The sequence below is a fragment of the Vigna unguiculata genome, chromosome 3 (assembly GCF_004118075.2).
Source record: "Vigna unguiculata cultivar IT97K-499-35 chromosome 3, ASM411807v1, whole genome shotgun sequence".
Lineage (NCBI taxonomy): Eukaryota > Viridiplantae > Streptophyta > Magnoliopsida > Fabales > Fabaceae > Vigna > Vigna unguiculata.
In genome coordinates this window covers 42,615,381-42,737,276 of record NC_040281.1, presented here as the reverse complement: position 1 = coordinate 42,737,276, position 121,896 = coordinate 42,615,381, and the positions used below count along the sequence as shown (strand labels likewise).

The 121,896-nt window shown below is 30.8% G+C and overlaps 7 protein-coding genes across 11 annotated transcripts in view; 3 read left to right on the top strand and 4 right to left on the bottom strand.

Annotated features, from left to right (window-relative positions):
- The first annotated feature begins 4,737 nt into the window (after positions 1–4,737).
- LOC114175753 (probable LRR receptor-like serine/threonine-protein kinase At4g36180) lies at positions 4,738–8,582 on the top strand. The gene has a single exon (XM_028060544.1). The coding sequence runs from the start codon at positions 4,776–4,778 to the stop codon at positions 8,253–8,255; it is 3,480 nt and encodes a 1,159-aa protein (XP_027916345.1). The 5' UTR covers positions 4,738–4,775; the 3' UTR covers positions 8,256–8,582.
- Positions 8,583–17,841: 9,259 nt separating this feature from the next.
- On the bottom strand, positions 17,842–19,907 carry LOC114176083 (V-type proton ATPase 16 kDa proteolipid subunit-like). Its single transcript, XM_028060995.1, has 3 exons — positions 19,738–19,907; positions 19,365–19,650; positions 17,842–18,262 (listed from the first exon to the last, which is right to left on the bottom strand). The coding sequence occupies exons 1-3, from the start codon at positions 19,811–19,813 to the stop codon at positions 18,130–18,132; spliced, it is 495 nt and encodes a 164-aa protein (XP_027916796.1). The 5' UTR covers positions 19,814–19,907; the 3' UTR covers positions 17,842–18,129.
- Positions 19,908–35,823: 15,916 nt separating this feature from the next.
- Positions 35,824–39,964, top strand: LOC114176769 (NAC domain-containing protein 37). Of its 3 annotated transcripts, none has more exons than XM_028061922.1 (4): positions 35,824–36,150; positions 37,061–37,243; positions 37,494–37,765; positions 39,300–39,964. In XM_028061922.1, the coding sequence occupies exons 2-4, from the start codon at positions 37,087–37,089 to the stop codon at positions 39,876–39,878; spliced, it is 1,008 nt and encodes a 335-aa protein (XP_027917723.1). In that variant the 5' UTR covers positions 35,824–36,150; positions 37,061–37,086; the 3' UTR covers positions 39,879–39,964. The 3 variants fall into 3 exon arrangements, with proteins under 3 accessions (XP_027917723.1, XP_027917724.1, XP_027917722.1); XM_028061923.1 differs by lacking the exon at positions 35,824–36,150 and adding an exon at positions 36,455–36,627; XM_028061921.1 differs by lacking the exon at positions 35,824–36,150 and adding an exon at positions 36,456–36,599.
- Positions 39,965–47,187: 7,223 nt separating this feature from the next.
- LOC114178649 (nucleolin-like) lies at positions 47,188–59,917 on the bottom strand. 2 transcript variants are annotated; one of them, XM_028064668.1, is made up of 11 exons: positions 59,636–59,916; positions 58,062–59,374; positions 57,882–57,971; positions 57,337–57,801; positions 49,987–50,101; positions 49,728–49,907; positions 49,383–49,624; positions 49,171–49,261; positions 49,022–49,074; positions 48,852–48,936; positions 47,188–48,765 (listed from the first exon to the last, which is right to left on the bottom strand). In XM_028064668.1, the coding sequence occupies exons 1-10, from the start codon at positions 59,799–59,801 to the stop codon at positions 48,868–48,870; spliced, it is 2,784 nt and encodes a 927-aa protein (XP_027920469.1). In that variant the 5' UTR covers positions 59,802–59,916; the 3' UTR covers positions 47,188–48,765; positions 48,852–48,867. The 2 variants fall into 2 exon arrangements, with proteins under 2 accessions (XP_027920469.1, XP_027920470.1); XM_028064669.1 differs by lacking the exon at positions 49,728–49,907 and having other exon boundaries at positions 48,429–48,765; positions 59,636–59,917.
- A 7,029-nt stretch (positions 59,918–66,946) lies between these two features.
- LOC114178780 (zinc finger CCCH domain-containing protein 6-like) lies at positions 66,947–74,309 on the top strand. 2 transcript variants are annotated; one of them, XM_028064871.1, is made up of 5 exons: positions 66,947–67,392; positions 70,907–71,060; positions 72,005–72,214; positions 72,360–72,484; positions 72,571–74,309. In XM_028064871.1, the coding sequence occupies exons 3-5, from the start codon at positions 72,083–72,085 to the stop codon at positions 73,871–73,873; spliced, it is 1,560 nt and encodes a 519-aa protein (XP_027920672.1). In that variant the 5' UTR covers positions 66,947–67,392; positions 70,907–71,060; positions 72,005–72,082; the 3' UTR covers positions 73,874–74,309. The 2 variants fall into 2 exon arrangements, with proteins under 2 accessions (XP_027920672.1, XP_027920670.1); XM_028064869.1 differs by lacking the exon at positions 70,907–71,060 and having other exon boundaries at positions 66,948–67,392.
- A 20,177-nt stretch (positions 74,310–94,486) lies between these two features.
- On the bottom strand, positions 94,487–98,381 carry LOC114178374 (peptidyl-prolyl cis-trans isomerase Pin1). Its single transcript, XM_028064234.1, has 2 exons — positions 97,995–98,381; positions 94,487–94,908 (listed from the first exon to the last, which is right to left on the bottom strand). Exons 1-2 carry the CDS (start codon positions 98,236–98,238, stop codon positions 94,784–94,786), a joined length of 369 nt encoding a protein of 122 aa, XP_027920035.1. The 5' UTR covers positions 98,239–98,381; the 3' UTR covers positions 94,487–94,783.
- Positions 98,382–118,911: 20,530 nt separating this feature from the next.
- LOC114179424 (peptide methionine sulfoxide reductase A5) overlaps positions 118,912–121,896 on the bottom strand; it is a 4,325-nt gene continuing 1,340 nt past the window's right edge. Inside the window, exons 2-4 of the mRNA XM_028065764.1 lie at positions 121,206–121,318; positions 120,987–121,131; positions 118,912–119,465 (exon numbers count right to left, since the gene is read on the bottom strand). Of these exons, the coding sequence (XP_027921565.1) occupies positions 119,268–119,465; positions 120,987–121,131; positions 121,206–121,318 (456 nt within the window). The 3' untranslated portion in view covers positions 118,912–119,267. The remainder of the gene's footprint in view (positions 119,466–120,986; positions 121,132–121,205; positions 121,319–121,896) is intronic.

Sequence of the window (121,896 nt, the reverse complement as noted above, 5' to 3'; positions counted from 1 at the left end):
TGAAATGATGAAGCAGAGTGGCTAGACCGCATTCCATTTCTCAACCACTGCACCAAACCAGACAGTCCTGTTAACACAACAGGGTCGTGATTAATTTCTTGCATTGCCAGGGCACTAATTGCTGGCAGGATCACGTTATGCAATGAAACCCTTTTTTTGGTTGGCCTAGGTTAATGCAGCATACCACAACACTCACCCTTTTCCCTTTGTTCTATCCTTTTTGTTTTTTTTTTCCCAGAACTACCTCCAAAAACATTGCACTGATTAGAACTTTTGTCGAATACCTTGTCTTCAATTGTCAAAATTTTCAACTATCCACATGTGGTCCTTCAAATCCCATGACGTCAATCTAAGTTGATCCTGCCACAACTTTATGCCCAAAAATCCATTGGAAACCCTAAAAACAGTGCAAACTTGGCTCTTTCTGCTTTCAACTTCGGCTAATGTGTTGACCACTCCCAGATATTGCCCCCACACCTATTATTACAACTATTTCATTTTTAGTTAGCAGAGTTTTTTTAAAAATCAATGTAAAATGTTGTTAGAGATAAGAAAAAAGTTAAATTCCCCAGTGATATTGACCTTTGAAGCCCAAAGGAATGAACCAAAAGGGAACACTGAACGTCAAGCCAAAATCTAGGGATGAAAGTGTGAAGTACCAAACAAGTAAAACATGTCTTATCCATCACAACATCAAGAAACCTTAGCTTCGTAAAACTCAATTATCGTCCCCTTGTTCTTTATTTTGGCGCAAGCAATTGTCACCATGTTATTCCATTTCAAGACCAGAAGTGGATCAGATCCAAACCTCAATTCCAACATTAAATTATAGAAACTGAAGTGAAACATCTGGGACAGATTGCTTGTTTCCATATACGACCAAGAGAATTTTCTTAGGAAGCATCAAACATTATTAAAATTGACATGAAAGAATATTTATAGATTCATTATGAGTAATCTATGGATATTAACATAAAAATGAGTTCTCTTTACCATCGTGAGAAATTACTAAAATGGAATAATTTTTTAACCTATATTAAATAATTTATTAATGTCTATTTCTACCTTCAAGATGTGTCTATCTTGATCAGAAAATGTATTATTGACTAGAGATAAAATAATTTATAGTACATAAGATACAAACCTCGTCTTATAAGTCAATTTTGTATAATTGAGTTAGATTAAAATTTTATTTTTTAACACAGGTCAAGATGATTTTCATGAAAAAATTGAAGTCAACACAGTTTTAGATTATTTCTATATTTTACAAAATGTATTGAAATTGTATAATATTATATATATATATATATATATATATATATATTCTAAAAAAGTTATCTAAAGTTGTAACAACTAGAACTTTTTCATCAAAGTCGTTTTCACTTGAAACAAATTTATTTCAATTAAAGTAAAATTATCTTAATATAAAGAAGTCATGTTAACTTGTAACAACTAATCCAAGTATGATTTTTTTTTTTTAAATGGTAATTTCAAAGTGAATCCAATTGCACCGAAATAGTAAAATAACGAAGAAAAATGTTTGAAAAATTTTGCATGAAAGACTTGAGAAAGTTAAAGTAGAAGGAAAGATGGAGACCAGAGGCAATGCATGGTTTAGGAAGGAAGGAAGGAAGGTGATGTGAAAGAATAGGAAGTAAGTAGATGCACTGATTAAAAGCCTCGACAACAAAACAGAAGGGAAAGTTAAACATGCAAAGATAAGATAGACGACACACACATACCTCAATCATTCTGCTATCACATCCTTCACTAACATTTAACTACGCCAATTCATTTAACATATCTCTTAAATTAAATACAATCACACAACCTTCTCAATTATTTCTTCATTACACTACTCTTTGCACCTCTCATTCATTTCATATTGTATTCGATTATCATAGTTATTTAAAAACATAACAATCACTAATTCTAAATTTTAAAACGATAATTGATATAGAAATTAACTGAGATTATAATATATTAGTAAATTAAATATTATAAAAAGGGCTTATAATAATTTTTGGTCCATATCCGGTGGGTGGCGCTGTTTCTTATGTTTGCTGTAGATATTTAAAAACATAAAAGCAGAATGAAGAGAGTAAAATGAAGAATACAATAATTTACGTATAAATAAGTAGATACGAACAAAATTAGTAAGACAAACAGAAATAATGTAGATAAATAAAATAATAAATATAAATATAAATTGAACACATAAAAAAAAAAAAAAAACAGAGTAATCGAAACTTAAGCTGATCATGGGGGCACAATAAGTTTGGCCCAAATAACACTACACATGTCTCTTCCCTTCTCCTGCCGGTGTAGTTGATGTCCTACCGAAGGACGTTACTTCCTTTTGTTGCTTTATTTCTGTACTGCATCCACAAAACAACACCTACCATGTACAATACACCAATTCACTTTTTCAGAATCTCTCTTCCATCAGACAATTCAGTTAGAAAGCCATAAAGCTGTTCAAATTATAACAGCTAAAATCAATGTTTCTCTATTTTTTCAATAATTTATAAAGAAAGTTTTCCCACGACTAAACCAGCTCGTCAGTCAAATAGGAAGGAGAAGATAAATTATGACTTTCGTAATTAAGTCGGACATTAATCTAGAAAAAGTTTGTGCTTCCCTTTGGAATAGACATTTGTATTTATAGGTACGAAAAAGACCGTTTATATTTCAAATTTCCACCTCTCCTTAAAATTCAGGATGGATGGATTCTTGTAGTAACTGAGAGTATGATTAATTAGTACCTCTAGAACAAATCATTGAAATTGGAATGATGTCGCTCCATATCCTTTTTCAAGAACAGTCCAAAATTAGATCGTATTTTTCCTCAAATAATGACGGATCTTCAACCAATAGTTTGAGGGTGTCAAAATTTTGATTGAATTACTCTTTTGGTCTATTTTTTCGTAAAAAAGATATTAAGTTGATCCTCTAGTTTTTCTTTTTACTCTCAATTTGGTTCCAATTTTTTAAAAATTGATACAACTTGATCATTCTCGTTAAATTTTTTCATCAAAATTGACACTGGAATTATGTCAATTATACCAACAAAGAAAACAATCTTATTAACAACTTCAATTTCGATGAAAAAATATTGATCCGATTCAAGAGATTTAACAAAAAAATAATCAAATTGCATCATTTTTTTTAAAATCAGGATCGAATTGAGACTTAAAAAAATTGAGGACCAATTTGATATTTTTTAACAAAAATAAGAGCTAAAAACATAATTCTAAAATTTATATAAATTAGTACAAATATTGAATTTACTTTTTTTACGATAATAAAAAATAATAATAATTATAATAATAATTATTATAATTATAAAATTAAATATAAATAATTTTAATAATTTTAAAATAATTAATTTTCATTTATAATAATATTTAAATAAAAAATATTAAATTAAATAAATGATCAATTAAAAAATAATATTAATAAAATAATTATTTTTATTTAAAAATTATTTCAAAGATAAAATTAAAAAATAGATGTGGATAGAAAAAACTTTTTTTATATATAAATATAAATATATAAAAAAATTGAAATATCAAATACATGAAATATATTAAAAATATTAAATTTTTAAAAAATATATTTAAAATTATATATTAAATTATATAAATATAAAAAAATTGGGGTGGACTATAATCCCTTTGGTCACAACAAAGATTTGTCACTCTCCTCAAAGTCTGTCTATATTTTTTCAAAGTCAGGTCATATCCTAAATCGATTCAAAATTTATTCATATCGACTTTCTATTTATCTCAGCTTGAGCCAAATTCTAAAAAATCATCTCAACTCAATAACAAATCTTTATCTAATCAAGATCAAAATATTCATATTTACCTCGGTCATTCCCTAAATTGTACATAAATATATATTATTTTATTTATGATAAGATAAATTATAAAAGGTTGAGAAGTGCATTAAATACGTGTGTACAAAGGCACATTAAAGACAGAGACTGATAAGAGAGAGAATCTCTATGGTCCATCTCTGTTCCGCTACCCACCCATCAAACTAATGCAGAATAACAGGATCAATATGTGAAATGAAAAGCAGATAGATATGAATATTTTTGAGTTCTAATTATAAAGTAGCCTTAACAATTATTTTGGTTTAATTTGTTTAATTTCATTTTTTTTTCTGTTCAATTATGTTTTTTATTTAAACTGTGTTAAATTTAATCTTTTTTACTACGTCGTATAAATTGATAACAATAAATACAGAATGACATTATTTCCATAGTTATTTTAATTTTGATGATTTGTGTTTTTTTCAAATAAATTTATGTTTTAGTTAAATTTTATCATTATAATCTCAGTCTCAAGTTCATTGATCTTACCGTCCACTTCTTCACCAATCTCACACTTCATTTCATCACCCAAAAACTCTAAAATAGTATTATGAAAAGGCTTTCCCAAATATAATACAACTGCTAAATTAGTGTTTAGTGAAGAAGACCGACAACAGCTGGATTGCATTGTTGTTTTAACTATAAAACATAGCACTTTAAATATAAAACAACTCTATTTTTGTTTTCTCCATGCACTTGGGCAAATGGCAATTCTAGGTTGCTTCAATTTGTTTATACTTGAAAACTAAAATCATATTAAACTTATAGCAAACAGGTATATTTTTACTATATAAATAAAATATATTTTGAAAATGATATATATAAATACACAAAGTGAAACATAAACCTGTGGAGTGTTATTGTTGAAGAGGTTAAATGAGGTTTTGGTGTAGCAATGGCGAGGGAAGATGGGGGAGCTAAGGATGTTGGCATAACTAACCCAACTAACAAAACACTCACACCTTACTCTCTTCTTCCCTTCACTACCATGACTAAATTTCTCATCCTACTGTTATTGTGCGCACGCTTCTTATCATGCGCCCACTGCGCCTCCGTCACCGAGATCCAAGCCTTAACGTCGTTCAAGCTCAACCTTCACGACCCTCTCGGCGCGCTTAACGGCTGGGACCCATCTACGCCGTTAGCTCCATGCGACTGGCGCGGGGTTTCTTGCAAGAACGACCGAGTCACCGAGTTACGCCTGCCTCGCCTTCAACTCAGTGGCCAACTTGGTGACCGCATTTCAGACCTACGCATGCTTCGAAGGCTAAGCCTTCGCTCCAACTCCTTCAACGGCACAATTCCCCAATCCCTCTCCAAATGCACGCTCCTACGCGCCTTGTTCCTACAGTATAACGACCTCTCCGGCCAACTCCCGCCGGAGATCGGTAACCTCGCCGCTCTCCAGATTCTCAACGTCGCCGGCAACAACCTCTCTGGGGAAATCCCCGCAGAACTTCCCCTCCATCTCAAGTACGTTGACCTCTCCGCCAACGCCTTCTCCGGCGAGATTCCGACCACCATCGCCGTTCTTTCCGAGCTTCAGCTTATCAACCTCTCCTACAACAAGTTCTCGGGCCAGATTCCGGCGCGCATTGGAGAGCTTCAGAATCTGCAATACCTTTGGCTCGATCACAATGTTCTCGGCGGAACCTTACCTTCGTCTCTCGCGAATTGTTCCTCGCTCGTGCATTTGAGCGTCGAAGGGAACGCGCTCGCCGGCGTGTTACCGGCTGCGATTGCGGCTCTCCCGAACCTCCAGGTGTTGGCGCTCGCGCAGAACAACTTCACCGGCGCCGTTCCGGCTTCTGTTTTCTGCAACGTGTCGCTGAAAGCGCCGTCACTGCGCATCGTCCAGTTAGGGTTTAACCGTTTCACGGATTTCGCGTGGCCTCAAGCCGCCACGTGTTTCAGTGTTCTTGAGGTTTTGGATATACAGCAAAATGGCGTGCGCGGCATGTTTCCATTGTGGCTAACCAACGTGACCACGTTGTCGGTTCTCGATATTTCCGGTAACGCACTTTCCGGCGAGGTTCCGCCGGAAGTTGGAAATCTCTGGAAATTGGTAGAGCTGAAGATAGCCAATAATTCATTCTCAGGCGAGATTCCGCCGGAATTAGTAAAATGTAGGTCCCTGCGTTTTGTTGATTTTGAAGGAAACCGGTTTTCCGGTGAGGTTCCTTCGTTTATAGGAAATCTGACGGCGCTGAAGGTTCTGTCTCTTGGTGTGAACCATTTCTCTGGTTCTGTTCCGGTGAGTTTTGGTGGGCTTGTTTCTCTTGAAACTTTGAGTTTAAGAGGTAATAGATTGAATGGTTCAATGCCAGAGGAAGTGATGGGGTTGAAGAATTTGACAGTGTTGGACCTCAGTGGAAACCAGTTTTCGGGTCATGTTTCTGGGGAAATTGGGAATCTGAGTAAGTTAATGGTTCTGAATCTGAGTGGTAATGGCTTCTATGGAGAAATTCCTTCCACATTGGGGAATCTTTTCAGGCTCACAACACTTGATTTGAGCAAACAAAATCTCTCCGGTAAATTGCCATATGAAATTTCGGGGCTTCCCAGTTTGCAGATCATTGCTCTTCAAGAGAACAAGTTGTCTGGGGTGATCCCTGAAGGGTTTAGCAGCTTGACCAGTTTGAAATACGTGAACCTAAGCTCTAACGAGTTTTCTGGGCATGTTCCCAAGAGCTATGGCTTTCTCCGATCTTTGGCTGTTCTTTCATTGTTGAATAACCGAATCACGGGAATGATTCCCCCGGAAATTGGAAACTGCCCTGACATTGAAATTCTCGAGCTTAGATCAAATTACTTCAGGGGTCCCATTCCCGCGGATCTCTCTGGCCTAGTCCATTTGAAAGTCCTTGATTTAGGTAAGAACAACTTAACTGGGGCTTTGCCTGAGGATATCTCCAAATGCTCAGAGTTAACCGTTGTCTTAGCAGATCACAACCAACTTTCGGGTGCTATACCAGGGTCATTGGCCAAGTTATCACACCTAACTGTGCTGGATCTTTCTGCCAATAAATTGAGTGGCGAAATCCCCAGTAATCTAAACACCATCCCCGGTTTGGTGTTCTTCAATGTCTCAGGCAACAACTTAGAAGGTGAGATTCCAGCTATGCTGGGTTCTAAATTCAACGACTCCTCTGTATTTGCAAGTAACCAGAACTTGTGCGGGAAACCATTGGATAGAAAGTGCGAAGCGACGGACAATAGTGAGAGAAATAGGTCGATAGTGTTAATCATTATCATCGCGGTTGGAGCTTGCTTATTGGCATTGTGTTGCTGCTTCTACATCTCCAGCCTTCTGAGATGGCGCAGAAGGATTAAAGCAGCAGTGTCGGGAGAGAAGAAAAAGAGTCCAAGAACAAGTTCAGGAACAAGTCAAGGTCGAAGCAGCACTGACACCAACGGACCAAGACTCGTCATGTTCAACGCCAAAATCACACTCGCCGAAACAGTCGAAGCAACAAGGCAATTCGATGAAGAAAACGTGCTAAGCAGAACAAGACACGGTTTAGTATTCAAGGCCTGTTACAACGACGGAATGGTCCTTTCCATTCGCAAGCTCCCAGACGGGTTACTACTAGACGAAAACATGTTCAGAAAAGAAGCCGAGTCGTTAGGAAAAATTAGGCACCGGAACCTAACAGTTCTCAGAGGCTACTATGCAGGCCCATCGGATGTTAGACTCTTGGTGTACGATTACATGCCAAATGGGAACCTCGCAACATTGCTCCAAGAAGCATCACACCTAGATGGTCACGTTCTGAATTGGCCAATGCGACACCTCATTGCATTAGGAATAGCCCGTGGCATAGCGTTTCTACACCAATCCTCACTTATCCACGGTGACATCAAACCCCAAAGCGTGCTCTTTGATGCAGACTTCGAAGCCCATTTATCAGATTTCGGGTTGGACAAGTTAACAGTTACCAACCCAGTTGAAGCCTCCACTTCAAGCACTGCTTCAGTTGGGACGTTGGGTTACGTGTCCCCTGAGGCTGTGCTAACAGGGGAACCCACGAAAGAGTGTGACGTGTACAGCTTCGGCATCGTTTTGCTGGAACTTCTCACTGGGAAGAGACCAGTGATGTTCACGCAGGATGAGGATATAGTGAAGTGGGTGAAGAAACAGTTACAGAACGGTCAAATTACAGAGCTACTAGAGCCTGGTTTGTTTGAACTTGACCCAGAGTCTTCCGAATGGGAAGAGTTCTTACTGGGTGTGAAAGTTGGCCTGCTTTGCACAGCCCCAGACCCTCTTGATCGACCAACCATGGCTGACATCGTCTTCATGCTCGAAGGTTGTCGTGTTGGACCCGATATTGCATCCTCCGCTGAACCCACCACACAACCTTCTCCCGTGTAACATAAACAACAGACACGTGTCTGTTGTTGTTTGACATATTTTTCCTTATTATGGAACTTGGTGATGTCAGACGTTGATTCTGTTACACGTGGCTCTCACTCTGGTTCTAGTTGTAGTTAAAAAAAATTGAAAATTTGAAATTGGAATTCGGAGACTCGATTACAGGATGTGGTAGAAGGTCTCAATTATTAGGCATTGTGCAGGGTGGGTCCTGATTTATTTGATTTGGATTATTGCATATATTATCTGTCATTTTGACCATTTTTTTAGCTTTTGGGCGTGTATCAGCAACAGGGATTTAGAGAAGGAAAAAGTAATCATTTGTCACTCACTTTTCATCTCATCTTCCAAATTTGTTTAACTTAATCATTCAGTATCCAGTACCTTTGTTTTTATGCTCATTTCAATTTTTCTTATCATTTACTTATATTTTCTATGTTTATACAACTGTTCATTAACGATTAACTGTTCTAATATTCGATTCATAATATGGTGAAGTATTATGTGATTGCGTCCATCACTTTCGATCTTGTCTTTTGTTTTGGATGCTGCATTGTAGAAGATTAAATTAAGTGTTGTTTGAGGTTTTTGTAGTGTGAAAGAAGAAAATTTAGAAGTAAGTGACGCGGCGGAGAAAATACAGAAATGAAAAAGGAAGAATTGATGCGACAAGAAGCATCACAAGTCTAAGTTGATGATAACAATCCTCAAAATTTTCACTTTTTTCAACTGTGAAATTTGAAGTACCTGCATGTGTCTTGACTTTAGAGAGCAAATCTCGCCAAATCTTTTCGTCTATTTCCGCTAAAAAAAATTAAAGCTGATACATATAAGCATTAACTAGTGAATAGCCAATTAACAAATAGTGTTAAATTTCTTAGCTTTTAAAAGTTTGAAGAGAAAATTTGCACAGTTAGAAAAAGGTAAAAAAACTATCAAATTAAAAATTAGAAACAGAAACTAAAGTACTCTTAAGATCGATAATATGTTTATATAAAATTTGAAATTCAAAATTAGAAACAGAAACTATAGTGCTGTGTAAAAGTATGGTAACAAAGAATTTGAAATTCAAAATCTAAAGAAAATTGTAAAAAATTACAGCTTTTTGTTGAACCCTTTTAATGCCCTTAAATAATATTTACATATTTCCAACCTGTATGAATAATTCGTATTTAAGTATTTAAGATAAGAACCAAATTTGGAACATGAAGAATTCAACAAATTTAATGGTTCTTAAAAATTAATAATTTATTATAACACATAATAATATAACAATAATACAATGACATAATGATACTAATACAATAATATAAAAATTAAATAATGATATAAAAATAATTAAATAATGATATTATTAATAAACTAAATAATAAATATTATAAATAATACTTCATTTCATTTAAAATTATAATGCAATTATGTTAAATTTAAATAATAATGTAAAAATAATTTCAGTAACATAGACAAGTATTGTTAAAATGTGAAAATTATAAATTGTTTAAACCTTTGAAGATAAAAAATATATGGCAACCAAACTTGAATTTCAATTAAAAAATATGGTAAAAATGTGATAACAAAATTTTCATTTGAAATTCAAAACAAAATTTTTAAAATGAAGTCTTTCTGATTTACTCTTTTAAAACCTCTCAAGAACTTTTACATATTTTCCATCTTTAGAAGAGTTGAGATCAGACTAGATTCTTGTAAGGAAAGAGTTTAGAAGATTTTTCATTCTTAACAATATAATAATCTTTAATAATAATACACTAACATAGTATTACTAATATAATAATGATAAAATTTAAAATATTATATAAAAAAATATTTACACCATTAATAAATTAAAAATAAAATAAATAATGAAATACTTAAAATAATACTTCATTTAAAATTACAATACAATTATATCAAAATTAATGTCTCTTAACATGAATATTAAGTTAACATCTTTTATTTTGAATTATATTTATCATTATTTAAAATATAATATCTATTTTTAACTTATTAATTTACTCCTGATTGTTATAGAAAAGAAAGTGTAAAAGTTGTTAAGATATGTCAAATATTGTATTAGCTATAATTTAGGTATTATTACCTCTGTGAGCAAATCTATGCACTCATTCCTTTAATAGATGAGGAATTATAGCACTCTTATATATATATATATATATATATATATATATATATATATATATATATATATATATATATATATATATATATATGGTACCTACCTATTCTTTGAAATAATATATCAGAATTATTCTTTAAATCTTTTTTATATGGTATTAGAGTCAAACACAAACATCCTCTACAATATAGGAAGTGATGCTTCTTTATTTGAATATTTCTAATGGCTCCTTCTGATAAAAACTAATAGGAGAAACTTGATTTTGGGACTTCCGTTGCACCCATATGCAAGAAGTTATTCCCAAGAGTCATAGTTCTACTGTTGCCGGATTTGTGATCAAGTCAGGTATATCTAAATCTGCTTTTTGTTGTTACTAAGGGTGGTGATTGGATAATTGATTCAGATGCTACTGATCCACATAAATTTATTAATTTTTCCCCTAATAGTTCTAAAACTGTTATTATTAATGCCAATGACATCTGATCTCCTATTGAAGGTGTAGGTACTATATCCCTCTCTCCCTCCTTATCAATCTCTGATGTTTTATTTGTTTCTACATTCAACAAGTTAACCGAATCACATTCTTGTGTTACCTTAATTTATCCAACCCATTATTTTGTCTAGAACATCCATTCCAAGGAGAAGATTGGCAGTGATAGAGAGAAAAAGATTGTATTATCTTGAAAATGTCTCACAATAAACCCATAAAGGAACTTTGGCTTGTCCTACGAATGAACACATACACGATAAAAACAAAAAGGAAATTTGGTTATGGCATAGAAGATTGGGACATCCCTCTTTTGGTTATCTAAAAAAATTATTTCCATCACTATTTCATAAATGCAATATTTTTTATTTTATTTCTGAAACTTGTGTAATGGCAAAAAGTCATTGTGTCGTGTTTCCTTTAAGCAATAAAAAAACAGATTTTCCTCTTTCATTAAGCCACACAGATGTTTGGGGTCCTGCCCCACAATCTACACATAATGGAAAAAAATGGTTTATCAGTTTTGTTGATGATTGTATTCGGATAACTTGGGTGTATTTGCTTAAACATAAAAGTGATGTGTAATGTGTTTGTTCCTTTCATCATATGATAGTTACTCAATTTAATACACACATTAAGGTCATTCGATCAAACTATAGAGGGGAATATTTTAAGACTGAGTTAATTGAATTCATGAACTCCAAAGACATCTTACATCAAACTACAAACTACATCTCCTTATTCACCACAACAAAATGGGGTGGCTGAGAGAAAAAATAGACATATATTAGAGGTGACAAGATCACTTTTGATAGATGGTAATGTCCTATCTCATTTATGGGGTGAGGCTGTGAGATCTGCAGTTTATTTGATTAATCGAACACCTTCTAGTGTGCTTAACTTTAGAAGGCCTTTAGATGTGTTGTCTGATCATTGTATCCTTCCTTCCATAGTCTCTTTACCGCCTCATATTTTTGGATGTGTTATATATTTACTTACACCCACCATCAACGTACAACACTTGAAGAACGAGCTTTAAAATGTGTTTTTGTTGGGTATAGATCAACTCAAAAAGGCTATTGTGCTTACCATCCACCATCAAAGAAATTTTATATCTCTATGGATGTGACATTTAATGAGCATAGCTTATTTTATGTTGATTCTACACTTCAGGGCGGCAATGAAAGTGAATTGCATAATCATGATGTTAGTATGTTTGATATTCTGGATATAAAATTATACTGTAAAGAATCGTGTGAGAATCATTCTGCAGGAAGTGAGCCAATCCTAAATATGAAAACTTCTCCTTTAGATAATACAGTGTCTTCTGATCCTAACCAATTGGCTCAATCTTCTCCACAGATTCAGTTTGACTCTTCAGAGGTACCTTCTGATCCTATCTCTGATAATACTAATGTAATTGAAATTAATCATGAAATTGTTTCTCTTGATCATACCTTTGATAATACTAATTTAGACGAAACCAATCATGAAATTGATCCTTGTCTGCATGAGACCACCAATAGATCAAACATTGAGTCTACTACTCTCCAGTATAATCTTCCACCTCGTTCTAACTGTGGTCAACCTCCAGCTAAATATGAACCAAACCTCCAAGCCAAAGTTAAATATATCATTAGTAAATATGTGTCATCTCATAGGTTATCCCAGTCATATGCATCATTTGTATCTCAATTATCTTCAATTTCTATTCCTAGTAATATACAGGAAGTTTTGGCAGATCCTAGATGGACCAAAGCAATGGTTGATGAGATGAAATAACACTTGGGATCTTGTGTCCTTACCAAGAGGGAAGAAGACTGTGGACTGCAAATGTGTATTTACAATTAAGCATAAAGCTGATGGAACTATTGAGAGGTATAAAGCACAACTTGTGGCTAAAGGTTACACTCAATCTTATGGTGTAGATTATCAACAAACGTTCGCACTAGTAGTCAAACTCAATATTGTGAGAATACTTCTGTCACTAACAGCAAACCAAGATTGGTCTCTTCTACAATTTGATGTGCAAAATGTTTTACTAAATGGAGAAATTTCAGAAGAAAATTATATGGATTCTCCACCAAGTATGACAGATTCAATTGGAATGAAGGTTTGAAAATTAAAGAAGATTTTATATGGATTAAAATAATCCCCAAGAGCATGGTTTGGAAGGTTTACCAAGTCTATGAAGGCTTTTGGCTATAGAGCTAGTAACTCTGATCACACCTTATTCTTGAAGAGAGGAAAAGGAAAAATTACAGCTTTGATTATATATGTAGATGACATTATTGTTATAGGAAATGACCTAATTTCCAGTTTACAACAATACCTTCCATCTGAATTTGAGATGAAACAACTTGGAAACCTCAAATATTTTTTGGGTATTGAAGTAGCTAGATCAAAACATGATATTTTTCTATGTCAAAGAAAATATACTATTGATTTACTATCAAAAACTGGACTGCTTGAGAGTAAACCAGTTGATACACCAATGGAACATAATCATAAACTCTTTCAATGCTCAAATTCAACAAACATAGACAAAGGGAGATACCAAAGGTTGGTTGGAAAATTAATTTATTTGTCTCATACACGTCCAGATATTACCTATGCAGTGAATGTTGTTAGCCAATTTATGCATGACCCACGAAAGCTTCATATGGATGTTGTTGAGAGGATTTTGAGATATTTAAAGTCCACTCTTGGAAAAGGAATTTTGTTCTCAAATCATGGAAACTTAAAAGTAGAAGGGTGCACTGATGCAGATTGGGCAGGTTCAAAAGATGATAGAAGATCTACCTTTGGATACTTTACTTTTGTAGGAGGGAATCTTGTAACTTGGCTTGGAGGAGTAAAAAGCAGTCTATAGTAGCAAGATCTAGTGCTGAAGCAGAATTCAGAGGCATGGCACTAGGTGTATGTGAACTTTTGTGGATTATAATGTGCTATTAGATTTGGGCTTTAAACAAAATGAAACTATGAGTTTGTACTGTGATAATACGTCGACTATAGCAATTACTCACAATCTGATGCAACATGATAGAACAAAGCATGTGGAGATTGATAGACATTTCATCAAAGAAAAACTTGAAGCTGGAATAATTTCCTTTCCTTCTGTAAGATCAGAATTGCAGTTGGTTGATGTTCTCACTAAAGGAATGTCAAACAGAGTGTTTAATGAGTCTCTATTCAAGTTCGGAACATGTGATATTCATGCACCAACTTGAGTGGGGGTGTTAAGATATGCCAACTATTGTATTAGCTATAATTTAGACATTATTATCTCTCTGAGCAAATATGTGCACTCATTCCTTTAATAGATGAGAAATTATAGCGCTCTTGTATGTATACATATGATACCCTATTCTTTGAAATAATACATCAGAATTATTCTTTAAATCTTTTCTATAGAAGTATGGTAACAAAGAATTTGAAATTAAAACAAATATATATATATATATATATATATATATATATATATATATTTACTGGAAGTCGGTACACATACAATTTTTTTTTCGCTTTTACTTTTTTTAAAATAAAATGTTTTAAATAATACTTACTTTAACCAATCATTAATAAAATATTTTATATATATATTAATTATTTTTTTTTGTAAAATATAGGAAAAATATGTTTTTTGTTCCTAAAGTTTGATTCAAATTTGGAAATGATTCCTAGTCGAAACTTGATCACTGTTTGGTCTCTGTACTTTCAAAATCATTATTTTTAGTCCCTATTTTTGGACGGAGTTAAATATAACAAACGGTGTGCCATGTGTTATTTAATTTTTTTTTATAAAAAAAACTAGCGTCGGCCTAACCGACGCTTTTCACAAAAACTGGAAAAAAATATATTTTTGGTCCCTGAAGTTTGAACTTAATTTGAAAATGGTCCTTCGTTGAAACTTGATCACTATTTAGTCCCTGCTCATTGAATAATAATAATTCTATACTAATAATAATAATAATAATAATATTATTATTATTATATAATAAGAATATATAATTATTAATAGTATTGTTATTTTATAATAATAACAACATAAATTATTATTATATATAATTATTAATAATATTAAAATAAATAATAATATTATAACTATTACTAATATTAATATTAATAAAAACTATATGATAATTATAATAATATATCAGTAATAATATAAATAATAATTATTAATATTATTAAAAATATAATTATGGTACTGATATGTAATAATTAATAGGATTATTAATATTATTATTGATATATTAATATTATTAATTATTATTAATATATGATAATTAAAATTTTAAAGAAATTAAACATTAAATAAAATTAAGTAAAAACAGAATAATTTTTTCATTTTTTATTTATAGTTTAATAATATTTTAGATTTATTTATTTCTATATTTATATTTATTTTTCAGTACATTAAATAAAAATAAAATTATTTATATAGATATTAATATTTTATTTTATTTTTCAAATATATATTAAGAAATATGAAAACATAAGAAATAAATAAACTAAAAAGTAATAAACTAAAAAAACATTTAAAATTTAGAAAACATAAAATTTAAATAAAATTAAAAATAGTTAAAACAGAATTAATATTTTTTTAATATAAATAATTTATTTCTTGCGTATTTTTAATATATATTTAAAAAATAAAATTATATATATATATATATATATAGTTTTTTTATATAATGTATTAAAATAATATTTTTGAGTTCCGGAAAGTCAATTTCTAGTAATATATTTTGACTTTCAGAAGTTGATTTCCGCTAATATATTTTGAGTTCCGAAAGTCAATTTTTGGTAATATATTTTAATTATCGAAAGTCGACTTTTGATAATATATTTTGACTTTCGGAAGTTAATTTCTGATAATATATTTTCACTCTCGAAAGTTGACTTCCGATTATATATTTTAACTTTCGAAAATTGACTTCCGAAAATAATTTTGAGGGTGTAACGTTCGTGACTTTACTTAAATGGTGAAAGAGTATTTTTGAGATTTAAAATGATTTTGGAGGTGCAGTAAGAAAGACGAGACCCAAAATCCAACATCTCATGTAAAATTGTTTCACGCCCATACGTTGATTAACAAAGGGTCGGACGATATTCAATGTAAAACAATTTGTTAGGTCTAGCTTTGAACAGAGCTTGAAAAACACTTTGTAAAAATTTTTGGAGCACAGTATCAACTCCAAAACTCCCTTATAATCAAGTAAACCATTTTTACTTTTTAAATACTTATTATAGATGGAATTTTGACTATTATCAAAACATTTTAAAGACTAAATTTAGACCATTATCCGAACCCTTTAAGAATTAGCACTTTTAGACACGATGAAATAAAAATATTTAATAATTATGACCATCCAATCAAGAAAATTTAACAGCAACCTTAGAAAGGAAAAATAATTCAAATACTCGATGTTCTAGTTTGAGAAATCTCCTAACTCTTGGATAGAACAGTAAATAAGAACTCTCTGGATAACATTGGATACATAAAATAGGATAACTTTATATTAACAAGAAGAACATTTAAATGTGTCGTATAAGTATTTTGAACAACTCCCTTTGTTATTTCTCATACAATGTCTTCAGTCATACATGGCAATTCCAGAGCTGTATTTTATTTTAGATGAAACTTGGAATAAGACTTTTTATCAAAATATTAAATAAAAACAAATAAATTTTATAGATTCTTGTTATTTAGAAAAAGAAATTACTAAGGAAATATTAAGGGCATATGAAATACAAGAAACTAATGAACAAAAACAATAATTATTACAATCCTCTTACCATTCTCACTTTTAGCTTTTACATAGATCAACAACACTTATACATTCAATTCCTATATATTGATGACCTTTTTGGTTATTTTCTACGTGACATCTGCACTACACTTGAGAATCTATTGAATTTTTCGATAAATAATTTCTCATATTAAATGTTAACACCTCTACCTAACAAATATTTCCAAACAACTTTAATCACCTTTTTATAAAGTAAACATTATTTCTCAACGAATCTTGTATCATTTTTAAACGATTGAACATCCACTCATATGAAGTCTCTTTGATTCTTTACCCACTACCAGTAACACTTGTTAAAATATGAAGGAAGTCGAATATGAAGAAAAGTAAAAGACTAAGTTAGAAATATGCGTGTTGGTTAGATTATCTAATTATAGGAATTAGAATAGTTGAGTCATTATTGTTATTGATGATTATACATCTTTATAATATTTATAGATGGCATGATGGTCAATGAAGGGTGGGCAAAAAGTTAGAAATTCTAACATGGTACCAAGAGGTTCGCAATCAGACCTTTGTGATTCCTTCAAATATTTGTTGGATAGTTGTTTCAATTGAGCCTTGTGCTGTTTCTCTGTGGCGAAATATACCTGGGTTTACTTGACTATTTACAATCAATGACACAGAACGATTTCGGCTCGAACTTCACGTTGCAAATTATCAACTGGGTTCTATGTCCATTTAGGACTTATCAGTCTAGTTCTCGAGCTTCATAACACGTTCCTTCTTTGGAGATTCGTGTTGAACTCTTGGGAAGTGCAACGTCTACTGACTCAAAATAGCATGTCCCATGATCATACTTCTTCTGAGGCTATCACAACTGCCTATTCATCTCAAGGTAATGGTTAAAAAGAAACACGCATGAAGATGTCGGAAGAAGGAGCAAGGAGCAAGTAGGAAGTGAGAAAAAGACGAAAAACTTGCTAAGGGGGAGTGACAATAAGACAATAAGTTCCAACAAAACAGGCAATGAAGGTGACAACGGTGTGTGGTAATATTAACACACTTTTGCTAATTCCATTCCTGATAGCAGATCGATTACTACGTATCAAACAATTTTTTTTTATCCCAAACTCCAATTTTATCATCTAATATTTAATTCGCACCAAATTCGAGAAGTAAATCAAATAAGAATAGAATTAGGGGGAGGCGTTTTGAAGAGTGGAAGAAAAACTGAAAGTAAATGGAATCGAAACATACATCTGTCTTATTATGGAGATCTCTATTCTAGTTTGGTTTAAGAAAATTATTCAAAAATTTCGGCCTAGGAAAAGTTTGACTGACATTATTACTGGACAGCCTTAATTTTATGATGCGAACATAAATAGACTCACATGAGCAAGCCAAAGCAGCAGTTAGTGTACAAACATTACCCAGCCGGACTACACTGTAACATTCACAATCTGTGAGTGTGTACCCCATCCAACAGGAACTTTTATATCAATCAGCCCTGGATTGGCCGGCACGGGAAGAGAGAATGATGCCAACAATGAGACCGTATAACGCCAAAGCCTCAGCAAAAATGAGGATGAGAATCATTCCAACAAAAAGCTTTGGCTGCTGAGCATTTGCTCTGCAAAAGAATTACCAACATGTCAAATTCAATTTGTTAAAATGAAACTTCAAATCTTAAATTATCATTAGCAATTCTGAATCAACAGGAGTAAACTAAAATGCAATGTGATGTGTCGCCTAAAACTAACCATATCAAATATTACCCAACTAGAGAACCATACTATCATTGTGATTTTGGATTTACTAATGAATTCAAGGATTGCAGCATATGGAAATGAAACGTAGTTGAAAATAAGCATACAAACATATCTAAACATCAACAACATTCTCTAAAAAGTGAGAAGATAGAAGTTATTTCGATGAGTACCAAAGCAATGGTGGTAGCTTGCACAGAGATGAGGGTCAAAATATCACAACAGGTACCAAAGTTAATTGGATCACATGGAATCATCCATGTTTAAAATCACGTTAAGTAAATTTCACAATTTCCACGTGAAGGAATTGATTATGGGTCTAATAATTGATTTTATGTTGAAACAACTTTATTTTACTTAGTCTTTCCACTAATTAACTTTTGCATTTGCATTTGATACAAAATATTTTACTTAGTCTTTCCACTAACTTGCGTTTAGAACAAAAGAAAATCCAAACACAAGTCACACAGCTTTAAAATCCAATTTTAACCAATATGAATATGGCATAATTAATTTCAATCAAAATCAATTTCGCATACACAATAGTGAATACAAATCACAAACAACAGTGGTAACACTAGTAGAAACAACACCAGAAGTTAAAAAAATAAGAAAACAATGAGACACATTCATCACTAAGCATAACAAGACCCAAATAGTTGTTTCTTGATTTCTTCATTCTAGTAATGCAAGCCGTAAACTCGCAAGTCACGACCACACAAAACACTCTGAAAAACTAATCCACACAAGCGAAAAATGTCTTTTGATGTGATACTCGAATTACCGGTACCAATCAGACCATCACAAAAAATATGACAAAGTAAAACCGTAAGCATACTTCCCCCTCATATGCGCAGTATTTAATAACTAACCAATAACAAGCAAACAGAACAGTGGCAATAACTCGATTCGAACAACATGAGCAACAGTTCATAATGGAAAGGGAAGGATTGAAAAGATGAATACCTGACACCGGCGTCGCCGACGATGCCGATGGCCATACCGGCGGAGAGGCCAGCGAGGCCACAAGCGAGACCAGAAGAGAGGTGCGCGTAACCGTCGAAGAGATAATAGGATTTGGCCTTAGGGTTAATGCCCGTACTTATGATAACCGCAATAATCAAACCGTAGATCCCCAACACACCAGCCATCACGACAGGCACGATCGATTTCATTACCAGCTCCGGTCTCATCACTCCCATCGACGCCACCCCCACGCCGCTCTTCGCGGTGCCGTACGCCGCACCCATGCCTGACACAGCGCAAAAATTCAGATAAATGACATAGCGAATTGAAATTATGATAGCAAAAAATAAGAAAAAAATATTGATGAGAGTACAGGAAAAAACGAGAGCGGCGGCGGCTCCGAGGAAGCCAAAGAAAGGAGCGGTTTCGTCGCCGCTGAAGGCAGCCATACTGGTTCTGTTCGGAGAGAAAACGATATCTGTTGCGGTTGATCGTTCTTTTATCGGGAGCTGTTATCTCTTTTTGTTTGTTTGTTTTTACTTCCTTCTCTACTTTGTCTAACACAATAACATTATTGGATACTATTTTTAATTAATTGTTTTTTTTAATTTAATATTTGGAATTTGTTATATTAAAAGTGTAAAAATGTAAATATTTTTCAAAACTAAAAATTAACTATTTATTCAAGAATCTAAAGATATATTTAAATATAAAATTATATGAGACGAGGTTTATTTGAAATCACTCTAATTGGTCTAATTTTTTTCACCATCTTCGGCGAATTGGGCTCTAGCTTGGTTTGACTATCCATGGTCTTTTTATTGGCTTTCTACACCCCACAGTTTTATCTTTATCATCTCCTTTTTTATTTTAGATTGAGTTTTTTAAAAATAAAACGTATTTTTTATTATAAGAAAATTTCTTTTCAAAATAAATAAATAAGAATTCGTGAGAAATTGTGTGATGAAGGAAGCAACACAAAAATGGACTAAACTTGAACATTAAGTAAAGTTTTTCATGATGTTAACAACTAACATGTTTTTGTTGAGTACTTTCCTGAATTCAAAATTGTATTTCAAATTATGTATTTCATAATACTATTTATGTTTTGAATTACACGTTCCAGAAGAAACACTAAATTTATACATGCTCTTATGGATTGTCAAATAAAAAAATAAATAAAATCCGATTACATAATTGGAAAAACTCTAAACCACATACTCTCATAAATAACAAAGGATAAAATAGAATTTTACAAACATGGAGCTGTATGAATAAATTAAGGGGTGCAGAAATAAATATCCATTTTTGGATCTTGGCCTTGTACACTTTCCGTGGTCCACCTTCTATTTTTTAAGAGGTTTTGGATTTTTTTTTTCTCAGAACATTTTTTTTAAATAATTAAGTGGATTTTCTTCCATAAATAAGAAAAGGTTAGATTTCTCAGTAGATGTCTATAACAATGAAACGGTGTATGCCTTATCCAATATAAGTTTTAGGTAAGGAATTTTGTTTTTAAAATATAAAGTAAGTAAAATAATATATATTTTGAGGAAACAAAATAAATATAAAATTGAAACCCATATTTTGACTCAAACATAATAGGGAAACATAAAAAGAAGTTTTAGAGTCTTTGTTAGCCCAATTTTTTTAAGAAAGCCATCAAAAATGAAACATTATTTTGGTTACACGATACAAAGGATGATTATGGACAAAATAAAATCAGTTGAAGATGAAATTAAACTCTTCTTGGTTAATATACTTTTTCCAGATTTATAAGCGATAATCATATTTAAAAGCAAACACCGAAACAATTTCATTTGTAAACGTGTATAGATAATATTATTCTATATTTCTTTGGAAACGAACAAAAATAATATTTTCAGAAAAAGGAAAATGTCTATTTTTTTTTTTAATTGTGACATTGAATCATATATGATAAAAAAAAATTGAAATATTCAAAGGAAAAGAAATTAAGTAGTATATATATTAAGATGTTTTAAAAATGTCATGATTTTATTTTAACATTATAAAGTTTATTAATGGTGACATTTCTAATGTTATTTTCACACTTTATATAATCATATATTAAAGTGGTCGATCTTTCTCGATGTTTAGATATTTATATATCCAAAAAGATACAGCATGTTTAATATATAACGATTAAATGATAACTTCATTCTGAAATGAATAAATAAAAATACTAAAAACAATGTCGTTTGATCATAAATAAAGTATATCTCCATCTTACATTACATTTTCCTGACATCATAATATCAGTAAGAAAGAAATGATTTATTAAAAGATTCATTCTATCTCTACTTTAATAAATAAAGGTAACATATAAGAAAGAAAAGAAGTTATAAAAACTGGAAGTAGGCCGTTAAAAGATTTAAAAGATTCAAAACAAAATAAAATATTTTTATTTACTAATAAAATATTTTATGATGTTGTAATTTCATTTAAAAATAAATTAATTTTTTCATGTAAAATTATTATACTCCATTAAAATTTGTGTTTTTTTATAAGCAAAGTATTAAATTAGTGGAGGAATTAAACTCATAACCTCTTATATTTTCCTATAAATTTTATCACTAAATCAATTTTATAACTCTTAAAATTTATGTATGTATATAATAATTTTTAAGATAAAAAATGTTATTAAAATTATAACGATGTATTCATAAAAAATAATAATTAAAATAATATATTTATAATTTTATTGTAAAAAATTAATTAGATTTTAAAAAACACAAAAATTTAAAAATAAAAAACTAAAGATTTTGCATATAGAAAAATAATTATAAATAACTTTTCTTATTAATCATATAGATGATAGCATTTTCATTAATAAATTTCATCATTGGTATATTAATTTTCTTATTTATTGAAAATCAGCTACCATTATTTTTTATAAATGTTAATATGTTTAGTTTTAACCTCATTTGATTCACTACTATATATCTTTCTATATGTGAATTCAAGTAAAATCAGAATAATATCTGAATATAATTACTTTTTAATATATCATTTAAGATTGAACCAATTTGACTCATTGAGTGATCAATTCATTATGTAAATAGACATCTCAAGTCACCAATGTAAACATCCACTCAAGAATAAAGGTCAATATTTCATCAATTTATCACATTCTCATCATGATAATATTAAACAAGTGGTCGTATAACTTTTATTAGCTTTCTTTACTTGAAAAGACTACCTCAAAGCAAAATTACAAAACCTAAGTAATAAGGTTTCTCAAAACTTAAGGACCTAGAGTAAAGTATCCAAATATGACATAATTTCCATGTGGTAAAACAAGTTAAGATGATCTCTTCTCTTAAATGATCTATTAAGATTGATGAAAAAGACATATATAAGAAAAAAGAAGGAACAAAGAATAATAAATTCAAATTGTCGATGATAAAAAATATATCAATAAAATGTTCGTTGAAAATTTTACCAACAAATAAAAAGTTATGTCGATAATGATCAAGAATTACAAATTTGTGTCAATAATTATTCATTGAAAATTATAAATTTATCGATAATAAATTATCCGTCAGAAAAAAAATATTGGTTAATATAATAATTTATCGACAGATATTTTTATTAATAACTCAAATTTTAATTTATTTTCATTAGTAAAATCTATCATTAAATTTTATTTTCTCAATAATTTTTTTTCTATCAATAACATTATATGTCAGTAATTAAAGAATTTATTGTAGTATTAAAAAATAGAAACTTGTTTTATTTAAAAATATAATTGGATAAAAATATTCCTAAAATCTTCAGCTACAACCAGGTGTGATTAAATTTTGAAATAAATGAAATATGAAAAGTATATTAGGGAAAAGAAAAAGAGAGGATTATAGAGAGATATGTCAGAATAGAAAGGAAAGAGTGGGGTTGCTTACGACACTGACGTTGCATGTTCCATTCCATTTCGTGGTATAGTTTAGTTCTTTGATTGCTCATACTATACATTTAGTTTGTCATTCATACTCTTTCTGCAGTTAAGCTATTAACCTCACGTTTTTCATTAGCTTCGAGTGTTACTAAATTGATCATGAAGGTAGAAAGATTAAAAGTAACTGGAGTTGAATCAAACCTTTTTGACAGAATTGTATAAAAGAAAATTTTCCAATAATGGAAAATGACAAGGTATCTATAACTGAAAAGGGGTGAAAATAGAGGTGAAACAATACTAAATCTTTCTCCTCAATTCTTGATGTGTTGGTACCAACCCATCCATCAACCTAGGATCATTTGACCGACACATTCATATTATACAGAAACCATATACCATGTTATTACATGTCTTACACCTCCTTTTGACACCATTGGTAAAACTTTGGTCCCGAAATTCAACTCCTAATACGATCTCATCCTATAATCATCATTCAAACTATCCAGAAGAAACCTGGATGGGCAGAACATGATGTTTGGATTTGCGATAACATTGGTGGGTTTCGCAATCAACCCCAACTTTTAAGTTCTGACTGTAATAGACATATTCGGAACAGGAATGTCCACTCTTGATGAACATAATGATCAATCATCACCTCATTGAATGAAAAATCACAAGGTGATTAATGCCTATAATTTCACTCCCATCAAGGGGGGGTCTAAAAATTGGTCTTAATGATAGTGTATTGAGTAACATGTTAGGGTCTGCGCTCTAGAAAGCGAACATACATATTTTTTATACTCCTTTCTGTGAAATGAAAGAGTTAGCAACTGTGAGGGATGCAATCATGGTTCATGCCCCCCTTTGATGAAGCTTGTGGTTCACACCTAGACACACAGGGAGTGGAGTTGAAGAATTTGGTGAACCCCATTTGGAATTTTTCTTCTTCTTTTAATCTTGCTTTTCATGTAAAGCTATGCAATTCAAATTGCAAATTGAATACGCTGATTTCTTCTCTTCACCAACCACCGTCAACCATAATCTAAAATTTCATTAATGACATAAAAAAGGATTAAGAGGGTAAAGTGTAATTAATTGATGGAGATAGAAGGGTTTTTGGAGCAGTGTCCATGTCAAAAGGTGAAGATCCTTCTAGGACCCATCAAGGATCTCCTTTAGCCGGTTACGCTATGTTTTTCTTTCGACCTTTTTCTCATGTAAATGGAAATAAACTAATAGGAGATTTAATTACAAATTTGATGTGAATATTTACGTTTTCTATTTGTTTTTATTATTTTTTACTTTTTACAATGTGTCAGTGGCGTTTCTATTTTTTTTTTTTTTTACGGAAAAGACTAGATAACTTAGTTAACTAAACTTAGGTTATATTGTTTTTTTTTGTACACTCAATGGATCTTGGAGTTGAGATTAAACACAATTTAAAAGAAAATTATGTTTTGACAAAATTTTATTAACAAACTTTTGATAAAGTACACATGATAATATTTTAATGGATAAAATTAAAATTTGATGTAATTTAGAAAGAGAAGAAAAATGTTTGGTGTGTTAAAAAGTAAATTTTGTCAAATTTTATTAAAAAAAAGTTTGTCAAAGAATTATAGAATTATAGTTCCAATCTAAATACTCTTTCTTTTTTCTATCATTATCTTTTTAAAAAAAACATGATAGAATTTCATATTTTAAAATAAATAATACCTTAAAAACACGATAACGTACTCTCGAGTTGAAATAATTTTATTTGAAAGTGTAAGATGTTCAAATTATAAAAATTTTAAAATAAAAAATGATACAGATATTAACAAGGATAGAATTAGATTTTAACACATACTACTTCTAAACACTCAAAACACTAATTTGATGGAAAAAATTACAATTTTCATAAAACTATAAACTTAATTAAGTAAAAGATAAATGTAAAAATAAAAATTTAAATATAAAAAAATTATTAATTAAACCTTAATAATAATTATTTATTTTATTTTTATATCACAACAGCATCTCCAATTCATAAGTTCTTGCAAAATACTTTTTACAAATTCATTTGTTAATTTACAATATTGGAATTAAAATCTGATTTTTATCAACTAAACCTAGTTCCATTTAATCCACTGACTATGGTGGGGTCCACAGTGGGGTCTCTTATCAGTTTCAATGATGTGGTCCGCCGCATGATTCCCGACCCACGGCCGACAGTGCACCACACCGCCGTCCTACGTGGAACAAGGCTGTCCACATCAATGTCTAAAGTTTGAAAGTCTAATAAAGTGGTTTTATCTTTGCCATAATGTTGTTACACTACACAACATTACATTAATTTACATGTACCATGTTAATTGTTCAAGTTTACCAAGTCATCAATGCTTTTGAGAGATTATATAATCCTTATGCCTTACAGAAAGTCAGTTCATGTAAATAATAATTTCACCTTTTCCCATGCCTTCTTATAATTCTAGTAAAGTATTGTAGGCCACAAAGACACTCCTTTATTTCTTCATTCTTACTGACTTAACCTATTATATATTGTAATTATGAGTTATGTGGCTTTATTCCATGAATTTAGATGTAGTGTGTCTGGATGGAGTAAGCTTTTAGCCAGATGGTTTAAAATTGTATTCCAAGTCGACAAATTAATGCAAGAAAATATGAACACTAAATTTAATTCATTTTAGCATGTTTTTTTTTTTCTAATTCACGCAAGCTTTAATCATTTATCTGGAATTGAAATATTTTTATACTTGGAGTGACTTTTTTTTAAGAGAGAGATCAATTAGTTATGAATAAATTTATATAAGAAAATACAAGTTTTAATTTTAAATATTATGATAATGATTTCTTAAGTTATTTTCTGTTTATTTTAATGTATCATGTTGAATGATCGATTTTGATCCAAAAAGTATTACATATTAGGTGAAATTCAACAAAAAATCTTATAACCAATCTTAAAAGTATTTTTTGCTGGATTTTATTCTTTTTATTACATTTTTAGAGGTTGTAGCGCGGGTTAGTCCGACCTATTTAGACCCGTCTCATACTTAGTTTATGTATGTGGACTGAAAAGTTTAGTCCACTTTGTATAAGTTTTAGTTCAAAAGCCAGTCATTTTTTTGAAAAACAAATTATGATAAAATTTTCAATATTGAACAAATTGATAATTCAACATTTTCATCATATTCATATTTGTATTTTGACATACACTATGCATTCTTCAAATTTTAGCACATTCAAAAATACATAACACTTATCTTTTCCACTCATAATAGAATTTGAAACATTCATGCAGAAGTTCAGAAGGGAAGTACCCAATATACATAATTGCAAGTTTTCTTTTCTTATGCAAGTCGTAGGCCAACTTGCGCGGGCTGCAGGTTATGCGGGTTGGGCTATTACGGGCCAACTAACTCAATATCTCAACTTGTCCCGAATTTTCTCAGTAGGCTTGCAGGCCAGCCCGTCGGACCAAACCCATGTTGTCACCCCTATATTAGAGAATTACACTTTATCAACTTCTCTATGTGATACTTGTGAAAGATAATATTACTCGATACTCTCTTCTAAGATATTATCCTCTCTCTTTTCTATCGATTTTTTTTTTCAAGATGGTGGAATTGATTGATCTACAATTATATTTTTTTTATTTTTCTTCATCTCTTAAGCTTTGATTTTTCTCATCTAGATAGAGACAAAACCAAATTTAATTTCTTTCCATAAATCATATAAAAATTACAATTTGTTATGTGATTGATAAATGCAAGAAGATAATAGAGGAATTAGGTCTTTGCGACCATGGTAAGGGAGGAAGTTCGAATGATAAATGAGGAAATCTTTTAGGAGATAATATTAATTTTAGCTGATAGATAAATTTCTTTATTTGTAATAAATTTCAACTTTTTTAAAAGTTTTGTGTTGTTTTTATGAAGGTCGAAAAATTGTATATTGAATAATAATAAATATGTTAAATTTTTTTATACTTTTACTTATATTTCTTCTCTTATTTTTTGTATTGGGTAACTCCCAACAAGAAATAATATTAATGGTGGAATAAAGTGTCGTACGACTATAGGAAAAGAGATGATATGGCATCTGTAAAATTCACCATATACCTATACCAATAAATACCATCTTAAATGATCTTCTAAATTTGTTATAGGATGGAACCAGATTATTAATAGAATATATAAAACTCACCATATATATGAACAAAACTTAGTCGGTAAATATATCTAAAATTGAGAGTTTGTCCATTATGGTCACTAACAAAAACGATCGTAATATATTTTTTAATATTTTTTGCAACAAGTTACTCAAAGAATTTTGACTCACAAATTTAATTAAACTTACACCATTTGTAGATTAACATAATAGTATGTTTACAAGAAGGTTGTACTATAAATGTTTCTTTTATTTGGATTACCATTTTAAATGTGAAAAGGTTATTTTTTTTACATGAATGTATCTTTTAGAGAAACATATTATCTATAGTAATAGTTTTTTAATTAAAATATTAGTCTTCATTTATAAAATAGGAGTATATATATATATATATATATATATATATATATATATATATTTGTTTGAACTAATTAATTGATTATTTAATTATTATGTTATATAAGTGTTAAATAATAAAACTTACATAAATTAATATTAAAATAAAAATAATTTATTAATATTAAGATTTTAACATTTTTCTAAAGGAAATATAAGTTAGTTAAATTTAATATTTATTAAAATGTTGAGTGTTTTCTAAATTTTAAAAAGATAAAATTTATTATAAATTAATATCTTATTATATATAATTAATATATTACAAAATTGTAATAAATAATTTTATAATTCACTAAATTCACTAAGTGAATATATATTCACTTAATATATATATATATATATAATTTTTTAAATAATTTAATATATACTTAGTAAATATATAAATAAATTTTATAATTCACTAAATTTACTAAGTGAATATATAATCTACAATTATTTATATAATCTACACTTTATTTAAAATTAAAATAAAAACTTAATATTTCATTCAACCCGTTTATATTAATTTTAAAAAATTTTAAAATTTCAAACACGACTTAATTTTTTTTCTTTAAAGTAAAATAAATTATTTTTATCTCAATATTAATTTATGTAATTGTTATAATTTAATATTTATATAACATAATAATCAATTAATTAGTTCAAACCACTATTTATGTTAAGTATATCTTTAGTTCATATATTTACATGTAAAATTGAAATTTGTCTATCTCGCTCAGATTTCATATAAAAATTGTCTTCATACTTCAATAATACATTAAATGAGTCAAAAGAAAAAAATATATGTATAAAAAAATTGAAATTACACATGTTAGTCTTATGGGCATCATGTATTTTGATATGTCAATCCAGTTAGCATGACCTTTAGACACGTCATTTAAAAGTTAACTCTTAAGGACGAATTGCATACATTACTAAAGTATAGAAACAAATTTCAATTTCATATGTAAGTACAAGGACTAAAAAGATATTTATCCATATATATATATATATATATATATATATATATATATATATATATATATTTTGTGTTACCTAGTAAACTATCGATATTTTAGAAAAGGGGATGAGGCAGGTATGTATATAACCATTTCATCTCCTATTTATTTAAAAAAAAATTGGATATTATTCATACTCATAATTAATCAATGCAGGAATTCTTCGTCAAAACGGAAAGTGATTTCGATAATATTCACGGAAATGGGTTAATTTGTTATCTCAAGATCCTTGCATATTTTATAGTAATTTTAATACATAATTAATTGTTAATAACAAGTATACATAGGAGTATATAAATGCTGAAGAGATTAAAAACAAATGATTAACATTACTTTCTGTATGAATGTATAATCAGGTACAAATATATTTTTGAAACATAATTATGATAATAGTTACTGCAACGTCTTCTTTATATCATTCTTTTCGGGAAAAAAAGAATCTATATTATTCTTATAGAAAGATATATAATTTCTTGAAAGAACTTTTTTGTAGGTTGAATTCTTGAATCACTTTGCTTGTATTTCTCTTCACTTTATTTTACATTATCTTAACTCCTTTATAATAATAAAAATAAAATATCACGCCAAAAACTAAAAAGTGAAACAGAGATGAGATGATAGTGGTAATAAGTAAATGAAAACTTTAGAACTTACTAATGGAAGACATAAGAGGGTAAATTATGGCTTAGTAATCGCTTTCCTTATCTTTTGATCCAAACGCCGAACTAAAGAACCAAGCAATAAATAAAGGTAAATAGTCTGCATCCAAATTGGGATATCAGAACGACACGTGCACCATAAATATTATGATTACAAAATTACTACTAATGAACAATGATTTTGCGTAAAAGATGTGATTTCACTACCCACTAACAATGCTTGGTGCATGCGTTTCACTTCGCTTTCTTCCTATTTTGTAATTTTGTGACCTAATTCAACCACGCATTTTCCTAAATGGAGGACCACCTCCGATCATGGAAGATTCATTTCAAACCCCCCACTCTTTTTAACCGCTGAAACAAAATCTAATGAGGTTTTGGTGATGAATAGTAACAGTGAATAGAGTATCATCTGACATGACTACTGCCACAAATCATTATATCCAAGTTTGTTATATATGTCATTGTAATAAGCAATGAAAGGGATTGCATCCAATTCAACTTCTCCATGTATAGCCACACATTTCCTTTTCCTTTAACTCCAATATATGAGTAATTTGGCATTTTTTACTCATGAGATGGGATGTGTAGACTTCTACATTATATATATATATATATATATATATATATATATATATATATATATATATATATATATATATATATATATATATATATATATATATATATATATATATTAACATAACATAACAAAAATAAATGAAAAACATTTAACTTCAATATTTTTTTGTAAGATCCTTTTATCAATCAGAAATAAGATGTATTTATAATACGTAAATGGAAGTAAAATTCATTTTAAAAGTCATTTTTATATGATTAAATTAGACTTAAAATCCACTTTTTAAAATAATATCATATTCCTTTGAATTCGAAGTTTATTCTAGAGAAATTTATTATTTGTTTGATCTATTGTGTTATTTGCTATCAAGTTGTTATTTGATCATTTATTAATGTCTAATCTCACATCAACTGTATAAGGCTTATTTATAAGTGATGCAAACAATACTACAAGAAGATGTCTAATTGATAGAAAATGTCTAATTAAGGACCAATTTTAGGTATAAAAAATAATTAGTTACTATAGTGGCCAATTTAGATACCAACTTATAAATTAAAAATTATTGGTAAATGAAATAGTTTCTAAATTGGTCATTATTTTGAATTGGTTTATAAATCGATTACTAACATTAGTTACCAATGTTTTTAGCTACCAAAGAAATTAGTCATTAAATTTGTCTCAATAGTGACCAATTTAGATTCAAAATTAGAAACCAAGTTTTTTGTAACTAAAACTTTGGTAGCTAATGTTAGTAACCAACTTAGAGACTAATTCACCATAGTGACTAATTTAGAAAACAATTTAAAATTATTTTAGTTACCAATAATTTGTAGGGTACGAATGAGTATCAAAATTTGTTACTATAATGACTAATTATTTTTTATCAATAAAATTGATTATTAATTAGACATTTTCTTGCCGTGTCACCTTACAAATTAATTTTTTAAAATTGAATTAGGATTGAAATCTACCTCTTAATAATTTTATGTTAAACATAATATTGAATTTCTTATATAAGTAATTTATATTATTCTAGGAATGATACTCTCCGATCTATTTTGCTAAAATTTCTAATAACGATTAAGCTAAATTTCAAAACAAATTTCATTTCTAAATTTAGTTTTGGTTGATTAACAAAGACTACGAGGAATGTGTGTAAGAGAAGGCATGTTTTTAGTTAATTGGAAGGATTTTGTTTTACGTCTTAGTTTTTTTTGTGTTTATCTTCAACGTGAAGGTGGGAGACAAAAGTTCACCAACCCACCAAAGACATGTTAGTTGATCCCACTCTTCAACCTACTTTCATTCCCCACTTCTTTGAAATAACACTTCGCAAAAGTTCTACAATTGGTACATTCAAATGAACACAATTTGGCTTATTAGAAAACGAAAAGCACGAGAAAAACATTCATGTAAATAATCCCTCTTCATTATCCTTTTGTTTAGGCCATAATTAATTAAGAAGGGATTTCTATTCATCACGTGGAAATATAGATTGTCTTGTGAATTTTGATGCATAGTACATAGTAAAAGTGCAGTAACTTGGATTAGAATTGTGTTGGACTAAGGTAAATTTGGATTTGGGCCATGGTTAGTTGAATTGGAATATGGGTTAAGTAGTAAAACAATATGTGTGCTTAGGATAAACAGATTATTTTATGCTTAGATATTTATTTATTTATTTTTTGTAAAAAATTCTATGTAATATAATAAAATAATTAAAGAAACTTTTTCATAAGTTAAAATAAAGTTAATCGTAACTTAAAAGTTCTTTTTGTCTCTTACTCGATGTAATGTAACTACTCTCTCCGTATTTAATTGCACCAGTACTGAAAAAAGGCTTTCATCATATTATTCTAACAATGTGGTGGCTATAAGGTTCTTTTGTGCTCAATAGAAGTGGGGAAATAATGTCTTCCAAATAATTCGGATATTGTTATTCTTGTACTTTTTTAAAAAAAATTATTATAAGTTCTCAAAAAAAAATTTGAATAATAATTTATTTAAGTGACAAAAATTAATTTGAAACTATAATAACTAATTTAAATATCAATTTATAAACGAAAAATTATTAATAACTAAAATAGTTTCAAAAAAATTATAATTAATTTCTAAATCGGTAACTAAATAGTTTCAAAAAATTAAAATTAATCTCTAAATTGATAACTAAAATAGTTTATATTATGAATGGTCTCGAAATTAATAACTAACATTAGTTACTAAAATTTTGACTAGTGAATTGGTTTTTAATAAGAAAATTGATCTCTAAACATTTCTTTTATGATTAAAATTTATCATTATTTAAGAATTCTTTTATAATGAATTAAAATTCTTTTTAAAAAAATCAATAAAAATCAAAGAAAGACTATTTAGTGTGTTTGCTCTTATTGAAAGAGATCTAGGTTTATATTTAGTTTAGTAGATTTGTTTGTTTTGTTGTATAGTATCATTTGTCTTTATAATAGGTCTCAGTTTCTTGTATACATAACTCTCAGAGATGACAAAAGTTGTGTGTGCAAGTTCCCTCTGGCTTACCCATTCCGTCAAACACCTTTGGCACATCTCTCTTTTTCTTTCTTTAGACTTTCACATTATTCATACATACTCAACCAAAGTTCAACCTTAACCTTAATATCATGAGACATAGTTGATCTTAATTAATATTTCAACATTTTTAATTTCGAAAAACCTTGCTTAGTATATGCAATTAATAGAGATAGTTGATTATATTCTGCGAGTTATATTGATTCGATTGTTGAAATTTCTTGAATGGCATTTTATTTTTTAAATGAAAGTTTACGATCAAAATTATAGGAATCATGATGCTTTAGATAAATTTTAAGATATTTGTAGCTTAATATCAAATAATAATCGGATTATTTACGTTTTTTAATACTAAATAATAAATAAATAAATAAATAAAACACTCTTCATGCATCATATCTTACTCACTTTAGTAAGTATGTCTTATTTTGTAGGGATGACAATGAGGTGAGACGGATACGGGTATCATGATCATATTTCCATAATAAAAATTCATTCTCATCCTCATCTCCAAATCCAGCAGGTATATAACTTTTGACCTATCTCCATTCTCATGGGTATATAACTTTTGATCCATCTCTATTCCCACCAGATAATGGATATATTTTTATACTCATCCATTTTTTTACTGTTCCAAATATCAATTAAATATTTTTTATAAAAAGTTTTAAAAATCATACCATAAGAATCATGATACTATCAAAATATCAATATTAAAAAACATACTCTTTTTTCTTTTCATGATGTCAAATATTAAGAAAAATATTATAGTAGTATAAATCTCAAATTAAAGTATCGAATAACAACTAGAGAAAATTCAAATAATTATATAAACACTACAATTACACATTACTAAAATTTTGTAATAACCAAAATATTTATTAATTTTACAAACGATCAATAGTTTCATTTGCATTTGATCCACCTACACATAGAAAAAAAATGAAAAATTATATATGATATGATAATTGAAATTGAAAATTTTAATTATTAGAATATAATGTACGTTCTTCATCAGATTCATTCTCACTCATGAGAACATCTTTTTCTTTTAATTTTTTAACACCTACAAACACCAAATGTAGAATATTAATCAGAATTCATAAAAAAATATTAACAATAAATTTGAGTAACTTACCTAGATGGTTTGAGTTCCATATCCAACTTCTTGTACATATCAAGGCCTCTATAATAATATGATGAAGTCGACTATGGTGAAAAGTTAATATATGACTACAAGTACTAAAAGCAGATTCAGAAGCTACAATTGTTATTGGAATAGCTAAAATATCCCTTGCAATTGCTTAAAGGGTTGGAAACTTAACCCATTTGTTTTCCGCTATGATAGGATATCCAATTCTTGTGTAACTTTAATCCAACTCTGTTTTCATAATTGTAGTTCTAGATTTTTTTCTTTTTTGTCATAGACTCTAAAAATCCATTCGCATCATTATCAACAATATTTCCCAACTCCAATGATGTAGCTTTATAAGAAGTTTCATTATTTTTTTATTGATATTATACAACCAAATCATAGTACATTTGACGAATCCTACTAAGTTTTAGATCAAATTACCTTAAAAATTAAATCTTGAAAAACAAGCCAAACAATTGAGGAAGTAAGAAAAAGTGTATAACAAAAAATTGAGAGAGTAAAAAATAGGCTATGTTTATATATATATATATATATATATATATATATATATATATATATATATATATATATATATAATTAAATTATCTAATAAATTATAGATATTTTAGTAATTTAAATGGGGACAAATATTTGGGCGAGGATACGTATATCCCAATCCTCATCCCCATCCACAGTTAAAAATTTTGAGTATTACCCATATTCATACCCATATTCAGTCAATGTAAAGATTTCTCGTCTAAACAAGGACAAGTTCGAGTGATACCCACAAGTATAAATTTATTTGTCATCTACTTGTTTGCAAATATTTATTGAAACAAAAGATCTCATTGAGAATAAGAAAACATGTAATTAGGATATTTTAAAATTTCCTTTGCTGAATTCCTTACTTTTCTTTGATCATAAATAATGATTAAATGTATAACTAATCAAACAATTTTTTAAATCCCTTCTAGTAATTTATTTATTTAGAGAATTTAAAATTCAAGATATTTCAAATAATTTAAATAATAGAATTTAAAATTTATTACAAAGGAAAGGAAATTGAAATTTTCTAAGTTATGAAATTGCTCATTCGTTACACAACAAAATTTCATAGGTCCAAAAAGTTAAGTTGGGTCGAACAAAAAGTCGAGACGAGTCGGTCCAAATCGAAGTTATGATTTAGTTATTAATTTAGAGATCAACTATAATTTTTTGAAACTATTTTAGTTACCAATAATTTTTAGTTTGTAAATTAATATTTAAATGGGTGACTATAGTAACTAATTATTTTTTGTGACTAAAATTAATATATGAATAAGAGATTTTTTTTGTAGTATATTATATATTTTACCTCGTAGCTCATCGATCCAAATCTCCCTAGTTACTTACTACCGATTATTTATAGTTCACTCAAAGATAGTTGGTGTTATTTGTGAAAGCGCTATATGTTTGGAAAGTGGGATCATAGATCATGAATTGGCTCATAACTTGAAAGTCATTGAAACCAAATTTTGTAATAGCACACTAATTCTCCGATATACCCACTCGCAGCAGAACCCGAGAATATAAGCACCATTAACAACTTCAAGGTACTGAAATTATAAAACCACTTAGTAACATCTTATAAGTTTGGAAAAAAAAAAATTACAACGCCTTTTTCGGTTAAGACTAAATTGAAAAACCGCAACATGAAACCAAACCCACTAAGAAAGGTACAGTAAAATGAAAAGTTTTAGGTTGAGTTGTAATAACTGAAACTATATGAAAAACGTTGAGTCTGCGATACTTAACAACATCCATTGAAAAAGAAAATAATCTGAGTAAAATAAATAGGTAGGCTAAGGTGGGATAAGATAAGATGAAGAAGAAGAAGAAGAAAGAAAGAAAAATAAGAAAAACAAAAACATGTCCAAAAAGAGAAAAGAAAATGGGGTAGGAAGGTAGGCTATGACGTCAGGTATGGGGGGAACAAGCATGAAGCCATGCGCAACTCAGTGGTCCTTCCTCTCTTTTATATATGGATTATACCCTTTCCATTTCTATTCTCACTCTCTCTCATCATTTTGTTCTCTCCCTCATAGTTTCTCCTTCACCTCATCATCATCATCATTAACTTTCTCCACTTCTTCCTCATTGCACTTCTCTTTAACACTAACACTGATTATACATTCTCCCAATCTGCTTCCCGAACGAGTGTTGAAGTATTTGATGAGGAATGTTGATGAAAACCTAAAAAGGAAGGACGTAGGGCAAAGGGTAAGGGTAAGGGTAAGGGTAAGGGTAGGGTACCCGAAAAGTTGTAGTTGAAGACTGATGTGTGCTGTGAAAATTCTCGACAAAGGGACAACAGAGTCAGAGGGTCAGCTTCCACAACGAGACAGACTTTGGGTAATGGCTACTGTGCTTGTGTTGTGTTCTATACTTAACTTTTTCCCTTTTCTTTTTATTATTATTATCCCTTAGCCCGTGGCAGGCCTTGATCCAATAAAACGGTGCCTCTCTTTTTGTCCCTCAAGCTTTTAGCTTTCGACCAAACGCGTGCCCAATTTCTGATAACGTCATCTCATCTACCCTTTACAGTTTCTTTACTTTAACTGTCTCTATTTTTACCCTATACTCAGTTTTTTAACAAATGAAAAGTAGAGCTTCAAACTTTACATGAAAATTTTTGAATAACAGTTGATGTGATTATTTGAGAATATGTATAATTATGAATGGTAACGTGGATTGGGAAACCCCGTTCTTGATGAATGATTCGCACCATTCAGCAACACAAGACAGCATGATTAGCACAAGGCTGTAGCTGTCCGTTTCTCCCAGAGCCTTCACAAACAGAGGTCTAAGCTCCAACTCCAACTCCTCATGGTTTTCATCAAAACCTAACTCTCATGATTTGGTTATTTCCTTTCTCTGTGTACCCAGGGAAGAAATTAATGATTGTTTCTCAAATTAAGGGTTTTTGTTTATAACACGCGTTTATTTTTATTTCCTTTTCAATTCAATTCCCTTCAGTATTGCCCTCCACCAAATGAGATGATGGTCTTCTCTGATAGCACTTGCCACCTTTTCACCAAGAGGACTCCTATTATATATTTCCTTTTCTTGGCCTTTGCCTTTTTAGCTTTTTGGTTACTGGAGTGTTTTCTCTTTGCTTCTCTTATCTTCTCTTCTCTCTCTTTCTCTCTTCTCTCTCTCACACACTCATACATTCATTTCTTCATGCTTATAATTCATAAATGATGGAGAAAGTCAAGGGTGGAAGGTATTAATGGTGGTGCTGGTTGTGAATTTGATGCAGTTCCAGTGTGATTGATATATATATACATGATGGAGTCATGTGTCCCACCGGGGTTTCGCTTCCACCCAACAGATGAAGAACTTGTGGGTTATTATCTCCGGAAAAAAGTTGCTTCTCGGAAGATTGATCTTGACGTTATCAAAGAAATAGACCTATATCGTATTGAACCATGGGATCTCCAAGGTATGTATATATATGCCCACATACATATTATATATTACGTATGTTGCTATAGTATTATCCTTCAGAGTAATGCATGATATATATACTTCATGTTTTTAGTTGCTTCCCTTTGTATCAGCTTAACGAACTTCAATAGGAAAAAAAAAAAACATTTTCCAAACACCCACATACACCTTCAGTGAATCAAAGTAGGGTTTTGTTTGTGTAGCTGGATCTTTGTCTTTTTCTAAAAATTTGTGGAGTTTGGCAGAGAGATGCAGGATTGGGTATGAGGAGCAGAATGAATGGTATTTCTTTAGTCATAAAGATAAAAAATATCCAACTGGGACAAGAACGAACAGAGCTACAATGGCAGGGTTTTGGAAGGCGACAGGAAGAGACAAATCAGTGTACGAAAGGACCAAACTTATTGGCATGAGAAAGACCCTCGTTTTCTACAAAGGAAGAGCCCCTAATGGACAAAAAACTGATTGGATCATGCACGAGTATAGGCTTGAAACTGTCGAGAATGGACCTCCACAGGCAAGTATATCTTTATGTATTATTATACACAAAATATACCCTTTTACGTATTAATTCTTTAAATTCTTGCTTTCTCAACTACGTATATATAAATAATCATGTTCTTGTTCATGGAGTTGAATTTGAGATGTTCATTATGAGTTCACACTTGATGAGTGGCTTTAGATATGGCCCTTCATTTAGTCAATTATACGTAATTATCACATATTTCACTACCCTAACATTGTCCTATTCACACTCGCAAACAAGGAAAGTTTTTTAAAACGGGGATCCACCACTATTCCTACCTTAATTGGTCACTGTTAATTAATCACTTCCAAGGACTTTCCAATTTCCGAGTAATTCCTTCACCCAAAACGTTGTTTCTCGTGTTAGTTTACTCTCATGTGCTTCTGTTTCTGCATCAGTTCAGATTAAGCACTTGATTAGTTCCCCTAAATGAATTTTATTATTTAATATAGACCCTAACAAGTTTGCTTTCGTAGACCACTGACTGAATATTCAAGGCACGTACAAGCTTTCTACCTATTTGCTACAGAACTTTTACCAACAAGAAGTCAAAAGTCGGTTCTTTCAAAAGCGTTTTCTTTTTCTTTTCTGATACACTTTTAATTCTTGTCATATGTGAGAACCCATCTTCTTCTTCTTCTTTTTTGACCTTTATATGGTAAAAGAAATTTTGAGGAACAAAGGAACAAAACTTCTACCTTCTCTCCACGCCAACCGGAGCACAGCCATACTATGAAGAAAAAATCATAGTGATTTGTAATAAGAAATTGTTTTTCCTCAAACAAACGAATGTCCATTTTAGTATATTTAAGTTTTAGGTATTTGTCTTTATTTAACTTAATTACAAGTATATCTGTTATATGTTTGTGTAAAAAAAACCCTCAATGACTTTTTCTCTCGCCCCACACCCATAAACTGCAGGAGTAGGTCTGTGTAACAAGTACCATCCAGTGGTCAATATTTTCTCAGAGAAAAGAAAACCCTACAGAGAGAAAAAAAAAAAAAAGTGTTTCTCAAACAACTATTATAAGAGTTTTTGGATTATTCTTGTTTTAAAGTCAAACAAGTGGATTGAAATCACTTGTCCTTTTTTGCATCTTTTCTCTTGTCTTTCTGGTTGAAAAATGGCATAGCCAGAAAAAAAAAATCTAATAATTAAGCAAATGTCACCATTTACAAACCTTTTAATTAGGAAGACATAAAAGGTGAACAGATAAAGAACCAAAAGGAGACTTATTTCGCTCTCAAACACAACATGTAATAAGCCACAATAATATTCTTTCATTGCATGCTTACTTATAAGGATGCAACTAATGATTTGTTTATTAACTGGCTATAGTACTATTGACAACAAACAGGCCGAAAATTTGCAAAAGCTAATAGGAAAAAACACTCATAAAAAGTTAAACACGAACTTTCACTTTTTTTTTTCCATTAAAAACATTGGTTGACCTAGTCAAGTCAAACATAATACGTTTCAAGAGAAAGTGAAAGTCTCATCCAACATATAATCGAGTGTGTGCAGGAAGAAGGATGGGTTGTGTGCAGAGCATTCAGGAAAAGAACTAACGGCCAAACGAAGACCATTGAAGGGTGGGATCGAAGGTACACATACGAGGAACAAGCATGCGGTGTCAACTCTTCGGTTATGTTAAGGCAACCTCAGAGGAACAATATTTCAGCTCAAAATTTGTTGTACAAGAAAGAGACAGACGCAGATAATTTGAGCTTCATGCATGCAGAACAACTGATGCAGCTTCCTCAGCTAGAAAGCCCCTCCATGCCACTAGTGAAGAAGCAAACCTCAGTGTCCCTTATATCAGACAACATTAACAACGATGATGTTTCTCAGAAGGAGTTATCCAACACAAAGAGAGTGACTGATTGGAGGGCACTTGACAAGTTTGTGGCTTCTCAGTTGAGTCATGAAATAGAAGAGAGGCATGAAATAGAAGGAGTGTCAAGCTTTGCAGCTCATCATCACACTGGGTCGGACATGGCATTGTTGCTACTCCAGAATAGTAATGAAAGGAACAAGTTCAACCCGTTTCTAAGTGCAGGTTCATCAGACTGTGACATTGGGATATGTGTATTTGAAAAATGAGTAGGGTTAATTTGTTGCATTGGTAGTAACTATATAAATGTTGTTATGGATGTTGAGACATGTGATGATATATGTAATTTGAATTTGTAAGAAAATGGGTGGAGGAGTGAGAATTTAGAATCTCTCTGCGCCATCAGGCACGAGTGCGGTGTGTCGGTGTAAATTAAGATTCGTGCGCTCAATATGACTTCTCAGGACTTAAGTAGTTTAACACTTACATTATCACAAACACATACTGTGCTATGTGTTGCTTAATGAGTAATCTAGTGCCTAGCTACAGCACAAAATAGTGATATTCCACCTTCTCTCACTGTTAAATGTTGTATTATTCTTTTTGAGTTTTTGAGTAAAAAGAAACCTTATCATGTGCCCTCTTCATTAAGCATGCATTTCGTTGCTTTATGTCTTCATAGCTACATGTTTCAGTTGGTTTTCATGTTTAGAAGCCACTTGGATTTGTTGACAGAATATGTATGCAAAAAATTGTCTGCATTAGGTTTTATTTCTTATGGGTGAAAGAAAAAAAAAGTGAATATATTGCTTGGAACATTAGGCTATAATAAAATATTAAATTACACTTAACTTTGCATACTCTACTTCTTTTTTGTTAAGCACATTTTGAGCCAACATTTATTACTCATTCGGACACTCGCCTTGGATATGATAGCAACAGTTGTATTGAGCACTTACCGCAAAGGCAGAAGTTATATAATTTTATACAATTTTTTTCGCTTAAGATCGTAACAATCAAACTGTCATGATGATTTGATTATGACTTGGTACATCATAGAAAAATCGATACACTCTACAACAATTTAATTATTGTTGGATTTAAGGATGTCAAAAAAACTCATACGTGCAGGTATCCGCGATAAAACTCGCAACGAGTAGGAAATATATATTGAAAATGGATACCTATGGATAACGGGTACGGATATTTTTTTATACTCTCCTGTTAACAGGGCGGGTACGAGTATCATAATATCCGTACCATTGGATACCCGTACCCACTATACTCTAATTTAAATTAAGAAAAATTATTAAAACATTAACACATCGATTTTGAATGAGTTATTTTTTATCAATTGATTTAAAAAAACCTTCATTTATTTATAAATTGTCATTCAACACTATTTAAATGGGTTTGTTTCACTTTGTTTGAAATTTATAAAGGTTATGCATTGTATTTTTTATTTGAATTTATGGTTAATTGTTTTTATTAAATATTAAAATTTTCTTTTGTAAATACCTACAGGTACTTGTGAATATCCATGGATATTAAAAAAATATGTGGATACCCGCATAACAAATACTCACACGGATATAGGACAAATATTTATCCAACGGGTAAGGTACGGGGAGCTACTACTGGTACCCTACCCATCCCGTTAACATCTACTTGGGTCACATAATAGAAATTTAGAAATATTTAAAGTGAAATTATCACAATTTTAAAAATGCTAAATTATCTACATTTTTTAACACATTGCTTAAAATAAATAGACAACATTTTTCTTATGCTCTCTAGATTTGAGGCAAATAAAACTTACTGTATCACCAATAATAAAATAATTATGCTTATTCCTATTTTCAAAAACTATTCTTACCATTTTTTATTTTTTTATTTTCTAACAAAATACCTCTCCAAACCAGGAAACAAAAGGACACAAAAACTTAAATTTCTTCTTCGTATTCGTAGTTATTTTAATATTTAAATAATATTATTTCCAACACATTTTTGGACACTTAACTTTTTTTCAGAACATTTTATTTAATGAAGTTGAAAAAAATTATTTCTTCAGTAATAATCTTATTTTATATATTTAATCTTATTTTCTATAATTTTTGGTAATTTAAAGAATGATAAATAGAACGGAGATGTCAAGACATATTATGAAGCACATTTGCCTCCGAAAAGACAAATGTTTTTGTTTCTAGAAAGATAACTTACAAGTTAATTTTTGCATAAGAATCTCAATTCTTTCTTAGATTGGCCTAATTAGTAATCACAAGTACATGAAACACCGGTAGGTTTACAATTTCACTAGTGCAAATATCATATTTAATTACGTTCTATAGACTATGATTTTAAGAAAAAGTAGTCTATAAACGCAGTAGTATATTTACAATGACAAGGTATAAGTTATGATTCTATGTAAATTTTATTCAAAAATCAATTTCTATAAAATTTTCAAAATCATTACTAATGGTGAAAATTGAATTTATGTTGCTTGTTTATGATTCAAAATCATTAATATAGTTATATATTGTACTGTATGACCTATCAACATTCCTAGTCAGACCCTCGGTTAGGCGATCCAAGGATAAGCGGCCGGGCGGCCACCCGCTACAGGCAGATAATCTCGTGGGTTGTTGATGTGACAATTTCTTCGGAGTGATTTTAGGGAGCTCACAACCTAAGCGGCTATGTTCCGCCCGTGACAGTGAAATTTTGTCGTCATAACATAAATAGGTGGCCTTCAACAACACGCACAGATTCATCGGTCGGGCAGATGCATTAGAACCAAATTTGTAAATTAAAGTAAAACAAGTTAGTAATCAAGTTTAAAAAGCAATTGGACCATGATTAAGAAAATTCTAATTACATGCCCATGTTAAAGACTGTAAATAGGAGTCTAAGGTAACTTGGTGATAACTTTTACTTCGCATTTATTACAACATTAATTACATTCATCCAAACAGACTTGAATTGACTTAAGCATCAAAGTCTTATAGACAGGTACCCGATCGTCTGGACAACCGAAAGAGAGAAAAAGAAAGAAAGGAGATCGAATGTGAGAAACTACAACGAGGAAAGGATAAAGACAAATTGAGTATTTTTAGATAGTTGCTAGGTCCCTATATTCGAGACATATATACCATCGCATTGTTCCATTTTCCATCCCCATATATGTTATATGGTTTTCAAGGTTAGCACATTCTTTGTTGTGGGTTCTCATAAAAACATTTCATCTACAAACTGTAACAAGAGATATTGATGATTTCACTTCCTATTTTGAAGAAAGAAAATATATTAAAGTTGTATCTTGCTTCATGAGTTTATATAAACTTTTTTGCCACCATCAAAAAAGAAAGTTAGTGATCATGTTAGAAATTCAAGGAAGCAATATATAAGTAAAAGAACTCATAAGTATATTGCATTAAGATTTTGGATTGAATATGATGTCATGATCTCTTATATGATTTACAATTCAAAAGTGTTGAATTTATAAGATTTACAATTCAAAAGTGTTGAATTTTTTTAACGTATTCTTTGATAGTATTAGAGTTTAAGGTTGATTAAAAAATAATTCAAAAAATATATAATATAAAGTTGATAAAAATCTTAAAATTTGAAAATTTTTATATCAAAAGTTTTTGTCTCCCTTTCACTTGACAGAGATGTTTCATAACAGATTCTCACTCAAGAAAGCAATTGTTTAAAGAATTTCAATTTTTTACAAATTGATGCTCTAATCCACCGAACTCATATCTCACCAAACCTTCATTAAATCATATAAAAGAAGAAACTCCATTAAACTAAACTAAGCTGTAAGCTTCTTTGAAATCAAATTAAGAAGAAAATATGATATTTTATTACCTTTTGATTATGTGCTGCCTCAGTACCTAATCTAACTTATTTCCCTTCCAAGGAAAGCAAATTGACTCTCATCACTTCTTAAAATAGGCGTCGGTCGGTAATAGTATAAAAGAGGAATTTGTACCTTCGTGTACTGTGGCATGTTTGTAGAATTCCTCAACCATTCTTAAAATATGTAATGACTTTAATAGCTAGAAGAATTTAATGAAGTGAAAGGTATAGTGATTAGGCTATGGGTCTTCATTTCTGTCACAATCTCATATAACATATGCCTCCCAAAGCACATATTTAGTACAATTAATAGCTAATTAGTAGGTAATATTTAAGTGGTTTTTTTTAGAGCAATATTTTAGTTGTTTACAATTACAGAAGAAATCCTTTCACATATACAAGTCATGTTTACACACAAATTCTTGTGATTTGTGTCAAGTACCTCTTCCATTCCTATTTGATCTTATACACTATTTTATTATTAATTTTATTATTTTATTTACATGGTCATATTTCAACAATGTTAACATCAATCTAACTAAACTAAATGAATTACATTAAATAATCATATCAATCTTTTAATACGAAAGAAATCTATAATATTAGTAAAAGATAATATTGTGTCAATAAAGTCTGGTATTTATTTAAGTTAATGATGTCCTAATTAGGAAAGTAAAAAATAAAATTATTTGTCGATATTAGCAGATAAAACCCACAATGGGTAAGGAATTGATATTATATATAGATATCTGTGAGTAACAGGTACGAGAACTTTTTATATCCGCATATTAATGGGATGGGTACAGATATCATAATATTTAATTTTACGAAATTTTAAATATATATATATATATATATATATATATATATATATATATATATATATATATATATATATATATATATATATATATATATATATATGAGTGTGTGTAAAGAAGATTGTGGCCTAATTTTTTTTAAGTTGTGTATTGTCTCGTCTTCATTCTTCATTCTTCGAGTTTCAAATATTCTTTCACTATGTTCTTCTAGGTACAACCCTTAACAACCTTTTCTTTTATTTTTTAGGAATCAATCAAACATGTGAACTTGTTGATCCAGAAACTAATTAAAGAACTTTTTCTGTGTTGAACGTTATTTAATATTTACTTTATAATTTTATTTGAACTTGTAAGATTTTGAACATTTAGGCAATATTTTTGGGGTGCCAAAATTTTGGTTGAATTACTCTTTGGTCCATTTTTTTGTCTAAAAATATTATGTTTCCTCTAGTGTTTTTTAGTTTCAATTTGGTTTCGATTTTATAAAGATTAATGCAATTTTATCTTTTTCGTTAAATTTTTTGAAATAGAGCAAAACATTTTCATCAAAATTGACACTAGGATTATATCAATTACACAAACAAAGCAAACCACCCTTATTCACAACTTTAATTTTGATGAAAAAATTCTTGATTTTATTCAATAAATTTAACGAAAAAATGACAAAATTACATTATTTTTGAAAGAAATTGGACCAAATGACAAAATTACATTATTTAACGAAAAGTCGGACCAAATTGAAATTAAAAGAAATTAGAGGACCAACTTAATATTTTGAACGAAAAAAGAAACCAAAAGAATAATCCTAAAATTTTTATATAAACTAGTCATTGTATTTTTTTATGAGAATAAAAAATAATAAAATTATAATTATTGTTATTATTATAATTATAAAATTAGATATAAATATTTTTTATAATTTAGTATAATTAATTTTGATTTATAATGATTAAATTTTAAAAAATAAAAAATGATTAAATTAAACAAATAACCATTTAAAAGATAATATTAATAAAATAATTATTTTTATTTAAAAAAATTTAAAAGATAAAATTGAAAAATAAATGTGAAAAAAAAACTTTTACTTTTATACAAATATAAATGTGTAAAAATTTATTAGAATATCAAATATATAAAATATATTAAAAATATTAAATTTGAAAAAAATCATTTAAAATCATATATTAAATTATATAAATGTAAAAAAAAAAATTGTCCACTGAATTTGAATTTATTTGAATTATGTTTAAAACTTATGATAATGATGAATTGTATTTTATTTGAATTTATAGTTTAAATATTTTATAAAATATGCTTAGATTTTTTTTTTTGTAAATATTTATAGGATGCGAATATCTGCAAAAATTAAAAATATATATATGGATATCCACATAACGGATATCCACATAACGGATATCTGCACAAATATAAAGACAGGTACGGGACATATATTTATACCGCTGGTATGAGAGAATTACTATATGTATTCTACCCGTCTCGTTGACATTTTTAGTCAAAAGACAAAATATTTTAAAGATATATTGTTAGTATTTTAAAGAAAAATAAATGTATTTTTAAATTTCAAAATCAGTGTCCATATGATATTTTAAATGCATAGCATAAGAAAAATAATAAAAAATTCAACAGAAAATTCAAATTCAAAAGGAAATATAGATTTGAAAGAAAAAGGAATATAAAAAATCTTAAATTCTTAAATTTTAAGTGAAATTTCAATTTTTTAATTTTAAGAAATTAAATTATTCTCATATGTTTTTCTATCATTTTAACTTCTTTTAAACTTTTCTCTTCAAACATGTTCTTTTAAGTTTTTTTATAAAAATAAATAAATCTATAATTTTAATCTTAAATTCTTACACTTTTAAGTGAAATTTTAATATTTTTAATTTTAAGAAATTAAATTATTCTCATTTGGTTTTCTATCATTTTAACTTCTTTTAAATTTTTCTCTTCAAACATATTCTTTTAAGTGTTTTTATAAAAAAAAAAAAAAACTCTATAATCAATCAAACAGTTATCTGACAAATAAAAATTATTTTCAATTGATGATATTTTATGAAAAAAACTTGTCAGTCTAACAAAAAAAAATCTTGAAATTAAAATATAGACTTCAATGTGCAAGTACTTTTTCCGTGATGGTTTCACAACAAAATTTTAAAGTGGTTCTTTTCACTTTTTATCTTTAACGTTCTTTGTAAAACTATTTAATTGTTAGATTCCTAATGACATGGACCTTAAAAAAACTATCTTCTAATGTTCTTTCGAAATAATTATTATTTATTTGCACTTTTAATCTTTCGTAGTTTAAATAATAATTACAAGTTCATACTGGATATAGGACTATATTAAATATTTAGAAACAATACTCAAAATAGAAGTACAAGTCTCGAAGAGGATAACTTCTTATAGAAAATATAATTCAATATAATATTTTTCTCTATACTATATTTATCCTAATTTTATCACATTACATCAAGTCAGAATCAACTTCATAATTTTATTTTTTTCATTTTGTTATCTATTTTATAAAAATGGGTAATTCTTTCTTTTGTGGAAGATGGTTTCCACGTTCTTACTCTTCCAAAAAATTATCCTTAAAAGACATCTTGATATGATCTTATCCATACTGAAATTTTCGTCAAAATAATTTCAATTGAATCTTATGTCGGAATGTAAAAGAGCCTTTCGTACGTACTTTTCCGAGGAAAACCATTACAGAAACAAGACAGATTTAAATAAGGAATTAAAGAAGTTTCAGATTGCATGTACTTTCTTTCTATGTCAATTATTTGTATTCGGTAAAAAATAACATTTTTATCACTTTATTTATTTGCAAGTATTAATTAAGTTGAACAGGAGAAAAAGAAAGAGTCTTTTGTTCAACTAAAAGACTGAACTTTTCCTGACCCTTTTATACATAATGTCAAACCAAGAAAATAACACAATGAGGGAAGCATACCAACGTGTTTCCTATATTCAATTCAAGAGACATTATAACAGCATAACAACGTACATAATTGCCCCGTCTGTACCGTAGCTTCTATATAAGAGACTATGACCAAAAAACTGGAGTTAAAAGAAAACAACACTACTCACACTTCCAGAATAAGACAGCAGAAATGTAATGTCACAAACATTAAACACCCAAAGAAAACCCTAGTAAAAAATTGAATGCATGACAACCAAATCTTCTTAGCATTCTACTTATTTTCAATCCAAGTCTAGATCTTAAGCAGTTAACCATGACAAATTGCATCTTTAACTGCTTTAGGCGAGTTTTGTGATTTTTAAACAAATTAGTAGAGCTCAGAATAAATCGTATTACACCTCAAACTTTCAGATATTTCATAACTTCACCATTCAATATTCAAGAGACAGGGACTGGTCCATGCTACATACCATTCCTATCACTATGAACCCACCACCTATTCACTACAATAAAAGTTCTAAAAATCCACAGAAAGAGAACATTTTTCCAAAGTTCCATATGATTGGTGCTTCACAATTCGTTTCAAAAAACGTCCACTTATTCACACTACAATAAAAAATCTTAAAAAACTGTAGCAAGATAAGCAACCTAATAATCTCACTACAAAAATGTTCCATTGGATTGATGATTCACAACATGTTTCAGCAATTACTTAGTATGGAGATCTCCTCAAGGAAACCCAAATTAGTAATAACTTAGCGTCACAAGGAACCAAACCAATAATATATATCATTTACTCCATAACCGTAGCATTATCCATGAACACCATGCCAAATGAAAGTCAGCCTTTCACTGTATTTAGTCCCTAGTCTAGTCTTCCAGTAAATTCAGTAAGCATAAACTTCACCATAAAAAGGCTGCTTATGTATGGATATCAATAAATACTTGAAGGATCCCAGCCAATCAAAAGAACTCCAAAATAGGGTAAAGCTTTCAGTTCAGATCACTATTGGCTCCTAATAATGAAAGTGAACTGTAGCAAACTCTCCAAAGGCATCCATTAGAACCACAAGAGCCTCAATATGCATATTCAAATACCAAACCTTGTCTATCACTTGATAAAAAGATAAATCCATCATGGCTAAATTTCTTTGCTTCCAATAGTCCTTTAAACTTTCCGATCATCAAAGTTATATTAGACGAGTCAGATTTATATTGTTCATTCAACAAAGCATCCTCAAATACAAGTCCCTGATCTCATCATACCTAAGTTGTTCAAGAAAAACTAGCCCATTCCATATAATCTTATTAATACCTTACTCCAGGACCTGAAAGACAACCTACCCGAAAATCATTAAACAATTTAGTCTATACCACCTATGACCAAATAGATATAGATATATAAAGAAACAAACCAGGTGGCAAAGGAGTAAGAGAAGACTGTAAACTAAATATGCAACTTCAGAATTGCATGCTCAAGTAGCAAGCTTATATTTGAAGATGTTTGTCCCACAGTTCCAGATGCACCTAAACAAGAATAAAGATCCACGAAGTATTAGAAGAGAATTCACTGCAACAAATTGGAATGTAAAATTCTAGAAAATAATCCTTACCAAATGATTCATCACATCAATAATAGTATCCATGTCCATGTGAGCCATCACCCCCATAATAAGATGAATATGAACCTCTACCGTACTGTAACATGAAAAGAAAAATTTGTAACTAATATTACAATTAAATTATATGAACAATAAAAATAGGTTAGATAATGTTAACTAACATCGGAAGCATAGTAGTCAGGCGGGTACTGTCTGCTGCCAGACCCAAAAGAATCTACAAAAAGCAATTTAAAAAGAAAAAGGTTGTCAAGAATATAATCCACGGTATCGAGAAATGGATTAAGTATAAAAAGGGAGCAAAGGTATCGACCATGGTGATGAGTTCCATGAAATATAGGAGGATCTGCATAATCCAAACGGGGACGAAGTCTATTGGGGCCCATGTAATCAGGTTCAGGGTCCTTGAACACGAATACAATCGATTCAAATTAATTAGTATCTTCCAGTTGTGAATAGAATTAACAAAAAAAATAGTAAATACAACCACATTAATAAGCAAAATCAAAAAAATAAAAATCTTACAGTCATATAAAACGGACGTTTCATTCCATGTATATTGTCATCGTATAGATATGGATCATCAAAATGTCTTCCCATAAAAGGCATGTCAAATTGTCCACCAGGGGAGTAGGTCCTCCTTGGAGGAACAGGCTCACTAGAACCTCCATCAGGCATACCATACCATGCTCTGTATTGATAAGGTCTAGACGGTCCAGCAAATGAAGCACCTCGGCTACCAGCATAATGTCCACCCCTCACAGCTCCTGATTTACAACGTAATAAAATATTAATATCACTCAAAACTTCACGCCAAAACATGAAAAAATAAACCTGAACTAAATTTATAGCACGATCTCTACAAATAACCTTGTGGACCAAATTGCCTTTGACGGAAATCTGGATGTATATTAAAATCAAGGTCATCCCGAAAACCCATTCTTCCAATTTGACTGTTTCCACCGTGATAGAAACTCCTATCCCTGTTGAAATTTCCCCTGTTGTTGAAGGGCTGTCTTCCTCGCCCAAACCCCCTCCCTCTAGTAGGGACTGCGATTAGATAATTTTAATACTGGATTCAACAAGATAATTTAGGTTCTAAGTTAATTGTCAGAAAAACCAAGATTACCTGGTCTTGAAAAGGCTGCACTCCTAGCATGACCAATTCGGAACCCACCACACATACCACCTTTGACAGCCTGTGTTTTAGGCAGAGGGTTTGAAAGTCTAGCTCTCACTTTTATCTGAAAAGCATTGAAAAATTGAGTATTTATTACCAGATGCAAAATCAAGTCAACATAAAAAGAAAAATAAAATACAAGGATGTTAAATGGGTGTAGAGCAGAAATTAAGCCCGTAATAATATGATATTGATACATTCATGAAGATTAATCTGAGAGTCAGCAAGGGCGAAGAGGGAGTGAAGGAGATCAATGAACATTGACATCAAACTCTCAAATTAACTTACAGAATCATATAACTTCACAATTCTAGGTTGTAAAATGGGTTTAACTTGCTCTTAAACTTATTAATCTTTTCCTGGTAGATGAGTAGACTTAGTCCGACTAGCTCAAACTCACATAATTGCAAGTACAGCACAAGAGTCAACAAATCTATTTTTTATCATTAATATCTGCCCTAAATTTCCTAGATTAGAAGTGATTTTAGTTGTACTTTGCCTTTCACTGCACAATTCTACATCAACAGAAAACACAGTTGAAATCTTCATATGGCCTCACTGACCCAGTTTGTAACTCGTGACCTAGAAAGCTTGTTGCCCAAACAAATGTGTTAGAAACCAAGCTACACATTTGTAACCATCAATTCAACAAGAAGTCTCTCACAAAATTAGCGATTTATCCTGTAAATCATGGCCAAACAATTTGTCTATGCAGATTTTTAGATGACAATAAAAATGGTTTTCAATACCTGTTCCATTATCAATCTACAAAACCGTTGTTATAACACTTAAAATATCTGTATGCAGATCATTTTATGTATTTGGTTCAGTGCTTTAAATGCTAAAATTTGAGCAAGGTATCGGTATGTTTGAAAATAAAAATAGAAAACTTGTGAATAAAACACATTAAAGTTTTTGGAGTGTTTTACTAAAGGCTCAGAACAAAGAATGAAAAATGTAAGATTTATTTCCTTTCTAAAAGCCGAGAAAGGAAAACAAGTATATATTAAGGTTTATTAAAGATGTAGAAGGGAAATTTGTGACTCCAAATATGAGAGATGGGGGAGTTATTTTTATATAGGAGGCACCAACTCCAACACAAAAATGACAGATACCAGAGTATAGCTAATGTCCAAAATAAAGGATATGGTGATATGCAGTGTGTGTGCGCACATGCATGTATACATAAATTGACAAAAATAGCAATTAATAATTAAGATTTATATAACTCACAATGTAAAAACAAATCTGCTAGTTTCCCTATAATAAGGACCCTCAAAATAGAATTCTAATTAAGAAACATATATCTGAATAGAGAAAGGAAACAAGGATAAATCTTGCATTATTTAGAATAAAAGTTATTTTCTTTTAATTTCTTCTTTTTTATGAAAAAAGTGTCTAGGATAGTCAAAAATAGGTGTCAGGAGTTTTAGGCACGAGACAAATGCATATCCGATAAGTGTGTGTCCAAAAAAGTATCAAACACAACAACTTTCGGCACACTACTGTAGAATTCGGATACGAGAGAGATAAAAGTAAAAGAAAAGAAAAAAAAAACTTAAGATGAGGACAATGGTAAAACTTTGCATTCGAAACAATGGCACCTTTATTGAAGTTTTGGAAATGTAAAGGAGAACAAGATATCATTTAGCTCACAAACCTATTTAAGAGACTTGAGAGTGAAAATAGAAAGAATGCTTAAGAGATAAATCATGCCTTAGTTAATTATATTTATGAGGATCCTTGCATTAGAGACAGTCAAAAAAGATACGAGCAACCTAACATGGGTGACAGGTAGGTAAAACGAAAGAGATAAATTAACCTATTCTAACAAGCTAACCATTCAAATAAATTAAATAGTTACGAAACTTTGAAACTTCACCTCAAGCTAGAGCGTACAAATTGTACGTATCAAGCTTATAACATATAAATAGAAATTACATGCAAATTGTATGTATCAAGCTAATAGTTGAGTTGACAAATTACACGCAAATTTTCTTGGACGACTTTTTTTAACAAAATGAAATGACTATCAATTTCTGTGTTTGGTTATTTCATGAAATATAGGATCAGAAGCAATGTGAATGGCTGCCCGGTTATCACAATACATGCTTATTTGTTGAATTTCATAAAATCTTAGCTCCTAAAGGAACTGTTTTATCCCCACGAGTTCATAAATGAGTGACGTCATCACTCTAACTCAACTTTGGCACTCCAATGAGTAACAACATTTTGTTTCTTGCTTTTTCAAGAAAAAATATTTCCTCCAATGGAAACACAAAATCTAGCAGAGGAACACCTATCTATAGGAGTTCCTCCCCAATCAACATCACAATACTCAATCATTTGGGTATCTCCCATATCTTCATATAGCAATCCTTGTTCAGGAGCCTTTGTAAGGTATCTAGGGATGTGAATACCCTCACTCCAATGATCAAGACGAGAAGCCTAAATAAACTGACAAACCACTCCAACTACAAAAGACAAGTAACATCTTATAATAGTGAACGGGACAAATAAGACTTGTTATGTCAAACTAACATCTTAAAGTGAAGGAAGTGATAGAAAGGAATTTCCTTTAAAAAGGTAACACTTGTAGAGATGCGATGATTTTTAGTTTCTGGAGAATAACATAAAGAATAGTCTAAGAAAACACATTTGATAACTCTTGCAAAGTTTGTCCAAACCCCACATCTTGAACAACACACACACACACAAAGACATAGGAGAAGCATGAAATAAAGGTTCATCAAGAAATAGGATAGTATAGGTACATGGATTGTCAAGAAAGGAAGAGGGCATTCTATTTATGAGGAAGCGAGTAATAAGTAAGAATAGCATCACCTCAATGATAAACTGGTATATTAGGACCAATCAACAAGGTACAAGCAATTTCAACTAAGTGTCTAGTTTTTCTTTGTTATACCATTTTGCTAAGGTGTATCAAGTGGACTGATGTAAAATATCATTTGAACTTAAAAGAGTACAGAAGTCAAAAGAAAAGTATTCTTTAGCATTATGACCGCTCAATTTTGATAAGTTGGCCAAACTGGATCTTTATTGCATCAAGGAAAGATACCAAAGACAATAGTTTAGATTGATCTTTCATTAAATAAACCCAAGTATAGCTAAAATTTTCATTGATAAATGTAACAAAATATTGAAACCAAAAATCATACTCGACTTGAAGCGCAAATTGCAGAATGAATAGTAGAAAAGACAAGGTTACATGTTTTAGGTATTATTGGAAACGAAGATTTAACACATTTTTCTAATTGACACGATTCCCTCTTTGACTTTAACTTTGCTAAGGTTAGGAACCATTTTCTTCAATTTTGATAAGTATGGATAACCCAAGCAATCATGCAAAAGTTTAGATGGGGATACAAAACATAACATAGGGGATCTAGTGCAAAAGAGTTAGAGTTCTATAGATTCATATCCTTCGCCAATTAGCCAACTCGTACTACACTAAAATGGAAGAAACCGAGTATTACTAAAAATATTATCAAAGGCACCTAAATCAACTATCCATGGACTTTGACTTTTCACGATTTGAGAAATGGAAGTTGTTGATAGATCAGACTAGAGTGGAAAATTGTGTTTGGCTGCTAGATTTTAACCTTAACTATTCATGTTACTCTTCATTAGAAAACTTGGATTCAATTTACTCATATTTGAGACATCGGTTGTCTTGTCAAGGAAGCCATGTAAAGAGAAATAGTTTTCTTAAGTACGGCCCATTCCCTTACTATAACATACATGACCACTTTGTCCTCCTCTATTTCCACAGTTCCCCTTCTACAAGTAGACACCATGGCAAATGATTCATCAAAATCATGAAGATTTTTGCCGACAAGAGTAGTCAAGTTTATCAAATTCCAAAGTCTACCTGGACTCACGGGAGCTATGTAGACCCTTAAGAGTCTAAGTTATATGAAAAAAATAGATATAATACATACCAATTCAACATTCCACACCATAACTAATAAAAAATAAAAGACAAAACTTCCATAACTGAGTTTAGTAATGCACATGACTATTGTATAAGTTCAAACTACACCAAAAAGATAAGTCCATACAATTCCAAAAAATAAGTTCTTAAGGTGATAACAATTCAATAACTAAATAGAAAAATGTCTTCTAGGTCTACGAAGTGAGGATTCACATCAAAAGAAGTTGAACTAGATCCACTTTTGGACATTTTAAAATCCTGAACAACTAACCATGAAATAGAAAGAAAAAGAAAAGTTTAAAAATAAAACAAAACTAAATACTAACTGAACAAATAAAAAAAAATCTTGCGAAGAGGAACAAAACAAGACAATACTGTTAAACTGAACAACAAAACAAAAATGAACAAATTCTGCAACTAGAGGAGGAACTTAACACTTCAGAAACGAAACACAGCAAACAGAGAAGAGGAGAGGCACAATCGGAGAAGAGCTACGATAAAAAAAAAGATGCACGATGTTCTAAGAAGATGATGGTCTAAGAAGATGCAGCACGGTGGCTAAGCCGACATGACATGGTGTTCTAAGATGTGTGACACGGGAAAAGATGCACGACTTATGGGAGAAAGAGTGTGAACACAAGAGTTGAAGATCGAAATGTGCCTTCATATTTTGAAACACTGCATTCCAAATGCAACATATGGCCAAACGACATGATCCATTCACGTGACTGGAACTTGTAAGCCTACTCTAAGTTGATCAAGTCTGATCCGAGTTTAATCTAAGTCTAAAAAACAGGTTTGCATGCAAGTCAACTCAGAGCAGGCGAATAAACTCTTAAATTCATGAGTTTATGGATTGTCCCTAGAGTTCGATAACCATGAGTAGGAACACAAAACAATCATGTTGTTTGGTTAAGCAACTAAGATTTGGTCTTGAACATAATCAAAATATGGGTTCATGTCAAGAATGATCATGATGATATAAAACTTTTCCAGCTTCTTAATATCTTCTAAAGAATCAAACTTATGAGAACAACTTCAACTCCTTAACAACTAATTGGACAATAGCAATAAAGGAAGTCATGTCGTGATTTTGTTTAAGAGATACCAATTTATGACCAAAATCATATAGGCATTAAATACCATTTGCAAAAAATACTTTTAGCCTTCTTCCAAAAGGAGTTACTAGCTTTGAATGCTTTAAGAGTTTCCAATATATTGGGTTCCATAGATTGTCATAAACAGAGCAAAAAGCTGAAAATCTATCTTATTCCCCTGGCCAACCTTGTCTAGTTAGTAGTATTTTACAATCATCTTCTTCCATGTGATCATAGAAACCGTGGCCAAAAACCAAAGTTCAACAAATGCAAGCCTAGATAGATGATTTTCGCCATTAAGCTTTCCTAAAGTAATTGTGGGGAACCCATACAAGGAGTGGATAGGTACAGATTCCATTTTATACCAGAGAAAGAGAAGACAAGGATTAAAAAATAAACATTCAACGTGTTCAAGAGGACCTAAACACCAACCGAGAGTGAAAGGAGATAACGGCGGTTGGAATAGGGACTAAAGAGGTCAGTGAAGGCAACAATGGTGGCACACTGTCATTCCCAAAAGGCAGCATGTGAATAGCATGCACCTAGGTAAGTCGTTCAAAGGGAATGCATGTGGTGGCACGTGAGGAGGAATTGTCCTTCAAGTTAGTTGGGTTCTGTATCACATAAAGAGATTGTCCAAATTTGATGCTTGTTGGAGAGAACTACAGCAGCCCGCAATAGCGGCAGACAGCACGTAGACATAGGGCTTTGTGTTGCTTGACGAGACAAACATGACCTGGTCTCTGTCAGAGCAGTAAGAGAGGGTAACCATGACAGACTCATTAGACACTGACAAACATTTCAGGATTGACCTACTCTGATACCAATTTGAGAGTTAAAATAGAATGAATGCCTAAAAGAATCATCTAAGGTTATTCATATATTTATAAGGATACTTACATCAGAGATATTCAATAAAGATATGAGCAACTGAAACATGCGACAGATAGATTATACAAAAACGACAAGTTAACCTATTCTAACAAGCTAACTCATTCAAAAAGTTAAACAATTCTAACAAAAAGATTTTGAGATCTAAGAATATGCAAGATGAACGCATTGATTCTAAATATTTCAAAAGAAGCAAGATTGCCATACTCGAGTTTACAAAAATTTGCACTGAAAATTAAACCTTGAAATATCTTGAAATATCATAAACTAGTTCTTAATTTTCATTTTTTTACTTGGAAATATCTTTCAAGCTAAATAATTAGAAAAAAACTTTTGTTTCAGCAATTTATAAGAAAGTACACAAATAAATTTAATTTACATAAAATTATTTTATTAATAAAAAAATATTAAAACCACATAATTAAAACTTTTAATTTTTAAAAATGTCAAGATATACAAATTATATATATATATATATATATACATACACACACATACAAAATATATATATATATATATAATACTAATAAAAAATGTAAATACTGGTTACAAATGAAACTTTTCTAATTCTTGTATATTGTTTAACAGTATTTTCAAAGAAATAAACAATAAAAAATTCATTATAACTGAACATTAATTAAAAAAGGTAAAGAAATTAAAAGAAATAAATAAATTAAGTTTTCAGACCATTAGGTTTTCTAAATGCCAATTTTGTATGATTTAAACTTGATACAAGTTTAAGTCGCGTCTATAAATGTTGCAAGAGTTAAGGCACATGTTTGATTCAGATTATTTCTAAGGAAATAACCCCTTATTTTTTAAAAACTGTCTAAAAAAATATTATTTCTCCAAAATAAATTGAACCAGACATGAACATAGACTCTTCACGAACACATAAATTGAAACCTAAATTATTAAAAGCCAATTTCTTCCAATACACTACTTCCTTTCTCGTGTATAAACAAAAAAACTAACTTCACACATATTAAGAAAACCAGTTAAGTACGTTAAATTTAACTAATTTTTTAATATTCTTCCTAAAATGCCTTTCCTCTAAAACAAAAAATAAATATTATGATGTTCGAACGAAAAGTCAAACATTATAAGTTAGGATATTTTAAAAATATCATTACATGAAGTAAAAGTAGTTAAAATTTGCTTTCATTTGAGAACAAGAAAAGTGTTTTCTTTTTTGCCTACAAAATAAGATGGGAGGTAGCATAGTTTAAAAATAATGCAGTTGAAGTTGATATTCCCCCCTACGTTCAAAAAACCAGCAAAAGGGAAACCACTGAAAAGAGAGAAAATTTTGTAGGCATGTAAAATCAGGGTCAAGTAACAAGCAAGAGTGAATACCTTTGATGCCGTATCACCCATTTCTGATTTATTTACACCATCAACACAAGCTACAGCAGCTTCATGGGTAAAAAAATCAACAAATCCATAATCCTTCCTCTTAGCAGTAGACATATTCCGTGCTAAGACGATTCTTACAATTTCACCATAAGATTTAAATAGCTCCCTCACATGATCTTCGTCCCAGTGTGGAGGGAGACCATTAATAAACACAGACTTCACCTGTGCCATTATCTCTGGGTCAGGTTCACGCATGGGTTCAGCAAAGGCTACCTTGGCAGTTCGTTCAGCATGGCCAAAGATAACATCAGGCTTTTGAAGCCTCTTATATGCAAGCATGGCATCTGCATGACAAGAGAACTCTACAAATGCAAAACCCCGGCTCAAGCCCTCATGTTGAACATCTGGGACAAGCGTAATGTTTTCAGCACCTTCAATGCCATAGTCCTTCAGCTTCTGTTTAATCTGCCACCCATATATTAAGATATAAGTTAACACGCCAGGGAAGTAAACACTTGCAACAGAAAAAACATGTCTAAACTTACAGCTTCTTTTGTCCAAGTATTGCAAATATTTCCCAAGAATAATGTGTCATTATCCTCACTAGGTGCAGTGCCACACCGTTTACCACGTATCTATAAACAATGGGAGGTAAAAACATAGCAGAAAAGAAAGAAAAGGTTGTAAAGTCAAAGAAATAACAATCAGGTATAACATAAACATACAACAGGGTTCTTCATTTCAGACAAAGCTTTCTTAGCATGCTCCTTATTAGCAAACTTCACAAAAGCATAGCCCTTGTTTTTATTTGTTGAAGAATTTTTATGCAACCTGACTTCAAGTATCTCCCCAATCCTCTGGAAAACCTTTCTCAGATCTTCCTCTGTAGCATCACGATCCAACCCACCAACAAAGATCTCATGCTCTTTTTTAATCTTTCGCTGATTTGCAATGGCCTCCAATTCCCTATGCTCCTCCTCCAACGCCCCAATTTCATCTAGAGGTTCTTCTGGATCTTCTTCTGGATCTTCCTCCGGATCTTCTTCAGCAAGCTCCACCTTCCCTTGTCCTCGAAGATCTATCTTTTCACCACTCATGGGTCCTTCACCACCATCTTTAATGGGATTAGCATCTTCTGTTTGCATCTGGGCTTTCACTTCTAGACCAAGCGACTTAGTGTTCTCTTCATGTCCAAAAAGGTTTGTTTCCTCTCCCTCTGCTTTCTCTGGATAATGTTCTTTCAACTTCCCTTCTTCTACTTCCTGTTCTTTCAAGTCAAACTTTACTTTATGTCCTTCTTGTTCTATCGTCTCTTCTTTAACTTTCTCTCCTTCCCATTCTATTAATTCCTCCTTACCTTTCTCTCCTTCATGTTCTTTCAACTCTTCCTTACCTTTCTCTCCATCGGGTGCTTTCAACTCTTTCTTTTCTTTCTCCCCATCCAGTTCTTTCAACTCTTCCATTCCTTTGTCTCCTTCCAGTTCTTTCAATTCTTCCTGTCCTTTGTCCCCTTCATGCACTTTCACCTCTTCCTTCCCTCCATCTCCTTCCTGTTCTTTCAACTTCTCCTTTCCTTTGCCCCTCTCTTCATCTTTGAACACTTCCTTTCCCTTCACTCCCTCCTTTTCAGCAGTACAATCTTCATTATCTGCAGATATATTGAGGTCCATAATGGGCCGCCCTAGTCGCTGAAAAGAAACAGAAACATCCTGTGAAGCAGTTACTTCAACTTCCATTATGTCACTCCCCTTTTCAACAACAGGTTCATCCACTTCCATCGACTTCTGTTCCTTATCTTCAGAAAACTCAATACCTTGATCCCCCTCTTTCTCACCCTCAATATTATCTGCATCAACAACTTCAACATCTTCCACTTTCTCTGCAGCCTCGGTTTTGTCTTCAATAAGAATTTCATCAGCTACTGCCTGACGTTGTTCTTTCAAATTCGGAGTATCAATTGCTTTAACTCTAGGTCTCCCTGGAGCCTTCATTTTCGCAGTTTTTGTACTGCTACCACTAGCTACCGGTTTCTGCTCCACTGTCATAAATTTCAACAAGCGATAAGGTTAAAAAAAATAGCACTGGAAAATAATCAACAGTTTCAAACAAGAACAACCATAAAAGAAATAAACAAATAAATAGAAATTGCAGCAAAACCATAAAAGAAAACATGAATTCCCCAATTACTTCGTCATAGTTGAAACAAACATGAAATCATGAACATAGGGGTTTCAGTGTAAGTCTTGCTTTTCTTTCCTCAGACTAAGCTTCGGAAACAGAAGAAAAAAAAAAGGCTTACCAGGAGATTGATCGGTTTTGGAATCGGGTGCGGCTGAGACCTCTTTCTTCTTTGTGCTTCTGGTTTTGGTGGCGGGTGTGCGCTTCGCCGCAGGGGATTTCCTCGGCGGTGGCGTCTTCTTAGGGGTTGCGGATTTGGAAGCAGGATCAGCATTTCGTGTTCGCATGGCCGGAATTAATCAATAATGAATCAATCGTCGTTGATCCAATGAAAGAGAACTAGACCTACGTAACCAGAACTGAAGTGAAGTCACCAGTTTCCAATGCTTCAAAATGACGAAAATTTCCTCTTATAATCTTGCTACTTAAATCTTGCTTATTGTTATAGGTCGGTCTACGTGTTATTTTATGTTTTATTTTTATTTTCCTTAACACGATGTGTGTCGATTTACTTTTACTTTACGTAGTCTTAATATTGGTATTTTTGTTCTTAATATTGGTATTTTTGTCAATTAATAGAAAAACATCTATAACAATAGCAATATATATAGAATTCTTTTTTTCATATTTCATTTTTTAATTTTACCCCTAATTATTAATATTCATAATAAAAATAATAATATTAATAATTGAAATCATAATTATTAATTTTAATATTTTTATTAATAATAAAAATAATATATAATACTAATAATAATTAAATACTTTAATTGAAATAATAATAATTGAAATAATAATAATTATAATAATAATAATATATAATAATATATAATATATAATGATATAAAAGAGATTTTCTTTGTATTTTTGTTTTTTTAATTTTACTCTTAATTATTATTTTAAAATTAATTATTTTATATAATCTATAATTATATATAAAAGGATTCCCTCTTTTGTGTTCATTTTTCATAATTTCAATTTTATCCTTTACAATGTAATTATTTGTTAAATTTTTAAAATTAGCGGTTATTTTTCCAAGTTTTTATAAAACTATTTATTTATCTCTTTCTTCTTTTCTCTTATATTCATCAATAGTTATTTTTTGATATTTTCTCCATATATTTCACTTTATTTTTTATAAATATAATTTTATTTTGTTTATTAACTTAATAGCATTACAATATCATTAATTACTAATATAATATCATGCATATTCAGAAAATGCGTACACACAGGTGTAATAACGCTTGTATTTACCCTAATAATATATAAAGAGAATTTTCTTCTTGTGTCTATATTTTGTTGTTTTAATTTTACCCTTAATCATTATTTTATAAATAGTTTATCTTTAATCATTATTTTAAAAATTTCTTTTTAGTTATTTTGTAAATATTTTATTTTTCTAATTTTACATATTTTTGTATAAATAATTTACCTTTAACCGTTATTTTAAAAATCTTTTTTACTTTTATTTAACAACTATTTTATATATTTCAAAATTAAATATTATTCATCTTAAAAGATACGAACAGACACAACAACTCGTCGCACCTGTGTTTTCACTTTTTCACTAGTAATTGTGTGACTGTATTTTTATTTGGCTTCATTTTCAATTTCAAATGTTAAAGATTGATTTTAGTGTTTATCTTAAATTGAGGCCTAATATAAGTGTTTTAAAATCTTGAGAGTGAATAGGTATGTTTGAATAGATTAAAATTATTTTTAATGGTTCTATTGTGTTTGCAATGGTTACAAATTTAGTCAATTAAAAGTACAATTTAACTAGTTAGTTAATATAATAGATTAAAACAACACTCAGTAGATAAAAATAATTTAAAGTATTAGCTTGAGTGTTTTTAACATATTGAAAGTGTTTTAAAAGGTTAAAATGTTTTAGTTTTGCACGTGAATTTGTTTCGATGGATTACATGGATTAAAGCAAATTGTAATCTCTTAAATCATAACATATGTAACTTAGTTATCACATTCAAACTAAATAAATTCAATGTTTATTTTTTTTAAGTTCGAAAACACTTTTTTAATATTGAGAGTTGTTTAGTTAACTTGTAAATATTTATTAAAGTTTTCTTTGTCTAATTAATGGTACGAAAGTATTAGATTATGAAAATAAGTTGAATGTCACCACTATTTATCTTTTATAATTCTAAACCTGTTCTTTAAAATCATATAGTTTATTGTATGTATTAGTTTGTTGTTGGTTATTGATTAGAGTGATCAAATTATTTTTGAAATAGACTTTTACAAGGTTTGTAAAAACATGAAAGAGTGGGCTTAGTTAGTTAGTTAAAGTTCAAAATAACGTGTGTGAAACAATAACGTTCTTGATATACACAGGTTGTGCAAATTTCTTGTTGCAACACGTAGGATCTTGATTTTTGGTGACTTAGTGATGGTTGATGGTTGAGTGTTATATGTGCATGCAATGCTACTATTTAAAGGTTCTTGATTATTCGTGGTTGGCTAAGGGGTATAGTTTTCCATAGTTTTATATCTCTTTGGATTGTTTGTATGAATAGGGACAATCATTTGTCTACAAATCATCTTTAAATGTGTGAGAACAAAAACGTACATTTGCTTAGATTATTAAATAATGCGTGCAATTTTTTTTCTCAACTACCTTTTCCTTACATTAAGGGAGATATGGTCTCTATGCAGATTGTTTAGGAGGTTTATCTTGTTGGTCTAGAGGATTGCAAGAATCATTTGCATGGACATAGTTTATTGACAAAAGAGGATAATCCATCACAATTTAGATATTTGTAAGAAGCTTAATGTGGCGTAAAGATATAATGGAAGGTATTTTGGCAAAGGGTTCTATGAATTTCTTTTTTCTTTGCTGAAGGATATGAAAAAGAGCTTTAGTTGTTGGCACGTGGAATTTATCCTTTGATATTCTTTGTGTTTTTGCTTAGACAAAAGACTTTGTCCCTACATTTATGAAACTCACAAAAACTCCATGTTGGGCTTATATTCATGGTCATCCTTTGGAGTTTTGGCAGTTGAAAGTGAATTTATCAATAGCTCATGAAATTGACACACTCCTATCTTTAAATGATTATTCTATGAATAAGTGTCGAGATTACTTTACTTGTGTCTTAGTTGTATTGATTTGTTATGTGATTTGTCTGATCAAATTTTGATAGAAAAATTGTCTTTTATTTTGTTCAAATTGTAAAATGATTAATTATGATTCATCTAATTGTAGACGGATACAATAAGATGCCAACATTAATTTTGGTAGGTAGAAAACAATTGCCATAAAAGTACAACAACATTATCAAACAAAGGTGGTTGGTTCACATGATCGGACTAAAAGTTCTCTAACTTGGAATTTAATGATTCCTTTGCTGGAATAGGCTATGAAGCCCACGGAGCAACCTATAGTGGAGCCTATCACTACAAGAAAATATCTCATTCACAACAAATTTTAATGACCAAAAGTTGTTAGTTACTATAGTGACCAATTTAGATATCAATTTATAAAATAAAAAATTATTGGTTACTAAATCAGTCACTATTATGAATAAAAAATTATAATTGGTCACATTAGGTGATATTATTTTTCATCTTCTCTTTGTATTTCCACTCATTGTGTATTGTAATTTGCTTGTTAGGGTGTATGTGTTGTGATTGTGTGCAACATCACCAAAAATTGCGGTTCTTAAAGATTTCTTTAAGAATTTGTTTAGATATTGGTTTTTTATGATTATTTAGGTGCACTTATAATTTTGAACCTTATTGATCTTAGTGAAACTTTCTAGCTAGGGTTGCTCGAAAGAAACTGGATGTGGATTCTTTTGAATTGAACCAATATAAAGTTTGTGTCTTACTCTCTTTCTTGCTTTAAAATTTCATATTTTATCTTCTTTGTAATTGATTTGGATATTGTTAAAGCATCTCATACAAATTTTGTCAATATATTTAAATAAAAATAACCCCTTGGTTGAAAGATAATAGTCATTACAATTTTAACAAGTTCCACTAATAAAAAAAATTGATCACAACCTCTCCATGTTATAACGAGTATGCAAACCCCTCTAGGTTACATGAGTACACAAACCTCTCCAAGTTATATGAGTACGGAAACATCTTCAAGATATCATTTCTCAATCCCCTTTGATATTGAGAACTCTTAAGAAAATAAATAATGGAAACACTCTTGTAGAGAGCACAATTTAAGCCCACAAGGTAAATGCTTCTTAAAGTGAAGAATATTACAAGGTCTTTTACACTCCCATTGTTATAACATATTAGATGATTGGTCTCGACACATTAGACGATTGCTATAAGACATCGTAAGCACGTAATTTTGTTTCTTCTTTTGTATATGTTTGTTTTTAATGTATATTTTTTCTTCTACATCTTTTATGTGAACCTTTTTTTTATATCATTGAAAAACATGACAATTGAGGAATTTAAAATCAAATCATTTGATTTTGCAAAATTGTGTAACAATATCTTCATATTTGACGCCTAAGAAAGAATCTTCTAGTAAAGTCTTTAATGCAATTTTTTGAGTACTGCTTTCTTCATTTTTATTATAGAAATAACTTAAAAATATACATAGACATATGCAATATATTATAATCAAATATACATCAAACAAATTAATATTTTTAGTTTGTTTCCATATAAAATGGATGTTGATACTCAAAGCTCTTATTAAAACTTTGATCTTTATCTTATATCTTGATATCAAATAAAGCTTGCTTTATAATGATTTAATGTTATTTTCTCCAATGTTCAAAAACATTTTTGCTAAAGGAAACTTTTTAAAGAAATAATGTCGATATATGTAAATATCACAAATTAAACATAATATAATTGTATAAAATGATTTGCTTCCTTAATTAATTTTAGAGAAATTGAATGATTAATTACAGAATAAACTATATATTAACATTAATTTACCTTTATATTTTACTATATTATCATTACAACTTCAAATATATTTATTTAACATCGAAAAGCAAATATTAGACAATAGACAAGGTCTAATAGTCGTTTAGTCCTTTAATAATCCTTAATAACACTTTTGACTTAAAGACTTTCATGTGTAGGAGTAAAACATGTTAAATGAAAAATATTATTGACTTTCATTACTTAATAGTGTGGCCTGTTATTAATGTTAAAGAATATAGAATACATCACCTCTTCCAAACTCATTTTTTCCTTGCAGATTATCTATCCTCTCACATGTCCATTCAACTCCTACGTCTTACACAAAAATAAAACTTACTTTCAAATTTGCAACTAAAGCATATATATTAACAATTTTTTCTTCCTTAAATTGAAATGCTTCATATGCATTATTTTCAAAATATAACTTTAGTCAATTGTCTTTAATTTAGTTATTTGTTATATACTTATACACAGATCTTGTTTTAAAAAGAATTAATTTGGTCGCTATTTTTGTTGAGTTATTTTAATGTTATCTTTGTTTTTTTTGTTCAATTAGATCCCAATTTTCATTAATTTTGTTTAATATAGTCATTTTTACTAACATCGTCTAAATATTTAATAGTACATTGTACAATGTGGTCCATTAGTATGACGTGGCATTCAAACTTTTTCATTTCTTTATCATAAGCTCACTTTCATGCATCATCATCTTTTTCATGTCCATCATCATCACCTTCCTCACCTCCCTTATTACTTCCATCATCGAAACCCCATCCACCTCCACAATTTCCATACACAAATTGTTAAGAAATAAACTTTAAGCCTAACTTAATCTAAGAAATCAACTTATAAGATGAGGTTTACACCCACTTATATTCTATGAAATTGTCTTATCTCTAGTCGATATAGAACTTCCAATACCCCCTCACGTTGAGGTATATACATATCGTGCACGAGAGTAAACATTAAAGGATGGTCCAATAGTGGCCCGATAGCGGGTGGAACAATAAGCCCAACAAACAACAATTTTGCAAGGATAAGCTGTAATACCATATTAATAAGTGAACTTTAAGCTTAACTTAATCATACCAAATCGTCTTGTGAGGTGAAGTTTACACCCATTATAAACTATAAAATTGTCTTATCTCTAGATGATGTGAGACTTTTAACACAAATTTTATTTTTTGTGTTACTCCCTAGTTTTAACAGGTTTGGGACTGTACATTTAAGGCGAAGGAGAAAAGTTGGGGAAAATGGAGAAATGCCCTAAAGCACAGGGAATGTGCAAATTCTGCTTAGGAGAAAGCAACATTAACACCAAATTTTGCTTTTTTAAATCCATAATCACAACATTCTATTCAATCATAATGATTGGAAAATGGAAGGTGTGTCCTTGATTGGAAGTGGTTGGAAGAGGAGGTGGAAGGTGTGCCCCTAATGTTAATGGAATGTGTGTTTCTCTCAAAGTTTGCACCTGATTTAGGGTTCTAAGTGTGTCCACACTTCTCTATTTAATCTCTAAATCACTCACTTTCCTCACTAAAGTGTCTATAGTGCACTGATCGGTAGCGGAGAAGAAATGGAGGAGAAGATGAATGGTTGGGTAGAAAGGATGGAAGCGAATGTGTGATTAAGAAAAAAATGGGTGATTGAGGAAAAAAAAGAAGAGAAAGTCTGCGTGGAGGTGGAAAGGAAGAAGATAATGGAGGTGAATAGGATTCTAAGGGAGGAGATGATGAAAGATTTAACAATAGAGGTGAGGAAGACAATGATGATGGAGGTAAGAAAGATGATGATGCATGAAGATGAGTGTGTAATGAACATATAAAAGAGGTGGAATGCAACTTCATAATAATGACCAAATTGTATATGGTACTGTTAACAATTTAAACCTATAAAAAATGACTGAATTAAATGAAATTAATGAAAATTAAACCTAATGAAAAAAAAAACTAGGACCATATTGAAAAATTCAAAAAAAAAAATCACATTATTATTTAAGTTTTTAAAAACTTCTTAACGAGTATCTGTTAAGAAAAAATCACGCACAAACAAATTATATACTATTTTTATTTAAAGAAACACGATTATAACTTGTTAACTCTTTCGAGAAAATTTATCCTAAAAAAGTAGTATCCTATTGCCTTCAGGCTTAACCTTAATCGTGAGGTAAACATATATATTATATCAAAAGTACAAAATAAAGCTATATTATTATAAATAAAGAAATAAAAACTATGTGAACAAGAAAAGTATACAAAGCTATATATTATATTATTATTTATTATTATATAAACCAAGAGAGATTGTTAGGGTTCCAGGAGAGACGTAAAGTAATTCATCTTCTTTATCTAAGATTATCTACTCTAATCACATACGTCGGTTTCAAAAGCAAATGTTTAATTTATACATTTATTTATATATTTATATTAAAAAAAACTAAAAAAGCAGAGTTAAAAAGCGCATTGGTCGCATCCGGTTGGCACCGCGGTTTTGTTTGAAATCGAAGTGGAAACGAATTGGGCCCAACCCAACCCACGCAACCACACACACTACTCGAAGGTATCCTTTCGTCAGTGTTGCATCTATGCGCTGTCACTACCAACACAAGCCACCATCTCCCTCTCCCTAGATTTTCCTAATCTCACGCCCCGTTCACCCTCACCCTCATCGTCAAACTCTATATAAGGATAACCACCATCCCCGAAAGGCCACTCTTTCCTTTTAGGGTTTTCCTTTTTCAAATCTCTCCCCCTCTTTCTTCTCTCTCCGCTCCGAGTGATTTGTTATAGAGAGGCGACGCGGTCCTTCGTTAATGATTTTGATTTTTCTTTTCTCATATTAACCCATCTCTTATGCACCTGAGTGTGTTTTAACTTTGATTCTGGATTTAATATGAAGCGCGCAAGGAAATCTAACCGGGTTTCGTGGGCCACTGGAGGGAACCTGTGTCAGGTATATACATTTGACGATCTTTTATCCAAGATTTTCTGTTTTAGCCAAATCTTTTGTTAGTGATTTGTTGTCAGTTTATTCAAATCCTTCACTTTTGCTGTAGCTGTGTGCGATGTCGTGCATAAGCCCTATTTGGTTTGAGTTTTGTGGTTCACTTTTGTTTTCTGCGATGATTCCTGACATTTTATGCACAGGCTGTTATCCAAGAAACAGGGGTCACTGCAGTCAATAATAATAATAATAATTGAATATTACTTATTATTAAATTATTAAAATAATAATTATAATTATAATCATAATCTTAATAACAATAAGGAAAATATTGATCTTAACAATAATAGATAAATATATAATAATGATACCAAGAAGAGGAAGATAATGAAAAAGAAAGTTTCATGGAATAAATTACAATCTAGGTAATTTGTTCAAAATTTTGGTTAAAAAATGCGTTTATACGCAAACAGTTGTTGATTTAAAATTGAAAATAATAAGAAGAAATGCAATAAGGAAGATTACTCTTTGAGATCTTCCCTGGAAAAGTTTAAAATCTTTAAAAATCTCATTAATTTGAATGGATGATGAATGCTTAATAATGCTTGTTTACAGAAAATACGAAAAAAACAAAAAAAAAAAAATACTGAGAGAAAACCTAAATGGTAAAATTTTCAATCTAGATATTAACATGTTTAAAGTTAAATGTGTGCGTACTTTAATGGTGCGTCACTACAGAAAATTTGGAAATTATCATGAGAAGAAATTAAGTAAAGAATAAGGAAGAACACTCTTCGATAACCTAACTGGAAAAAATTACAATTTAAATAATACGTTTTAAAAAAATCATTATTACAAGTGTATAAGTCCATTAATAGTGCTACATTACAGAAAATTGAAAATGATTAACAAAATTTCGGCTAAACCTTTCAATCTAAAGTAAGCTATAAATCTTAATTACTGATACTTGTGAATATAAGAAAGTATTGTTTCAAAAGAAAACTTTGAAAGTTGAATAAGTCAGTCCTCCGAAACTGTTGGTGAAGATGATGATGGCACTATAAAGAGTTTATGTGTTGCAGTTAATGAAACTTGCAGAAGTGGGTGACATAACCCTAAACTTCGAAATGTTTTTAAATATTAAAATCTATGAAGTTTCCTTTGTCCTTTATTTGATAACCTTGGGTCTAGTACTTCTCTTTCGTTGGTAAATAAGAACTTGTTTGGTTTGACAAAAGATTTTTCACTTTCATATTTTGTTTGTGTAAATAGTTAGAAAATGACCGTCTTGTTTATTGTGGCCTATACGTTGTTTAACACAAGGAGAAGACTTGTATATTGTTTTATTATAGAAATATTTGACAATAGAAACAAAGTAAAACTAATGTGATATACATTTGTATTGTGGTACAAGAAGTAAAATATTTTCTCAAAGTAAACAATTCCTTGAACTTTGTTAATTCAAAATTTGCATGGATGTATACAACTAATATTTTTTGTACTGGTAGCCATATCTTAAGATTTCATTGAAGTTTGTTGCAATTTATTCATGACAAATGTTAATCTTTGAATGCAATTGGAAGCAGTTGATTTCCCCAAAATTGTTACTCTAAAGATACAAAAAAGTTATATTAATTTATATAATGTCTAATCCTTAAACCTGAAAAGCACTCAAGATTTAAGACAAATTCATCAGTACTTTAAAAGCCATAGCTTAAGGACATAGTTCAACAGTCAAATAATAACTGATAACAATACCTTAATAACATTAATAAGCACAATGAAACAGAACAACTAGCCTTGAGAAGTGCTCTGAAACAGAGCTGAGAAATGGTGTTAAATAGAGGTGCAATAATGTAAGAGCACACAGCAAATGTGCAAAAGCTTGTGTGTTGCTTCGGCTGGCTGCTGCACCATTCAATGCTGTTAATATAGTGGCACTATTTGCTGCTTTCAACTATGCACGAATTTGAAACAGTGGTAGATGTGTGCATGTTGTCTTTGCCCCTGATTCAAATACATAAACATAATGGCTACATTTGTACAGCCTAGACCACATCATCGTTCTCATTGTCATCATGCTCTGATACTCATATGTTGCACAGCATCAGCGAGTTGTCATTTCCTCTGTCGATCTCTGTTGTTGCCCCTGCGACCATACTGTTGGCACTACCCATGTCCAGCAGTTCATGGAGAACAAAGTGGCATATGATGTGCTTTGGTGTTTCAGCCCTCTTTATTGCTAGCAAAACAGGAGAGGAGGAAGGTCTAGTAGAAAATGTTCTCCACCCTTCCTTGACCCACTTTTTCTTAAACGATTAACTTAATCAGAAAGTATAGCATTTTTTGTAGAACCTAGAGTCTATTTAGTTTGAGAAAACCTTTTATTTTATTTCTGTTTTCACTTAATTTATTGTAATTTGGCCGAATATTGAACCACGAATTTGATGTTGTATTACTAGAAATAGAAACAGATGCAATTTTGTCATGGTCACAAACCAAAACAATGTCCAACTAATGCTAATTTCAGAAGCCTTATCACGAACATTACACCCGTCTTGTGTATGATTTGTCCCAACAAAATTGAGCAACAATGATAAGAATAGTGTCCAAACTATATACCAAAGTGTTTTAGTGGTGTCCTTATGGTTTGAAAGATTTGGTAGGATACCTCATAGGAAGGTAAGTATACTAATCTTGATTTTTTTTTTTTACGCAATGTATGTTTAACCTTTTTTTTTGTGTAGTTTCTTTGTTCTATCCTTATGTTAGCTTTGTCAAAATGTTGAAGCTAGTGTTAGGATGTGTTTGGATTTCAGTTAGAAGAATTAAGTTTGGTTGAATGAAATTGAAAAATATCAGTTAGAAGAATTAAGTTTGGTTGAATGAAATTGAAAAATCTCATTCAACTGAAAAACTTAATGATTTTGTTTTGAAAGCGACCCACATTTGGAGCTCAATGAAATAGAACAAAAATTTGCCAAGCATCAGTCTTTCAATGCAAAGTAAACTTGGGTTTGAGTTCCCAGACTGAAAACCAAACACAACACTTAGTGTTGTAACACCCAGTTCTGATTGTTTCAAATAGATGGAGTGAGAATAGGTAGTATTATTGGTCCAAGCCACTTATTAGGTTTAACATGTGAATGAACCGATGTAAATTGGTAATTTTACAGTTTAAACAGAGAAACAATGGGGGTGGCCTGTGATTCAGGTTGGTCACATATTTTTAATGCTGACATGATGTTGAATGGTAAAGTCAAACTTTAAGGTTTGTTAAAAGGGATCAAAGCCAGGTTCCCTCTCTGAACAACATGAATTTTACCAGTTACCACTTGACCAATGCATTTATTTTGTTATTGGTTCATGTAGTTCAACTATTAACCCTCTGATTCAATTAGTAACCCATTGATAATCGATCTGTGTTTTAAAACATTGGTTAGTGTCATTTGCTTCATATATTTGAACGGCAAATTTTTTGATAGTGGTCCTTTGACTAAAAGTGGTGTGGTTTTGTGAGCAGCTGGTGGGGGGTAGTGGCTGTATTTGTGGCTGATTAGGTGTTGATGGTGGAGTTTTTTCAATGTTCCAAGGTTGAGGAATTGGGTGATTTGGGGACGACAGATGAAAATTTATGTAAGAGTGCAACAAGTTTGGTTTAATGGAAATCATTTTTGGTGGGTCCCATGTAAATAATCCTTTTCATTTCTATTTTCCTTTGCTTTCCATTTTTTTCATAAACAAAGTGTAGGAGTGTGATTCACTTGCAGCTGTAAAATGGCATTTTGTCTTTGGTTGGAAATCCTACTATAGTCTAATTATCCGAAGATATAATGTGATTCATGTAACCAATCTCACTTAGTAGAATAAGGCTTTTGTTATTACTTCGTAGTTGTTAATCATGCACAATTGTGAAGATGAGGAGTAAGTTTGATTTGGTTTGGTTTATATTTGGTTTATTTCAATATTGGAATTGACAGAATTTGGTTTGGTTTAGATTTGGTTGATTTCAACATTGGAGTTGAAAGACTTTGGTTATTTTATTATTTGCTTCTAGTTTTTGCCTTTTGCATTGAATAGGATTAGATTGGATATTTCTGTTTTAGTACTGGTTTTATTGAATGCTTTTCCGCTAAAATAATATGATTATCTTAATGTGTCCTAGCCTTGAAATATTGTTCTCATCACAGTATTTTAATCAATTATCAGATAGAAGTGAGATAAATATTACTGGAATTTGGCTTATGGTTTTGATTAATGATCTAAAAGCGAAACTTTTCAGGAAACGGTAACAGTTGATTGATTAGAGTCTCTTTTCATTTTGATCTCTCAGGAACTAACTGCTTACCTAATGGTTGCAACAGCTGATATTATTCTTTGTTTTTTGTGCTTTGGATGGGACTGTAGTTCTAATAATGTATTCTCTTTAAACTGTAGGATGTTGTTATTGGTGAATTTCTTATCGTATGATTTCTCGATGTAGGCTCTAACATATCAGTATTCTTGTGATTGCGTATTTATACACTGTTTCTTTAATTATGTAGTGATACTACTTCATGTCAACCTAGGTATGATGAATACCACCTTCTCTTTTGTAACACTAATACTTGTGACCTAACAGGTGAAATTGTTTTTGTCGGACGATTCCCCCTCAAAAGTAGGCCAACATTCGCAAGATCATCTTCAAGTAAAGACATCTATGCTAAATTCAAATTCCACTATTAATGATCCTAACGATTTACCCCCTGGGTTTGAAAGCAGTCATTTCCTAAAACAAACAAGGGTTGATTTCTCCTGCATTTCCCAGATAAAATGGGAATGTCCTCTGCCGGTAATTATGTCACATGTTATTTAGAATCTCCTTTCGCATGTGACTAACCTTATTGAATATTTGTTGTTTTCTTAACCATTATCTCCAACCGGTTTGTTATCATTCTTCTACTACTATATCAGTTTCTGTATATTTCTTTTTACAGTTTGTTGTCAATCCTGATTGGCGAGTTGTAGCGGGTGAAGAAAGTAGGGAGAAAGAAAATCAGAAAGCGAGAGAAAATAGGGTGCTTGAAGCTGTTTATCCCCGTCTTTCAGCCATTCCTCCGAGGTAAAATGTCTCACCTTAGTGTAGAAAGTCTTGTGATACCTTTTTTTTCCTGTCACTAATATTGTGAGTTGCGAATGGGTGTTTAGCCCTTCTGTCTCTTTGGACGTAGAAGAGGAAGACTATGATGATGACTTTACTCCCCTCATCCCTATCATTCCAATTGAAGATGAAGAATCTGTGGATATTTTTCCTGAAGAGGCAGTAGCTGGGAACCCTTTCCCCAATGTGCAGCCGAATAACTCTCTGCAATATATATCTGCTGAAACTTCTATTCGTTCACCCTCAAACGCCTTTTATACTGATTCCTCGGATCCCTGTACAGGGATCCCCTTGGGTGGGGTATCTTTCGGTATGGAAGCTGATTTGGCAGCTTCGGTTGTTGCAACCATTATGAGGAGCTCTGAGCAGGGATCCCCGATTGATATGGATTTACTGGTTAAAATATTTAATGATCCAAAAATGCTCGACAAGTTGATTAATGAACATTCTGCAGCAACCACCACAAGTGCTTACACAAGTACTGGGGATTCCACTCCTGGTGTTAAGCCTGCCGCCACTCCAGTTATGTTGTCTACGTCTACTGATGTGAAAGCTTCTGGGGCTACACCTACAAGTGGAGTGGGTTCATTGCCTTTTGGTCTGAAAACTGCATATCCATCAGTTTCAGTATTGAGTCCTACACCTGACAAGCCAGCCACTCTGCCAGTGCCTGCAGCTCCATCAGTCTCACCGTTCTCTCCGGCTCATGATAATCCAGTTACTGCACCAGTTCCATTGTCTAGGCCTTTATCTGGTAAGCCAGGAATACCCTCAGTTTCATTGCTCACAACTACACATGCATCTCATATACCCAGGTCTGTTAGCAAACAAATTCACCATGTGTCAAGTGGTATTTCCCCTACATTAAATACTCAGCCTCAGCAAGATTCAGCTCTGGCATCTGGGCCAAAGCGAGCCGCTGCAATGGCCGGTGAATTAAGCACTGGTCCAGTGCCATCTCTTACCAGGAATCTGCATGCTGTTGTTAATCCGGTGCAATCCCCTGCTAGTACATTGCCTTATAAACTAAGCACAGGTTCATCAGCATTTGCTGTAAAGGATGCCAACTACTATAAAAACCTCATCAGGCAACATGGGGCAGATAAGCAAGATATGCAGGACTCACACATAGGTATTCGTCATAGTAATCTCCAAGATTTGAAACCGGTACATAACTTTAAACAAGGAGAAGTGAAACACAAAATCCAGAAACCATGCATATATTTTAAAAGCTCAAAAGGGTGCCGAAATGGTTCCAATTGCCCCTATCAGCATGATGTTTCAGCTCAGTGGGGAGCTGGTAACATCCTAGGGGCACAGAGTGCAAAAAGATTGAAATTGGGACCATAGTTTTAGGGAAGAACAAAATCTTAAGCGGCATATTTTAACGGTAAAAATTAAAAGGCTTCTTTTGTTTCACCGTAAAGAACATGCACATACAGAGAGGGGAAGAGAGTAAAAAGTGGGACATTGGTTTGATTAGCTTACCAAGTTTTCTGGGAGTGTTTTGGTGGCCATTTTACTTAAATTTTGGGCCTGCAGAACTTTCATACAATTAGGGTGGAGGGTTTTATGGTTCTTTGATGGGGTTTTATTGACGAAATTAGTGTTTTGGTCAAAATGGTATTTTCGTTTTTGCAGGTTGGAGAGAATTGTTCAGTCTCAGTCAAGTGGTGGCCATCCGTGGAGTTCTTTGGCGGATGGCGCCAAGCCAGAAATAATTATTTCACTCCATAATAAGAAATCATGAAATACAATAAAATAATACCAAGATTTTAACTATAAATAAATCAAATAATATAATAACCGAATAATCAAGCTTATGCATGAGTAATATGATCAATGCTAATGCTTTTGATTCAATGACCATATTAAGTTTGGGCTAAACTAATCCGTGGTTTAAATATGTCGGTTTTAGACTCATTTCTAATTTCTAATTACTTTAACTGTTTGCATACAAATAATAAATAATAATTACCTAACCTGTCTTATCTATGCAAATAATGCATAATACAAAATTGTTGGCTCGGATGACTTTGCATGGAAATGCTTCTTGCAGACATCTGATGTTTTATACTAGGATCTTTACAAGAAACTTTTGATAGGTTTTAAATCATAATTACATAAATCAAAATGAATTCTCTAGGATTATAAGATGTCAAGTAGAAAAAGTCAAACACAGCACACATATTAGGGATTAAGGAAAATTATTTGTTGAGAATTTCTTTTTGACAAATTTGATAATTTTTTATAAATAAAATTAAATAGATTAATTTTTTTTTATTTTTTAATAAAAATAAAGTAATGAGGCAATATTTCTTTTATAAAAAAAAATAGTTTGTCAAATTTTATTAAAGTTGTGTTTGTCAAAATATCGTTTTCTATATATTAAATCTACTTGTCTGTTGCAATAAGTTGACCGGGTCATAAAAGTAAAAGGGTTATGGATTAGAATTCTTCGTCTAAAAAAAAAGTTAATGTTATTACTAATCAATTGTAGATAAAAAAAAATTGTTTTATTAAATATCTTTTGCAAGCACATCCAATTAATAAAATTTCACTTTATTTACTCACGATTTTTTCATGGAAAGATTAGATATAGATATTTCATTAACTTAAAAAGATATCTAAAAGAATACATTTTTAAAATTATATTTCCGAAGGTTTAAAACAAATTTAAAGGTATACTGGAAATTTAAAAAAACTTAAATTAAAGAAAGATCTATAGATATTTCCTCAATCACAGAAAATACAGTTGGTTAGAATTATCGTGATTCATTTTAGAAAGATCTATAACTTTATAGACATAACTGAGAATTAATTAATCATTTATGAAATTAATTAGAAAAAATTGATAACCGCATAAATGGTGATGTACAATTGCCTAGAAATAAATATTTCGTAAAATATTAACATCAGAACTGAATTAGAATGTTAAATATATTTAAATGTGTATTTGGTTCAGCGTCCAAATACGTACAGATTCTGTGATAAAAAATTAATTCTAATCAATTTGTCATTTTGAAAACGAAATGAAAGAATAACAATTCAAAGAATTTAATAAATATTTTAAGAATATAGCGTACTTTCTAGAAATATTCCTTAATTTGAATAAATTGTTCTTGTTTCATTTTAGTTAAGGTTAGATAACTAAATTTTTTGGTGCAAAGCTCCACTACAAATAAGTGAGTTGGACAGTGATAAAGAACTTACATCCTAAAACTTTTGGATGATTTAGAGAGTAAAACTTAAGATAAATCATAAGTTTTTTGTATTTAATTTTGTATTTTTAGATTATATTTAGATTAAAGGATTATTTTTTTAGTTTTTCTTAATTTGTATTTATAATGCCTTCTCAGACTAATTATTAGTTTAGTGTATTCTTATTATCTGTGAGTAATGCAATATATTTTTAATTTATATTAGTTTTAATTCTGGTTTAAAGTTTTAATAGGTATTTTGGTTGGGTTAGGTGCATTGTTGACTTAAATTATCACTACAAGAAAGTCATGTCGTTGGGAGTCTAATACATAGGTAATTCGACGTTCATATACATCTTACTCAAAATAAATACTAACGATTCTCGCGCTTTTTTTTTTTTTTTCATTCCGCGTATACATCTTACCCGCAATAAATAATGATAATTTTCGCGCTATTTTCTCCCTTTGCCCTTGTTTCAAGTTCCATTTTTGTTTTTTTCTTTTATGAACTCAACCCTCTTTCTTTTCTTTTTAAAATAACTCAAACCCACCCATTGACCCATCTTTTGGCAATATATTAGGAGTGTTAAAATTTTAGTTGAATTATTCTTGATCCATTTTTTGGTCTAAAAATATCATGTTGGTCATCTAGTATTTTTTAGTTTTAATTTAGTCTCAATTTTATAAAAATTAATACAAGTTTATCTTTTTGATTAAATTTCTTGAAGCAGAACATGAATTTTCATCAATATTGATACTACGATTATGTCAATTAACCAACAAAGCAAACCATTCACAACTTTAATTTTGATGAAAATTCTTGATTTGATTTAATAAATTTAACGAAAAAAGACAAAATTATATAATTTTTTAAAATTCAGACTAAATTAAAATAAAGAAAAAAACTAGATGACCAACTTAATATTTTTGAATGGATATAAGAACCAACAAAGTAATCCTAAAGTTTTTATATAAATTAGTCAAAACATTGTATTTGCTTTATGTATGATAATAAAAAATAATAAAATTACAATTATTATTATTATAATTATAAAATTAGATATAAATAATTTTTAATTTTAGTATAATTAATTTTTATTTATAATGGTTCAATTTTAAAAAATAAAAAATGATTAAAATAAACAAATAATCATTTAAGAAATAATATTAATAAAATAATCATTTTTATTTTTTTTCTTATATACAAATATAAATGTGTAAAAATTTATTAAAATATTAAATATATAAAATATATAAAATATTAAATTTGAAACAAATTATTTAAAATCATATATTAAATTATATAAATGTAAAAAGTAAAATAAAATTGGGGCCATGTCCCCTTAGTCCAAACGACGTTCCCTTACTGAACCCACTAATTCTCAAACCTTCTCTCATTTTCATTCCCCTCTAACCCATTCTCATTCCAAACCCTCTCATTTCATGACAGTCACTTAGACCCAACTTATGTTGAAGATTCAAGGTATTTTTATTTTTCATGTTGTTCACTGCTTCAGTGTAAGTTTAATAAAACAAAAAAATTATGATTTAGGGTTTTTATTTTTGTTTAGAAACTTTGATAGAAAACACCAATGTTAACCACATGTGATAAGATGATACCCATTTTCTGCATTTGAATTTTAACAAACCATTAGGAGTCAAACTCTTCTCGTTTCTTCCAGCAATGCTTGATAGCCTGTGTAAACATGGTGAGGTAGATGCAGCAAATGAGCTTCTTCTTGAAATGTCTGAAGAGGGCCTTCAACCAAATGTCTGCACATATAATGCACTAATCAATGGTCTTATTTTCTTGTATTTTTGACGGAGAACAGTAATCAGTGGTGATTTACTTTCTACTTTATGCAAGGGATGAAAGTCTAAATTCCTTTAATCTTACTGAAATTTCTATCAAAGTTTGATTTAACTTATAAGAGAAGACCTCAACGAAGAGAGTTTAGTAAATTGTTACTGAATAGTTGCCTATAAGCAGATTAGTAGCCATCAGTTAGCATATAGTGAAAGAGGGAGAAGAGAACTCGGGAGATTGTTATGAAGAAAATGTGATAAATAGCCATGAAATGGCCAAATGTGATAAACTACTAGAAGGAAATAAACTACAGAGCAAGGAAATGAAAAATAATGCTATGGCTGTGTTTATTGAATTATAAAGAACCTCCTTAGTGGCATATCTCATTCGTTAAAGGTTTCAATCTTGTGCATCAGTGTTAATAATGCTCAGTACCTCAAATGATAACTATCTGAGAATTGCTGATATTTATTCTTTCCTAGCACACCTCTTTATTGAGACAAATTATTTTTCTACCAAACTACTCTCTGGACCTGATCCTGTGAGAAATAGTATCCTGAATTTTCTACACAAGTGTATCTGAATTAGTCCCCACTACTTTGTGGTATTCTTTTCTTCTTTGAATGTTTTCCCTTTTGTGTTCGTTTTCATGGGAGCACAGATACATTTGTATATCCATATGGTTTGCTGGTTACTTTTTCTATCTTATTCCTGTACTGTGATTATTTTTCTTTTAGCATTCTCCCTAGAAAATTCTCAATTGACAAATGTCAAGGTAAAGGCAAGTATTTTGACAATTTCAGTTTCTTCCATCATATGTTGCATTATACTCACTGTTTGTGAAAGATCGCGGATTGCTCTTCTAATAGGAGAACATAAATTTATCAATATATGACATAAATGTGGCTATTATATATTCACATAATATGACTTCATATTTATTCATTTATTATTTTTGTAAATATGAGTTGGACATGCATTTTAAATGTAGCTCACAGTTTTGTATTATTTTTTTAAATTCTCAGATAACTATATTTAAGTTGTTTCCTATAATCTAGTTAAAATATGTCTTTGAGCCTTTTATTAAATTTATGAAATTTAAATTTATTTTTTTATCAAATCTAATTTTTAGGTGGACTTATACTTCAAATTTTGATATCTGATATGGTAAAAAAATTCAAATAGAATTAAGTGAGATGAGTATCTAAATTGAATTGATCAAATGTATTTGATCTTTTTTATTCATTGTAAGATTAGACGTATATATGTAAGTAGATGTAAAGTTATTTGTTTAAAATGTTTCATGAAGTTTTTTTTTTGCATCGATGAAGGTGAGCAATTGTGTCTCCAATTTTGAAGTCCTTAACTTCCTTTTATTTATTTATTTTTTTCGTATTTCATTAAGGCATAGGTTTAATGAACAATTTTGTTCGAAAACAATTTTAGGTTAGAATTATATAATCATTTACCTTTTATTTGAACGCAAGGAATAAAAAGTAAAAAGCGAGAAAAAACCACAAAAAAGAAATATAATAAAAATTATATTTCTTCGATGCGTAAAGAAAGTGAATACAAAAATAACAGAAATTATAATTTTTGAAAATAACTGTGACACAGAAGGATGAATTTTAAAAAAAAATATCAATTTTATTTTTTACCTTTTTTTCATATTATTTTATAAATATAAAACGCACAATAATACAAAAATAAAACGTTTGGAAGTAAAAAAAATTAGTTTCACCCATTTTTCACCTATATTTTTGTTGAAACCTTTGCACCCTTAATGCTTATTATTGTATTTAGTAATTGAACATTATATATAAGTATTATATATAAGTGCACACAAGTTATGAACATTGTGAGTATGATTGAAAATAGTTGAAAAAAAAAAATGGGTTGAAGAATAACACATTTAAATAACAAAATAGTTAAAATCATGTAACTGGGAAAAATGTTAAAAAAACTCTAGACCACATCATCAAGGTAATTAAAGGTGAAGCGTGCCCTTAAGGGAGAAGCTAATGCTTCCTAAACAGAGTCAACAAAACACAAAACTTACCCAAGAAACCAACAAAGAACATATTTTTTTTATTAAAATAAAACAAAAAGATTAAATACATTAAATATTGAATATATAAATAAATCCTTTCATTATGAAATTGAGTTTAATATTTAGTGCGAAAGTAATTTTCATCTCATATTTTATAATTTTAATTATAAATTTTAAGAAAATATAAATCTATATTTTTTTATTACAACTTACTATATAACTCAAATTTACTAATTTTTATAATATTATATATGAAATAAAAATGTGGATGAATATATATATATATATATATATATATATATATATATATATATATATATATATATATATATTCATGGATTTAGTGTAGTGTCCATTATTTTTTTTAATAAATTTTTATGTGATGAAATATTTATATTTTGATATGATTAAGTTACTTTTGCATAAAATAATCAATTTTCAAGTTAACTTATAAATTATGTATAAAATACTTAATATGTAAATTTACAGATTAGTTATGTAATAAAATTGAAGGTTGCATAAGATAATTATAATACTTTGTTAGTTTTTTAATAAATGTTATGTGATGCGTAAAAAAATATATATTTTAATTATATGTAGTAAAAATTTGATGAGTTGAATTATAGGTTTTTTTAGTCATGATTGAAGTACAAAAGTAAGACTTGGTACAAGAACATGTTTTATTATTTTAATTGTTGAATGATAAGCAACTCTATGCGTGTACTAGTACATTGTTTTCAAAAGCATATAATTTTTTTTTCTTTATATGGTTACAATGGTATAAGTAGATATTTATGTGAAAAACTCATTAAATATAAGGAAAAAGATAATAATTATTTTTTTGGTATCTTTGATATTCCTTTGTATGAAATTTGACATCTCAGACTCCAATTGAAATTTCCGAGCCGCATTGTCTTGATAATAAATCTTTTTCAAATAATTCTACATGTCCTTTAACAGACTTATAAGGTCGCATATTAATAATTAAATGAGACTCAACAAAGCTAAATATCTAGGTCATGATTTGGACATCTTTGGTTTCCCAATTTTCCAAATCTGCTGCACTGGTAGGTGTTGGAAGTTTGCCATCAATATGACCTCATAATTCTTTGCCTTTGACAAATAGTTTAAATTGAAATTCCCAAACAAAATAATTTGTACCATTAAACCGAACAAGATACAATTCATATTTATCATAAGACATGATGAAGAGAAAAACCTCCAATTAGGGTTTCTGATTTCCTTTCAAAACAAGACCCACACGCTCTGTGTGTGGCTGTTGTCGCATCTTCAAAGAGTGAACCAAGGCAACACCAAGGAGAAGGAAGGCGGGTTCCAGTAACTGTGATCTGCTATGCAGCGAACTCACGGGACTTTTTGAACCAAAATGAAACCCACGAAGAAGATGACACCGCACGTCCTATGTATGTGTTAGAAGAAAAAAACTCTTGGATGAAAAAACTTATTCACTTTTCGTTGTTGTGTCTTATTCATGTCATGAATAATATAATTTATATGCTTACAATTTTTGTCCATTGTACTCATAACGACTATAGACGGCTAGTACATTAACTACCCAATGACTATTGCATTAACTACCTAACAGCTATACAACACTAGTATACTAACTACCAACAACGACTATAACATAAAATTTATTCTATTTAAGTTTACCTTACAAAACTCTCCCGTAAACTTAAATGCTTCTTTTATCCTTCATCCCAATCAAATTCTTGCAGTTATTAAATAACACAATAGACAGTGGCTTTGTAAACATGTTTGCAACTTGATCTTGGCTTCCCATGTGCACTAGCTCCACATTGCCTTCTTTCACTTGTTCTCGAATGAAATGAAAATGCACATCAATGTGCTTGCTCCTATCATGGTTGACCGGGTTCTTTGCTAACTCAATGGCTGACTTATAATCCCCTTGTATTACGGTCCCTTCTTCATGTTTCATCTCCATATTGCTAAGAAGATTTCTAAGCCACACTACAAAGACATACACACTATGATGCTGCAGCATATTCGGCTTCACATGTTGACAAGGTTACTATGGGATGCTTCTTTGAAAGCCAAGTGAATGTCGTGTTGCCCATGAAATATACATACCCATATGTGTTTTTTTTTATCATCTACATCTCCACACCAATCACTATCTGAGTACCCCACCAATTTATATTCTTCCGAGCTAGTATAGAGTAAACCGAGCGATACAGTTCTTCGGATATACCTCAATATTCGTTTTAATGCCTTCCAATGAGAGTAGTTCAGTTTCTCCATATCTTGGCTCACCACTCCAACACTTAGCATCAGATCCGACCTTGTACTTATCAGATAAAGAAGACTTCTAACCAAGCTTTTTGTATTTGTTGGCATCTACTTGATCTCTTTATCAAACTTTGAAAGTTTTGTACCCGGTTCCACTGGAGATGAAACTGGGCTGCAACTCGCTATCTTGAACTTACACAGAATGTCTTCGACATACCTTTCTTGAGACATAAATATGCCTATCTTAAGTTGTTTGACTTCTGACCCGAGAACATATTTCACGTGTCCCAAGTCTGTCATTTCAAACTCTTTCTCCATGGTTTTTTTAACTTGATTAATTCTGCATCATTAACCAAGGTCATCAACAAAAAGAGCTATAATATCCAACCTCCATGCTTCTTTATAAACAGTGTGTGTTCAATCAGACACTATTCATATTTATTTTCCACAAAATAAGTGTGGATTCGGTTGTTCCACACCCTTGGAGCTTGTTTTAGGCCATAAAGAGCCTTCTTCAACCTCAATACCTTCTTTTCTTCACCTCTCCTTATGTAGCCGAGTGGTTTCTCAATGTAGACCTCTTCTTTTAACACACCATTTAGGAAAGATGACTTTACGTCTATTTGGAAAATGAGTCATTTGTTCTGAGCTGCTACAGAAATATGTAGACGAATAGTCTCCATTTTAGTAACAAGTGCAAATAACTCGGCATAGTCAATTCCTTCCCTCTGTATATAGTCTTTTGCCACCAACCGAGCTTTATATCGCTCTATTTCACCTTGTGCGTTCATTTTCTTCTTAAAAATCCACTTTACTCCAACGGGTCAAACTCCTTGTGGTAACTTAAATAGCTCCCACGTGTTGTTACATTCTATAGCAACAATCTCCTCATCCATTACCTTCTTCTATTTCTCATTCACCATGGCTTTTTCAAAATTAACATCTTCAGAATCTGCCAAAAGGCATACAACATGTACCTCGTTAGTTGTTTTATATATGTCTTGTAAACTTCGAGTTTTGGCCTGCAATTCTTCTTCTTCCTTGTCAGAGACCTCATGTTGTCTTGCTGAGCTCTTAACTATTATAACTTCACGACTCACAAGAACTTTGTTTGTGACTAGATTAAATAATTTACACTCTTTGTTTTTTTGGTTTAATCACACGGAAGGTCCATGTTTTCGTTTCAAAATCTCAATTGGGTCCTCAACTTCTAAATGATCTAAATTGGGTCCTATTTTTTGAAAATTTGTTTCAATTTGGTCATTTTCGTCAGGGCATCATTGACGACGTTAACTGTGTACCACGTGTCAAACGTAAAATTTTAAAATAGTTTTATATAAGTTACGTGGGAAAACCTTATTTTGACATGTCAGCTGTTTTTTTAAGAAAAAAAAAAGTAAAAAAAAATTAAAAAAAGATTTAAAAAAAAAGCCATGAGCTGACACATGGCACATAGTTAACATCGTCAATGATGTCCTAGCGAAAAGGACCAAATTGGAACAAACTTTCAAAAAATAGGACCCAATTGAGATAATTGAGAAGTTGAGGATCTAATTGAGATTTTGTAATGAAAACGAGGACCTTCCGTGTGATTAAACCTTGTTTTTTCATCATATCCAATAAAAACAAGTTTCTTACTCCTGTCCTCCAACTTCGTTCTTTGGTGCACTGGAACATGAGCATATGCTACACTACCAAATACCTTCAAGTGAGAAACACATGGTTTCTTTCCACTCCATGCTTCATGTGGTTTTTGTACATTGAGTTTTGCATGAGGACCTATTCTGAACATATACTACACACTACACTACTTCAACCCAAAGTTCTTTTGACATATTCTTACCTTTCAGCATTGCTTGAACCATGTTGAGAATGGTCTAATTCTTCCTTTCAGCAATTCCATTTTGCTGTGGTGAGTATGAAGCTGTCAAAAGTCTTATAATGTCGAGCTCCTCACAATACCTCATGAACTCGGTTGATGTGTATTCACCTCCTCTATTTGACCAAACAATTTTAGTTGTTGTGTCCGTTTCATTTTAAACCATTACTTTAAATTTCTTAAGCACCACAAATACTTCAAATTTCTCCTTCAAAAAATAAACTCATGTCTTTCGAGAGAAATCATCAACAAATGTTAAAAAATACCTCTTACCACTAAAAGATACAAAAGTAATTGGTCCACAGACTTCTGTATGCACCATGCTGAGCTGTTAGTCAGTTATCTTTGGAAACGAAGTTCTCTAGTGCTTACCGAGTATCCATTTTCCATTAATTGCCCTATACTCAATATGTTACTTTTGAGGTCGGGTACGTAGTACAGGTCCCAAATTTTTCCAATTCATCCATTCTTCTGAGAAAAACATATCGTACTTCATCCAGCTTGGAAAATGAGCATCTCCAAATGACACATGTCCAACTTCAATTTTGGAGAGCTCGTCAAACATGTTTTCATCTCCACATATATGGTTACTATCTCTAATGTTTAGATACCAAATCGAGTTATTTTGGCAAATCAAACCAAACTCAACATCTGTGTTATAGCTCGAGTTAAGCTCGGTATTCGAGCTCCTTGCCAGTAACATTTCATCCTCATCAATTTTTGCCCTTACCAAACTTTTCCCACCATGTGTCGAGCTCACTTCGATACTGACCATCAACAATATACTTAGTTGTTCTTCAACCTCTTTTGTAAGAAGATTGGTTGATTAATTTCTCCTATTTTGATACCAGCAGTCTTTTGCAAAATGACCGGCCTTACCACAAATATAACACTTGGCCGACCTACACTCATTTGTGTAGTGACCAGGCTTTCCACACTTGTAGCACTCACCACTGTTGCCTGACTGAACTCCTTGGCCTCCACCTTGACCTCGACCTCACCAATTTTGCAGGCTGACATCGTCATCTTTATAATAATCTTGACTTTGATCACCACTTCCTCGACCTCTACTTCCAGGACCTCAGCTTTGACTCCCGTGATTTTTTCCTCCTTTGTCATGAGTGTTCTAAGTTCCAAACACCTTTTTTCTCCTTGAAATTTGTCCTTGCTTGGAGTGCTTGGCCAAAGTACTCCTCCTTAGTGTTTTTCTTCTTTATTCATAGACTCCCTAGGACCCAACAAGCTCCTCCACCGTGAGTTTTGAAAGAGGTCTTTGGATTCCTCTATGACACACATCATATTGTCGAAGTCAATTGTCAATGTTTTAAAGTCGTAATGTTAGCTAACTTCTCACAGTTATCTTCCTTATATGCTTTCTCCAAGATCTCCCATGCCTCTTTTAAAGTCATAATGTTTGCTAACTTCTCAAGGCTTGTATCGTCCATAGCTTGGTATAATGCATACATAGTTTTCCTATCTTTAACTTGTGTTCTTTTAGGCAACAATTTGGGTGACCATCTGTTCATCAGGATCCACTTGCTCTTCAAAGCTAGCTTCAACTACATCTCATACGTCTTCGGATCCGAGGTAGGTTCTTACCCCTCTTGTGGTTCTAACCGTGGGCCTATGGTGTCCTCATCATCTTCCCCCTCTTGGAGAGGATTTGTCCTCAAATCTAAAGGTGTATCATCATCTATAGTACCTACAAAAGGAATCAAATCAGTAATGTTGAATAGAGAATGAACACCATATACAGCAGGAAGATTTAATTGGTATGCATTATCATTGATCTTTTTGATTATTTTTAATGGACCATCACCACAGGGACTAAGTTTGGACTTGCGCAAATGTGAAAATATCTCTTTATATAAATGCAACCAAACTAAGTCACCTTCTTGAAATGTCTGAACTCTCTTGCTTTTATTTTTATATGAGGCAACTTTGTCAACTTGAGTTTGAATTTGGTTTCGAACCTTCTCATGTAATTCCTTAATAAACTTAGATTTGGATACCCCTTCTTTATGAACAAAGTCAAAAGAAGTAGGAAGAGGTATCAAATCCAAAGGTGTAAGAGGGTTAAAACCATAGACAACCTCATAAGGAGAGAGTTTGGTAGTGCTATGGACCACTTGATTATATGCTAATTCTATATGGGGAAGGTACTCATCCCAAGATTTATGATTCCCTTTAAGCACAACCTTTAACAAAATGGACATGAATCTATTGAATACTTTTGTTTGCCCATCAGTTTGTGGATGACAAGTAGTAGAAAAAGATAACTTGGTTCCTAGCCTAGACCACAAGGTCCTCCAAAAATGGCTAAGGAATTTACGAGAAGACCCATTGAGTTTTTCACTAAAATATGCAATATGATGACCTTCTTGTAATAAAATCGTGCCTATGCCAACTCACGAGGCATCACACTCAAGCTCAAAAGTTTTGTCAAAATTTGGTAGAGCAAGAATGGGTGCGTGGATGAGTTTTTCCTTAATCTCATCAAAGGCAGCTTGTTGCTTTTTACCCCACACAAAAGGCATATCTTTTTTAACAAGTTCATTTAAGGGTGAGGCAAAAGTAGAGAAGTTGGGTATGAACTTTCTATAAAAGCTAGAAAGCCTATGAAAACTACGGATGTCCCCAACACTCTTTGGAATGGGCCATTCTTGGATGGCTTTGATTTTCTCATGGTCAACATGGACTCCATTTTTATTGACTACAAACCCTAAGAAAACAACACTATCTACACAAAAAGTACACTTATCTATGTTGGCATACAATTGATTGGTCCTAAGAAGAGAAAGAACTACCCTAAGGTGATCTATATGACCACTAAGACTAGTACTATAAACCAAAATATCATCAAAATAAACAACAACAAATTTACCTATACAATCACGCAAGACATGATTCATTAAGCACATGAATGTACTTGGAGCATTAGTTAAGCCAAAAGGCATGACTAACCATTCATAAAGACCAAATTTGGTTTTAAAGGCATTCATCTCCCTTTTGAATTTGGATTTGATGGTAACCACTCTTGAGGTCTATTTTGGAAAAGATTTGGGCTCCATGTAATTCATCTAACATATCATCAAGTCTTGGGATTGGGTGCCTATACTTGATGGTTATGTTGTTGATGGCCCTACAATCACAACAAATGCGCCATTTACCATCCTTTTTAGGTACCAACAACACAGGCACAACACCAGGACTCAAGCTCTTTTGTACCCACCCTTTTTCTAGAAGCTCGTTCAATTGGGATTCAATCTCCTTTATTTCAATTGGGTTTGTCCTATAGGCAAGTCTATTGGGAAGACTAGCCCCTGGGACAAAATCATTTTGATGCTCAATCCCTCTAAAAGGAGGAAGTCCATGAGGATCATCTTTTGGAAAAAGATCTTCAAATTCTTGAAGGAGAGCAATAATAGGAGGAGGAAGATTCTTAAGTGAAGAGCTAGATAGACAAGTGAGTATAGCTTGACACAAAAGAAGGTAGGAAGGTTGTTCCTCATGAAGAGTATGGAAAAGAGATTGTTGAGTGAGAAACACTTCATGAGAAATGACCTTAGGATTACAAACATTGGAATCTCCTACCTTAGCCTTTGAAACCTCTTTAGAGTTCTTAGAACTCTCTTCCTCTATCCTAGCTTGCATTTGAGTTTAATCACTAGCAACTTGGCTAGGAGTTAGAGGGTGAAGGACAAAAGTCATAGAATGATGGAGGAGGAAGATCTTATTGGTATGGCCATTGTGGATGGTTTTGCGATCAAATTGCTACGGCCTTCCCAAGAGAAATGGCAATGGAAAACTTGATTTCAAATTGATGCCTAACCTTCATATCCCCATCTTCATTAAGCCAATGGTGTTTGTAAGGTTTGGGATTGGGTATCAATGCTAGGTTCAACTTCTCAACCAACCTAGTGCTACAATAATTGCAGCACGACCCACTATCAATGATAAAAGAACAAGTGTTATTTAAAACATCACATCTTCTGTGGAAAATATTTCTCTTTGATCATTGAGAGAAGGCTAGGTTGATTGTTAAGTAACCTCCAAATCATAAGAAGATTGCCTTCTTTGGCAAAAGAATGTTCTTTGGAAGCACTGGAATAAGAACTCTCGAAGTCACTTGAAGAAGTAGACTCCTCTTGACTGTTATAGAGGTCTTTGCCCATTAGCACAATGGTGCGCTTTGTAGGACATTGGGCAGCTACATGACCTCTACCTAGACATTTGAAACATTTGATTTCATTGGCGTTTTTGGTGGAGGACTCACCTTTTTCACTAACCTTTGCAGGGATTCTATGAGTGGTCTCTTTTTCCTTTGAAAAATCTTTCTCATAATCTTTTGATAACTCATTGTGAGGAAAAGAGATAGAAGAATCCTTGCGAGAAGGTCTTCTTAAAAGTTGACGCTCCACCTTGATGCACATTTGCACTAGGTCATTCAAACCTTGGTATGAGAGCAATTCAACTTTATCTCTTATATTGTAATTGAGACCACTTAAGAACCTAGCAATTGTTAAATCCTCTTCTTCTTCAATCCCCTCCCTTAGAATATACAATTTCATCTTTTACCTATATTCCTCTACTGTCATTGATCTTTATTAAGCCTTTGGAGTTTATCCATAAGCTCCCTTTTGTAATATGAAGGAACATGGTGACCATGTAGGGCTACTTTGAGATCAAACCTATAGGTAGTCTTGGGTTGCCCTTTTCTTCTCTTTTAAAGGACTAAGGAAGTCCACCAATTAAGGGCATGTCCTTGAAACCTAAGGATAGCCAAAGAGACACATCTATCTTCTTCTAACATGTGGCTGTCAAAAAGTTGATCAACCTTTGCCACCCAATCAAGATATGTTTCAACATTATCTTTGCCATGAAAGGGAGGTAAGTCTATTATAACTTCCTTGGGAGGAGGAGGGCGCCTTTGCCTTCTTTGATGAGGCGATTGTCTCTCATGAGGGCGTTCAAAATCCTCCTCATAATCAACATGTTCATGCTCTTGCCTTGAGGGGGGACGAGAAGGTCTAGGAGAAACATGTTGATTATTTATGGATGCCTTAAATTGCTCAGTTAAGAAATGTATATTGACTTGCATGGCATCTATTTGAGTTTTGAGGTCTTGAACCTCTTTGGAGAGTTGATGAAGTGCACGAGGGTTATCATCACCCTCATCATCAACACTAGTGTGAGGACTAGGGTGGTTTTGTTGTTGTTGTTGTTGTTGTTGTTGCTGTTGATGGAGCACACTAGCACAAGTGGCTCTTCTAATGCTCATGGTGATTGAAAGAACTTAGAAAACTATAACAAAGTGTGGAAGATGAAATCAATCACAAGTGGACCTCCAGGTTAGGCGAGGTGAGTCTTTAAGACTACTTAAGTACCAAGGCCAATCCTTGCCAAGATACACTTGCAAAAGTTTCAAAAAGCACACAAATGTATAAGTTCTAAGTAAATAGAATCACTTGAGACACTAAGCACAAAACACACAAACAAGATGCAAAGAAAACAAAAGATTAACACTAAAAACGGACCCCTAAATGGCAAAAATATTAGAGACTTTGGTCTCACAATTCAAGCCACTATGCAACGGGAAAACATGAATATAAACTATGCGACCTAAGGCAAGGTGAGAAAGCACTTGGAACTTTCAACACACTCACCACTAAAAGCGTTTGCACTATATGGAAGAAAGGTTCTACTTAGGAGATGGGATTGAACACCTTGTGGTTCCCCAAGACACCTAAGTAGGCCAAAATTACAATGAACAACTATAAAGAAATTTTGGTGCACTAATTTGGTACTCAAAATGAAGCCACCCAATACCACTTAAAGTGTCAAAATTTGATTCCAAAAGAAGCAATTTTCACAAATAAAGGGGCTTCACCAAGGTACCAAATATGGTGTCCAAAAGATACAAAAAGAAAAACAAAAGAAAGTTAAACAAGAAACAATTCAATGTCCAAAAGATGTTGCCAATGTGTTGCCAATAATGAACAATGCGAGAGCCAAACGCTTGGCTTCTAGCCTCCGTTTTAAGGCACTTGTAAAACACCTTGAGACCACCAAATTGTAAACAGCAACAAACAAGTCACGTTGGAGGCAGAACATCCACCCAAACCTGCACCAAAAATAGCAAAGAAAAAAAAAACTATGCCAATCCAAAATGTTAGCACTCACACTCACAAGGAAATATGGCTCAAAACTCACATAATATTTGGAAGCAAAAGGAGGAAGCACTCAAGAATCAAGTAAACTAATGTCTACCTTAAACTCCACCTCCTAAAATGCAACCACTAGAATAGAAATCATTCATAGAGTTTAGTCCCCACAATACCATAGAAAGCATAAGGCCAACAAACTTGAATTAAGCCAAGAAAGAAAGCAAGAAAAGCTAATTAAGGAAGCTAAACCAAATGGAAGTAAAATGAAACATGACTGAAAGGAGAGCCAAGAAATGACAAGCAAGAAATTAAGGCAAGAAATAAAAGCTAGCACAATCAAAATGAACCTAGAATAACACTAGAATTGAAGAAGAAAGCTGAAAAACAAAGAAGTAAAAGTGCTCGTAAAACAACCACTATACTCATTGCAAATTTATGCCAAATTGAGGGAAAAAATTCCACTTTTATTGAAGACAAACTCAAAGCAATATGGAGTATACAATTAAGCAAGCAATTATAACAACTAAGAGCACTATAAAAGCTGCCAACACACCAAAAATCGCAAGAAATTTGGAAAATCCTGAAGCTGTCAGGCCAAAAAACGAGATTTTATGCCTCTAATTCAAATATTTTTCATCTTTTTTGTGCTCAACATTTTTGAGTGATTATTTTTTTTTTTCGTCTATCTCTTAGTTTCAACAGGCAAAAATCAGAAAAATATTTGGCCAATCCATGTGTTCAGAATAAATCACAAACAATATGTATGCGTGTAGTGAAAACTGAAAAACAGACTGGAGCATAATTGCTCACGAAAATTTTAAGATGTTCTATGAAATTCAAGATGAATGAACTTGATTATGATCTAGAATCAAGCATGAATCATAGAAGAACATCTAGGACACTCAAAAGCATAATCCAATCGGTGAAATGGAAGAAAAATAGTGAGACTTTTGCCTTACACATCCACAAGCATCACTTGAAGTTCATAACTCAAATGTGTGATGTAGAACTTGGTTCTCATCAAGCAAGTGCATAATTTAACAATATGAGCGAAAATTAAGATGAAACAAAGTTCTTAAATATGACTTAAGACAAAACACAACATTATGAACTGAAAATTAAAAGATGCATTAATTAAAATGATAAAAAACAACAAGGAATCAAAGAATAAGTGCTAGAACAAAAAAATGGAACCTAAAAACACATATTCACCATTGAAGCAAGGAGTACTACAATTTGAATCAACAAGATTCATGTAGCCTCAATGACAATTGGTAGAAAAGGAAGGAAACATGAAGAAACAAAAAAAAAGATGAACAATACAAAAATCAAAAGAAAAACACAAGATATAGAAGGAAACCTTACTCAAACCAACACAAATGATAAACAATGGCTTGAGTGGCTCTAGATACCACTTGATGGAGCTTGGAGCACAAAATTGGAGAGAAGAAAGCCCATGGTTGTAGCGAAAATGGAGCTGGAATGAAGGATTGGGTTCAAGTTTGGAAGCTCTTGAGACAATGAAGGTGAAATGGAGAGAAAACCTAGAAGAGAGATCTATTCTAGGGAAGGAGGCTAGAGGAGTTCTTGGTAGAAACTAGTCTAGCAAAGTGACTCTAGAGGCAATAGGTGAAGTACTCTCAACATGTAGTCTATTGCCAATCCAAAGTAACCAAATATAAGAGTAGAATGACCCCATTTATAGGAATCATGGCTGGCCAAATGAAATGAAAATGTATCATGAAATGAAATAGAGATGTAGCTTGGAGAAGAAGCACAAATGTGGGTTGTGTGATGCAAAGGAGGAATGGATCTAATGTCATGTGGCAAAGTCACATTCTCCTTGCATACACCTAGCAGCCAAAGGCGCACCAAGCCTTGTTCCCCAAGCACCTCTTTGTCAAATGCCTTTAATTAGGCTTGTATTAGCCCAATTTTGAAACTAAACACGAAGTACTTTAGTATTTTTATTCTAGAACATGGTCTAATATGTGGGCCAAAAATAAAAGTTATTCTAATGCTCTAATCATGTGTGCTCTCATATTTTGATGTTTTCTTTAGCCCATGAGAAACATGTAAGGCCCATGGTGAATTTGATCCTTTTAAGACAAGCTCATTTGGATCCTTCTAAGCATGCCTTTTGTTATTGGGCCTCTGATTGGACTTGGATCTTTAGGAGCTTGTGGGCCTAACCGTGGGCCTATGGTGTCCTCATTACAATTTTTCTCCGTTGTACTCACAACGACTATAAATGGCTAATACATTAATTATTCAACGACTAGTGCATTAACTACCTAACAACTATAAACGACTAGTATACTAACTACTAACAACAACTATAACATAAATTTTATTCTATTTAAGTTTATCTAACCCTGTAGTGGATAAAACTCACAAAGAAAATGACGCAAAAGATCCCAATCCCAACCCATAAAAGTACAAGAATACAAGACTAGAACCCAAGAGAAGACCACAATTCAGAGACCAAGCTCTGATACCACATCTGAATTTCAAGACAAAATAAAGCATATCATATGACATGATTTTTGTGTTTAGAAGAGCTTGAAACTTGATTTTGCCTCCTTTAACCTCCCTTAGCCTCCCTTTCTTAGATGACATAAAATATCTTTTACATAAATATTAGATTGAAGGAGATATACAATAAAGAGAAGAATTATATGAGATATGGTGGGAGTATTTATCAAGATTCCTGATTAAAGACATTTATACACATTAACATGCTTTTAGTCGAGCGCCATACACAAGATTCGAAGGCCTTGCAAGGAGGGTAAACCTTTTAGGTACAATTATGTGAGAGCAACATTTAGCGCACATTATGGTCGTGGTGGACTCGCCCAAAGGAAACCAAACGTGAATATCAGTTATCAATGAAACGTAAAAATAAAGAAATAATCCACTGAAATCTGTCAACCATGCAATACATCCTTCTAATATATGTTCCATTCCTGTAAACGAATGTAGCACCAATGACCACCTGGACTGTGAAAAATACTCCTTCACATTTGAATCCAACCATTGATAGCTTGTTCGCAACCGCATTGTCATGAACTTGAGAATCATTGACATTTTCCTCATGCTTGAAATAAACACTTCACTCAGTCTAGATGAATCTTCAAAAGTTGATACTAAAACCAAAGACATTATGATATCGCCAGTCAATGATATGATACACTTGTTGAAACCTCTTTAACCAAGTGACACACTTTGTATATTATTGAATCGTTTCCATCCGAGATACAGATCCCAAGCTCAAGAATGTTCTGGACTCCACGATGCTTCTTCAGCTCCTTCAACCTAAGGGATTCAATATACCTTACTCAACGAAACCAATGTTTCTTTTCACTTCTAGACTTCTTGTCACTCCTTAAGTTCCTCCCACTTGAAGGGTCAATGTATAGAATGAATCACGTAACCTGATCAATTGAGGATTAACCCCTCCTAATCCTCCATGTTAAAGGCTTCAAAATTATTAGTTGTTAACAAAATATTACATGATTAATGGAACAACCATGCCTAATTCCGCAACCTAGGTAAGAACAACCTACGTAGGTAAAAATCCATCATCACCAGTATAAATAGATGATAATCACAAGGTAGGATTTTATTCATTCTTTACGTATGTATTAGTGCATTTAAACTGAAATGTCTTTAAAACATCTCCTTTTACATCTCATTAAAAAGGCAAGGAATAGCTATTTGAGATAAAAAAGAACAATCTAGAAATCTCAACCTTTATAAGAACAGCACAGTCAAAACAAAATATAACAAATAAAAGAGTTATTTGTTATCATCCATCCAAAGTAGTGAAAAGTAATCCAAATATAATTGTTTAACAAGATTCTTATTCTAAACCTTTTCTAGTAAAAAGTTGAAAAAACAAATTATCAGAGCTATAGTATATTTACTTCAATATTTGACCAACAGAGAGAAGGGAAGAGATGAATTTGAAGGTAACATTTTGATTGCTTCCACTATTTCAAACTTATTTGCATGGAAAGAAACTATGAATCCCAAACTCTCACTCACTTCCTAAGGAAGGAAATGAAATGGGTTGATACAAGCTAAAAACTCAGCATGGCAATGAACAAAATTTTCAAATACCCCTCACGTGCAAAACTAAATTCGTGACACTTTTTATCTTCAATTAAATTAGGAAGCATAAGTAATTATGAGTAAGAGGTAATTATAAGGCATAATAAATTATGCACCCTCTGTTAACAAGAAATAACCATCCACTCCTTTCACAAAGGAGACACTGTAATTGAAAATATAAACAACTCTACAATCCAAACAAATGTTACATTATTAAAAAGCAATCAAACGACTATTTTTCTCTTTTTATTTCTCTTTTATCTTTCATTTATTCACTCGAACTCTAACGATATTCACAAGAAAATACAAAAAAAGTGATAGTTTAAACCTTATTTTTGACTTATAATATTAGTTTAACATTTACTTCTTTCCAAGTATTTTCCAGTAATAAGCAGATTGCTAATTGTGTGCCCAACACATTATTTCATAAAAATAGATAACGTAGAGTTCTGAGATATAAGAATTTTGGACAAATGTGTGGAAGGGAGGGGATAGGATTTAGGGTTAAATTGGATGACTTATCGAGTTAAATGGGATCACATGTTTCTGCTTTAATATAAGCACATTCGGATACCAACAGAATCCAAAACGTATAAATGTCAATCAAAATTACAAGCATACCACACGATTTTAATTGTCATGAAAGCAATATATCATCCAAATACATGGCGCCACCATGTGTGAAACCTGATATGTTTATATCAGCAGATCTTGCCCTCAACAAGAATCCTGGATATCTTCTACAGATGTTAAGAGGAGATAACTCCGTGTAATCATTTCGTCCTCTTAATAATGTGGACTCCACTGTCGGTATCCACGATGTCACTAAGTTCACCAACTTTAAGAGCAAGGGTTGCATCTTCAAAAGGCTTCTGCATCTGGCCACGACTGAAAGGACCTGCATCCACGATAGTTATTTCAATTTAATTGATAAAATAAGTGGTGAATAGTTTATAGATATATGTCACTTAAGATATCAATATCATGACTGAATGTAGATCCCCAATACATTATGACGAGGATGACTTTGGTCGTGCATCTAAAGGTCTACGTTACGTTTTTGAAAGATTAACATCAAAATTCACAAATAACTAGCAAGCAACTGTTAGTGACACGTCCACTGCCCCAAACACTCAACAAGTAAAAATCAATAACTTAGAAGTTTGTTGTTTCAGGGAACTGCATTCATGGAGACACGGTTTAACCTCAGACAGACAATAGATAATACTAGACAGTTACAAAAATTTAGAGATTCGTTGTTTTAAGTGATTGAGTATAGTAGACCTTTAAATCACATTTAAGCAAATCGCTTACAGCTACGCTGCCAGATGCCGAATGCCATAGAAACATCAAGAGGGCCAACAAATATATACCATCACAACGTCAAATCAAAAGTAATTTTTCACGATACTGATTTGGAACTTATAAAATATTTCTCAGTTCTCAACCAACAGCCTTTTTCAGGCATTCCAATTTATATTAAGCACGACATGAAATGAAAACTATTTCATATACTGTTTGTGGTAGTGAAGAACTAGTACATACATACATACATACATACATACATACATACATACATACATATATATATATATATATTATGATTTTGGATACAAAACAATTGACTTTTCATATTTTCTTTTTCTGTAAAATGGTAACAAATACTCAAGGGATGCTTTGGAACATCGGGGATTAATGCCCATCAACTTCATACTTGATTCAACACCAGGTATCTTTTTCTTTTCAGTTTCTCGTATGCTTCCATAGCGACAATCTTGTTCAAGGTACAATCGAACACTAAAAATGGATATCAAAACTTGGTTTGCTACATTGTAGGAAACTAACTCCTTTCATTGTACCCAACCCTCCACGGCAACACATATAATCTTATACAGGTGATAAGAATCTGGTACATTAAAGTGATATGGAGAAAATTCCATATAAAAGATGAAAGAAAACACAACGTGATGTTTAAGTTAAAGCTCACGAAATGGTGTAAGATGACACAACAAGTGAGCATTGGTGAGATATGGGAATTCTTATGAAACACAAGAAGAAATGTTGCTGAATGTTCAGATTTCTGTTCTGTTAATTCATAACACAAAGAAACAAGTTCATCGGCAGATTTGATGCCACTAAATGAGGCAGGCATGTAAAGTGAGACAGTTTGAATAATACATAATGCATGTAAACCTACACAACTTCAACTTAGCAACGATTACATCCTTGAACTTTTTCACTTTGAGCCCTAATTCACCTTAGAGATATTATATCCAGCATCAACCACCCCAAATGTGCTTAAAGTGAAAGAGTACAAGGATGTACTTGTTGCTAAGTTGAAGTTGGGTAAGTTTACATGTATTATGTATTATTCAAACTTACTGTATATGCTCTTTTACTATCTCAACTTTACATGCCCAGGTCATTTAGTGGCACCAAAATAAATAATATAATTAGAAGACAAACTGACAACTCAATCCATCAAAGGACATAAGCTAGATGCAACTCCATAAGTTCTTCTGGTGCAATTCTCTAATCAGAAACAGAGTATCATCACATGAATCCACAATGACATTTAATGAAAACTTTTATTATACGGATTATGAGAGAGTAAAACTCAATTCTGATTTAAAAACATAACTAAGAGCACCTATGGAACTACATCTAAGTTTTGCTCGTCCAATTAAGCCCAAAAATCTTGTTCTGTTCTGCTACATCACCGTACACTAATAAGAAGTCCTCAGATAACTAAACGCAGCTCCATAAGTTAAGCTACCTGCGCAATTCTTGGGAACTATGAAGCCTGGATAATGCCTACGGCATGGGATACAACACGACAAGAATATGAGAACCAGACAAAGTTTTTAAATTTAAGATATGAAACGTTATGTATACGTTAACAAAAATGTATGAAATATTTTATATAGATTCTGAATATTGGCAAAGAAATTGACAATGATTCTCTCATTAATTAATAACTATAATGATCACAGTTTACAAAAAGGATATTTGTGATCAAAACAAAAAACATGATAAGTAATGGGTAATAAAAACACGTTTTGTAGACTTCAAAAACAGACTAATCAAGAGATAATTCTTCCAATTACCATCATCCTAGAATCCATTACCATCATCCGGGAAACGCATAGCTTCTAAGTTTGATTAATCAAGAGATAATTCTTCCAATTCATTTCGCTCAGCATCATTATCACATGAACATATCTCCACTAATGTCCCACAAACCTTGCCTCCATATATAGCTTCCACTTTTTCAAGATAAAAGTCAAAGGTACCAAATATCCAACCTTTTTTAAATCAATTTTGAACCTCTTCGAAACAACGAAAGAGATAATTCTTCCAATTCATTTCGCTCAGCACCATTATCACATGAACATATCTCCACTAATGTCCCACAAACCTTGCCTCAATATATAGCTTCCACTTTTTCAAGATAAAAGTCAAAGGTACCAAATATCCAACCTTTTTTAAATCAATTTTGAACCTCTTCGAAACAACGAAAGAGAATATATATGCTCAACATGCTATAAGGCTAGTATTTCCGATAATATTCCGACGAATTAAAGCCAATACTTTTTCCGATACTTTTTGAACTGGGCTCACAGTTTGGGAATAAACAACAGGACTCAGAAAAGAAATCAAGAAGTCACTTAAAGACAAGTTGACTTCGATCCTGCACTGAGATTTAATAGTAACCGATCTCACTTAACCAACCGTTTTTGATAACGAAAAATATTAAACTCAGTCTTATTAACACCGCACAATTGACCCAAAATTTGGATTACCACCACCGACACCTCAGATGCATACAATTTAAAGACCGACACAATTTTCAATTATCAACATTCGTCTTCAGAATACCGAACGCTCAAATCCGGACCCAATAAATCCAAATGCACTTTAATATTTTTACTTTTATGTAAAAAATATTATCATTAATATGGAGATAGTTTGTTCAGAACTGACCAAGATCGCCGCCGCGCTTGGCGGAGCTGCAATCGGAGAATCGAGACGCGACGTCCTCGAAGGTTGCCTTGCCCGAGACGATGTCATCGCGAAGGGCCTTGAGCTGAGAAACCGCAGCTTCTCTTGTGGTGTTCTTGATTATGCGTCCTTCTGGATCCTTCCACGACGCCTTCCTTCTAGAACCTTCGTGCTTTATTAGTATGTGCGAAGCCCTAATTTCACCGCCAACTTTTGACGACGACATCTTCACCTTCTTTTTCCTGTTTTCCTTCTCCGATCGATCCGCCGCTGAGGTGGACGCCTTCTTTCTCTTTCGATCCGACTCAATCTTCGCCGCTCCGGTCACCCTAACTCCAGAGAGAGAACGCTACTATGCGTGATAGCTTAAGGCTCCGGTATTTATAGAGTAATCCTAAAACAAGGGTCACTCAGTTGTTGTGGACATCTGAGTCGTCCGTTTGAGATCCATCGTGCGGGTCAGATTCATTGTCGCTATTTTGTTGTTCCAATAACTGAATGCCCTAACACTGTTTGTGCCGCGTGTCTCCATCTAATTGGTCTTCGCTACTGTTTAATGATGATTATGCTGTTTTTCTCACAGGGCATAAATACAAATAAATGCACAACCTGGGAATTCCAACGTCATTTAGAACTGCTCCATACCATGTATTTGCACTGACAAAGATATCTTTCTCAAACAAATAATAGACACATAGTGAAGCCAGAAGCAGTTTGGCCCAGTCATTTTATTTACTTTGCAGAAGAAAAAAAAACAATTATTATTGTTTATATTACTATAAAACATTTATGACTATAATTGTTTAAATAAAATAATATCTTAATGCGAAATGCTTGAATTCGTATCGCTTTGTCCAATGAATCTTTTCATATATGACTATTCATGTAGATGATGGACTGATATAAGTGAAAGCTTAAATTTTGGTACTCATTTTTGTTTTGTGTTTAATTAGATTTTTATTTTTGTTAAATTTTAGTCAATTTAGTTCATTTTAGTAATAGTGTTTAAATAGTTAACATTTTTCAATTGTATATGTTACATGTTAGTTTCTGGTTTTTTTATTTTTTTAAAATTTTTTTATTTTTTTAAAATTTTTTTAATTTTAAAAAAATTGTCCACGTGTCAAGTTATAATTGTGTCACGTGTCAACATCAGTGCCACGTGTCAGTTGTGGTTGTGTTATTTTTTTTTGTTCAATTTAATCCCTATATTCATTATTTAAAGGTATAATTATTGATTTGGTATCCCAATTTTTTTGTTAAGTTAAATTTGGTCTCCATACTTTCGGTTTGTTCAATTTAGTACCTCAATTATCTAAAAAGATTCAATTTTGTCTCTCTGTTAAGTTGGAGTTAACATCGTGTCCATTCAGGACATGTGTCAAGCAATGAAAATTTTAATTTTTTTTCAAAAAATTTAAGAAATTGTCACGTGTCAGTATACTATCGTGCCACGTGGCAACTTACAATCATGACACGTGGCAATGGTAATAATTGTTTTCAATTTAGTATCCCAATTTTTTAAAATGATTCAATTTCGTCCTTTCCAATTTGAGACCAAATTAGTGACTAAGTTTAATTATAAATTATATATATACATGTTAAAATAATTGTTTTGAATTTATACATCAAATCACTACACCTAAATATTCAAATTATTTTATTTTTTACAAATGTAAAAAATCTGTGTAAAAAATTACAAAGGTAAAAAATGTAAAAAATAAAACAATTTACGTATTTTGGTGAAATGATTTGATGTATATATTAGAAAAATTTATTGTAACATGTATATATATAAGTTGTAGTTAAGCTTATTTACTAATTTGGTCTCAAATTGGAGAGGACGAAGGATCATTTTAAAAAATTGGGTACTAAATTGAACCAAAAATTTAAATAGAGAATTAAATTGAAAACAACTATTACCACTGGCACGTGTATTGTAAGCTACCACGTGGCACAATGGTAAACTGACATGTGATTTTGTGAAAAAAAATTAAAAAATTAAAAAAATTAAAAATTTCACGGCTTGACACGTGTCCTGTACGGACGGTGTTAACTCCAACTTAATGGAGAGGAACACATTGAATCTTTTTAGATAATTGAGGTACTAAATTGAACAAACCAAAAGTATGGAAACCAAATTGAACTTAATTAAAACATTGGGCTACCCAATTAGTAATTATACCTTATTTTTATTCAATTTAGTCTCAATTTTGGTTAAAATGGATCAATTTTGTCCCTTTCAAATTGACACCAAATTTAATATCTTTTATAAAAATTATACTAATATTTTTTCTAAAATTAACATTTTTATTAATTATTTTGAAATTCAATTATAAATTATTAAATTTAATTATAAATTGAATAAAATTCTTATATTTAATAAGAAAAGTAAATTAATATTTATAACAATTAGAAATATTCTATTTAAAAGTTGAATCTAAGAATTATATTCAATTTATAATTAAATATAATAATTTATAATTGAATTTCAAAAATAATTAATAAAAATGTCAATTTTAAAAAAATATTAGTATAATATTTAGAAAAAATATTAAATTTGGTGTCAAGGGAAAAAATTGAAACATTTTAAAAAAATTGGGATTAAATTGAACAAAAATAACAAATGTAGAAACTAAATTGAACACAAAAATTAACACAACCATAAACTAACACGTGGCACAAACATTAACACGTGGCACAATTAAAACTTGACATGTGGCCAATTTTTATAAAATTCAAAAATTCAAAAAAATTCAAAAAATTCAAAATTCAAAAATTTAAAAATTAAAAAAAAAACAGGAGTTGACACATGGCATGTATTGTTCAAAAATGTTAACTATTTAAACACCGTTAGTACAAAAAACTAAATTGACCAAAATTTAACGAAAATGACAACTTAATTGAATACAAAACGAAAATGATGATCAAATTGAATAAAAACAGCGAAAATAAGGACCAAATATATATTTAAGGCAAAAAAGTAGGCCAAACCAGATAGTCAAATAAGTGGAACATAATGAACAAATTGCGTATTACTTTTAACACAATTTTTAAAAATTTATTAATCAATCATTTTTTTATAATCCAATGAGATGTACCTCTTATGTACCCCGAATTTGATTATGAGTTAAAAAAATGAACCCTTATTACTTGCACTAGGTGGTTGGCTTGAAGAAAAAAATAGGTCAAACTAGACAAATACAAATAAGTGGGGCACAAAGAACAAATAAGTGGGGGTTGCTTAATACTTTTCGTACAAGTTTTTATAATTTATTGATCAATCTTTGTCTGTTACCATCCAGAGAGATACCTTTTTATGTACCACAAATTTGATTGTAAGTTACAAAAATCATCCTTTATTACTTGCACTAGGTGACTGGCTTGAAGAAAAAAAATAGACCAAACAGATAGGCAAATAAGTGGGGCATAATATACAAATAAGTAGGAAGCAATGTATCACTTTTCGTATTATTTTTTAAAATTTACTAATAAATCCTTTTTTATCATCTAAATGGGATGTATCTCTTATGTACCCCAAATTTTATTATGTTACAAAGATCAACTCTCATTGCTTGCAGTAGGTGGGTGGCTTGGAGAAAAACAAAATAGGTCAAACCAGATAGACAAGTAAGTGGGGCATAATAAACAATTAAGTCGGGAGTTACGTAGTCCTTTTCGTACAATTTTTTTTATCATCCAAAGGAATGTACCTCTGTACATTTGATTATAAGTTAAAAATTAACCCTTATTTCTTGTTGCCAAACAAGATAGGCAAATAAGTGGGGCATAATAAACAAATAAATGGAGAGTTACGTATTACTTTTGGTACAATTTTTTCAAATTTATTAATCAATCTTCTTTTTATCATCCAATGGGATGTACCTCTAATGTACCCTGAATTTGATAATATGTAAATGAAATCAACTCTTATCACTTGCACTAGGTGGCTAACTTGAAGAAAAGAATATGTCAAACAAGATAGGCAAATAAATGGGGAATAATAAGTAAATAAGTGGAGAGCTAAGTATTATTTAGTAGAATTTTTTAAAATTTATTAATCAATCTTTTTTTTATCATCCAATGGGATGTACCTCTTATATACCCCGAATAATAATAAGTTACAAAAATTAACCCTTATTGCTTGCACTAGGTGGCTAGCTTGAAGAAAAAAATAGGCCAAAACATATAGACAAATAAGTCGGGAGCTATGTAATACTTTTCAAAACAATTTTGAAACTTTATTGATCAGTCTTTTTTTTATTATTCAATGGGATGTACCTCTAATGTACCTTGAATTTGATTATAAGTTACACAAATAAACTCTTATTATTTGTACAGTTTGCTGGCTTGTAAAAAAGATGTCAAACTAGATAGGCAAATAAGTGGGGAATAATAAATAAATAAATAACTGCAGATCTGCGTGTTACTTTTCGTACAATTTTTTAAAATTTATTAATCAATATTTTTTTTATCTTCCAATAGGATGTACTTGTAATGTACCTCGAATTTGATTATAAGTTAATATAATCAACTCTTATTACTTGCACTAGGTGGTTGGCTTGAAAAAAAAAAGGCCAAACCAGATTGGCAAATAAGTGAGGAATAATAAATAAATATGTCGAGAGCTGTGTATTACATATCGTACAATTTTTTAAAATTTATTAATCAATATATTTTTTATCATCCAATGGGATGTACCTCTTATGTACCCCGAATTTTATTATAAGTTACAAAAATCAACCCTTGCTTGCACGAGGTGGCTAGCTTGAAGAAAAAAAAAATAGGTCAAATCAGATAGACAAATAAGTAGGGCACAAAGAACAAAAAGTGTGGAGCTGCTTAATACTTATCATACATTTTTTCAAAATTTATTTATCAATCTTTTTTATTATCATCCAAATGGATGCACTCCTTATGTTCCAAAAATTTGATTATAAGTTACAAAATTCAACCATTATTGCTCGCACTATGTGGCTGGCTTGAACAAAAAAATAGTCCAAACAAGATAGATAGGTAAATAAGTGGGACATAATAAACAATTAAGTGGGGAGTTGTGTATTCCTTGTCGTACAAATTTTTAAAATTTATTAATCATTTTTTTTATCATCCAATGGGATGTAGTTCTTATGTACTCTGAATTTTTATTATAAGTTACAAATATCAAGCCTTATTGCTTTCAATAGGTGGGGTTGGCTTGAAAAAAAAAACATAGTCCAAACCATATAGGTAATTAAGTGGGGCATAATAAACAAATAAGTGGGTCGTTGTGTAATACTCTCCGTACAATTTTTTAAAATTTATTAATCAATCTTTTTATTTATCATCTATCATCCAATGGGATGTACCTATAATGTATCTCGAATTTGATTATAAGTTAATAAAATCAACTCTTATTACTTGCACTAGGTGGCTGGCTTGAAAAATAAAGTATGCCAAACTAGATAGGCAAATAGGTGGAGCACATAGAACAAAAAGTTGAGAGCTGCGTATTACTTTTTGTACAATTTGTTAAAATTTACTGATGAATCTTTTTTTTATCATCCAAAGGAATGCACTTCTTATTTATCAGAAATTTGATTATAATTTACAACAATCAACCCTTATTACTTGCACTTGGTGACTGACTTGAAGAAAAAAATTGGCCAAATCAAATAGGCAAATAAGTGGGGCATAATATACAAATAAGTGGAAAGGTGTGTATTACTTTTCGTACAATTTTTTGAAATTTACTAATCAATTTTTTTTTTTTGTTATCATCCAAAGGGATGCACTTCTTATGTAACACAAATTTGATTATAAGTTACAAAAATCATCGCTTATTACTTGCACTAGGTAACTAGCTTGAAGAAAAAAATAGGCCAAACCAGATAGACAAATGAGTAGAACATAATAAACAAATAAGTGGAGAGTTGTGTAATACTTTTCGTACAATTTTTCAAACTTTATTAATCAATATCTTTTTTATCATCCAATGGGATGTACCTCTAATATACCCCGAATTTGATTATAAGTTAATAAAATCAGCCCTTATTAAATGCACTATGTGGTTGGTTTGAAAAAAAATTACGCCAAACAAAATAGACAAATAAATGGGACATGATAAAAAAATAAGTGGAGAGTTACGTGTTACTTTTCGTACAATTTGCTAAAATTTATTACTCAATCTTTTTTATCATCTAATGGGATGTACCCCTTATGTACTCCAAATTTTATTATAAGTTACAAATATCAAGCTTTCAATTGGTGGTTGACTTGAAAAAAAAATATTTAGTCCAATCCATATAGACAAATAAGTGGGAAGCTGCGTAGTACTTTCGATAAGATTTTTTAAATTTTATTAATCAATCTTTTTATCATCCAATGGGATGTACCTCTAATGTACACCGAATTTTATTATAAGTTAATAAAATCAACTCTTATTACTTGCACTTGGTGGCTGGCGAAAAAAATAGACCAAACCAAATTGACAAACAAGTGGGGAATAATAAATAAATAAATAAGTGGAGAGCTGTGTATTACTTAATCTTTCTTTTATCATCCAAAGGGATCTACATCTTATGTACCCCGAATTTTATTATAAGTTACAAAAATCAACCCTTATTACTTGAACTAGGTGCGGCTAGAGATGGCAAATAAACCCGTCCCCGTGGGTATTGCCCGAACCCGTCCCCATTTTGATAGGGAATCCCCGCATTGACTGGGTATGGGTATGGGTATGGGGAATCCCCGACTTTTTCAGTTGGGTATGGGGATGGGTATGGGGATGTACATATACCCGCCATAATACCCGTCCCCGCCATATCTCCATTCTCGTTTAAAAAAAAAAAAATATATATATATATATATATATATATATATTTCTTTTTTTTTTCTATTTTTTTTTCTTTTAATTATTTCATTTGTCATGAAACTCATTCTCATCTCCAATATATTTTTTATCTTATCATAACCTTTATGTAATTATGTTAAAATGATGTATGTTAATTAAAAAAAAATTATGCCTCACATTTGAATATTTATATTATTTTTTAATATTTTTATTTATTATAAATTTTCCTTTCACATGAGAATGTTTATACTCTCAATTTAAGATAATATAAAAAAATTCTTTACTTATTATTATTATTATTAATTTTTGTTTAATTTGAAGAACTCTTTTGTTTCATTAAAATAATTTTCGTTATTTTTCAACCATTAAGTATATATGTTGATATTGAAAAGTTTTCTTAATTCTCTAAGATATTTTTTGTCTTATCATACCTTAGTTATACATTTGATTTCCTTTGTGTGATTTTTTTATAGTCTCTCAAATTATTTCTAAAACACACATTTGTTAGTTTTTTAATATTTTTATTTATTGTTTTTATTTTCATCATTTAGAATAATATTTCGATATATTCTATCTAATTATTTTTTATTTTATAACTCATTATTAATCATAATGTAATTTTTTCACTTTAAATTCTGTTTGAAGTGGTTAAAATTTTATATATATATATATATATATATATATATAATGATATTTAGGAATAGTATATGATAATTCACTACAAGAAAAACATGAAATGGTGACTGATTTAGTCAGTAACCCATATCAGTCACTATTTTTCGTCATTGGTGGTAGTAGTTGATTTATTGTCTGAATCAATGACTAAATTAGTGACCGATTCAATGATCGAATCGGAACTTGATTTAGTGACCAATTTAATTACTAATTTATTTGTAATTTAATGACAAATTTTTTTGTCACTAATGATATTTCTATTTAATTTTAACCACTTCAAACATAATTTAATAATTAGTTCTCTAAGGTATTTTTCATTTTATCATACCTTAATTATACATTTGATTTCCTTTATACAATTTCTTTCGATAGTCTTTCAAATTATTTCTAAAACACACATTTGTTAGTTTTTTAATATTTTTATTTATTGTTTATTTTCATCATGTAGAATAATATTTCGATATATTCTATCTAATTATTTGTTATTTTATAACTCACTATTAATCATACTGTAATTTTTTTCACTTTAATTGTATAAATAACTTTTATTTACTACAATATAAAAATTTAATGTAATTGCTATGAATATTTTTTTGTCACTATCCAACATATATTGAAGTTCAAAAGATACAAAATCTATGTCAAAATTTTATTATTATGTTTATTATTTGTTCTTTGTGTCATTTTGATCAAGTGATGTATTATAACTTTTATTAGTGTATAAAAAAGAGATTCATTATAATTTAAAAAATTGAAGTAAACAAACATTTAAAATATATTTTAATTTGAATATTTGTTTTCCTTTTATTATTATGTTTATTATTTGTTCTTTGTGTCATTTTGATCAAGTGATATATTATAACTTTTATTAGTGTATAAAAAAGAGATTCATTAGAATTTAAAAAATTGAAGTAAACAAACATTTAAAATATATTTTAATTTGAATATTTGTTTTCCTTTTATATTTTTTTGAAATATTTTTTAATTTTATCAACTAAGTTCATCAATGTTGTAGTTTGCAAATTTAATAAATGTTTTGGTTCACATGAAATTTTATTTGGTATTCTAATATAAAATGTAAACAATTATAATTTATTTTAAGGTATTTGGCATCGAAGAAAATCCTCCTAATATTGAATATTTCATAATATTATGTTTTCTTTACCGTAATTTTTTTTCATTTATAAAAATTAATATTGAAGTAGTTAGAACACGGGTACGGGTATGGGTACGAGATTATACCCGTTACCCGGTGGGGATGGGGATGGGAAAAAAGTTTGATACCCGTTGGGTTTGGGTATGGGGATGGGGATGAAATTTTTATGCGGGGATGGGTATGGGATAGCGAAACCCGTCCCCGCCCCGCCCCGTTGCCATCCCTAGGTGCGGCTTGAAGAAAAAAATAGGTCAAACTAGATAGAGAAATAAGTGGGGCACAAAGAACAAATAAGTGAAATAAGTGGGGAACTACATATTATTTTACGTACAATTTTTTAAAATTTACAAATTTACTAATCAATCTTTTTTTAATCATCCAATTGATGTACCTCTTATGTACCCAAATTTGATTATAAGTTAAAAAAATCAACCCTTATTGCTTGCACTAGGTGGCTGGCTTGAAAATAAAAGTAGGTCAAACTAGATAGGAAAATAAGTGCGTCACATAGAACAAATAAGTTGGGAGCTGCGCATTACTTTTCGTATAATGTTTTTAAAATTTAGTGATCAATATTCTTTTTTATCATCCAAAGGAATACACTTCTTATGTACCAGAAATTTGATTATAATTAACAAAAATCAACCCTTATTACTTGCACTGTGTGATTGGCTTGAAGAAAGAAATAGGCCAAACCAGATAGGCCAATGAGTGATGCATAATAAATAAATAAGTGGGGAGCTGCCTAATACTTTTCGTACAATTTTTCAAACTTTATTAATCAATCTTTTTTTTTATCATCCAATGGGATGTACATCTAATGTACCCCAAATTTGATTATAAGTTAATAAAATCAACCCTTATTAATTGCACTAGGTGGCTGACTTAAAAAAAATAGGTCAAACAAGATAGACAAATAAGTGGAGTATGATAAACAAATAAGTGGATAGTTGCGTGTTACTTTTTGTACAATTTTTCAAAATTTACTAATCAATCTTTTTTATCATCCAATGGGATGTACCCCATATGTACTCCGAATTTTATTATAAGTTACAAATATCAAACCTTATTGCTTTCAATAGGTGGCTGACTTGAAAAAAAATATATAGTTCAAATCATATAGGCAAATAAGTGGGACATAATAAAAAAACTAAATGGGGAGCTGCGTAATACTCTCCATAAGATTTTTTACAATTTATTAATCAATCTTTTTTTTATCATAAAATAGGATGTACCTCTAATGTACCCCGAATTTTATTATAAAATAATAAAATCAACTCTTATTAGGTGGCTGGCTTGAAAAAAAAAAGTCGAACCAGATTGACAAATAAGTGGGGAATAATAAATAAATAAGTGGAGAGCTGTATATTACTTTTCGTAAAAATTTTAAAAATTTATTAATCAATATTATTTTATCATCCAAAGGGATGTACCTCTTATATATCCGAATATGATAATAAGTTACAAAAATCAACCATTATTGCTTGTACAAGGTGACTGGCTTGAAGAAAAAATAGGACATAACAGACAAATAAGTGGGACTTAATAAACAAATAAGTGGAAAGCTACGTAATATTTTTCATACAATTTTTTAAACTTTATTAATCAATCATCAATCTTTTATCATTATTATCTAATGGGATGTACCTCTATTGTACCCCAGATTTGATTATAAGTTTCAAAAATCAACTCTTATTACTTGCACTAGTTGGCTGAGTTGAAAAAAAAAAGTCAAACTAGATACGCAAATAGGTGGGGCACATAGAACAAATAAGTTGGGAGCTGCGTATTACTTTTCGTACAAATTTTTAAAATTTACCGATCAATCTTTTTTTTTATCATCTAAAGGAATGTACTTCTTATGTACCAGAAATTTGATTATAAGTTACAAAAATCAACCATTATTGCTTGCATTAGGTGACTGGCTTAAAAAAAATAGTTCAAACGGGATAGACAAATAAGTGTATTCCTTTTCGTACAAGTTTTTAAAATTTATCAATCAATTTTTTTTATCATCCAAAGGAATGTACCATGTACCCCAAATTTGATTATAAGTTAAAAAAAAATCAACCCTTATTGCTAGCACTAGGTGGTTGGCTTGAAAAAAAATAGTGCAAATGAGATAGCAAATAAGTGGGGCATAATAAAAAAATAAGTGAGGAGCTCCGTGTTACTTTTCGTACAATTTTTAAAAATTTATTAATCAATCTTTTTTTTTATCTTCCAATGGGAAGTACCTTTTATGTACCCTGAATTTGATTATAAGTTAATAAAATCAACCCTTATTAGTTGCACTAGGTGGCTACCTTGAAAAAAAATGTCAAACAAGATAGGCAAATAAGTGGAGCATAATAAACAAATAAGTGGAGAACTGCGTAATAATCTCCGTACAATTTTTTCAAATTTATTAATCAATCTTTTTTTTTATCATCCAATGGGATGTACCTCTAGAGTACCCTGAATTTGATTATAAGTTAATAAGATCAACTCTTATTACTTACTTGCACTAGATGGCTGGATTGAACAAAAAATACGCCAAAAAGGAAAGGAAAATAAGTGGGGAATAATAAATAAAGTGGAGAGCTGCGTATTACTTCTCGTAGAATTTTTTAAAATTTATTAATCGATCTTTTTTTTATCATCCAAAGGGATGTACCTCTTATATAACCCGAATATGAAAATAAGTTACAAAAATCAATCATTATTGCACAAGGTGGCTAGCTTGAAGAAAACAAAAATAGGTCAAAATAAGTGGAAATTAATAAACAAATGAGTGGGAAGCTACGTAATATTTTTCGTACAATGTTTTAAACTTTATTAATCAATCTTTTTTTTATTATGCAATGGGATGTACCTCTAATGTATCCCGAATTTGATTATAAGTTTCAAAAATCAACTCTTATTACTTACACTAGTTGGCTAGGTTAAAAAAAATAGGCTGAACCAGATAGGCAAATAAGTGGAGAATAGTAAATAAAAAACTGGAGAGCTGTTACTTTTTGTACAATATTTTAAAATTTTTTAATCAATTTTTTTTTATCTTCCAATGGATATGTACCTCTAATGTATCCCTGAATTTGATTATAAGTTAATAAAATCAACTCTTATTACTTGCACTAGGTGGTTGGCTTGAAAACAAAAAGTCAAACTATATAGGCAAAAAGTGGGGAATAATAAATAAATAAGTGGACAGTTGCGTATTACATTTTGTACAATTTTTTAAAATTTATTAATCAATATATTTTTTATCATCCAATGGGATGTACCTATTATGGACCCCGAATTTTATTATAAGTTAAAAAAATAAACCCTTTTTGCTTGCATTAAGTGGCTGGCTTGAAGAAAAAAATAGGAAAAACCAGACAAACAAATAAGTAGGGCACAAAGAAGAAAAAGTGGGGAGTGGTTTAATACTTTTCGTACAATTTTTTAAAATTTATCGATCATCCTTTTTTGTTACCATCCAAAGGGATGCACTTTTTATGTACCATAAATTTGATTATAAGTTACAAAAATAATCACTTATTACTTGCACTAGGTGAATGACTTGAAGGAAAAAATTGGTCAAACCAGACAAGCAAATAAGTGGGACATAATATACAAATAAGTGAAATGCAACATATCACTTTTCGTATTATTTTTTAAAATTTACTAATAAATCCTTTTTTATCATCCAATGGGATGTACCCTTATGTACATCGAATTTTATTATAAGTTACAAAAATTAATCCTTATTGCTTGAACTAGGTGGCTGACTCTAAGAAAGAAATAGATCAAAATAGATAGGCAAATAAGTGGGGCACAATGAACAAATAAGTGGGAAGCTGCATATTATTTTTCGTATAATGTTTTAAAATTTACTAATCAATCTTTCTTTATCATCCAATAGATGTACCTGTTATGTACCCCGACTTTGACAATAAGTTTCAAATATCAACCCTTATTGCTTGCATTAGGTGGCTGGCTTAAAAAAATAGTCCAAACGAGATAGGCACATAAGTGGGGGCATAATAAACAATTAAGTGGGGAGCTGCGTATTCCTTTTCAAACAATTTTTAAAAATTTATTAATCAATCTTTATCTTTATCATCCAATGGAATGTACCTCTTATGTACCCGACTTTGACAATAAGTTAAAAATATCAACCCTTATTGCTTACACGAGGTGGCTAGCTTAAAAAAAATAGTCCAAACGAGATAGGCAAATAAGTGGGGGCATAATAAACAATTAAGTGGAGAGTTGCGTATTACTTTTCTTACCATTTTTCTAAAATTTATTAATCAATATTTTTTTTTAAACATCCAATGGGATGTACCTCTTATGTACCTTGAATTTGATTATAAGTTACAAAAATCAACCCTTATTGTTGGCACTAGGTGACTAGTTTGGAGAAAAAAAATAAGTCAAACCAGATAGACAAATAAGTAAGGCATAAAGAGCAAAAAGTGGGGAGTTGCTTAATACTTTTCGTACAATTTTTTAAAATTTATTGATCAATCTTTTTTTGTTATCATCTAAAGGGGTGCACTTCTTATGTACCACAAATTTGATTATAAGTTACTAAAATAATCCCTTATTACTTCCACTAGGTGACTCGCTTGAAGAAAAAAATAGGTCAAACAAGATAGGCAGATAATTGTGGCATAATAAATAAATAAGTGGGGAGCTACGTAATACTTTTCATACAATTTTGTAAACTTTATTAATCAATATTTTTTTTATCATCCAATAAGATATACCCCTAATGTACCCCGAATTTAATTATACGTTAATAAAATCAAGCCTGATTAGTTGCACTATATGGCTGGCTTAAAAAAAATAATAGGCCAAACAAGATAAGCAAATAAGTGGGGCATGATAAACAAATAAGTGGAGAACTGCGTGTTACTTTTCGTACAACTTTTTAAAATTTACTGATCCATCCTTTTTTATCATCCAATGGTATGTACCCTTTATGTACTCCAAATTTTATTATAAGTTAGAAATATCTAGCCTTATTTCTTTCAATAGGTGGGGCTGGCTTGAAAAAATATATAATCCAAACTAGATATGCAAATAAGTGGGGTATAATATACAAATAAGTGGGATGCAACGTATTACTTTTCATACAATTTTTTTAAAATTTACTAATAAATCTTTTTTAATCATCCAATAGCTCTTATGTACTCCGAAAATATAAGTTACAAAAATCAACCCTTATTGCTTGAACTAGGTGGCTGGCTTGAAAAAAAAAAAGTAGGCCAAACCAAATAAGCAAATAAGTGGGGCACAAAGAACAAATAAGTGGGGAGCTGTATATTATTTTATGTACAACTTTTTAAAATTTATTAATCAATCCTTTTTTATCATCCAATGGGATGTACCTCTTAACCTTGAATTTGATCATAAGTTACAAAAATCAACCTTTATTGTTGGCACTAGGTGACTGGTTTGGAGAAAAAAATAAGTCAAACCAGATAGACAAATAAGTAAGGCATAAAGAACAAAAAGTGGGGAGTTGCTTAATAATTTTCGTAAAATTTTTCAAAATTTATTGATCAATTTTTTTTGTTATCATCTAAAGGGATGCACTTCTTATGTACCACAAATTTGATTATAAGTTACTAAAATAATTCCTTATTACTTCCACTAGGTGACTCGCTTGAAGAAAAAAATAGGCCAAACAACATAGGCAAATGAGTGTGGCATAATAAATAAATAAGTGGGGAGCTGCGTAATACTTTTCATACAATTTTGTAAACTTTATTAATCAATATTTTTTTTTATCATCCAATAAGATATAGCTCTAATGTACCCCGAATTTAATTATAAGTTAAGAAAATCAAGCCTTATTAGTTGCATTATGTGGCTGGCTTAAAAAAAATAAGGCCAAACAAGATAAGCAAATAAGTGGGACATGATAAATAAATAAGTGGAGAACTGCGTGTTACTTTTCGTACAATTTTTTAAAATTTACTAATCCATATTTTTTTATCATACAATGGTATGTACCCGTTATGTACTCCAAATTTTATTATAAGTTATAAATATCTAGCCTTATTTCTTTCAATAGGTGGGGCTGGCTTGAAAAAATATATAATCCAAACTAGATATGCAAATAAGTGGGGTATAATATACAAATAAGTGGGATGCAACGTATCACTTTTCATACAATTTTTTTAAAATTTACTAATAAATATTTTTATCATTCAATGGGATGTACCTCTTATGTACTCCGAAAATATAAGTTACAAAAATCAACCCTTATTACTTGAGCTGGCTTGAAGAAAAAAAGTAGGTCAAACTAGATAAACAAATAAGTGGGGCACAAAGAACAAATAAGTGGGGAGCTGCATATTATTTTATGTACAACTTTTTAAAATTTACTAATCAATCTTTTTTTCTATCATCCAATGGGATGTATCTCTTATGTACCCCGAATTTGATAATAAGTTTCAGAAATCAACCCTCATTGCTTGCACTAGGTGGTGGCTGGCTTGACAAAAAAATGGGTCAAACCTGATAGACAAATAAATGTGACATAAAGAATAAATAAGTGGGGAGCATTATTGTATTGTTTTTCGTACAATTTTTAAAAATTTACTAATCAATCTTTTTTTCATCATCCTATTGGTTTGTCCTACTTATGTACCCCAAATTTGATTATAAGTTACAAAAATCAATCTTATTGTTTGTACTAGGTGGCTAGCTGGAAAAAAAATAGGTCAAACCAGATAGGTAAATAAGTGGGTCATAATAAACAACAGATAAGTAGGGAGCTGCATATTACTTTTTGTACAATCTTCAAAATTTACTAATCAATCTTTTTTATCATCCAAATGGATGTACCTCTTATGTACTCCCGAATTTAATTATAAGTTACAAAAATCAACCTATATTACTTGCACTAGGTAGCTGGCTTGAACAAAAAAATAGGCCAAATTAGATAGGCAAAGAAGTGGGACATAATAAACAAATAAGTGGGAGCTAAATAATACTTTTTGTACAATTTTTTAAACTTTATTAATCAATCTTTTTTTTATCCTCCAATGGGATGTACCTCTAATGTACCCCAAATTTGATTGTAAGTTAATAAAATCAACCCTTATTAGTTGCACTAGGTGGATGGCTTGAAAAAACAAAATAGGTAAAACAACATAAGCAAATAAGTGGCACATAATCAACAAATAAATGGAGAGTTGCGTATTATTTTTCGTATAATGTTTTAAAATTTACTAATCAATCTTTTTTTATCATTCAATGGGATGTACCCTTATGTACTCTAAATTTTATTATAAGTTACAAATATCAAGCGCTTTCAGTAGGTGGGGTTGGCTTGAAAAAAAATATAGTCCAAACCATATAAGCAAATAAGTGCGGCATAATAAACAAATAAGTGGATAGTTGCATAATACTCTTCGTACAATTTTTTAAAATTTATTAACCAATCTTATTTTTTTTTATCCAATGGAATGTACCTCTAATGTACCTGAATTTTATTATAAGTTAATAAAATCAACTCTTATTACTTGCACTAGGTGACTGACTTGAAAAAAAAACGCCAAACCAGATAGGCAAATAAGTGGGGAATAATAAATAATTAAGTAGAGAACTGCGTGTTACTTTTCTTACCATTTTTTAAAATTTATTAATCATTCTTTTTTTTATCATCGAATGAGATGTACCTCTTATGTACCCCGAATTTAATTATAAGTTACAAAAATGAACCCTTATTGCTGGACTAGGTGGCTGACTTGAAGAAAAAAATAGGTCAAACCAACAAATAAGTGGGGCACAAAGAACAAAAAGTGGGGAGCTACTTAATACTTTTCGTTAAATTTTTTAAAATTTATTGATCAATCTTTTTTTTTGTTATCATCCAAAGGATGCTCTTCTTATGTATCACAAATTTGATTATAAGCTATAAAAATCATTCTTTATTACTTGCACTAACTAGCTTGAAGAACAAAAAAAATAGGTCAAACCATATAGACAAATAAGTGGGACATAATAAACAAATAGGTGGAAAGCTGCGTAATTTATAACAATTATAAATATTTTATTTAACAATTGAATCTAAGAATTATATTCAATTTATAATTAAATATAATAATTTATAATTAAATTTCAAAAATAATTAACTAAAATGTCAATTTAAAAAAAAGATTAGTATGATTTTTATAAAAGATATTAAATTTGGTGTCAATTTTAAAGGAAAAAAATTTATTCATTTTAACAAAAATGTGGACTAAATTAAACAAAAATAACAAATATAGAAACTAAATTGAACACAAAAAATAACACAACCACAAACTAACACGTGGCACTGACATTGACACGTGACACAATTATAACTTGACACGTGATAATTTTTTATAAAATTAAAAAGTTAAAAAAAATTAAAATATTAAAAATATTAAAAAAAAAACGAAGCTGACATGTAACATATACCGTTCAAAAACGTTAACTATTTAAACACGGTTAGTAAAAAGGACTAAATTGACCAAAATTTGACGAAAATGAGAATCTAATTAAAGACAATATGAAAATGAAAACCAAATTGAATAAAAAGAGCGTAAATAAGAACCAAATATATATTTATACCAAACTGAAAATATGAAAAACTGAAAATATTTATACCTAACTGAAAATAAGTAAAATAATATTTAAATGAAAAACTTTCTAAAATTTGCGAAGAATCAGAGATATAATTATTATTGTTTTCTTTAATCGACTTTCAATGCAATTTTTATAATATATTTATAATTTCATCATAATAAAGTAATTAATTAACAAACTTAAATATAATAAATAAAAATAATTAAAAATTGAATATTTTTCTGGATAATTTATCTTAATATATTTTTTAAATATACTTTTAATAATATTTTTATTTTAATTTAAAATTTATTTAAATTTAATATATTTTTAATTATTAGAATAAAATAAAAAATTAATATAATATAATTATAATTATAAAAAATCAATCACATCTACTATTTTTTTTTATTAAAATCCATTATTTTTTTTAATCCAAACAACTTCGAATTTTACTCTTTTTCTCTTCTATTTCACTCAATCTCATCTCTCAGTACAAAACAATAATTAATAAATCATTAATTTATTAATGATTCTAAATAAATTTATTTATAGATCAATGATTTGCATGTGATAATTGGTTAAAATTTTCTTGTTGTTTAAAACATCACTTTTGTATAAAAATATGTGTAAATATAATGATTTATAATTTTTTAATATATGAATTAAATATAATTTTGTTTAGTTTTATTTATTCTTTTTTGTTATTAATCGTTAGAAAATATCGATAACTATTATCATGTGTTTTTTTTTCTTCACTTTGGAAAGAGTGACTGGTTTTAAAGATTTGAAAATGATATCAATAGAAAATTTATTAATTTCTCTTTTCATTTTCATTGAAAAAAAACTAAGATCAATGATGTGCTCAATTGAAGGTTCTTAATTTTCCAAAAAGTCAACAAGATAAGAAGACTTTGTTTATCAATCATCATAGCATTGATGCATCTGCTTTAGAAATGATACTAGGACTAGTACAGCGAAGAAATGTTATATTTTTATTGCATATGAATGAAAAAAAAACATAGCTACGAATTTTATTCGAATTTTAACACTCACAGATAAAATAAAGAATTATTGTGATAAAATAGAAGATAAAACACATTTTTATAAGAACTTAAGGACATTCATTAACAAGGTTAGATCAAATAGCTTTTGCAATTGAAATTGAAAAGTAATAAGTATGATGACACAAGTTGATGAATAGTAAAGAATTCTTAAAGCACAAGAAACCAAACTCCAAATACTTTGTAGAACTATGTAATGTTCTCTATGTTTCAAGATGAAAATAATTTCATACCATAAGACAATTATTTGAAAGAGGGTTTTAATTATGTGTCCATGGAGGATAATCATATGAATTCTATCCATCTATAAATAAGATTTTAATATTAAACTTCTTATCGGTACAAATAAAGAGTTTAACAATTATAATTAGTGATAAGAGTCGGACATGACATCATAGATGAATCTCATAAGTTTAAATGACTTGAAAATTAGAAAAAAATGGTACATGAGTTGCCTATTGATATTCTAAATCAATAATATAGAAATTATAAGTGGTTTATAGTGATGTGTGTGAAAATTTTGAGGCACAATCTTTAGGAAGTAATATATATGTTGGCTTTTTTGTTGATGAATTTACTCCATAAATCATGATCTACCAAAAAAAAAATGAAAAATACTCCAATGAGTTTAAGAAATATTGTGATGGAAAGAAAGTAATATACGAAGTTATTGCACTTCTCTGCACACCATAACACAATTTGAAATTACATTCTATATAAAGAAGTTATTTGTGTGACAAATTGGCGTGGAGACAAAGAAAATAGAATAAACATCTGAAATTATGATTTCAAAATTAGTTTAACAACAATTTTCCGGAGCTCATGAAGCTAAATTTTGCTTTCTGTAACATAAGTCTTAATGCATCTCTAGACTAATAACAAGTGATGAAGGAGCATGCATTTGCACATGGGAACAATACATATATAAAATCAAAGTTTCATTTCTTTAAAGATCAAGTAAGCAAATAAAAGTTTAAACTTAATTATGAGGAACATCAAGGAGAGATACTGACGAAGCTTTTAAGGAGTATCAAATTTAATGAAGTAAAAGACAAAGTTAGAATTGGTTTGTAATTATTAAAATTCTATTGTTGTTTTGTTAGACAGTTGCTAAGTTAGGTGGAAAGAACTACCTTTTATAAGACATGAATAAATGCAAAGACGTAGAACTTTTCCCGACCAATCAAAATATGTACAGTTTTATTTAGTTTCATCTTTTTTCAATTAGTGCTAATTACTAAAAATGTTTGGAAACTTCAACCATTTTCTTTGTGTTGTTTTTGTTGCCAAATGGTTGATTCACGTTGTAAGGAGAATGGAAAAGTTTTTCTCTCATAAGGAGGATTTGTCTTTTCTATATTTTTTTATGGGTTAAATATATTTTTGGTCCTTTAATTTTTAGTAAATTTTAGAATTAGTTTATTTTGAATTTTTGGACCAATTTAATCCTTCATCTTTCAAAATATGTGAATTTAGTCTTTTTAATCAAATTTTGCTATGTTTATTTGATGTTTTATACACATCTCAGGATTGTATTTGAGTTGTTTAGACTATTATGAAACGTGCTTGAAATGTCAAATAAACTTAACAAAATTTGATTAAAATAACCAAATTCACATATTTCGAAAGGTGAAGGACTAAATTAGTTCAAAGTTTCAAAATGGATTAATTTAAAAATTTACTGAAAGTTAAGAGGCCAAAAACATATTTAACCTTTTTTTTATTAATGAGTACAATAATTGAATAATGCTACTTTGACACCAATTTGTTTTTTTTTTTTTACTTTTATTTGATATATCTTTCCTTCCTTTTTCTTTTTTATTTTTTTTAAAAATACAAAAAGTTTATTTTTGTTAAAATCATTTACTCTTATAAGATTGTCAAACGATTTACATTTGATCAATTCACTGTTAATATGCAGCGTGAGTAAAATCAAAATAGTTGTGAGATTGATTACATACTATTAATTTTTCCTTTCTTATTATAAACTTAGGTAACAGTGATCAAAGACTAAATATATAAATAATTAATTTAATCATTAACAAAGTTTAAGGTATTCTTATGAAATTGCATTATATCAATAATAATAATAATAATGGATTAGTCATATTAGAAGAATCATACAGGATATTCTTGCTCAAATAGAGATGATATTCTTGCTCAAATAGAGATGAATTGGTTTAAAGAACTTACTTAAAAAAAAATTGGGTTGGCTATGAAAATAAAAATACAAAATGTAAATATCAAAAGATGTGACTGAGGAAATAAATTTCTCGATTAACATTCCCAGAATAGGAAAAACATCTGTTCTAAAATTAGCTAATGCTTACGGAGAAATTTCCTTCCATCAACCACATTGTTTAGAATACAATAAAATAATTTAACTAGAAACTTCACTGAAGTCCTAAAATGCTCCACCCCCTCCTGTGCACTACAAGCGAGAAGAACAAACAGTGGTGGCAAAGCAACCATCCAAACTTGTGGACAGATTTTTTAGTGCATAATAGATTATGTTACCTAATTACTTGCTTATAAATATAGTAAATAATTCATAAAAATATTCTTTCTAAGAATATTATGATTCTCACTGAGAAGAGCATGAAATGAGCTAATAAAAAAAATTATAACATTCTAAAACAGGCACGAACATAATCGGCTACATTTCCCCTTCACTAATACCAAGCTGAAAATTACTAGTTTCTCTCTTGTCCTCATAATAAAAGTGAGAAAAAAAAAATACAAAGTTTCTTTTGAAGATGGGGGAGAGTAAAGACTTTACAAGTACAATAAACACAACACAATGATTTAATCAGCAAGCACCCTCTTTTTACTTCTAGCCCTGCAACTGATACAAGCTATTGAACAAACCTATAGGCAATGCTGAAGCGAAGCGAAGCGAGTTAGTTGAATAATGAAATGTTGACAATCTGAGCAACTTCCCACGAGGCCAACTACAAATCTCTCAAAATTGGCCAACCCCTTTTAATGATATCATTGATCTTGGCATCAATACGCTTTTGGATATCTGGAGGGCAAAGCTCTGCTACATATCCATTCAATTTCGTTGCCAGGCTAGACCTCTCAAGCTCCTCGGCAGGAAGGTTGCCAATTAACTGAAGAAGAATGGTATTTTGCTTGAGTTCAAATTTCTGCATATTAAGAACAAAACAAGCAATATCAGTTATTTGATTTAATCTAGTGGGAATATCTTTGAAAGGCAATACTTTAGTTTTCATCTGTACAGAAATTTGTTTTATGTAAAATTGTATAATGTTTCATCCAGTGTAACATCAATCCAAGACTATGCATGTATGACCATTCAAATGTGAACAACTTCCATTCATGCCCATACAACAGGTATCCTGGCAATTTCCAGCAGTCTTTTTTCGCAAAATAACAACTCTACCAAATAAATAACTATTGCAATGTACAAACGATAAAATAATCCTTTTATTTGTTGCTAAGCCTTTTATAAAGCTAGTTTTTTAGTTATCTAGAACGGTGGTTGTCCCCTATTCCCTCTTCTTATTTCTCTTGTACACTACCTTCTTCTTCTTTTTGTACAAACACAATGTAAGACCAACAAGTGGCAAGAGACTCACAGGTACCATCCTGCTCTGTCTCTTCCGTTCACCACCATCTGTGCTCCCTCTGCTATCAGGATATCACCAATGAGATTAAGGTTTTGTGTGCTTCGATGAGCACGACATAACCCAACTAGTCGTATGGCCAGAATCACAACCACACTTCCTCATACCTTCTTCAGGTACCTGTTTGATGTATGAAGCCACACACTGCCATCCGGTTGTTGGAACACCATTGTATCTGCTCCGAAATGTTTGTTGGCGTAGTCTAGTTCATTATCTGTTCTCACCTCCATTTTTCCTCTACTAAAGAGGATTACATCTAGCCCTCCTCTGAAAAAAATGAGCTTTTTTCCTTTTTCACAAAACGGCTTCCACATATTGTCTATCTCTCAAACTCCCACCATTACGATAAAGAAACTAAAGGATAAAAATTATCTATCATGGGCTTCCTTTGTGGAACATTGGTTCTTAGGTCAAGGGTACCATGATCTTCAGGTGCTTCTGATCACATAGTTGGCAATGCTTTATTTTCTTCCATGTCACCCACCCCTTAAATTTCCTCACCTTTACCTTGGCAGATAAAGGTATAGAATTGCTTCCAAAAGATTTGGTTAAGTTTCTCTTTACCCCTAATAGAATCTAAGTTCGTTTTATTTATCCTTAACTGTACATTCAACCTAATCACTTTGAGTAAAATTTGACAGTCTTTAAATTGCTCAATAACATTTAATGTTGATTCTTTTGTCATTCAGGACCATGGTATGGCAAAGATGATTGGAAGAATATATGAGCCTCGCAGCCACTATTATTGTGAAATACAGTCATTTGTATTTTGCACTGTCGTTTTGTCTCCTAAGATTGTACATTGTCGGTTAGTCATCCAAGTTTTCAAAATTAAAACTTCTTGGTTCCAGGTCTTAACAAAATTAAAAGTGTTAGACCGTGAATCATATGAGTCAGACAAACATGTTAGGTCTTATTTCCCAAACAAACTTAAAAAAGACGAAATTTGATTTTTACTACCATTCACTCAAATTAGTGTTGTCGAACATCAATTTAAATAAAATATTTTGGAAACGAAACCTGGTGCTCTGGCTCTGCAGGGTAAAATGTTCCGAATTGTAGAATTTGAGTAGTCACAATGCTGCTTCTTGATCTGGTTTGCTCCTGCTCTTTGCTGACAGCAGCCATTCTTGCTTCTTCAGTTCCATTGACAAAAATAATAGATCTGCCAGAATACAGACATTGTTAAGTACATAACACTAGGCTGAATATGGTAGTTGAGATCAGGACTTCTCCTACCTGTATTGTTTACCCACATCAGGACCTTGGCCATACACTTGCCTAGGATCATGGCTTGACCAAAAAATATCCAGTAGTTCCCTAAAACTAATCTGCTGTGGATCATACTCAACCTGCATTGCAATAGCACCTCATAATGGCTAATTTAATTAAGATCGTCCAACATCAACTCATCATAATAATAAATTCATGCAGTTATATCTGATATTAAGATGTAGCATGGATTGATGAATTTAGTTTCTTCACAAAATATATGAAAATTTCTCCATTTGTTCAATGTTACAAAATATTATCAATATATAGTAGTCTACACCAATTCCAGAATCAAGACAACCAGGACAGGATAAAGCATGCAATAATACTATCTTTACCAGATCTACAAATAAAAACTTTTCTTTCATGAACAATGAACACATGATTCCAAAATATTCAATAAATATCACAGTCCCTGCAACTTCAAGTCAAAAGTTCACGAGTTCCTCCAAAACTTGACAGTTTCATGTTTTATAAAATAATAAGGATCTATATACAAATCAAACAAAGTGATGGAGGACATTAGTCCGCCTATGGCTTTTGGGGCTTACAGACATAAAAGAACACAAAATTTCACTCAGTCATTGGTACATTGGTTTGACACAGACTAACTATTAGCACTCTTTATGCGACCTTTGCCACATGTGAGGACTTAGCA

What these genes read in the sequence shown, in the direction of transcription:
- LOC114176083 (XM_028060995.1), bottom strand. Translation starts at nt 19,813, where the DNA reads ATGGCTGCCTTCAGCGGCGACGAAACCGCTCCTTTCTTTGGCTTCCTC. An exon ending in CGCCGCTCTCGTTTTTTCCT is followed by an intron (nt 19,651 to 19,737) that starts GTACTCTCATCA and finishes GCGCTGTGTCAG; the next exon opens with GCATGGGTGCGGCGTACGGC. An exon ending in GTCGGCGACGCCGGTGTCAG is followed by an intron (nt 18,263 to 19,364) that starts GTATTCATCTTT and finishes ATTCTTTTGCAG; the next exon opens with AGCAAATGCTCAGCAGCCAA.
- LOC114178780 (XM_028064869.1), top strand. Translation starts at nt 67,333, where the DNA reads ATGAAGCGCGCAAGGAAATCTAACCGGGTTTCGTGGGCCACTGGAGGG. An exon ending in CTGGAGGGAACCTGTGTCAG is followed by an intron (nt 67,393 to 72,004) that starts GTATATACATTT and finishes GTGACCTAACAG; the next exon opens with GTGAAATTGTTTTTGTCGGA. An exon ending in CTTTCAGCCATTCCTCCGAG is followed by an intron (nt 72,485 to 72,570) that starts GTAAAATGTCTC and finishes ATGGGTGTTTAG; the next exon opens with CCCTTCTGTCTCTTTGGACG.
- LOC114176769 (XM_028061922.1), top strand. Translation starts at nt 37,087, where the DNA reads ATGATGGAGTCATGTGTCCCACCGGGGTTTCGCTTCCACCCAACAGAT. An exon ending in TGAACCATGGGATCTCCAAG is followed by an intron (nt 37,244 to 37,493) that starts GTATGTATATAT and finishes GGAGTTTGGCAG; the next exon opens with AGAGATGCAGGATTGGGTAT. An exon ending in TCGAGAATGGACCTCCACAG is followed by an intron (nt 37,766 to 39,299) that starts GCAAGTATATCT and finishes GAGTGTGTGCAG; the next exon opens with GAAGAAGGATGGGTTGTGTG.
- LOC114175753 (XM_028060544.1), top strand. Translation starts at nt 4,776, where the DNA reads ATGGCGAGGGAAGATGGGGGAGCTAAGGATGTTGGCATAACTAACCCA.
- LOC114178374 (XM_028064234.1), bottom strand. Translation starts at nt 98,238, where the DNA reads ATGTCGTCGTCAAAAGTTGGCGGTGAAATTAGGGCTTCGCACATACTA. An exon ending in CAAGCGCGGCGGCGATCTTG is followed by an intron (nt 94,909 to 97,994) that starts GTCAGTTCTGAA and finishes TCGTGGATGCAG; the next exon opens with GTCCTTTCAGTCGTGGCCAG.
- LOC114178649 (XM_028064668.1), bottom strand. Translation starts at nt 59,801, where the DNA reads ATGCGAACACGAAATGCTGATCCTGCTTCCAAATCCGCAACCCCTAAG. An exon ending in ATACTTGGACAAAAGAAGCT is followed by an intron (nt 57,802 to 57,881) that starts GTAAGTTTAGAC and finishes TATGGGTGGCAG; the next exon opens with ATTAAACAGAAGCTGAAGGA. An exon ending in TGCAGCCTTTTCAAGACCAG is followed by an intron (nt 49,908 to 49,986) that starts GTAATCTTGGTT and finishes ATCTAATCGCAG; the next exon opens with TCCCTACTAGAGGGAGGGGG.